The sequence below is a fragment of the Adiantum capillus-veneris genome, chromosome 8 (genome assembly GCF_014529385.1).
Source record: "Adiantum capillus-veneris isolate H3 chromosome 8, ASM1452938v2, whole genome shotgun sequence".
Taxonomy (NCBI): domain Eukaryota; kingdom Viridiplantae; phylum Streptophyta; class Polypodiopsida; order Polypodiales; family Pteridaceae; genus Adiantum; species Adiantum capillus-veneris.
The window spans coordinates 83,160,809-83,304,987 of record NC_140938.1 but is presented as its reverse complement, the minus strand read 5'-3'; the positions used below and the strand labels follow the sequence as shown (position 1 = coordinate 83,304,987).

The following is a 144,179-nucleotide window of genomic DNA, read 5'->3' as shown; positions in this document are numbered from 1 at the left end:
GCACTGTACATTGGTGTTTTATCCCACGACTAGCCAGAAATGCATTAAATTCATGAGACATATACTCCCCCCCTCGATCGGAACGGAGGGTGCCCATAGTACATTTTGAGACATTTTCAGCCATAGCCAGAAATTGTTTGAAGCACATAAAAACTTCGGACTTCTCTTTAAGTGGAAATACCCATGCATGCCTGGAGTAATCATCAATGAAAGTCAAGAAGTACAGGTAATTGCCCAAGGACAGAGTTTGCATGGGCCCACAAACATCACTATGCACAAGCTGCAACCTGCATGTGGCCCGAACTGAACCATCCTTTGCAAATTTAGAACGCAATATCTTACCCAAAATACAGCCTTCACAAACATGTTTGACAGGTGTTTCAAGAGGCAGCAAAGAAGCAACCATATCAGATTTTTGCAAACGCAACAAACTGGCAAAATTCAGATGACCAAAACGTGCATGCCAAAGTTTTGCATCTGAAATAGCCCTTGAATCTGCAACAGCATTTGCAAAATTTTGTCCACACTTGTCATACAAAGTGAGCTTATACAGCCCACAGCACAAAAGCCCAAATGCAACAATTTCATCACCGAAACTGAGATCATGAACTGTACATCTGTCATCCACAAATTTGACTACAAGTCCAAGTCTAGCAAGTGCGGATACAGACAAGATATTTTTCTTGATCCCAGGTACATAAAGTGCATCAACAAGTGTGAAGGAAGTGCCATTAGCAGAAGTGAGCACAATCTTTCCAACTCCTTGAACTGGATAAGAGGCGTTGTTGGCACAAGTGACTGAATTCCCACGAGGGACAGACTCGAGAGAGGTAAACAATTCACGATGTGAGGTAATGTGCTTTATAGCACCACTGTCGAAATACCACACATGTGAATATGCAGCAACTGACAAGCATCCATCATGGACAGCAAGATTGTAAGTGCACTCTGCGCTAAAAGCCCATTCTGCATCAACGTCAGCATCACAGTCTCCTTTCACAGAAGACTCAACAATGGCTGCATTTGTAGTGGAACCAGCATTTGCAGTGGAACCACCCTCTTTCTTCTTAGCCTCTTTGGCCTTCAACTTAGGACACGACTTGATCAAGTTATCATTGGCTTTACAATAATGGCAACGCATCTTCTTTTAGCCCTTTTAACCAGAATTGCCAGCAGAAGCATTAGGAACAGAATTTTTGCCACTCGCAGCAGAACCATAAGAAGTGGCTGCATTACTGTTACCACCCTTTCTTTGAGAAGCAATAAAAGCCTGTTCAACATCACGCTGCCTAGTCCTGTTTTTTCTAGAAAGTGACTCTTGCAACAGCAATGTGCATAATGCGTCAAACTTGACAACTTCAGGATTTCCTTGGGTCATCAGTCTCCAAGTACTAGCAAAAGTCTGGTACGAATCTGGTAAGGCATTAAGAACAGTCTGCACAAGGGAACTGTCTAAAATGACTTGACCTGCAGAAATAAGCTACTCATTGATATCCTTGACACTAGCAAGGAAAGTGTCCATGTCATCTTCCTCATGCATAATCTTTGATTCCAGCTCTTTACGCAGCAAAGCAATTTTAGCCTCATTGCGGCTTGCATAAAGACCTGCTAGAATATCCCAAGCCTGTTTTGCAGATTTTGTTGAACGGATGTGAGGAACAATGGTGCGCTTCACAGACAACGCAATCAATGCATGAGCCTGCGCATCCTTAACATCCCAACGAGCTTGTTCTGCAGTAGGCAAAACAACTCTAACAGCTGCAATCCTTGCAGCAAGACCTGCAACATCCTCAACATCGCCAACATCCTCAGAACCAGGACATACATCAATGCCCTGCACAATGTTCCAGACACCCTTTGACACAAGAACATGTTGCATCATATAAGCCCACATAGGGTAGTTTTCCCCATCCAACCTGTCCTCAGCAGAGCAAACATCTTGAACACATCTGTGTTGTTGTTGTTAGCCATGGTAAATGCTGCACCTGATGTGAAAACTGCCTGAAAATAAGAGAAACGGAGCGGGAACAACCTGTGCTATATAGCACAAACCGTAGAAGACTATAAGGCACCTATTATGCAGAAAACGGCACTGACAAAAATTCTGCACAAAATGATGAAATAGCTTGTGCAGTACTGCATGTAGTGGAAACGGAGGCCGAAATGAGCCCAAATCAAAATTCTGAGCAGATCGAGCTCTTTGAGCTCGCCCAAAGATTTTGTCGACCTGCGAACGCTCGCCAAAGCTCACTGAAATTGGAGAAAGTGAGCAGGCGTGTGCTGGAGCAACTGGCGACTAAGCCCGGGAGGACGTGACCTGCTCTGATACCAATTGTTGGAATTAGGGTTGCAGAGAAACACACACAGCTTGGAGAAGACAAAGGAATCTCAAAGCACACAATATGTTTTTCAACCGTTCTTTGGAAATCCATACGAGTGTTCATTGATGATTTTTGTATATATAGCCCTCACATCTCACACTTAGAAAAAGTAATTGTGGGTCTAGCAAGGCTGTAAATCCTAGGAGGACAGTTAAATGTAGGCAAGTGCCACATAGGGGAAACTAGAGTCATTCTCTTAGGCCATGAAATTTCCGCTAAAGGTATCAATGCCGATCCAAGTAAGGTGTCCGCACTCATCGCACTACCTTCACCAACAACCACACGTCAACTAGTCTCTTTTCTACAAAAGATGAAGTACTTGAATAGATTCATACATCTACTATCATAGCTTGTTTTACCACTGCAACAGCTCACACAATGATCGACTTTCACATGGGATGAGCAGAGCGAGCATTACTACAACAAGGTAAAGGAGGCCTTATCCACCCTACCAACTATCTCACCGCCTAAGTGGGACAAAATTTTCTATGTCACCTCAAGTGTGGGTTATGACTCCTTGGGGATAGTACTACTCCAGAAGGATGCAACGACATCTTTCATGAGGCTAGTCTACTTTGCCAATCGCATGATGACAGCGGCGACAGAGAAAGGTTTCACCCATGTGAAACACGCAGTCATGGCTCTTAGATTTGTAACTACAAAGTTTGGATCATATTTGTTGCCTAGGCAATTTGTAATCTTAACCATGGATGAAATGTTCCCCTATGCAGTATAACACATGGATGTTTCTGCTAGGATTACTAAATGGCTAGTTCGTGTGCAAGAATTTGACTACATGGTACAGGTGGAAAGCACGACAAGGGCAAGCTTGGGGGGACTCATGACCTACCAGCACTTTGAGAAGAAGGTAAAGCAATCTAAAGGGGAGGGAACTCAACCACTTCAAGAGCCACTGGTGATAGAAAGAGCACACTCTCTCTACTTTGATGGGGCCTACAAGCAAGCATATGACAAAGCAGTTGTTGCAGGCATAGTGGTCTTTGATGACAAAAGTGTCAAGGTATTTTCGCTTGGCCATTTGTTAGAATCACATTCTAACAATGAAACTGAGTATGCAGCACTGACCAAAGGGTTACAATGGTGCATCTCACAAGTGGTAAAATGCCTCAATGTATTTGGGGATGCTCTACTTTTGATAAGGCAAGTAAATGGAGCATGAACATGTAAGAATCCTAGCTTGAGGACTCACTTAAGCTGTGTAAAAACTTTGTTGGGTAAGTTTGAAGCAGTTCAACTACACCACATCCCAAGGGCTCAAAACCATGAAGCCAACGCCTTAGCAAGCGAAAGACTGCAGGAAATGGTAGTTGGGGCTGTAAAGCTAAATCTCCCTCTATTTCAAGGTAGCGATGCCTTACCCGACATAATGCATTTCTTGGAAACAGGGGAATGTCCAGCAGATCTAACAAAAGGGCAAAAGCAATGGCTCACCACTAGGAAGCCCACAAGGTATCGACTTATCAATGACAGTCTGTATTGTAAGGGTAAGGACCAGGTACTCAGGAAGGTCCCTCTCTCTAATTAATGAAATTATTGGGATAATTTCCAGTTGTCATGATGGTGTTTGTGGCGGGCATTTTTCCCTAGATATAACAAGCAAGAAAATCTTGTAGGTTGGTTTTGTATGGCCGAGCCTCAATCGTGATGTACACCACTGGTGTAAGGCATGTAAGTTGTGTCAAAAGGCCGGCACCAGATCACTCATGCCTGAGCCACAGACACCTATCCTTTCAGGGCAAACTTGGTAGGGGAGTTAATGCAAAAATTTGGCATTACAAGGAGGCACTCCACACCATACTACCCTCAATCTAATGGCCTGGTTGAAAAAGCGAATGGAATGATTTGTAAAATTATCACCAAGCAGGTTAACAATCATCCTAGGGATTGGGATAAGTATCTACCCCTGGCTTTGTGGGCCTACAACCTCATTCGGAACATCTTTGGGGTTCACCCCATATCATTTGGTATTTGGTAAGGAGGCAATCTTACCTATTGAGGTGCAACTAGCAAGTCTCAGAATAATGGCAAGCCAGTTTCAACGACCCAACATGCATTTGAAAGATCACATCCTTGACTTAAAACGACTACAGTTGGACAGAGAAGAAGCATTCAATCATTATGCGGCACAGGCAGAACACAGACGGCTTAGTTTTAATCATCATCTTTGGCACAAAGATTTCAAGAAGGGCATGTTGGTGCTCCACTATGACAATCGCTTTGACACACGCAAGGATAAGAAGTTCCTACTTCGATGGGAAGGCCCTTTCATCATTAGGAAGAAATCTACCAATGGAAGTTACCAGCTCATGGAAGCTGATGGTAAGTTTCATAAGACCAAAGTCAAAGGATGGCGTCTTAAACCTTATTTTCTATGATTTGATCAAACTCCACCTATCGACATTCTTGATGAGGATACACCATCAACCTCCACCTCCCATGACCTACGACCAAACGAATGAGTTAGAGGCATAAATGCCCCTAACCTTTAGAGGAGGGCTAATGACGGTGGGTTTTTGGAGCCGGCCCGCGGGAACCAACCCCAAAGGGGGAGCTTCATAATGCAAGGAAAACAATTTTTTAAAAAAAATTCTCTCTTTTTTGTATACAGACGACTGCCACCGCCACCCTCTCCCCCCCCCCCCCCCCCCCCCCCTTTTTCTCGCACGAGTGCAGTGGGCCACCCCTTCTCCTTGGCATCACCCTTCCTCCCCTCCCCTCATCTCCCTCTCTCTTACCTCATGCCTGGCACCACCCTTTCTATCTCTCCTCCATCATCAGTGCAAGCCAAAGTTCTCTCTCTCCCCCCTCGTTCAACCCGTGCAGGGCGTGACAGAAGTCGCTCTCTCTCTCATTCACTCCCACACACACCCCCTGGACCGCACACTCTCACCCTCTCTCTCTCACCCCCGTTTTCTCCCTCGCTCTCTCTCCCTGAGTCGGTAACCAGGCACAGAATCTCTCTCTCTCTCTCTCTCTCTCTCTCTCTCTCTCTCTCTCTCTCTCTCTCTCTCTCTCTCTCTCTCTCTCTCTCTCTCTCTCTCTCTCTCTCTCTCTCGTTTCCACACCCATATACACACACACACCTACACACCCACACACACACTCTCACCCTCAGTCTCTCCCCATCACCCATTCACTCACACTCCCTCTCTCCATCTCTCACTCACTCTCTCTCTCTCTTATCCTGTATCGACACCAGCATGTAAAAATCTCTCCTTCTCTCTCGTTCCTACACACACACACACTTGCCGACACCCATACACAATTACATACACACACACTCACTTACACACACATACATACACTCTTCGTATACGTGCACACACATATTAACAAAAGTACACGCACGCCATACGCATACACAAGAAGAAGGAAACCCAAAAGAAAACAACAAAGACGGACGATAAGCTTCGACAAAACACACCAAAATCACCCGAAGGCAACAACGAATCAAGAAATAACGCCGAAGGCATGCCCCGGCCAACCCCGAAAGTGACGAACGCGTAGGATCTCGACATCAGCAAAACACCAATTCTGGTAGTATTAACCTCACACCAGCCACCCGAACCATCAACAAAACCCATTGTAAATGCTCTAATCTCCACTCTTCTCTAATAAACTAGCCAACGGCTAGTGAATTTTAAAAATTCTCCCCGCCCCACTCTTACCTCCCTTCTCTCTATCTCTACCTTCTCTCCCTCTGTAGCTCTCTCACTAGAGAGGCATCTAGACTCTTTGCAATGACCAATGGGTATTTGCAAGGACCATTGGTAAGGACTACCTCCCGGGCCTATATAAAGAGGCCTCCACTAAGCACAAGGGAGACGGGGAAAAAATAACACACTGGACTCGGGCACCACCCAAGCTCCATGCATTCTACATTCCATACACCACTAAGCACATAATGCACCTCACAAGCTAGGGAGCTCACGGTGTCATGCGTGTTGCAAGCATGGGCGTTCTAACATTGGCAGCATCACCACCACCACCAATCTCCACCCACACCATGATTGATTTACTAGTCATGGCCACCCCATGCACATAAGACACTCATTATCACCCCGCAAGGCAGCATTACCACACTAGGATTGAGTGCATCGACACCAGGCTACCTCGGGCCACTCTCGATGCTAGTGATCGACGTCGCTAGCGGTTGCATCGTCTTGGTTTTTTCCTCAACTAACCTCCCGCTAATGTGCTAACACCGCTAACTCAAAAATTTGCCATGCACCATATGGCGCTCGCATTCCATCATGCATCCCGAGTGTCAAGAACAAAGTTGGTATCAGCCAAGATCACCGTTTGTAAGTATCATCATCAATAAAGTGTGCAATTCTATCATGATCTTTGAGTCCATTCTCTCTTCTCCTTAGCTTTGTTCTCCCCATATCCATGGGATGATTCTCCCCTTGTATATCACGTTGTTCGTATTTCATCAAGTATGCCATCACCAGTCAATCAAGCTCCATTCTGACCTTTGTAACATACTTCTCTCATGCACACACTCCTGATTGTTGACTAGGAATTCTCTCTATCTAACCTGGCTATCTCATTGTTTTATGTTGTCTATCTAGATGGCATCTCACTCCTGCCACTTTGTATCATCTATGTCTATGTCCTAGCTGCATACATGCTAGGTGGTGCCCTTTAGAGTTATAGGATAGCATACCTTAGGTGCTACCCCCCCTCCCTGAGATGATGCTTCGAAATTTCAGGCTATGTGTGGTATAGAGGCCACCCCACCTGGCACGTCAATTTCGACTATCAACAATATTGACCCAAACTCCAGTTTTGTTACCTCCAAACTGGGATAGAAACTTCCATGTCTTTGTATATGTTTCAAATGTGGAAATTGGGAGTGTTTTGATGCAAGGGACAATGACTGGATGGTTTTGACCAATGTATTGTGCTAGCAGAAGACTTTAATTATCTGAGAAGAATTACTAGGGGATAGAGAGGAAATGCTTAGGAATATTTGATGAAGAAATTTTGACATTATTTGCTAGGGAGACTATTCTATTTCCATGTGGATCACTCGGCACTGTTGTTCCTTGTGCAACAGCAGAATTTGGCTAGCCGTCTTACTAAATGGATGATTTTATTATAGGAATTTGAATTTGAAATGGTACATCGCCCGAGCACATAGCATGTCGTTGTGGACTCCTAGTCTCGATTGGATTCTGAAAAAGCACCAACTAGTGTGGATGATGAATTGCCAAATATGCATCTCTTCATGGTACAAGCGGAAGCAGAAGATGGAGCAGCAATAGAACCAAATGATAGTAACCAAAATTTGAAAGCTATTTCAAATCAAGAGAGCCTTCCATGGAATTGGTATGAAGAAATGTTGTACTTTTTACAAGAAGTGTAATGGAATTGTCCTTTTAACTTGAGTTGGAGCGAAAAGTGAATAACATATTGAGCATTCCTTTGTGTGTAGATGTAGAGTGAGAAAGAAAGTGCTTGGATAGAGAGAGTAACACTAACACATTTCTTCATTAACATGGCATGAACAATACTTGTAAAAGAGAGTGAGAGTTTAGAGGAATTGACACCAATAGAGGACCGGATTAGTTGGATCCGGTCATCCAATAGACATTTGTATTATAGATTCTTCCATGAAGGAAGACTTGTTTACAATACAACTGATTGTGTTCCTTGAGACCTTCTTGATGAGGTGAATATGGCAAGATTTACTCACCAAGCATTAGCATGACAACAACAAAAAACATGATTAGCATGAACTTGAAAAATGCCCAGTCTCGATCCCAAGACCTCAAACACCATGAAAGGTGAGGAGAGCCGGCAGGGAGTGAGGAAGAAGAAGTATCTCTACGAGAAAGCAAAACCCCCTTGCACATAATCACTCATAGCTCTTGTAGCATAGCTTATCATAGTGATAATGGAGATTAGAGAGATTGATAAGCAAGCATAAGCATTCTCTTGTGTGGATTTGTATCCATAGCCAAGAACTTATTGTAGTAGGCACTCAACTTCTCAAGATTGGAGAAGGAGATGAAGTTCTTGCTTCACAAGAGTGTGTGAAGAGAAGAATGAGAGAGGGAGATGGCTCGTGGGATGCTCAAAATGAGAGAGAGAGAGAGAGAGAGAGAGAGAGAGAGAGAGAGAGAGAGAGAGAGAGATAGAGAGAGAGAGAGAGAGGTAGCTTGGTCGACCCCCTTTCCCAGGCTTCCCTTAAAGCTCATTGGGCCATGTAGCCCTCTAACCAATGATAGCTTGTCTCCCTTTGGGGCAAGTTGTGTAGTCTCTTGACAAGTGTCCTTCTTTCCCTCTTATGAGGTTAATCTAGCATCCCCCTTGCTTAAGGACATCCCTTGCCTGCTTGAGCAGTGTGCCTCTACACCTGACATGTGGCCCCTTTCCTCTCATGAGAATATGGGCCCTTGGTGAGTTGCACACATACTACTCACATCCCTCCTTTGTAGCAAGTTCATTGAACTTGGTAAGCAGGCAGGCCCCCTGCTTAAGCACAGCCCTTGCTTAAGCAAGTTGCCCCCTTGCCTGCTTGGACCTTAATTGACTAAAGTTTAAAAATTAAAGACTATGTCTTAAGTCTTTTAACACTTACCTTTGGAGGCTTTAATGAAGCCAACCCTAAGGTCTTTTGCTCCATTGGTTAGCCTTGCTCTTTGATAGACCATTTCTCATTTGGGCCCCTTTACCATTTTCCCCGTGTTGAAATAGATCTAGGTGGATGCATGAATAGGTGGACCAAAAACCTTGTCCCGGACAGAGGTTTTATAACCGGTACATAAAACCATCTCTATTAGTTCAATTCGATATATTCTTTTGAACAGCTTTTTAATTAAATATAGAATTTCCACAGCTTTTTGTTAAATATAGAAGACGGCTCTGTACCTCTTAACTATGCACGTCAGCCATCTCTTTACACCATTACTATTTCCACATCTCTTTTTCAAATATAGAAGACGGCTCTGTAGCTCTTAACTATGCACGTCAGCCAGCTCTTTGTCTTCCCGCTCTCTCATTTTCTTGTCTCTCTCTAACTCTCTGTGTAGGAGCACAGATTGCTGTTTTACTTTGTAGGCCTATCACACATCTATTGCTGTCATATACTGCTCTTGCTCTCTGTAGGCCTATCACCTCGCTCAATCTCTCCCTCTCTAGCATGGAGCAAGAATCTCACACTATATGTGACTGCTCTTAGCCTCACTGTGAACTGTGTGCTAGGTATGCTGTTGATGCGGTCAAGGAATATCATGCTAGGAGAAAGAGGGAGAAGCGTGCTAAGAACAAGCTTGAGCAGGTAGCACATGAGGAAGATAATGATCAAAATAGTGTTGATGATGCAAAGCGTCAAAGACTTTGCAATGACCTTGGTATTCTCTTCAATCGGCATACAAAGGCCCTCGATGTTGCATCACGCTCAGATATTTTGTGCAAGTTTGTCAATCATCCTTCTCTTGGAGACCTTGAAATGCCCAGGGCACAAACAACCTTCGTTGAAGCCATACGCAACACAATAGATGCAATCAAATTACCCAAGAGCGGACAGGAGCTCTTTCTTAAAAGGTTCATCACCACAATGCTTATGAATGTTGAGTGTACATCTACCTCAAAAGTGAATGTTTTAGCTACATCTAAGTTTCTAAATTTTCACAAGAGGAACTTCATAGCTGCAAAGAATCGGTTGAGGGCAGCAAGCGATGGCAATTTTCCAATATCTTTGTGTGCTCGACAACCCATGGATCGTGGTTTCATAACACCTGATGAGAAAGAGTTGATCTTCTCTTTTTGGATGTCTAACACTCGTGTTTCACCCAATAAGAAGGATGTGTGCAGAAAGCGTATTGGAAGAAATTCATATGTCAAACATCCTGTGCATCTTCTTGAACAATCTCAGGTAATAACTTGCTTTACTATATCCATTTTTGTTTTCTAATATTTGCATTCATGACCTATATTCACTATAATTGGGTTGATAAGAGTAGATATGAAATCGGATATGAAGGAAGTTATAAATGGAAATAAGGGGAATTTGTATTTGGTCCTAGAGTAAGAGTAGATAAATATTGTATGTGAAGGAGAATATAAATGGAAACATAGTTTTTATCATACGTGTATGTTTGCTGAAACATACGTTTGTAGACGCATACTTTCACACGCGTATGATATGTATAAAGTGGTTAGGTAAAAAACTGGTTTACATAACCAGTAAAGATTTTTTAACACTTATTTCTCACCGGTATACATAGTGGTTAAGTGTTCACATGTACTCGTCAAGTGTTCACATGTACTGTTTGTCATGTCAGATAGGTAAAAAACATATCTGTTTGAAAGGAAAGTACTGGTTTACATATCCAGTAAATTTTTTTGTACACTTATTTCTCATTGGTATACATCGTGATTAAGTGCTCACATGTACTGGTTAGGTAAATAACATACCGGTTTAATATGAAAAGACTGGTTTACATCAGCAGTCAGAACATTTGAACTGGTTGACACTTATATACCACTGGTACGTACCAAGGACATGTGTTCATTTTTTTAAACACATTTTTCTCACTGGTATACATCGTGGTTAAGTGCTTACATGTACTGGTTAGGTAAATAACATAGCGGTTTTAAATGAAAAGACTAGTTTACATCAGCAGTAAGAACATTTGAACAAGTTGACACTTATATACCACTGGTACGTACCAAGGACATGTGTTAATTTCTTTTAACACTAATTTCTCACTGGTAGTGGTTAAGTGCTCACTTGTACTGGTTAGGTAAATAACATACCGGTTTTAAATGAAAAGACTGGTTTACATCAGCAGTAAGAACATTTGCACTGATTGAAACTTATATACCGCTGGTACGTACCAAGGACATGTGTTCATTTTTTTAACCCTTATTTTTCACTGGTACACATCATGGGTAAGTGCTCTCATGTACTGGTTAGGTAAATAACATATCGATTTTAAATGAAAAGACTGGTTTACATCAGCAGTAAGAACATTTGAGCTGGTTGACACTTATATACCACTGGTACGTACCAATGACATTTGTTCATTTTCTTTAACACTTATTTCTCACTGATATACATCGTGGTTAAGTGCTCACATGTACTGGTTAGGTAAATAACATACCGGTTTTAAATGAAAAGATTGGTTTACATCAGCAGTCAGAACATTTGAACTGGTTGACACTTATATACCACTGGTACATACCAAGGACATGTGTTCATTTTTTTACACAAGACTCAAATTTAAATATGCAATTAGGACATATCTATAGATTGAAATCATACAATAAAAACACACAATGTTCAAAAATTAGGCACAAGATGAAAGAGAAGTCGAATGGGAAAGAAAGTTATATTAATTTCAGAAGTGGTTACATAAAAAGAAACATAGGGGGGGCAAACTATAATCTTTTGCAGGCTCTGGGTTTAGGGTCAGAACTTGTGCTAGTATTATGCATCTCCTTAGTGTCTTCTATGTCCATCTCCTCTTCTGGCTGCCCCTGGGTCTCTTCCTCTTCCTTGCTTTTTTGCTCCATTTCAGGCTTCTCATCTCCAGTCTTCTCGATTTTTTTTCTTTTTTCCTTTCTTATATGTTGAGCAAGGGTCTCCTCGGGAGTTCCCTCCAGCCTGACATCTACACGACCATCAGCTTTAGAAAGATGTGCAGCAAAAGATCACTTATTAGAGCCATAATCAATGAAAAAACTTACTCTTGCCACGTTGGCCTCGTTTTCTCGGGGTCTTTGATCTTGTCACCCGCACGCCAGTGTCTAGCAACACATCGTCTTCCTCATTCTGGGTTTTCCCTTCAGCACCAGTCGTACTCTGCTCCTTTACCTCAAAGTTTTGTTCTTCTTCTGTTGTTTCCGAAACAGGTTTCTCAGCATTACCAAGGACATTTTCATCAAGCAATACCTCCATAGGTGTCTTGTATGCAGGCATCACTGCATCCTTCCTTGTGTCTTTACCGGCAGTAGTTCTGAAGCAGCTTGACTCAGAAAAAACATCAGAGAAGAAAAAAATCAACCACCTGATTACCCATTGAAACAATTTTCTCACCTGTATTTGGGCATGGTTCAACTGGCTTCTTCTTTAGAAGGGATTGGTCTTCTGCAAAAATAACTCCGAGGCAATCCTTAAGCATGCACTTTCCTTTCTCAACCAAGTGAGCATAGCAGAATGCATGGTATGCATGTAAACAAAGCAATAGAACAACATGGCTTGAGCGATTGTGATCATGAATTTTTACACCACAAGCATTGCACACATCAATGAGAACAACACTATGTCCAGGAGCTGAAACTCGTGCAGGCAAGACTATGGTTTCAGGTAGCATTGGTTGACTGATCATGTCTGTCACAAACGTGACATAGAGACCAAAGGTTTCCTCACGGTCCAAGCATTTGGATAATTCTTCCTATGGGCAAGAGACCTATGTTATCAGACAATGTCGAACAGGTATAAAATTGGTATGAATGCTTGAAAATCGGTATAATGATGTTATCATACTGGTATGATTACATCGTGCCGGTATGATGTTATCCCAGCGGTATAATGTTATTATACTGGATAGTATAACATCATAGCGGTAGGATAACATCCGGTAACATCATACCGGTAGGATAACATCCGGTAACATTATACCGGTAGGATAACATTATACCGGAAGCATAACATCAAACCGGTTGGATTTTATCATACCGGTTGGATCTAACCATACCGGTCAGATGTAGCCATACCAGTAGGATGTTATCATACCGGTAGGATTATATCCTAAATCCTACTGGTAAGATAACATCCTACCGGTAGGATATAATCATATCGGTAGGATGTAATCATACCGTTAGGGTATAATCCTACCGGTATGATAACATCCTACCGGTATTGTCATCTACCCTTACCGAATATGATATAATCCTACCGGTATGAAAAATCATACCGTATGGTACTTTGCAGGTATTATACTACAATCAGATGGAGTTAAAAGCATACCTGTGCCTGCTGTAGGGTGGATTTTGCTTATTCAATTTTTTCTTGGAGGTTGTCAAGCAAGCCTGCTAGTACATTGGCATCATCAGGGAAGTGCATTCGGATGGTATCAAGGGCACCCTCGCAACGGTGCACATCAGCAACAGATTTGACCACTGAATCCTTAGCCTTCTGACACTCGGCTGATACAATGTCATGAGATTTTCTAACCTCAACAGAAGTTCTTTCAAGGAAGTGGATACTTCAACACTAAACGCAGACTGAGTGGTCGCAAAAAGTCCACTTCCGACTAGTGTACTTCCGGATGGGGTATTTACTAAGAATATGGCAAAACCACTTAGGGTTCCTGTGGATACTTGGGAAGTCTCTAACTTCCATTGTTCTCTTTTCCTATCTAAGTGACCTTCATTGGTCACATTCTTCACCACCTCATATGCAAACTCAGCCCACTTTACCGGACCTGTGCATACGAAATAAACATATCTGCGTGCAAACTTGACTTCCAGCAGATAGTTTGGTGGTTTGGATTGGTACACCTGCTTGTAGAGCTGGTAGAGTGCCTTGTATTGATCTGGCCTTGCTTTTTTTATTTGTACTTTTTTCTCCTTCACTGGAAGACACGTGAAAACTTTCATTCAGTCGGATATGGGCACATCTGCATCTGTCAACTTCCTAACATCTTTCCCCTCAAGACTTAACCCATATTCCCTGTGAAAATCCTCCTTTGTCGTGTAGAATGCCTTTAATGGCACCTCCACATCCTCGGGGTGAACAAAGCGGCTGATTTTGGGAGGGGGCTGTAACTTCTGTCTCTAAAAGGAATAAATCCATATTCATTACTCAATGTATCCACACCTCAGTACTCTACTACACATACAGGTCCGCTGTACACAACACACAGAGAGACAGAGAGAGGTGACATACCTTCGTGGGAGAATGTCGGGTCTTTGTTGGGGAGACCTGTCAGGCTGCATTCCTTGGGCTCTTTCTTAGGTTGCTATCCATAGCGAAGGATAAGCAGCGTGCACAGGGGGCTGTAGAGTGAGCTGAGAAAGGCGTAGAAGGAGAAAGGCACAAAGATACAGAGAAGTCACAGTCATGAAAACATTCGACTGAACATTCGTTCTGACGTGGGCTCCACACGTGTTTTTGAATCCTCCACATGATTTTTAAGATTTTGTATCCTCCACACGATTATTTAATTCAAACAATTATTGCCCATAACACCAGTTTCATACCCCCTAAATTTTAAGCCTCCAAAAGAAACTTTCAACCGGTTAAAACCGGGCCACCTATTCATGCATCCACCCATCTATAAGCACATCTATATCTTAACCCTTGTTCCCGTTTATTCCCCCACATTAAGTGATCAGTTTCATATGACAAGATTGTTTGGGTTGGTTAGATATTAGATTTTATGACAAGAAGGAGCTATGCTAACTCACCTAATAGTGGATCAAAGGAAACGAGTGGCCTTGAAAAGCAACAAATTTGAATTACTTTTGGGCAAGCTTTATTATAGAGATCTTTGGGGTGTGGTGAGGAGGTGTGTTCCAGGTCAGAAACAAGCAACCATTTTAGAAGAATCTCATGAAGGAATTGTTGGAGGTCATTTGGTTGGACCTCTGACTGCAAATAAAGTATTCCAAGCAAGGATTTGGTGGCCTATAGTACATGCTGATGCAACAAAGTTTGCAGCTAGATGTGATGTGTGCCAAAGGATTGGCCATTCAGTAAATAAGGATATGCTACCACTCAATCCAAGTTTTCCACGATCCTTTTTAGAAGTGGGGATTGGACTTCATAGCTCCAATCAAACCAATAGCTAAGCAATCAAAATGCACATATATCTTGACTTTTACTGATCATTGCACTAAGTGGGTTGAAGCTTGGGCACTAAAAGAGGACAATGCGGTATCAGTTGTGGAATGCTTGTGTAAAGATGTGTTTCCAAGATTTGGCTTGCAAATGGAATTTGTAAGTGATCAAAGCACTCATTTTCTTGACAAAGTCATAAAGTAGTTGTTGGAGACTTTTTGAATCATGCACAAGAAGAGTACCCCTTATTATCTGCAAGCAAATGGTCTAGCAGAAAGTAGTAATAAGATGATTATGCAAATGTCAACAAAGCTAGTTGGTGTGAGATAGGATGATTGGGACCTAAAGATCCCAGTGGCACTGTGAGAATATCGCACCTCATTCAAGGTAGCTACAAGGTTTACTCCTTTAAGCTATCATTCAAAACTGAGGGAATTTCACCTTTAGAGTTTGTGGTGCCCAGTATACAGATTGCAGTATCAAAAAGACTGTTTCTTGAAGACTCATTGGTAGTACCGCATAGATCAGTTTTTGTTACATTTGGAAAAAGATACATATACTAGTTTCATGCTGATGCGGGGATTGTAGATGCAAAAAAAGAAGCAGTTGGATAGAGGTATGTGGCTCAAGATATTCAAGAAGGGTATTTGGTGCTTATGTTCAATTCTTAACAAATCAAGCACAATGGCAAGCTCAATTGTATTCATGAAAATGTGGGGTGAACGCATTTTTCTTGAAATATCTGGATGGGACTCCATTTTTGAGTCCTATAATTAATGGATTTAAGCTGCAACACTATCTTGGTGTGGTGCCTAGTAATGATGATGAAGAGAGGGAGATGGAGGGTCAGATTTTGGTAATTATGCTAGTCATGATAGAATATCATTGTGCTTGTGGAATTGAGTTTGGCGGGTTAGATTCCGGTAATCATGCTAATGATGATAGAATATGATTGTGCCCATGGCATTGAGTTTGGTGGGGAGTTCTCGAGGCAGAATGAGTGGAACCATGCAAAGAGTCCAATAATTGTTGCAAGAGGGGCTCAAGAGTAAAGAACATGGGGTCTTGAATGAAAACCCCTTCATGGGATCCACAAAGGAGAATTCCACGCACAAAAACAGAGGCACGTTGTCAAGAAGTGCGCAGTGCGACTAGGAAAGCGTCGGGCCTCTGGCTGTGAGGATTCGTAGCAAAATCAAGCAAGGTGTAGACGATTTGAAGCCAAAAACACACTAAGAAAGAAAAAAACTCCAGCCATGAAAGCTCCACTTTGAAAAAGAACCAATACTAACTCAAAACTCTTGTGTGTGTGAAGATTAGGTGTAGCCTCGCTCCCAATTGCACAGATGCAGTGCTCATTCAACCTGTTAAAAACCCTAAATTTACGCTTTGATTCTTCATCATGACCATTTCATGGAAGCTTCAGTACTTCATTAGAGAAGCCCAAGTAGTTATTTGAGGAGTAGAAACCCTAATTGGAGGCCTCACAGCCTCAACCATGTAGTGGAAGCAGCACAGGACTGCACTAGCACCCTGTAAAGGAATGGTTGTATCTCCTTGCTCATGTGCCCAAATGAGCTCATTATTGGCTCTAAGAGTTCCCAGGCAACTTGAGAAATAATTTCAGCTTCGTTGATGTGGTATTTTTAGCTATTTTGAGTATTTTTTAGGCTATTTTTTACCATTTTTATCCCAAAAATGTCACTTTTTGTCCATAAAAAGCCCAAACGATCTGGGAAAAATCCCTAAAATAGTGTAAAAATCCCATTGGGCTTAATTTCATGTCGAACCTCATTTTCCCACTTGGTAAGCACTTTGGATACGTCTTTCACACCAACGCACGAAACCTGCTATTTTTGGCTGAGATTGCCAGCATTGAACTTTCTAGGCAAAACGAGCGTGCACTTCCAAACACTTGACATTTGTACATTCCTAAATCAAATTAGGCATATCTTTATGTGAAAAATCATTTCATGGCGCCACGTGTAGGGCCTCGCCCGCTCGGCAAGGTATGTACACGACTGCAACCGTGACATTCATTTTCGCATATATCACACTATGTACATTGTAGCATTTGGTCCCACACATCATAAACATTAAGAGTAGGTAGATACTTTAATTTCACATTATGAACGTGCCATGGCACGACATCCACCCCCTCTAAACCTGCACATCCTCTGGCATGTGCCACAGATATCTTTTGCAGGTTCAGTCTTCATTTAAGTCAACATACATGTCGATTTCATCATCGCTTGCAACAAAATCTAACGCATCATCCTCTTGTTCTTCATCCACAACCATACCATTTTCATCAGAGCCTTCATTTTGACCTTCCTGTGAATCAAAGGAATCTGTATCACCTCTTCTTTTGAATAACTTGATTCTTTTCTCTGCAATGGGAATCTTCATTTTTGTCCCATCTAATTCATGCAAGGTATAAGTTGCATTCCCATGTACATGCTGAACCACATAAGGACCAAACCATCTCTTTGAAAGCTTTCTTATTGTTGAATGTTGGTTTTCAAGACTACTGTCATACACCAACACCCAATCACCTTCCTCAATAGCTTTAGGTCTGAGCTTATGCCTCTTGTCGAATCTGTCCTTATTCTTTAACCTTACATCTTTTAATCGTGCTACTGCAATCTCAATATCTTGGGGCCTTCTTTCTAATTGTTGTATGTGCAAAGCAAGAAGGTCTTCCCTACTCATTCCATCTTCCCAAGGTAATACATTCCACGTGGGAATTACATCCTCAATTGGCATTATAGGTTTCTGACCATACATCAACTCAAAAGGCATATAACCAGTAACCGAGCTATGAGTTGTATGATCAACCCATAAAGCATAAGGCAACAACCTAGGCCACTCTCCCAGTTTACCTTTACAGGCCTTAGCTAAATCTTTAATGATAGGAGGATGCCCACACTCCGATTTACCATTTCCCTCAGGATTATATGCAGTAGTGAGAGCAAGTTCAATGCCCAACCTAGAGAAAAACTCCCTTGCTTTGTGAGCATCCAACTCACCCCTGTCCGCTGTTATTTTTCCAACACAACCATAACAGCTAATTACATCATCCAAGAGGAACTTACATACCCCTTCTGTGCTTTTTGTTCTTAGAGCACGACCTTCAGCTTGATTGGTTAAGTCTTCTCGTGAAAACGCTATGTATCTCATTTTCCATAAGCCCAATGGAATTGTAACCAGATCTACTACCCACTTGTAATGCATGGCCAATGGGTAAGTAGGGTGCAGCCCATCACGATGACGTACATTTGAATACATTTGACAGGTTTCACATGATTCCACAAAGTGAGATACATCTTTATACATACCTTTCCACCAATCCCTCTCTTTCATTTTAGTAAAGGTGGCCCATACACCTCTGTGTCCAGCATAAAGACTCTCATGAAACTTTTTCATAAGCTCATTTTGAGCATCCTTATCATTCACCACTCTCATGGGCATTCCATTTCTTTGTTTTGGATGCTTCCATAAGTACCCATCTTTCAAAAAGTATCCATAGGCCTTTCTCCATATTCTTTTGAACTCTTGATCATTCCACTCTTCTTGCCTTGTCAAAGTACTCAGATAGCGTCCAATGAGCAACCAGTCACCTTGATATAGGCCCTCTATAAATGACTCAAGTGCATTTGACAAGCAACATGATCACCCTTGGCATGAGAGATACTATAGAACTGTGTGCCTACATCATCGCCCTTGACAACCATGTCTTCTTCTTTTTCATACCTTGCTCTTGAAAGCATATCTGCAACTAGATTATCTTTCCCTGCAATATGCTTAAATTCTAGGTTCAAGGACTTTATGTAGGCAATCCATCTCAACATAGCAATGTCAGTAGTTGAGCAACTCGTGATAATTCCAAGAAGGGGTAGACAATCAGTCTCCACTATTACATTTACTCCTATTAAGTACTCTTTGTCACATTTCAAGGCTGTGACTACTCCCCATAACTCTCTTTTTACCTGTGGATAGTTGCGTTGATGAGCACTTAGGACTTTTGCTCCAAACCTCACCACATATCGCCTGCCATCATTATCATCTTGCCCAATCACCCATCCAATTCATGTGGGGCTAGTATCCACTGTCATAATTACTTATCTTCCACATTCATAGTTTTCTTTTCTCAAAGTTGGAGACATAAGCAGCAACTTCTTTAATTTCCTCATGGCATGGCTATGCATTTCTTCCCATTGAAACTTTTTGTTCTTTCTCAAAAGCTGATACAAAGGCTCTGCTACATGTGCATAATGCGGAATACAGATAACATAAAACACGCATGCACCCAAGAACCTTCGAACCTCAATGACATTTATACATTTCTCTTTCATTCTCTAGATTACATCAATCTTTGCAGGACAAGGCCTTCTACCATATGGCCGGCACATATGTCCCACAATAAGAACTTCATTCACACCAAACACTGACTTTTGGCCAGACAAGGTAAGGTTCACCTCTTCCAACCTTGAAAATATATTATCACAATCATTGATATGGTTTGCCACATACTTTCAGCACCCCCTCAAGTCTAGAGCCACATCTTTAGCACTTACATCACATCCTTTGATTGGCACATCATCAAAGAAAGGCATAGTAGTTTGAGGTATGAAGTCACCTAGGACTTTGTTCATACCATTCATCATATGTGCGACTGAATTCGTTGCCCCCTGAGGTAAGGTGTTAGGAAATAAGACGTAGCTAAATAGATAATTGAGTAGATTACTTAATGGAGAGAGACAGATTTATATACACGAGATTATAGAGTAGAGAGAGAGAGAGAGAGAGAGTACACACGATATACGTGGTTCACCCAATGTGGGCTACGTCCACGGGAAAGCAGCCACTCAATGGCTTTAGTACTTCAAAACAAGAAGTAGTTTACAAAGGGATTATACCCTTAATGGAGCTCCCGCCTTGCTTCACTCTCACCACCTCACACTCACCTTGTTGCATCAACTTCACACTATGAAATGTGTGTAGAAATGGCCTCCTTTTATAGGCCAAAAGGGTTGCCCTCTCTTATGAGAGACAGCCATGTGTAGCCGCCCTTGTGCGAATAAGTCCAAATCGGACCCTCCAATCCGCCCATGTGTGGCCGCCCTTGAGAAGACAAGTCTGCTTTTGAATTCGGCCACCGGCCACCGGCCATTGACTTTCGACCACCGGCCACCGACCATTGACTTCCGACCACCGGCCATCAGCCATTGACTACCGGCCACCGGCCAACCGACCGATTGTTTTCCGACCACTTTCCGACCGCCGTCCGGCCATAATATTCCGACGAAAAAGAATATTCCGGAAAAAAATCTCGGGGGCCTCCCCCCCGAGGCCTTTAAAGTTGCCCCTGATTCTTGTCCGTGAAAATTTTGGTTTCCGGTAAGTGATTTTCCTTCACACACGATGGCTTCTCCTCATAATGGGGGCCTTACAAATGTGCGCTTTTACCACAGAAAATTACAAGGGTAAATCAGGCTCCATACTTAACAATCTCCCACTTGGAGACTGATCTCCAAACCAAACCTGTGACTGCTTTCCATTCTGGCTTCTTATCCTTGAATGCCGATTGAAGATGAGCAAAAGCTCAACTTCTCCTTGTTGACCACCTTTGTAAACATGTCTGCAGGATTTTCACTTGTATGCACCTTTCCTAGCTTTAGTTGTCCCTCTTCCAAAAGAGTGCGTATGAAGTGATATCTCACCTCAATGTGCTTTGTCCTTGAATGAAAGGCTGAGTTCTTCGCAAGATGGATAGAGCTTTGGCTATCACTGTACAAGACACAATTGTCTTGTTTGAATCCAAGCTCTTCTAAGAATCTGTGAAGCCACAGAATTTCTTTGCTTGCCTCCGTCATTGCTACATACTCTGCTTCCGTGGTAGAAAGTGAAACCACTTTCTGCAGCTTTGAAGCCCAGCTTACTGTTGTGCCTCCAACCGTGAACACATAGCTAGTAGTGCTCCTTCGAGTATCTTTGTCACCTGCCATATCTGCATCAGCATACCCTTCTAGAAAAATATTAGTTCCTCCAAAATACAAAGCATTTGTTGTTGTCCCTTTTAGATACCTAAGTATCTACTTCACAGCTTGCCAATGCTCTTTACCTGGATTTTCCATGAACCTACTCACAACTCCCACTGCATCTGCAATGTTTGGCCTTGTCCAGACCATAGCATACATTAGAGAACCTACCGCTGCAGCATATGGAACTTTAGACATATAGGCTATCTTCTCTTGTGTCTTTGGACACATATCCTTCGTTAGTTTAAAATGACCAGCCAAAGGTGTAGAAACTGGTTTTGCATTTTGCATTGCAAACCTTTCTAGTACCTTCTTGATGTAATCTTCTTGAGATAGCTTTATTGTCTTCTTTGTCCTGTCCCTTGATATTTTCATGCCAAGTATCCTCTTTGCAGCACCTAAATCTTTCATTGAAAAAGATTTGGACAGCTCCTCTTTTAGGTCTTTGATGTCCTGCATGTTAGCACTTGCAATCAACATGTCATCAACATACAACATTAGGATGATGAATTTTCCATCTCCCAAATTCTCCGTGTAGACGCAGTGATCCGAGTTGCATCTTGTGAATCCATGATCCAACATCCATCGATCAAACTTCAAGTACCATTGTCTTGATGCTTGCTTTAAACCATACAAGCTCTTCTTTAATCTGCAAACCATTTTCTCCTTACCTTTTACTTCATATCCCTTTGGTTGAAGCATGTAGATTTCCTCCTCTAAGTCACCGTGAGGGAATGCCGTATTTACATCCATTTGCTCGAGATTTAGATCATCAGCAGCCACAAGGCTTAAGACAAGCCTAATTGAGTTCATTTTTACAACAGGAGAAAATATTTCATTGAAGTCAATACCTTTCTTTTGAGAAAAACCTTTTACCACAAGCCTAGACTTGTACCTTTTCTTCCCACCTTCTTCTTCCTTTAGCTTGTACACCCATTTTTTTTGAAGTGCCCGCTTACCTTTAGGCAACTCAACCAACTCCCATGTTTGGTTGCGATGTAGTGAGTCCATCTCCACTTGCATGCTCTTCGTCCATTCTTCTTTGAATTCATGTTGCATAGCTTCTTCATATGATTCCGGCTCTCCAGAATCTGAGATCAAGAGATGGTTGAAGGAAGGAACAAACCTTTCTGGAGGTCTACTTGCTCTTGTAGATCTTCGGGGAATAGGTTGAGGCTCCTCATTTGGTTGACGTTGTTGCACATTGTCACCGTTTGCAGTCCTTGAGTCTTCGCCGTCCTCAAGCTCCATGTACTCATCATCTGTTTCTTTTGTTTGTTTTCTTTCCAAGTAATCTTTATACATATTTTGTTCGTTAAAAATTACATCCCTACTCCTTAAGATTTTACCATCTTCAGGATTCCATAGGCGATACCCAAAGTCTCCTTCTCCATAGCCAATGCAGAAACACTTTTTGGACTTTGCATCTAACTTTGATCTTAGGCTTCTATCTATGTGCATGAAAGCCTCACACCCAAACACTTTGAGAAATGCATAATTCACTGGTTTACCTGTCCATGCCTCTTCTGGAACTCCCCCATCCAATGCCGTTGAGAGTGACCGATTGATTAAGTACACAGACGTACTTACAGCTTCCGCCCAAAGCTCAAGCGGTAGGCCTGCATGTAGCCGCATGCTTCGTGCTCGTTCCATGATTGTCCTGTTCATCCTTTCCGAAATCCCATTTTGTTGAGGTGTCCTTGGGGTTGTCCTTTGCCTCCGAATGCCATTGCTAGCACAAAAGCTTTCAAAAGCTTGGCTGCAATATTCGCCTCCATTGTCGGATCTGAGGCATTTAACCTTGGTACCTGTTTCATTCTCCACAAAGGCTTTCCACCTTTGAAATATGGAAAGTACATCGGATTTATTCTTCATGACATAAACCCATGTTTTTCTAGTCGCATATTCTATGAATGTTACATAGTACAATGAGCAACCAAGTGATGGTCTACTTGCAGGACCCCAAACATCAGAATGAACCAACTCAAGTTTTTTATTTTTTCTTTCATTTCCTGATTTTTGAAATTTTACCCTCTTTTGTTTACCATAAACACAATCTTCACAGAACTCTAAGTCCACTTCTTTCAAACCTGGTAGAAGCTTCTTTGTTTGAAGGATTTGCATTCCTTTGGCACTCATATGCCCAAGTCGGTAGTGCCACACCGCACTGTCAACTTTTGTAGTTGCTGCACAAGCTGAAGGTTGCATGCTAACAGTACACAAGTAAAGTGTACCGACTTTTTCACCCTTGGCAACCACCAAAGATCCCTTTGAGATCTTCCACCGTTTGTTTCCGAATGCAATGTTGTGACCTTCATCGTCCAATTGTCCTGTAGAGATCAAATTTTTGCGAAGAGAAGGAACATGCCTAACATCTTTAAGCTTCCATTCATTTCCGTTAGCAGTTTTGACAGAAACTGTACCTTTGCCGACAATCTCACAAGCTTCATCATCTCCCAAGTATACATACCCAAAATTACCTTTGGTGTAGTCTTGGAAATGTTGCTTGTGTGGTGTCGCATGGAATGAAGCCCCGCAATCTACTATCCAGGAATTAGACGCATTGTCTAATGAGAGAATTAGAGCATCTTGCTCTACTTTACCTGCCACATTGGCCTCCGATGTTGGCTTGTTGTCTTGAGACTCTGTCTCCTTCTTCTTCTTGGACCAACAATCCTTCTTGACGTGGCCCTTCTTGCCGCAGTTCCAACATTCAAGAACTGACTTTGTGCGTGACTTGCTCCGCCTTGAGCGATCACGACCCTTTTAGTTTTTGAACCTCTCCTTAAGCCTTCCTCTTGTTTCCACTGATAGTGCAGCACTTCATGATTCTCCTGTGCTTCTCCTTCGCATTTCCTCGCTTAGGAGAACACCCACAACATCATCAAACTTAAGAGTATTTGTGCCAGAGATAAAATTACTTACAGCCATCACAAGGCTGTCCCAACTATCCGGTAGAGATGATAGTATAAGGAGAGCTCGTACTTCGTCATCGAAATTGATTTTCACTGATCGAAGTTGACTTATGTTTGTGTTAAAGTCATTTAGGTGTTCTGCAACTGAACCATTCTCTGCCATCTTTAGATTGAACAAGCGCTTCATAAGAAATACCTTATTGGATGCGGATGGTTTCTCGTAGAAGTCGTCAAGTGACTTCATCAAGTTCTCCGTGGTCTTCATCTCCAAAACATTGAAGGCCGCCGTTGACACCAAGCTTAACCGGATTGTTCCCAGTGCCTTTCGATCAAGGACAATCCATGCTTCATCTGCCATTGTTGCGGGCTTCTTCGCAAGACCGCCTAGTGGCAAATAGAGGTCCTTCTGGTAGAGATAGTCTTCAATCTGCATCTTCCAATGTTGGTAGTTTTTGCCGTTGAACTTCTCAATCTTGAGCTTCCCTTCCTCCGCCATAACTCCCACTCAATTCAAGGAATCCTTTCCTTGAGATAATTTAGCTACGAGCAAACCTTGCTCTAATAATTGTTAGGAAATAAGACGTAGCTTAATAGATAATTGAGTAGATTACTTAATGGAGAGAGACAGATTTATATACACGAGATTATAGAGTAGAGAGAGAGATAGAGAGAGAGTACACACGATATACGTGGTTCACCCAATGTGAGCTACGTCCACGGGAAAGCAGCCACTCAATGGCTTTAGTACTTCAAAACAAGAATTAGTTTACAAAGGGATTATACCGTTAATGGAGCTCCCGCCTTGCTTCACTCTCACCACCTCACACTCACCTTGTTGCATCAACTTCACACTATGAAATGTGTGTAGAAATGGCCTCCTTTTATAGGCCAAAAGGGTTGCCCTCTCTTATGAGAGACAGCCATGTGTAGCCGCCCTTGTGCGAATAAGTCCAAATCGGACCCTCCAATCCGCCCATGTGTGGCCGCCCTTGAGAATACAAGTCCGCTTTTGAATTCGGCCACCGGCCATTGAATTCGGCCACCAGCCACCGGCCATTGACTTCCGACCACCGGCCATCGGCCATTGACTACCGGCCACCGGCCAACCGACCGGTTGTTTTCCGACCACTTTCCGGCCGCCGGCCGGCCATAATATTCCGGTGAAAAAAAAATCTCGGGGGCGGCCTTTAAAGTTGCCCCTGATTCTTGGCCGTGAAAATTTTGATTTCCGGTGAGTGATTTTCCTTCACGCACGATGGCTTCTCCTCATAATGGGGGCCTTACAAATGTGCGCTTTTACCACAGAAAATTACAAGGGCAAATCAGGCTCCATACTTAACATAAGGTGCACATCCTTACTAAACCCAAGGGTGTCCTCATGGTAGTCAGGTCCCTGCTTTCCATTGCTAGTTGGAACTGATCATACACTGAGTATAAATCTCCCATAGAATATATTGCCCTTCCTGCAAATGCCTTTGCAAACTCATCGACAATTGGCCCTATACCCACATTTCTCATTGTCACCTTGTTTACAGGTTGCATATCCTGAATAAAGCTTAAAGAACCATTTTTCTTCGGAACTGTGAACCACCTATTTGAATACGAAGCACAAGAAGGCTCCAAGATACCCATCTTGATCTTTTCATTAAGAAAATTAATGAGTTTTGGCAAATGAGCCTTTGGAACAGGAATAGGTCTCAAGTTCCAAGGTACATGAGGGATAGTGAAAATCACCATAGGAGCAACAATGGATGGGTCAACACACCCTATCTCATAAGGCTCAAATGCAAAAGTTTTTCCGTGTTTGGCAAGCATGTCTTCAAAGCATATCTTTTCATCTTTTGTCAAACTATCCTCGCAACCAACCTTTAACTCTTTCAAATAATCCTTTGCGAACTTGTGTCCAATCTTGCTTGGGTTACGAAGTCTAGGTTGCAAAGCAGCTTGCTCCATCTTATTTGTGCAATTTTTTGGTAGAGGTAATGCCACTGGTTTCACTTTCTTTGCCGCGGACTTATACTTAGTCTCCACTCGTACATCAACACCTTGAGGATTTTTGAAATCCTCAATGACCTTGTACATTTCTATTGAGCATACTTTCACAACCTCACTTCCCATATGCAAATTGCAATCTATTAAAGACTCCAAATCTTGCATAGTATCCACAAAAGAACACTCATCAAACACACCTATAATGCATTCTTCATCTTCTAGCAAACCATTCATCTTCAAATGTCTTTGTACACTATTTACTTGTTGTCGTTCACCCCGCTTTAAGTCCTCACACTCTGTAAAAGCAATAGATCCATAGTCTGATAATCCTACAAAACCTATAGAAAATGTATCCTTTGCATATACATCATGCCAGAACCTTTTTCTTCTTGTACCACTGCAATCCCGCTCTACAATGGTACATGGCCAAAACCCCTCATATGTTGGAATTAGGGTTGCAGATAAACACACACAGCTTGGAGAAGACGAAGGAAGCTCAAGGCACACAATAGAGAGTGTGTTACTTAGTGTGCAATGGAAAGATGGATAGCCCTAGAGTGATGGGCGTATATATAATTCACGGGGGGAAAAACCTCCTAAAGAGGGAAAAAATGCCCCGGCGGTCCTAGTGTGTTCACACACATCACTACCACATGTATATGGTAACAAATCCCCCCTGGAGTGATGCGGTGAACGAGAGCTGGCACATGAGTAAAGAGAAGTGCCATGCCCTAAGGACAGGATCAGTCCACAAAGGGGAGTAAGCCCAAAGCTTTGCGGAAAGCTTCAAGCTTCTCAACGAGACAATGCCTTTGTGAAAAGATCTGCAAGGTTGTCCTATGTTGGCACATAAGCCAAGCTGATCTTACCTGCTGAGAGCCTCTCCCTGACATAGTGGTAATGCACCTCAATGTGCTTTGTGCGAGCATGAAAAACTGGGTTCCTCACAACTACCAATGCACTCTGAATGTCAGTGTAGATAGTGTTGGCAGTGTCTTGTCCAACACCCAAATCAGCCATAAGGCGTCTGAGCCATACACACTCAACCGTAGCTGTGAAGACTGCCCTGTACTCAGCCTCACAACTCGAAGTGGCCACAGTAGGTTGCTTCTTGCTCAACCATGATATACATGAACTGCCAAGCATGAAACAAAAACCACTTGTGGACCCTCGTGTGTCAAAACAACCAGCCCAATCTGAGTCCGAAAAAGCATGTAAGTCTGGCGGCAATGATCCCCCCTTGGGAAAAAACAAGCCAAGATGTAAAGTGCCACTAAGGTAGAGGAAAATCCTCTTGACAGCCTGCTAATGCTTAGACCCTGGGCTATGCATAAATATGCTGACCTGTGAGACTGCAAACTGAATACCCGGCCTCGTGTTGCATACATAAATGAGGCAACCAACAACAGTTTGGTAAAGAGTGACATCAGTAGGATCGCCAGCATCATGTAGACTCAACTTCAAACCTATTTCCATGGGAGTGGCAATAGGTTTGCACTCCTCAAGTCCAAACTTACATAGCAATGTCTCTATGTAACTTTTCTGACACAAGGCAATACCACCATCACACTGCTCAAACTGTATACCCAAGTAATGATGCAACAGCCCCAAATCTTTCATCTTGAAAGTAGCATTCAAATCAGCCTTAGATTCACCAATATGTCTCTCATTTGGTCCAGTGATCAGCAAATCATCAACATAGAGAACCACAATGAGAAGTACATCACCCTCACGCTTTACATACAATGTGCTTTCTGTTGGACTGTTACGAAAGCCTCGTTTAACCAAATGAGTGTCACCTTTCTCATACCAAGCACGAGGAGATTGCTTCAACCCATACAAAGCCTTCTTACATCTGCACACTTTGTCCTCTTGTCCTTTTATGACAAAATCGTGAGGCTGCATTACATAAACTTCCTCAAATATGTCACCATTCAAGAAAGCAGTAACAATGTCTGACTGATGTACATCCCAACCAACGTGAGCTGTCAATGCACATAGAAAAAGCACAGTAGTCATACGACAAGTGGGAGCAAAAGTCTCTTCATAATCAATGCCTTTTTGCTGTGCATAACCCTTTGCAACAACTCGAGCCTTATGGTGATCGATCTCACCATCCGGCTTGCGTTTCAACTTGTACACCCACTTTGTACCAATTGCCTTTTTGCCAAGAGGCAAATCACATAAAATCCATGTGCCATTTTCTATAAGTGTATCATATTCTAATTGCATGGCAGCCATCCAATTTTCTGAATTTTCGGCTTCATCAAAAGACAAAGGCTCCTCAACATCATGTAAGCTAGACATAGCCAAAGCATAACAATCTGATGCATAAGATGCATGGCGAGAGCCTGAACGAGTACGACTAGACAAAGGTGCATCCAATTTACTGTCACGCAAAGTGTGCACCAGCCATTTTGGCATACCTCTAGCATGCTCATTTTCTGCTCTTTCCTCATCAAGTACATCATGTACATCTGCATCAGTAATAGGCTGATCTAAAACATTTTCAGAAACCTCCATAGGCTGTACATTTGCCTCATTGGAACTTACGTTTGTATTTCCACCACTGAAAAGAGGCAACAAAGTGTCATAAATGTCCTGTGAGCTTACATTACTGTCTCTAGTACATGACAGCAATGGCTGAATAGAATCTTCCACAAACACTACATCCCGAGAAACCAGAATACGTTTTGTTTGTGGATGATACAACCTGTAACCTTTGCTTTCAGCACTATAACCAACAAAAATACATTTGACAGCCTTATCATCCAATTTTCTGCGTTGCACTTGTGGCACCAAAGCATATGCCAAACAGCCAAAAACACGCATGTGCTCAATAGAAGGCTTTCTATCATACAATGCTTCATATGGAGTAATAGACTGCAAAGCTTTTGTAGGACACCTGCTAAGTACATAAGTGGCACACATGATGGCCTCAAGCCAAACAGAATGCGGCAAAGCTTGACTTTTGACCATACATCATGCCATTTCCGTCAGTGACCTGTTTTTCCTCTCAGCAACACCATTTTGTTGAGGTGTAGAAGGCACTGTACATTGGTGTTTTATCCCACGACTAGCCAGAAATGCATTAAATTCAGGAGACATATACTCCCCCCCTCGATCGAAACGGAGGGTGCCCATAGTACATTTCTAGACATTTTCATCCATAGCCAGAAATTGTTTGAAGCACATAAAAACTTAAGTGGAAATACCCATGCATGCTTGGAGTAAGCATCAAAATGAAAGTCACGAAGTACAGGTAATTTCCCAAGGACGGAGTTTGCATGGGCCCTCAAACATCACTATGCAGAAGCTGCAACTTGCATGTGGCCCGAGCTGAACCATCCTTTGGAAATTTAGAATGCTACATCTTACCCAAGATACAGCCTTCACAAACATGTTTGACAGGTGCTTCAAGAGGTGGCAAAGAAGCAACCATATCAGATTTCTGCAAACGCAGCAAACTGGCAAAATTCAGATGACCAAAACGTGCATGCCAAAGTTTTGCATCTCAAATAGCCCTTGAATTTGCAACAACATTTGCAAAATTTTATCCACACTTGTCATACAAAGTGAGTTTATACAGCCCACGGCACAAAAGCCCAGATGCAACAATTTCATCACCAAAACTGAGATCATGAACTATACATCTATCATCCACAAATTTCACTACAAGTCCAAGTCTAGCAAGTGCGGATACAGACAAGAGATTATTATTGATCCCAGGTACATAAAGTTCATCAACAAGTGTGAAGGAACTGCCATTAGCAGCAGTGAGCACAATCTTTCCAACTGCCTGAACTGGATAAGAGGCGTTGTTGGCACAAGTGATTGAATTCCCATGAGGGACAGACTCAAGAGAGGTAAACAATTCACGATGTGAGGTAATGTGCTTTGTAGTGAGGGCGAGCTTTTTGAAATGGGGCCTCTAAACCCAAACCAATGGGCCTACCCTCACAAAATGTTCGTAAAGAGGTACGCACACTACTTGGGGCACCACCTTCTTTTGGGAGTGGAGAAGGAAACCAATCAAAATAACACTTGCACTCACCCACTCAAGAAACACACTTTGAAAACCCCCTTACTATATATACACTTTGGACACTTGAACACCATCAACGATTATGCAACCCAATGCCGTGCATCAAAATGAAATATGCAATTTGTGGAATAGCATTCACCTTCTCCCCATAAGAATACCCATAATACATCCAAACTCTTCCTCTCTCAAGCACTCATCAAAAAATCATGCGCACAAGACTTGCCTCTCAAACACACAAGAGAATCGCTTACATCAAACTAACACACTTTGCATAGAGAGCTCATCTCCATCTATGCAATGCCGTGACACAAATAAAATCACCATGAGAGGTAGCCACATGCATATGTAATGAAGCAAACGAGAGTTGGAGTGAGAAATTTCTTTAGACTAATTGAATAAGTGTGGAGAAACAAACCAATGGTAAATTGAGAATAGAACACTTACTTGATTTCTCGCACACCTTTTAAGGGGAGGACAGACGCTGGCTAACCATCACGAATTGCGACACTTGAAAGTTTTGAAGATGATTTCATGATCATTAACATAACCATGAGAGAGATCATGATGTATTTACAAGTTATTGAGGTGCTACAAATGATTTATTGGGTTGATGGAGTAAGAGATTGTAGAATGGAAAGAGTGGAGAATAGAGTAGCACTTCCTCCAAAGAGGAGGGTTAGGAGGGAGGATGTGAAACATGGAGAGTTGGGGTTTTCTCTACTATTGATCAAGAAACAACATGAAGTTGAAAATATAGGTGTGTGTCCTTGAGTCTCTCCAAGGGGGGCTATTTATAGTTGTGTAGGAGTGGGATTATGCTACACTTAATTAGAGTAAGTGATTAGACCTAATTAAGTGTCCTTTGACCACTCATTGAATATTGGATATAAAAGGGACTATTTATTCACCAAAAATATCATTTTAGAACGTGAAGGCTCCATAGGGGTGCATAATGTAGGTGGGCCCCACCATGAGGCCCTACGGGTGGCTCCTACAGGGTATCTCAACTTGTCTGTCTTGGCATTTAGAAAGCATCTTTAGGTTGGTCCCATCACATGCAAGTGACCTTGAACACTCATTGCTCTTCTAGAAGATGAGTAGGAGAAAAATAAGATCTCACCCTCTTGATTTACTTGATTTACAGTTCCCTTTTGCTGCGAATCTGACAGATTTACACTATTTTGACCATAACTTTTTACCTGTAGCTCGGAATGACATGCTTCAAAAGGAAAAATTAACCTTCTCAACATGTTTGATATGAATTTGGACTATTCTTCACACCCATGCACCAAGGAATTTGGTTTGGAAGTTCCACACTAGGCTAGGGAACCTTTTGCTTCCAAGTCTTCTTGTATGGGCCCTTTGCTTGTATGCATCCAAGGGGAATCATGCTTTTTCAAAAGGCTATGATGCTTAAACAAATAGAGGAGGGCCCAATATTATTTTCTTGTGAAAAGAATATACAATTGGAGTCTTTTTGAAAGGAGAGAAACTATATGTATATTCTTAAGAGATATTGGGCCACCTATGTAGGGGGCATAGAAGACTTGTAGAGAGGGACCATAATCTTTGGTAAAGACAAGTGGAGAGTTGATTTCCATGGGAATTTATCTATATGGGGTGGAAGATGGATATATTATTTTTCTACTACTAATTCACAAGAGGTAAGAAAGTTTGGGGGTATATAGTTGGTTATTGTATGCTTATTCTATTTACAAAGCAAAAAAGAAAAGGGTGGGAATATAAATATATGACTAAGGTGACATTTTTGGGAAGAGTATAATGTATGTGTTGCCACAAAGGTTAAACGAAGAGGGGGAATTTACTCTAGATAACTTAATAGCGTAGAAAAATATATACACATATGAGGAAGAGGACGTTGAGTAGGTTGACAAATGTTGCAAAAAGATGGTTACCATTTTATGCCACTCAATAGCACCACTGTCGAAATACCACACATGTGAATCTGCAGCAACTGCCAAGCATGCATCATGGACAGCAGGATTGTAAGTGCACTCTTCGCTAAAAGCTGCATCAACATCAGCAACACAGTCTCCTTTCACAAAAGACTCAACAATGGCTGCATTTGTAGTGCAACCAGCATTTGCAGTGGAACCGCCCTCTTTTTTCTTAGATTCTTTGGCCTTCAACTTAGGACATGACTTGATCAAGTGATCATTGGCTTTACAATAATGGCAACGCATCTTCTTTTTGCCCTTATCACCAAAATTTCCAGACGAATTGCTACCAGTAGAAGCATTAGGAACATAATTTTTGCCACTCGCAGCAGAACCATAAGAAGTGGCTCCATTTCTGTTACCACCCTTTCTTTGAGAAGCAATAAAAGCCTATTCAACTGCACGCTGTCTAGTCCTGTTTTTTTTTGGAAAGTGACTCTTGCAACAGCAATGTGCATAATGCATCAAACTTGACAACTTCTGGATTTCCTTGGGTCATAAGTCTCCAAGTACTAGCAAAAGTCTGGTAAGAATCTAGTAAGGCATCAAGAACAGTCTGCACAAGGGAACTGTCTGAAATAACTTCACCTGCAGAAATAAGTTTCTCATTGATATCCTTGACACTAGCAAGGAAAGTGTCCATATCATCTTCCTCATGCATAATGTTCGACTCCAGCTCTTTACGCAGCAAAGCAATTTTAGCCTCATTGCGGCTTGCATAAAGACCTGCTAGAATATCCCAAGCCTATTTTGCAGATTTTGCTAAACGGATGTGAGGAACAATGGTGCGCTTCACAGACAACGCAATCAATGCATGAGCCTGCGCATCCTTAACATCCCAAAGAGCTTGTTCTGCCGTAGGCAAAACAACTCTAACAGTTGCAATCCTTGCAGCAAGACCTGCAACATCCTCAAGATCGCCTACATCCTTAGAACTAGGACATACATCAATGCCCTGCACAATGTTCCAGACACCCTTTGACACAAGAACATGTTGCATCATATAAGCCCACATAGGGTAGTTGTCCCCATCCAACCTATCCTCAGTAGCAAACATCTTGAACACATCTGTGTTGTTGTTGTCAGCCAAGGTAAATGCTGCACCTGATGTGAAAACTGCCCGAAAATAGGAGAAACGGAGCGGGAACAACCTGTGCTATATAGCACAAACCGTAGAAGACTATAAGGAACCTGTTATGCAGAAAACAACACTTACAGAAATTATGCACAAAATGACGAAATAGCCTATGTAGTACTGCCTGTAGTGGAAACGGAGGCCGAAATGAGCCCAAATCAAAATTCTGAGCAGACCGAGCAGGCGTGTACTAGAGCAGCTGGCGGCTAAGCTCGAGAGGTTGTGACCTGCTCTGATACCAATTGTTGGAATTAGGATTGCAGAGAAACACACACAACTTGGAGAAGATGAAGGAAGCTCAAGGCACACAATAGAGAGTGTGTTACTTAGTGTGCAATGGAAAGATGGATAGCCCTAGAGTGATGGGCGTATATATAATTCATGGGAGAGAAAACCTCCTAAAGAGGGGAAAAATGCCCCGGTGGTCCTAGTGTGTTCACACACATCACTACCACATGTATATGGTAACATCATATCCCTGTAGTCCTTGAATTCTTTGTTTGTCTTTGGCAAGGGTTGCTCTCTAAGACTTTCACGGTTCCTTTCATGGTCCACACAAACACTAAGAAATTGTACTGCACGCTTCCCATCCCTGCTCCTTATTCTTGCATAAGCTAACCCATCATCCATCACCTTGGTTTCCATGCAAGTAGCAGTGATGTATGGTTGTCCAAGGATAAGAGGGTATGTAGACATCTCCTGCACAAAGAAATTCTAGTCATCTTTCACATCCCCTATAGTCACCTTAACATTTGGACAAGCTCCGTACAGCTCCCCCGATGAGTTGTTTACTGCACGAATCATCCATCCATGATTTATATCAATTGGCCATTTTCCTTTTTGATAAAGACTCTTTGACATGAGGTTAATTTCTAACCCATGATCTATCAACGCAATGTATGGCTCTTCCAAGTCTCCCACTTTTACCAGGGTCTCAGTAGTTGCTCTTGCCCAGTGACTCTTCAAGTAGTAGCTCTTGTGAGTGGTCTCCACTTCATCTTCATCATCCAAGAAGCGAACGTGTTTTACTCCTCCCCTGGACTTGTAGCGTCCAACAATAGTTTCTTCACCTTGCTCGCCATAGACCTATACACCCTGTGCATTGAAAGTCTCTTCTTCACCCTGTACATGGATAGATTCAGTAAGAGACTGCCGCTTTCTCTTTATGATATCAATTATTCTTCGTGGAATTCTCGCTTTGCTATACCAAGGACCTCACCCAAGGTAAATTCCACCTTGCTGTATAGAATCCTCTCTTCCAAAACCTTTTTGAGATCTGTTGCTGCCTCTATATCGGATTCGAGTTTGTAGGCCGGACCCTTTGCTTTGGATTTTGTTGCATCCTTCTTCTTTTCTTTAGAGGCTTCTTGCATAGGCACTTTGGGGACAGGCATCTGTTGCGGGGAAGGTGATCTAGGAGGCACTGTGTCATTTCTACCTCCACTCCTTGTTGCCCGCTTTGAAGGCCCTTCATCCCCATTCTCACGCCTACGTTTCTCTTCAACGATGGCCTCATTTTCTTGACATTTGGCAATATATGCATGCACTGACAAAGAGTCCACAGGGTCATTGCAACATGTTTCAAGCCGAATGCAATCTCCAGCTTCATGTAAAACCTCTGTAGTCATTTTACCCTTCATAGAAGACTCTATAGCGCATGGCCATAGCTCTCCAATACCATTAGGTTCCTCTTCTCCAACCTTGATTGATCCTTTTCTTTAAATAGGATCCACCTTCAACCCGTAGGAGCCGCCTCAACCATTGAGATGGCATGGCTAGTAGCCATGTCCGCAACTAGTTTCTTCATCCCGCCTTTGCCAAAGTTTGTTCCCAAGAGCTTACTTGTTTCACTTAAGTGAATTTTTCCAATTCTAAAGAAAACAAGCTCCTTTGTCAAAGCGTTTTTAAAACTTTCACAATCCCTCCTTCCATGGTCAGTACTATCGCACCATATGTATCTATTTACAAAGCCTTCTCTGTTTTGAGGCCTTTGCCCTGTAGATTGTCCTGATGGCCCCTTTTCTTCTAGCCTTGTAAGCTTTACCTTGAGCTCTTGCATTCCCTTGACGATATCATCTAGAATGGACTTGTCACTCTTTGGAACCACAATAACAGGCTTTATAGGACTCTCGAGAAAACTTGGGACTTGAGAAGGGTTAACTATCATCTTGTCTCTTCGTCGTTGTCGCTTAGTTAGCAGCGAAATGGCGTCTTCAACTTCATTCCAATTGGTCTTCAAGCCCTATTCTGCATCCTTATCCTCAAGTAATAGCTCTAATTCTCTTGAATCTCTTTATCTGCTGCCTGCAAAAAGAGCTTTGTCTTCTTTGAGTTTAGTGTAGCCTTTTCAGTCCTTGACAATTGATCATAACGGCGTTCAAATTCCCTTAGGATTTCGGTAGGCGAGAGCCCCTCTTTTGGCAGAACTACCCACTCTAAGAAAATCCTCTTTGTTACCCTTTCGGAGTCCTCCATGAAATACTCTTCCTTCAAGGCTAATTTGAATGCTTCCCAAGTTTCCCCATGCTCATTTCTAATTCCCCTTACATGCTCTCTGATCTCGGGAACCACAGCAAGTTCAAAACTTTGCACCATCTATGCTTCGGGCACTCGATGAAGCTCCATCTCCTTTACATATACACAAAGATACTTTGTTACATCTTTGCCTTTAAATTGGTCCAATTTCTTCACCACATATTGAAGCACTTTGGTTGAGGAGAGCTCCCTTCTTTCTGCAGCTTGTTGCTGTTGCATAAACACTGCAAAAGCTTGAAACATTAGCATTGTGACTGGATCAAACCGAACCCCCTGTTGCTCTTGTTGCTCCATAGCTTTAAACCTTTCTTTTGAGACCTTCAATGAAGCTTTTTAACCCTCACCCTAGCCTACTTTGCGTCGGGTTCACCAAAAACGTGTCAAGAAGTGCACAGTGCGACTAGGAAAGCGTCGGGCCTCTGACTGTGAGGATTCGTAGAAAAATCAAGCAAGGCGTAGACGATTTGAAGCCAAAAACACACTAAAAAAGAACAAAACTCCATCCATGAAAGCTCCACTTTGAAAAAGAACCAATACTAACTCAAAACTCTTGTGTGTGTGAAGATTAGGTGTGGCCTCGCTCCCAATTGCACAGATGCAGTGCTCATGCGACCTGTTAAAAACCCTAAATTTACGCTTCGATTCTTCGTCGTGACCATTTCATGGAAGCTTCAGTACTTCATTAGAGAAGCCCAAGTAGTTATTTGAGGAGGGGAAACCCTAATTGGAGGCCTCACAACCTCAACCATGTAGTGGAAGCAACATGGGACTGCACTAGCACTCTGTAAAGGAATGGTTGTCTCTCCTTGCTCATGTGCCCAAATGAGCTCATTCTTGGCTCTAAAAGTTCCCACACAGCTTGAGAAATAATGCCAGAATCGTTGATGTGGCATGTTTAGCTATTTTGAGTATTTTTTAGGCTATTTTTGACCATTTTTAGGCCATTTTTAGCCCAAAAATGTCACTTTTTGTTCGTAAAAAGCCCAAACGAGCTGGAAAAAATCCCTAAAATTGTGAAAAAATTCCATTGGGCTCAAATTTCATGTTGAACCTCATTTTCCCACTTGGTAATCACTTTGGACACGTCTTTCACGCCCGCGCACGAAACTTGCTATTTTTGGCCGAGATTGCCCGCATTGAACTTTCTAGGCAAAACGAGCGTGCCACTTCAAAACACTTGACATTTGTACATTCCTAAAGCAAATTAAGCATATATTTATGTGAAAAAGAATTCCATGGTGCCACGTGTATGGCCTCGCCCGCTCGGCAAGGTATGTACACAACTGCAACCGTGACATTCATTTTCGCATATATCACACTATGTACATTGTAGCATTTGGTCCCACACATCATAAACATTAAGAGTGAGGTAGATACTTTAATTTCGCATTATGAACGTGCCATGGCACGACAACGTGGCGTCGTTCGATGTTTAAAAAGTAAACTCGGATATATTTTGTAAATGCGAACATTCGAGATGTAAACTCAAACAAACATAAATAAGTGTGAACACGCATCCATTTCAACGAAATAAACACGCACGTATGGTTATTTCATTGTGCTTCCACAGCACCCGTGTAGGTTCGAATCCGTAGGGGTGACGCGTCGCTTTTTTTTCACCGTCCGATTGTATCGAGATCTCCTCCCTCGGTCGTTGATTCCATGGCGGGGTCTTCATTCAAGACCCTTGCCATTTAGTCACGAGGGCAAGAGGAGGCAGCTTATTTATGGTCACACATGTGGGGCCGCGAAGACCCCCCTCTCCCGACAGTGGCCCCTGCCCCCAATCGTACCTAGCTAGGAATGCGGCACCATCTTTGTTGAGAGAGAGAGAGAGAGAGAGAGAGAGAGAGAGAGAGAGTGCTAGGAAAACACCAAACTAGGGTTGCTGTCGTCTGGGTGGTGACAGACCTATGCATGCAATTCAGCGTCAACATGTAGCTGGTATACTATGGCCCCTGTCAAAATGGGTCGCGTGTCCTTCGTGACCTGGAGGGCTTTGACCACCATGCCCGTGTGTGAGAGGAGTCTCGCTTAGAGAGGCCAGTGGAAATGGTGTCACACTAAGCGCAGGTGATGAAGTTGGAAAAGCTGCTCCGCAACCAATCAGACGACGAGATCAAAGCGTGGGCTGAGGTTGGGCGGGCAAGGTAGGCCGGCACACTTCTGAGGAAAGTGTGCCGCTAAGGTGGACTACCAGCAAAGCTCTGAAAACAGGGGCAGCGACCCAGTGTGACAAGGCGAACTGTTGGCGCAGCAGTTGATTGGCGCATGCGACGAAAAGCGTAGCTTGCCTGCCCCAATGTGACACGGGCCTATAAAACAGTGTCAAAAGATCGGGGCTCACTTTTGCCGATTGCTCCACTCGCAATGCATTCAACGAAACGCGCTAGGCGAGCTGGATTGGGTGTGGGAGTGTGTAGGGGTAGGTCATGGGTTCGAGGCTCGACGGTCGGTGGGAACCCTAAATTTTTTGCGCTCGCTAGAGATTTATCGACGGTGGATGGACAGGGAGCCGTTGATCCCTTGAGTCCACCCCGTGTCGTTTATTAACGAGGTCGGTCTCCCCACCGAGCCAGCTGTCCCCTGTCCTCGATCATACCTAGCTAGGTATGTGGTGCCTCCCTCACAAAAGCTCATGATGTTGAGGTAAGTCAGAATATGGCAATTATTGTGAGAATTTATTCAAAACTTCTTGTGATGTGCCTTTGCCCCCTGTGGACATCCCAATTTCCCTGGTGCTCAGTGGTGAAACCCGCACAGCCCATCTGTCCTCCCTCTCAAAAATTCACACCGAGTTTTAGACATGTTCTCATGATAAAAATTTCGAACATGAAAATGTTCACTTTCAATGCTAAGTTTACAACATGACTCAGAGTTTCTATGCTTGGAAAGTGAAATTCACAACATTGCAAAACTTTCATAACTTAATCTTTATCCAGATGCAAATATGAATATTCTTAGTTTAATTATCTACTCTAAAATTGAATGTATTCAATATCTTGTTAATTGAACAAAATATATTAATGCCGTTCATATGCACACATGTGTTCTACAAGAATACATGCACGTGTATATATTTAATTTACATTCATTTATATAGAAACTTTCTCGCAATGCAATAAGAGGTACTACAATATGTGCTCCATGTGCATGATCAAAGATAACAAAACTCATCAAATCATGTTAGTGTTATATTCTCGACAATAAATTAAACATATCTATAGCATAATCTATGATTAGTTAATTTTTTTGTTTTTTAGATCTTTCATTTTAAATTCATTGTCAATTCAAAGGGTTAAGATCTTTTGAATCCAAGGAAGCTTGTTAGCAAGTATATTTTGGTATTAAATTTTATGTGTTTTGAAAAAAAATTCTCGTCATAAAGAACGAAAAGACTTTCGTTCGACATATATAGTATTTAAGAAAGAAGTCTATTGAAGAAAACTTTATTTGATTTGAAGTTCCAAAGTAACTTACGTCCCCTAAGACGTATAACCCAATCCACCTATTAATACCATTTTATATGCAAAAATCGAGAATGTTCAACAAAAAATATAATGGATCCATTTTAAAGAGCATGATTCTCAACTTCTCGTACCATTCAAATAGTGGGCAATCAATTTATAAAGTATGATTTTTTTTTTTCAAGTAAACCACAAGATATAAGCCAGTGCCAATCTGTAGTGTAGTATAAGTTACATTTAAGGACAAAGTATTCAAAAAATTTGTCTATAAATGGAAAAGTTGAAACTTGAAAAGATGAATACTAACTCAATATCCTTATCTTTTTATTTTCAATGACAATACATACTATTATAAAAGGAGAAGGGAGTCCGCATAAAAGGAGGAGGGATCCCGCACCCCCCCCCCCCCCCCCCCCCAACACAAACACGTGGCACTCTCATATGCATCCGATAGCTCTTCAGCCAGTGTACACTGGTAGCTATGCATGACAAGAAAAACACACACACACACACTCCCAACTGCCATCTATCGCAATCTATGAACAACAAGAAAAAGGACATTTTAAATTGAAGCACCTTTGAATGAGCCCGTTGCTTGCAACTATTGAGTTGCGACGGCCAGGCAGCTATGACCTTACATTCTCCATATATCCGCATAAATGTTATCTTCATCGTCTTCCACTTGCGAGAGAGAGAGAGAGAGAGAGAGAGAGAGAGAGAGAGAGAGCAGTAATAACCAGGAGCTCTTGAACTGGTGAGTAGCAATGGCCATTAGCTCTGTGTGTGTGAGAGAGAACATGAGCATTGTGTAATGCCTAGGTCTTATTGTGCTACACGTGACCTTGTGTTGGGAGTTTGACTTCGGGCAGGTAGCTACCTCAAGCTCTTGCATTGGTGAGGGGGCATGGCCTCTATGTGTGAGAAATTTAGGCATAAGCATTGAGGAGTAACTCTCTCTTATTTTATTTTCTTTGTTTTTGTCCTCGCGAAGTTCATATTTAATCCGTCAGGTAGGCCATCACGTAAGAAAGGTGATGGAGCAGTACAAGATGGCCGGGCCAACTCACCTCGCACGGGCATGCCAACACAGACATGTTGTATGTCCACACGCACACACACACACACACACACACACACACACAGACATGTTGTATGTCCACATGCACACACACACACACACACACACACACACACCCGTCAGTGGTCCAGGCTGCAGGCTACACACACATACACACACACTTGCTGGCGCATGCACACACAAACACGCATGTAGACTACAGGCAGCACAGACAAGATGGAGCAGTACAAGATGGCCGTCCAACTGACCTCACACTGGCATGCCAACAGATACATGTTGTATGTCCACACACACACACACACACACATATCGATGGTGCAGGCTGCATGCTATACACACACACTTGCTAGCACGTGCACACACAAACACACCTGCCAACTGTAGCATAGACACACACACACAAGTGCTCCACCTCTGCCGTCCACCCGTAGGCTACAGAGAAAACAAGGGAAGGTTGTGCTACAACCGGCGCAGGCCTCCGTGGTAGAGATGATAAAGTGGGTATGATGGTGGTGATGACAAATGAGCCAAAATTAGGAATGCACATGTGGTGGAGCAGCTTGGGGTGTTGACAGTGAAAAGATCTACAAAATTCAAAAAAAAATTAGTGTAAAGCTCTTCAAGTATAGTCAATTTACTTCTTCAATGTTGTATGCCTAGGTAATCCAAGGTCTTTAGAAAGAACTTTATTTGAGCACTCAATGACAGAGGCGATGGAAACTAGAGATGTGTAGGGATGTATGGACCAAATTAGGTGGTGGCTACTCCAGTCGTGGTTAGTAACTATCCCTAATTACCATGCCACAATCATGGTCACACAAGGAACCTAGATTGATTGAAAACGTTTCCCTTTCACCTGGCATACCTCCCATGTCATTGGAACCCTATCCTCCTGATTGAAGAGCACTTACATTGTGCTCTTGAGCATGAAATTATTGGTATAGAGATTTCTTATTTTCCTCTATGAGTCATGTCTTCAAGTTGGAATAAAGTGGCATTCCTTCAACTTTAAAGATTCAAATATCGAATACCCATAGAAGTATTCTTTCTTTTAAACCTGTGAAATTCACTCTCAAAGAAGAACCTTCTTGCAACAAAGATATCCTCAGTCATGTCTGCATTTGTGAGTTTGCTCCATGTAGTAATCCATAAATAATGAGGTTCCAATTAATACATGGAGCATACATCAGGGTTGGCTAGGCCTGCATATTGATTTCATCGACAAAGAAGCCAAGCACATAAATACGTCAAAGAATGTGAAGTTGTTGTTATGGATTTGATATTCTACTATTTATTTACAGCTCACAAGTGGAAAAGGCTTGTCCGATCTAGACCTATGCGAACAAATATACATTTTGTACATTTTATTATTCAAGTGCTCTTTTATGAGATTTGGCCATTTATGACCAAAGCTCATTTTGTACATTTTATTATTCAAGTGCTCTTTTATGAGCTTTGGCCATTTATGACCAGCCGGCCAGTTTGTACTCACATTGACCATTCAAGAAATCTATAAATCAAATATGTGTAAGAGGGAAATGGTCACTCTTGCACAGGGGGAGATTGCACCCAGTGTCTGCTTTATTCTTCTCTCCTCTCCTCTCTTCTCTTCTCTCTTGTCGTGCCAGCGTAGCACTCCGCTCTAGGAGGTGCGCTTGCACATGGTATCTCACGCTCACACGCTCTCTGTTTGTGTACGATTGGATGATATGCTTATGGAATTCGTCAGGTATGCATATTCCCTATGTTTTATTGTTTCTATCAAGCTATTTTAGGTATTTTGTAGAGACACCATGTCATTCATTTGTAGCAGTGGTATCATATTTTATTGTTTAGTGCAGCTGACATGTGGAAAAGGCTAAGGGTTATACAAAAGGATAATATATTTTATCATTTAAGTGCTCTTTATGAGCCATGGCGAATTATTGCCCGGCCGGTCAATATTTCATTTTGAGCATTCACTAATCTATAAATAAATATATGCAAGAGGAAAATGCTCACTCTTGCATGAGGGGAGATTGCACCCGTGCTTGTGTCTTCTTCTCTCCTCTCCTCTATTCTCTCTCGTCGTGCCAGCATAGCACTCCGCTCTAGGAGGTGCACCTACATGTGGTATCTCGCACTCACACGCTCTCCGTTTGTGTACAATTGGATGATATGCTTACAAAATTCATCAGGTATTCATATTCATTGTTTCTATCAAGCTATTTTAGGTATTTTGCAGGGACACCACGTCATCCGTTTGTAGCTGTCCCAAGTTGATGCTCCATCTTTACATATCTACGAATCCTAACATCACGCAACCTCTTTCATCACCACGCCAGGGCGTATTTGTATTATTTTGGCCTCTTCCTAAGATGCGAGCAGCCCGCCACATCCAACTTTGCTACTACAGATGCTTGTGAGTATACACCTTGGTCAGTGCTCGCAGCACTTGCAACTCGCCTTGGGAATACGGCTCGTAGCAAAAGAATTAGCCACTTGATTGAATCTACTTGCCTTTCAATGATTAATTGATGGAATTTCAAAATTTCTAGAGAAATTTTGAGTAGCAAAACAATTCCATGTTAAATTTAAGAGTGGTTTAATCACATACTAAATGTATTAACATTTTAAAATCCATCAATGATAAAATTGATACACAGCTAGCATTGTTTGCCAATAAATGCGAATGAAAGCATGCAACTTTCACAATAAATAAGTAGATAAAAAAGGTGTTATGTAAATTTGTAGCATGGTTGGCACGGTGATTAGTGGATATTGGTCTCACGTCAAAGAATTACTACACTTAATCAATAACTATTATGGTAGGGGAAAAAAACAATAACAAAAACAAAAAGAGGTCTCAAATTGACTCTGCAATTTGTACTATAGATAATTGATGTAAACTACCACCCACCATTTGGCATTAACACCTATCTTTATAGGCCATTACAGAAATATTGGACTCATCATTCCAAGATCCTTACAGATCAATTTGTTCGACATAGTTTCTCTTTCAGCTTCAATTTCCTCATTAAGGACTTTCAAGTGTTTATACATACTTGCCTGCATCTAACACAAAATCATCTTTAGTGCTTTGTCTTTGAGAAGCCCTTTTGTAGATGAAGCTCGCTACAATGCTATCATATCAAAGAACCTTCAGGTATGAAATTTTCCACTGCATTTCAATAATATACTTCTAGTAAGCTCTCTCTATCGTCTTTGATCTTTTGTGATTCGTAACTTGTATCTTGGATTAATGACCATTGTCAGCACCTCTGGTAGCACATGCTTCCCGCATCCTTTACTCTTTCTAGCAATCTCATTCTCATGATATTTTCAGTTGGTGAATGCCTTTAATTAGCACAGGCTAGTAAAAAAATTAAAAAATTAAATTATTTGTTGATTTAGGATTCATCAAAATCAACAAGTGTAATACCGAGGCTCTTTTTGCAAATTCATCCAGTTATAGCTAGGCTATACCATATGATCTTCTCTGTGATTTTGTTCATCTATTCAAGTTGTCAAATGTTATGCATTCATAAGTGGTCTTAAAATTTATTGCACTTGTAGAACAATGAAGATTTTCTTGCTTTTGTCCTCTTCAAATGGCTCATTGTTATTTTTTACTACTTACTAATTAAATATCACTAGTCAACACCATTACCTTTATTAGGTTTCACACAATTTTTTATTTTTTTTATTTATTTTTGGCAATATAAGCCTCTATCTTGATTGACCTTAATGAAATTATTTTTATCATGATCCTCATTTGTTTTTGTTAGATTTCTCTAACTTGTTTAAGGATTCACAAAAAAAAACATGCAACCATAATGCGAGGCAGTCAGCTAAGTCATCTCCTTAATTTATTTTGCAAACTCATTTTCAAAGCTTCAGTGATAATGTACTAACCATGTTTTTTCATATTTTTTCAATACTTACCTTCTTGGCTAATCAATCAAATATCTTAACTCGTTGACTATACTAACATTGTCATACACGCTTGTGCCAAACTTCTAGATGTGTTTGCTTATCGTATTCAAAGAGGCAACACAACACTCTCGCCACGCATACATAGATACCCATTCAATATCCTGCTGGTAAGTACAATAAATACATCGGTGTTCTTTTTATATTTCATTTGACTACATTGTCTTCTAAGTTGAATACTCACACACTGCTACGGCCATGGTTTCTCATTGATTTAAAGGATTTTTCATTAAGATCATTTGCAATTAAGCTATACAGCTACTCATATGAGCTAAACAACAGTTTGTAATAAGTATCCTCCTACTCAAACATGCCCCAGATTGGTCTCACACATGTGATAAATGTTATATTTTTTATTTCTGCCTAGCCTAGTCCATTGGTCACGGACACACAGATTCGCCGATTTAGGGAGTGTTGTGTAGATACTCATCTTGGTGCAGATCCATCGATTTAGGCATCAAATTGATACATTGTAGATTCATGATTTTTAAACAATATCAAATGCAGATTCACCTATTTAGGCAGCACATCTTATTGGTGTAGATTCGCCGATTTAGGCAACACCAATCACGAAATCATGTTGCAGTGGGCTAGTCACCACTGTAACCAGTATGATTTTGTTCCTCGGGTATACAAAATGAAGGATATTTGGATTTTGAAATGGATATATGTTGGCAGATATTTGGATTTCAATTTGGAATTGGATTGGGAATTGGTATATGATGCTTTTGTGTCGCAACAGTATTTATGAAATCCAACTTGAGATTGATGCGAATTGATTATTGAATAATGGGTGTGACCAATAATATCCCTATTCATCAGGGTATGACATATACCGCTTATTCTAGTGGTATGGGACACTAGAATAGGTACTATGTGGATAACGGCAATGTTGTTTCGTTTCATACATTTTGATTTTGCTATGTGCTATTTTTGACAAAGAATACTTATCCTTGTTTTTGACAAGTATCATTTGTAGATTCTTATCTTTACAATTGAGGATAGTTGCTTTCCAACAAAGAGGTATGTTATGGAATTGATATTTTACTATTTATTTGCAACTCACAGGTGGAAAAGGCTTGTCCAATCGAGACCTATGCGAACAAATATACATTTTGTACATTTTATTATTCAAGTGCTTTTTTATGAGCTTTGTCCATTTATGACCAAAGCTCATTTTGTACATTTTATTATTCAAGTGCTCTTTTATGAGCTTTGGCCATTTATAACCGGCCGGCCAATTTGTACTCACATTGACCATTCAAAAAATCTATAAATCAAATCTTTGCAAGAGGGAAATGGTCACACTTGCACGAGGCGAGATTGCACCTTGTGTATGCGTTATTCTTCTCTCCTCTTCTCTCTCGCCGTGTTAGCGTAGCAGAGATGCACCTGTCATGGTATCTCGCTCTTTGTTTGTGTACGATTGGATGATATGCTTACGGAATTCGTCAGGTATGCATATTCACGGTGTTTTATTGTTTCTATCAAGCTATTTTAGGTATTTGCAGGGACGCCATGTCATCTATTTGTAGCAATTGTTGCAACTAGCCCATCTTACTCATCCATGAACGTGATTATGACGTCAATTGCACCCTCATTTTAACATTCTACCCACTTTCTCTTTTGCATCCCACCATGGCTAAATTAAGGACTTGAATGTGATGTGTACCTCACTCACTTTGACATCCATCTCCAACTTCTTCCCAAATGCAAGCATATATAATGGAGGAAGAGATTCCATACCCTCCCCCTGGCGCGTGGCACATGCTCATGCATCCGGCCAATGTGCCACGTAGCCCTGACGACTCCACGACAGAGAGAGAGAGAGAGAGAGAGAGAGAGAGAGGTTCGGCCATCCTATCTACACTATATATAAAGGGGGAAGGGATTGCGACCCTCTCCCCCATGTGGTGGTAGCTCCTTGCTCCGGTCAGCTTCAGGCAGTGTTCTTTTGGCAGTGTACACAACGTGCCTGCACCCCCACCAAAGCACACACTACCCTTGGTCTACTCCAATGCTAGAAAAAAACTTTTTTCCCAAAACATAGAAAACCTATGTATGAGAATTTAGAAATATTAAAGGTAAATTTACTACATTTAAAGGTACTTACACTAATTTCTCTAAATTTTGTACGTTTCTCTATAGGTTCTTACATGCTAGGTGTTGCATCGGATCATACCATTTGGGACCAACACCTTTGACCAAATTGCAAGAACATCCAACCATCAACATCCAGTGCACCTCAAAGGGGAAATATTGTTGCAAGGGCTAGCATGGTGACATCTGGCTTGGATGAGAGGAGGAAGTAGGTCTTGCAATGTCCGTAGTGAATTGTAGCTGGGAGGGGTCGACGTACAAGGGTTGGCAAGAAGATCAATTATGATAGGCAGATCAGTCTCCCCCTGGCTTGGGTGGCTATGGAATTGTGTGTGTGTGTGTGTGTGTGTGTGTGTGTGTGTGTGTGTGTGTGTGTGAGTGTGTGTGTGTGTGTGTGAGTGTGTGTGTGTGTGTGTGTGTGTGTGTGTGTGTGTGTGTGTGAGAGAGAGAGAGAGAGAGAGAAAACCCTTGGGCTTTAGAGCTTCACCTCGCGTGGAAAACCTTAGCACAGTCCTTTGGAGGTACTATGAAGTTGATCTTGAGTCTAGAGTCAACTATTAAATTTAGACTGACTCTGATAAATCTTTGGTAGCACCACCTCCATCACCTTAAAGCTCACCCTCCTCGTGCATGATCATCCCGGACATCACCTCCCTTGTACGTCAAATACACTAACCTCATTCATAGCTTTGCAACAATGCTCCTTGTCCTCTCCATGCTTGCCAGTGCCCTCCACAGGTAGAACATTGTGTCCCTCTCGAATGCCTCTATTGCCTTCTTCTAGAGTCACTTCTTGCACCTTGGCCACAAATTGCAACAATTGAAACGAGTGCGAGATCCCAAGTGGGCAAGCGCAAGATGTAGAAACTGACCTTTCAAAAAACAGTAGTCGTTGACCTTCCATCTTCAATTCGCTTCACCTAAGTTCTCTTCGTGTTCAACGTCTACAACTCATCTAATTGATTGAATTTATTTTTTGAAATTGGTAGGACATAATAGAAAACAACGGTTAGGAGATACTTAATAAAGGAACGTTTATGATCATTATAAAAGCACCCAAAGAGAAAACCACATGTGAAGGCACACAAAATAGGGCATAAGTATACAACTCCTAACCATCATTTTAGCCAATGATGAACAAGCCTTAGGTATGACTATCATGGCATTACATGATAAATATATCCACTTAATAGATAACTGTATAGCGAAAAAAAATTAGTGCCTGGGCCAAAAAGAGCGAGGTTAGCTTAAAAAGAAACTTTATAAGCTAAAGAGCATTAGATGTGAAGGTGTCAAGAAATGAAAAAGTGCTTGTGCTATTAAGAGCCTTGTCTCCTTCATTTGGCCATCTAGTCACTATACTTAAAGAGAGGGATCTAGCACCCAATATGCAAGATGTAATCAATCTATTACAAGAGGAAGAAAAAACACAAAAGAGGGATTGAAATGTGTCTTCATCCAATAAAGGTACAAAGAAGTGCTACAAATGTGGGAGAATGGTGCACTTTTTTAGGGAATGTTTTATCAACAAACATTGGGTACACGGTGAGAAGAAGGGCCATCCTCTTTCTAAATGCTATTCCAAGACCACGGGAGCAACACATGTAGGCCTACTCAAGGACATAAAAGAAGAGGGAGAGAGGAGCACCAACTGCAACTATTTTGATGCCAATGATGTTTAATGAAGACAGATTATTATGTACTTTCTCTTTTTCTTTTTGTGGAATCACTTGGGACAGTCTGGGGATGCTTCATCTCTACCTTCATTATATTAATGAGGATGCCATTTGAAAAGCAAAGGAAAACATTAGTGCCTGAAGGGGGAGGACGGCACATGGAGGAGGGAGAAAAAGAGAGAGAGGTGTGAGGTTCTACAGGTGTCGCAACAGGAAAAAGTGCTTCAGCTTAATATCCAACCGTTTCAATTTCAAAAATGGCACATGATGCAGTTTGCACTGCGGAGGTATATCGCTCCCTTTCTCTCTGGCTGCGCAGGAGCGGCTCCTGCTGTCTTGCTGCCTGTGCGCGCAGATTGTCTCTGTGGCCTACGTGCGAAGGCGGTTGGGGCAGTTGCGTCTCTTGCAACCGGGCCAAGTACTAGCGCTGCTTGAGGTGGGAGCTGATTGCAGTTCGAATGCAGACATCTCCATCACCATCCGGCACAGCTTCTGCTAATGGGGGTTCGACTGGAGATGTCACCATCGCGAAGGGAAGAGGTAGAGCTGCAGCTTCGCAGAGCAAGGCAATACGCACAGGGTGAAGCTCTCTCTGTGTGCTTTAGGCATGCTTGGCCTTGCAGGTCAGAAAGCGCTCACAGGGGCTGTATCAGTGTGATACAGATGGGAGGTGAGCAGGGCTATGTCCAAAACAGCGACCATCGTGGGAACAAGAGAGGGTGGGACTTTTGCCTTTGCTAAAATGGGATATAGAGAATCTTGATTGCTAATTAATTAATGATTTCATCGTAGACCCAGCATGTACAATAGGTAGTATACTTTGCATATTTTGATGTAATATGAAATGCATTTTTTCTAGATTTAGAAAGGAGAAGGCACCATATGTGGTGTTAAAGAATATTAAATCCATTAAGCAAAGAGAGACTTTGCATAGAGATTTAGTATCCCCGTGGGGAGAATAGAGTGAAATGAAATATCTCCTCTTAAATGGTAGACAAGTTATTTTTAATTAAAAATCATACCAAAATTGAAATCTAATGAAGTCAATGTAAACCTTTGCATCTAGATAGCATTGTAAAAATTGCTCCAACGATAGAGAGAAGACTTTGTGATAAAAATTAAGGAATAAATGAGTCAAATTTCAAATTTGGAAACAGTCAAAAGATTGGTCTTAACTTAGCGATTCTAAATTCAAAGTCAAATAAAAAGAAAAAGATAAAATTCAAAGGAGCAAAAGGAAAATGAAGAGGGGGATAAGATGTAATTGTTGGAATAGCTAAAAACTCTACCACAAGTGTGTACTCGCTTTTTTGGAAGATTTTACTCGCTTGGATTTGTATCCATAGCCAAGTGCATGAGCAAGGACAGCATCTCTGGAGCTCCCATTTGAGAGCGAGAGAGTGAGGGCTTGCTTTGACCAACTTGGGCAGACAAAGAATGAGAGAGTGAGAGAAATCCCCTCTTGGTCTTTACGCTTCTGCATTGTCGACTTTGACGTATAAATCGTATTTTGTGATTTTGAGTCTCCTAATATTTGTATGATATCTTAGGAGAATTTCCCATGCATAAATAGATTGGAATTCATCTTTTGGCCCTTCCTTATATGTGACTTCACTTCTTTGTATGCCTAATTGTCCTTCAAGCCTATGTGCTTTCTTGTGCTGACTCTCTCTAGTATAGTCATAGAGAGAGAGAGAGAGAGAGAGCATGGTAAAGCCTAAAATTCATTTAATTTTTTTTAACGATGATAGTGATGCACACACCTAACTCACCAAGATGGGAAAAGGCCACTTCTATGTCAAACAAGAAGGAACATCTTGAAACCCCACACGACAAAGCAATCCTTATGGGATCAACCATTGAACAAGTAGTAAACCAAAGAGCAAAAGAGAAAAATCCAATAGAGTATCACCCTCAATGCAAGATTGAGGCTAAAATGTGGGTTAAAAATTTTGAACATTCTAAAAGTGAAATTGCCTGAACAACAGACCCTAGTAGAATCACCATGTGAGTCAACAAATTGAGAGTATAATTGAATAGGATAGTTTAGGCTCAATAAGAGGGCATCAACTACTATTTTTGAAGTGAATTTCAGAGGAATTAGGAGTGGTAAGCCCCCATTATTACGTGGGTGGAGTGAAATTATATGTATCATTTGTGGTTCTAGATGTTGGAAGCGCTTACAACATGATGTTAAGGAGACCATGGTTAGGAGCGGTAAGGGCTTTGAATGATTGGAAAACCAATGAGCTAATTGTTTGGTTGAGAAATAAGGATGTTAAATTACCCACAAATGCTATGGGTTTCCAGAGACAATTTGCAACCTAAAGAAGTCCACCACATTCCACCAAGCAAGTTTTTAGGGGACTCAAGGAATTGAAGATATTTTCAATGGTCACACAAAAGGCTTTGTATTATAGGTTTCCCCTCATCAAGGAAGACATTTTACAATACAATTCTTTGTGTTCCTTCAATAACTAGCTAGTGCAATGAAGATGGAAGCTTCAAGCACTAAGCAAACACTTCTAAAACACAACATCAATTCCCTCACGGTCTCATACTCAAGACCTCACACACCTTCGAAGATGGTGAGAACTAGTGGGGTATGAGAGTAGATTGAGAGGAAGGAGAGTCTTACAAGAAAGAAGTATATATCCTCACATAATCACTCATAATAGCTTAGCATAGCTTAGTAATTAGCATGGTAGAGGAGATGAGCATGCATTGAAGCTTGGCTCTTGGTTGGATTTGCATCACAAAGCCAAGAGTTGTTGGTGTAGGCCTCCCTTCTCACAAGCTTGAAGTAGATGATGAGCTTTCCATTAAAGCTTGAGAGAGAGAGAGAGAGAGAGAGAGAGAGAGAGAGAGAGAGAGTCTTCTTGCTCCACACATGAGATTATGTGAGTGTGTGTGTGATAATGCCTTGCCAAAATCAGCCCCCTCTCTCTCTCTCTTGGTCGAACCCTCTTGCAAATTACTCTTGGTGGCACCCCATTGGACCCTGCAAAGCTTAGCCAATCATAATTGAGAAGCATAAGTGATAGCCTTGTGACATGTGTCCCCCTTTCTCCTTTTGTGAGAGCTTTAGGTAATTAAATAATGCAACTAAACTCTCATTGGACCCCTTTGTCTTCTGGCCAATAGGAAGCAGGCAAGCCATTGGACTGTTGAATGCTCATTGGACCCCTTGGGAGACTATCCAATAGTCTTCTAGAGAGCTTAATTCTTATGGTTCTTTTATCAAGTGTTTTTAAATGAATTAAACTAGATTTACTCTAGCCTAATTCTCATTGGTCCACCTCTATGGCTATCCAATAGCATTTGAGTGCACCTTGTGGGCTAGGGAGCTGACATGTGTCCACTATGCCCTTTGTGTAAAGTGGCTTGCATGAGTGTGTGTGTGTGTGTGTGTGTGTGTGTGTGTGTGTGTGTGTGTGTGTGTGTTTTTCTCTCTCATCCCCTACTAAAAGGGTTCGCCCCCTCCTATGTAGGAGCTTGCCAAGACTTTTGTGTACACTCAAAGCATCCAATTTTCCCTAGGGTTGGACCATTGGACATAACCTTTGAATTTTGGAACCTTAGCATTTTGGAAGTCTTAATGGGCTGAACCTTAGGGTCTTTGAAGCCCATTGTTGCACATTGCTCTTTTGCAGATGGCCCCCCCTTTGGATCCCTATTTTCCCTCCTTTGTATCCCTACTGTGGCCGGTCTGCCAGCTTAACCAATATTCTAGCTTTTTCTCCCCTAGTACTTCCCCATATTAAATGATCAGTTTAACATGAGAAAATCATTTAGGAGAATTAGATATTAGTTATTATGACAATTTTGGCATACCTCTAGCCTGCTCACTTTCAGCCCTTTTCTCATCAAGTACATCATGTACATCTGCATCAGTAATAGGCTGATCTGTAACATTTTCAGAAACCCCAATAGGCTGTACATTTGCCTCATTGGAAATTACATACGAACTTTCGCCACTGAAAAGAGGCAACAAAGTGTCATAAATGTCCTGTGAGCTTACATTATTGTCTCTAGTACATGGCAGCAAGGGCTGAACAGAATCATCCAAAAACATTACATCCTGTGATACCAAAATACGCTTTGTTTGCGGATGATACAACCTGTAACCTTTGCTTTCAGCACTATAACCAACAAAAATACATTTGACAGCCTTATCATCCAATTTTCTGCGTTGTGTTTGTGGCACCAAAGCATATGCCAAACAACCAAAAACACGCATGTGCTCAATAGAAAGCTTTCTATCATGCCATGCTTCATATGGAGTAATACACTGCAAAGCTTTTGTAGGACACCTGCTAAGTACATAAGTGGCACACATGATGGCCTCAAGCCAAAAAGAATGCAGCAAAGCTTGACTTTTGACCATACATCGTGCCATTTCCGTAAGTGACATGTTTTTCCTCTCAGCAACACCAGTTTGTTGAGGTGTATAAGGCACTGTACATTGGTGTTTTATCTCACGACTAGCTAGAAATGCATTAAATTCATGAGACATATACATCTGCAGCAACTGACAAGCATGCATCATGGACAGTAGGATTGTAAGTGCACTCTGCACTAAAAACCCATTTTGCATCAACATCAGCATCATAGTCTCCTTTCACAATAGACTCAATAATGACTGCATTTGTAGTGGAACCAGCATTTGCAGTGGAACCACCCTCTTTCTTCTTCGCCTCTTTGGCCTTCAACTTAGGATACTGCTTGATCAAGTGATCATTAGCTTTATAATAATGGCAACGCATCTTCTTTTTGCCCTTATCACCAGAATTTCCAGAGGACTAGCTGCCATCAGAAGCATTAGGAACATAAGTTTTGCCACTCGTAGTAGCAGAACCATAAGAAGTGTTTGCATTGTTGTTACTACCCTTTCTTTGAGAAGCAATAAAATCTTGTTCACCTGCACGTTGCCTAGTCCTGTTTTTTCTCGAAAGTGACTCTTGCAACAGCAATGTGCATAATGCATCAAACTTGACAACTTCAAGATTTCCTTGGGTCATAAGTCTCCAAGTACTAGCAGAAGTCTGGTAAGAATCTGGTAAGGCATCAAGAACAGTCTGCACAAGGGAACTGTCTGAAATGACTTCACCTGCACAAATAAGTTACTCATTGATATCCTTGACACCAGCAAGGAAAGTGTCCATATCATCTTCCTCATGCATAATCTTCGATTCCAGCTCTTTACGCAGCAAAGCAATTTTAGCCTCATTGCGGCTTGCATAAAGACCTGCTAGAATATCCCAAGCCTATTTTACAAATTTTGTTGAACGAATGTGAGGAGTAATGGTACACTTCACAAATAACGCAATCAACACATGAGCCTGCGTATCCTTTACATCCCAACAAGCTTGTTCTGCCGTAGGTAACACAACTCTAATAGCAGCGATTCTTGCAACAAGACCTGCAACATCCTCAACATCGCCTACATCCTCAGAACCAGGACATACATCAATGCCCTGCACAATATTCCAGACTCCTTTGACACAAGAACATGTTGCATCATGTAAGCCCACATAGGGTTATTGTCCCCATCCAATCTGTCCTCTGCCGTAAACATCTTGAACACATCTGTGTTGTTGTCAGCCATGGAAAATGTCTGCACCTGATTTGAAAACTGTCCGAAAGGAGGAGAAACTGAGTGAGACCAGCACGTTTTATATAGCACAACCCGCAGGATACTGTATGGGACCTGTTATGCAGTAATTTGTGCTGACAAAAATTCAACACAAAATGACGAAATTGCCTGCACATACCTGGCTGTAGTGGAAACGGAAGCCGAAATGAGCCCGAATCAGAAATCTGAACAGACTAAGCTCTACAAGCTTTCCCGAAATTTTTGTCGACCTGTGAAAGCTTGCCAAAGCTCACAGAAATCTAAGAAAGTGAGCATGCGTGTGTTGGAGTTGATGGCGACTAAGCTCGGGAGGATGCAACCTGCTCTGATACCAATTGTTGGAATTAGGGTTGCAGAGAAACGCACACAGCTTGGAGAAGACGAAGGAAGCTCAAGGCACACAATAGAGAGTGTGTTACTTAGTGTGCAATGGAAATATCAATAGCCCTAGAGTGATGGGCGTATATACAATGCACGGGGGGGGAAACCTCCTAAAGAGGGAAAAAATGCCCCGGCGGTCCTAGTGTGTTCACACACATCACTACCATATGTATATGGTGACAGAAGCTTTTGTCACAAAATTCTCCTATGATTTGTAGGTTTTAGTAAGTTCAAATCTATCCTTACCATGGAAAGACCATTACAAACCTTCACCTCTTGAGTTTTGTGCAATAACAAACTTTTCTACATTCATGGCAAGCTTTGCAACTCAAGGACGAGGATGGTTTATGATGCAACATACAATATTGTATAGAGTGCTTCCTAAGATACGTCATTTGCATCCAAATCTCCATATCTGTGTGTTTCATTGACGGCACAACTAATCTATGAGGCAAGGCACGGTTTCTGTTTCATAATCATACTTCTAGATGATTATGAAACATGGTGCCAACTCTTCACCATACTTCTAGATGGAACTTTTGTATGATATGCACTATTTGGTCTAGATTTTATCTCATTTTCTCACATGATGAAAATATTAACTAGTCGTATGGTTTTTTGTAGCATGAGTAAACCTCCTCTATGTTGCACACTCAATAAGACTCTTACTGAAATATCAGGTTGGTAATTGTTAGGTAAAGGCAGTGTGCCTCACCATGCATTACCCGTGTTTGTCAGCCAGTGTCCGACCACCCACATTTATCTCCTTATTCTTTGTATGTCTTATTCTTTGTACATACAAAGAATAAAGAGCTCTCACTCATTCTCACATTGTTCTCATACAGTGAGATTTGGGAGCTCCACCCCACATCCCTGTGTCGTGCTCTCTCTCTCCCTCTGTCCCTCTCTCTCTCTCTCGCACTCTCTCCATCTTCGTTGCACACACGCATGCCTACGATTCATTCCTTCACAATTGGTATCAAAGCAGGTTGTGCATTTGTCTTGTGGTGACGTTCACGCAGACAGTGGTATCTCTGGAATGCACAGTTTGGTTAGTCATCAGTTAAGGTGACATTAGTCGACCCAAAGATCGATGCATTGTTCAATGATGTGTATGATACATTTGAGGGCGACACTGTCCTTCAGATATTTGTGTGTGATTACAGTGGTGCTGATTTTTTGGTTTTGCACTCATTCTCAATAGATATGCCTTTGCTAGACGATGCTGACATGGTGATGCATAATCAGGTGGTTCCTGATGAGGATGTATATGGCACTGTGAGACAGGGATAGGTTGGTACACATAGTGCATATTTTTTCAGCTTTCGGGTCTCTCATGTCTAAGCTTTTGGTCTCAAGACCTGATCTTGCTTATGCGGTTGGTGTATTTGGAGTGGGAGTTGTCAGTTGTGCGATGACTGACACTGACATTGTGCATTGTGGAGCATGTAGGTCGTCACTCGATACCTGCATTAGGAGTGTCATCGTGGCTCTAGACCTAGTGGTATGCATGTTGCATTTCCACTAGAGCGATTACAGATGCACTCACGTGTTTGAAGTGAGCCAATGGGCATAAGCTGAGAGCCGTGTTCTCTCACTTCTTGTATATACTAGTTGTAGGTTAGTTTTCTTGCCACTTATCGGCACACAACCTTTGGTAGGAGAATGTTAGGTAAAGGCGGTGTGCCTCACCGTACTTATGTCCGTGTCCGTCGGCCAATGTCTGACAGCGCACATTTATCTCCTTATCCTTTATACATACAAAGAATAAAGAGCTCTCACTCATTCTCACATTGCTTTCATATAGTGAGATTTGAGAGCTCCACCCCACATCCCTATGTCGTGCACTCTCTCTCTCCCTCTCTCTCTCTCTCTTTTGCACTTTCTCCATCTTCGCTGCACACACACACGCTTACGATCCATTCCTTCACAGGAGTCTGTCCACTTTCGATATTTCTTCTTGTAAATTGCTTTAGCAATTTTCATAAATGCTAGATGCTTGAATTCAAAGTCTTTGAGTGTTAGGTAATTGTCCTCCTAGGGCATATTAAAAGGTTAAAAAAGGTAGAGTAAGTTTGGAAGGTTGTTTCAAATTGCTTTTTGTAAGTCTGCTAGATTTCCCTCGATTGGGGGCAAACTTCTAGTCTGTAATAAAAGCCTGTTAAAAGGCTCACTTGCTTTCAATAATATAGTAGTCGTGGTTTTCTTCCTGCTTCAAGCTCCTACATCTGTAGCTCCTATGGTGATCACGTAGGTTGTGTAGCTTACTTCAATCAAACATGTTATCAAAGCCAGGCGACCTCTTTACCTCCTGAGAGTTCTCCGCAACTGAGCTATATTTGTATCCTCTCTCTGTAAGCCTTTCTCAAAGCTACCCGAAGCCATCCTTCAAATTTTGCAGCAAGCAATGCCTTGCTACTCACCCTTGAATGGCTCTCTCAACTCCTGGCTCATCTCGGTGCTCGACAACCTGCAACAGCGACTCTACACATGCTCTAAAGGCAGCGAAGAGGCAATGTGGGCAAGCACCTTCGATTAATCCAACTGTACAAATTCACTCTATGTGCTAGGGCGATTCTCATTGTGTTCTTTGTTACAGCGACAAGCTTAGGCTGCGAAATTCCATTCTGGACGACAGTAGGCAGCCTTCATGGGCTCGTTTTTTCTTTTGAAAGGTCGTTTTTGAAAAGGCCTTAAGCTTTTGAAAGTGAATTTAATCAAGCTAGTGTTCACACTTTAGTTGTAAATCTCAACACTTACTTCGGTTGTAAAGCTCAGTAAGCACACACAGAGAGCATTTATTTTAGTTGTGAAGCTGAGTAAGCACACACACACTAAGGTAGCCATCTATAAACAAGAGTTTTTCATGTCTTTAAAAGGAAGAAATCACCACTAGGCTCAGAGCATCTCCTCCGACTCGTCCACCGCTTCAGTCGCTTCATCGGCAAACCCTCAAGCGAACGCTCAACAACCTGAAGTAATGTCTCCCCGGTTCTTCAAGGTGTCTGTTTCAAAAGGATGACAACGCAGCACATATTACCCAACAAGCGGTGGTGGATAATTGAGAAGCCAATCCACTAAATGTTGAAATGAAATTCAAAATGTATAAAAAAATCTATTTGTTAGAAATGTAGTTTTTTCAAATTTTCATCACTCCTTGCTTAAATTTGAGTGCCACATTGTAAGACAGTAGACATTGCTCTAACAAGAGTAAGCACTCCCTTTACTTTGATTTGCCAAGTGTGAAACTAGATGCCATTAGATTTTTCAATGTTCTTGGTGGACATTGTGTGTGTAGGGCAGTTTTACCAAACAAGTTCGAAGAGTCTGAGCCCTTTTATAATTTTGTAGAACGGCGGCAACATGTCAGTTGGTAGGGCCCCTGTAATGATGAGGCAACGGGGGTGTGGGCTAGTAGATGGCATAGACAGAAGGTCTTTGAGTATCTCAACGAAGCGTTTGCAGATGCCGAGTGTATTGTGGTGCAAGCGGGAGTGGATAGGGCGGCGGGTGGTTGGATCCACTTGGGGATGATCACAAGGCGAGAGTGGGTTGGAGATTGTAGGTATTTGCAAGCTTGGGTGAGCTAAGGTACTTGCCAGTGCATAATCACAAGTGTGCTTTGTCTTTATGTGAATCACCTCCAAGGTAGTTAATTAGGGCAAGGGTCCCACAAACTGTGGCACGACATTGAACGCCTCCTCTTTGTCTTTTAGGCTACACACACACACACACACACTTAATCAAGGTGCTTAAGCAAAGCAATTTAAGAAAAAATTTAGGGGAAATCAAGCATAATGCAATCAAGATGTTATTTCCAAGAGGGCAAAATGGAGCAAAAATTAATGGAATCGAAAGGTTGTGAAAACCTCTATGTACATACATGCATTCCAAGAAGTTCAATTTATGCTATCAAGCGAGGTGACTTGGCTCGGAGAGCGCAAGAAATGCAAAGACTAATGCACACATAATCAAGCAATCCTAACAAAAAATAAAAATTTGCACACAACCTTATACTCAATCCAATTACCGCTAGTCATTAGCAAGGATAGTGGTCGTATAGACGTGCCCAAAAACCAATGCTAGAGATGATTGAAGTTGAGTAGCAATTTAGCCTAAAGAGCTATGATTCAACTTAGTGCTTAGAGAGAGGGATGCGGCATTCATCATTGTGTGAGCATCATAGCAATAGAGAGTGAATAGATTAGAGGTAGTGTACTTAATACAACGAAATAAACCTTGCTTGATTGATTAGAATGAGAGAGGATTACAATAGTGGTCTTATATAGGCTCAAGATGGAAGGTGTCTATAATGTGTAGCATGTGTGCGTAGCAGGAGAAGCATGTGCTAAGGACTCCTATGTAGGAGGTTGTATCCATGCACATAGGGACACATGCTAGTATGTTTCGCTTTAGGGATTGATCATACATAAAGTGTAACTTAAAGGCTTACCCCAATACTTGTAATGGAAAAAAAAGGGCAAAATGAGCCTTGCTCAAAATTCTATAATGGAAGCAAAGGCTAAATTGAGCCCGAATCAAAATTTTGACGATTCGTAGAATTAAAAATTTTCTTGAAGGTGAGGGCATCCTGTAGAAGCACACCAAAAAATCACCTCGATTTGGAAATGTGGGTCAGAGGGTTATTGGCACCCTTTTCTAGGATGCCAAAGCCTACTTTGATACCAATTGTCGAAAACATGCTGCAAGAATTCATGCAAAGATAGAAAAGATGAAGGAGAAGCAAAATAGCAAACAACATAGAATGTAGTCTTACTGAGTGCTCCAATGCAAAGATAAGATTTTTCATAGAGTGATAAGCATATATACAAGCTGGGAGAAAAAACCTCCTAGTGAGGGGAAATTATGCCTCAATAGTCCTAAGTTTGTTCGCATACATTAGTCTCATATTGTGGTAGCAAACTAGAGGCTACTACAATCCTCTTTTCTCAAAAATCTCTCTAAATTACGTTCCAAAATGGCATTTGTGTTTCATGTCTAACAGTGGATATTGGAATAGCAGATGACTCCTCTTGGAAAAATAGTTCATACTTCCTGTAAGAGGAATGCAATAGAGAAAATTGTAAGAGTATACCCTTATAAAATTTTATAGGCACAGAGAGAGAGAGAGAGAGAGGATTTTTTGTCAATACCTATTGTGTCACAGGGATGATGTGGCATAATCCCAAGTCAATCACACAAAGGAGGCGACAGTATGGACCCAAAAATCCCACCAAGAAAAATGTCGCAAAATGTGATGATGTGGCAATTGTACGATGTTGTTGAGGTGACAACTTTTTGGTCCACTTATGAAAAACAGGTGAATATGAGCGCTTTTGGGTGTCAATTTTTTAGAAGCTTTTCTTTTGGGCAAGTTATTTTTAGCAAATTTGCTTTGGTCCTCACTGCCTTCAAATATGAGCATAGGGGGTCACTTTTGGCAAATCAATGCATGGTTGCACAATTGTAGAGTGACTCCTCAACAAATGTACTCTACGATTACAATGGTTTTCAAGCCGAAGGGTTAACACTTTCAAGTTCAATCATGTGTTTGCTATTAATTCAATGGCTTGCCCGTTACAGTGGTATCAAAGCTTTCAATTGATTCTACTTCTATGAAGGATCCGATTTGAGTGTTTGTAGCACATGCCATGAATTTTGACAGAGAATGTGAGTGATCCTGAATTTGGAAAGAGATTCAAAGAGAATATGAAGACAAAGTAGAGGAATCTAATAGAGAAGCCAAATATGATCAAGCCAATCAAGATGTAAAGCAAGGTGAAGAAAAGTAGGCCAATAAGGTTGAGCTTGATGCTCAGTCTAGGAAACCGTGCTCTTGTAGTGTACCATGTTCTTGATTTAAATCCAGTTGCTATGGATTTCAAATACTGTTAGAGGTACAAGCTTTTATGAATCAACTTCTTGGCTTAACCAAATATTCTCTCTATGCCAAGCACATACAAAAATATTCTCTTTATGCCAAGCACATGCAAAATCGACGATTGTAGGACATAGCCAACCCGAAATTGAAATTGGCTATGAAGGTCAAAGAAAATCCAAAAGTGACATCCTCTTAGAAGAATTCTCATTCTTTCTTCTCACTAAGGACATTTAGAGGGAGATAAGAGCACCAAGTGAGAAAGCATATGAAGAGCTTGAGGCATTCATCAATGCACAAGGTACAACTCCAAGTCTTTTCCAAGCTAGAACCTACTTTTTCCATTCCTATATAAAGAAGGGAGTGCAAATTATTTATCTTTAGGAGAGGATGATAGTGAGGTCACAGAATCATGATCTTCCTCTCCATGTTTGGCTTATAGCCGATATCATTTATTTCATCATGCATGGTTCTTTGCCCATGAAAAGAGTCTGAGAGCTAGGAAAAAATTCATGCAGTGTGTTCACACCACTTGTGATGAAATTAAATTATCTGAACGCCAATTAATCACTACCACATGCATGCACATAATACTCTTAGGCAGAAATGTAATTTTTGCTCTACTCAAAATGTGATGGGTTCTAAAGAGAGACTGGATTATGTATATAACCTGTGTGTCAACCACTCTTGCGAGTAGATTGCGAAGCTTGTTGCTTCAAGGAGGTTGTTCAAAACCATGTGATTTTTTACACATAGTGGACAAGACAAGCACAATGTGACCTAAGGAAGATTCATTTTAAGATTGCAATAAATGTAGCTGTATGTCCATGTCTTCTACAATAGATAGAATAGGTCAATCTTGCATGTGCCTGAGTCAATCGTGACCAAAGACTAAAACCCAATTTTAGTGTTGATTGACTAAAACCGAATCTCACTTTGCTGATGGAAACTGGCTTAGAAGTGCATAAACAAACAAGGCTGAGAGACATTCAATTGATGCATATTGCTGATGCTAGGTTGCTGTATTTGCGCCTACTTGGAGACGTGCAAAATTTATGTAATGATGATAAGAGTGGCATGACTCCATCTAATTAATTTGAGAGTTCCTAGAGACCTCTTAGAGCTGCCATTGCAGAGAATAGGGTCACGTCGACCAGAAAAACTCTCTCTCTACATATGCCAACGTGGCTTGATATGAGTGTCTCTCTCTACATATGGCAACATGACTTGATAGAGAGAGAGAGAGAGAGAGACTCGTATGAAGCCACGTTGGCATATGTAGAGAGAGAGAGAGAGAGAGAGAGAGAGAGAGAGAGAGATGTGTTAGGAGCACTACCTCCATTAGATTGATCATAAAAAGAAATACAAAATGTGGCAAAGATGCCATAAGGTTCATTATGCAACATTAGTAAATAATTGCAAAGAGAACAACCATGAATCCTCGCCTTCACACGCACGCATTTGACATATACAAAAGCTATATTTCTGTGAAGCTATGCCTCAACAACGGCTTCAGGAGAGCGCTTTATCGAGACTTCAACTTGAAACCTGTCATTATCAAGAAAGCATCTAGGAACGAGGAGAAAATCCATGACATTCAGATTTAGTTTACCGCGCTGAATGCTCTGTACACTACTTGCAAGTGTCAGAAGTTTCTTGCCAGCCTTGACTTCCATTTTATAAGTGTGCGCGTCCTCGACATCCAGAGGGTGCACGTAAGATACATACAAAAGCTTTCCAAAGCGCTCCTCATGAGCGTGAAATAAATAGTAATCGCTGCCCCCTTGGAGAAGTAAATAGTTGTCCGCCAGTGAAAGTGATACTGTGAACCAAGTGTCGAATAAAAAAGGCAGTGTCTTCACATTGTGACAACCTTCAAAGTGCGACACAAAGGTATTGAGACGTCCAGTAAAATTGCAGTCTGGAAGGGGGCAACGGCGAGGCGCAAAACGGCAGTTTCGTTCATGGATCTTCTTCAACCTGTACGGGAGCGTGAGCTCGCATCCTTGACTCCAAAACTTGCAGCATATTCGTAAAGATTCGAGAATCTTCTCCAAGCCTAGGTTCCGGATCTTTCCCACGGGCTCTGCACATGAAGGGCACTTGCTATCCATCTTCCTTGAGCAGTCATGGCATGTGTAATGCCCATTGCAGCACTGCACATACACCCTTTCAGCCAGCATCAACAGAAATTCGAGCAGGGATACAGCCAAAACTCAACATGGTCACCACAAGAAACGGAAACAGAAAAACCAAGGTTTTAGAGCTTCAATCGAGGCCGAAGCAGTCAAGAAAACCGAGTTCCTCCTAGTTTTAAAAAACTATTATAGGACTTTAAACATACACTCGGCCACCCACAAAGCCACCAAAAATGCCTACAAGCGAGCAATAACTGTCTTCAGAAGCCACAAAGTCATTCTCAAGTACCCATTAAACCTTGGTATGTGAGAGAGAGAGAGAGAGAGAGAGAGAGAGAGAGAGAGAGAGAGAGAGAGAGCGCAGTACACAGAGTGCAGAGAGCACAGAGACATAAGAACGATACACAAGCAAAAAGATAATTGATTGCAGAATAAAAGGGACACAGACTTCTCCCTGCCACCGTGCCCCCCCCCCCCCCCCCAAAAAAAAGGTCATTAGTGCTGTTTCTGCCGGACCGAAATTGTGGGAACCAGCCAGTTCCATTCCTTCCGATCAGAAACGTTGTTTCTTATTGCAATGATTGTCAAGCATGAGAAAGCACTTAGTAGATGCTCACATGCCAGCGCATCTACGGCTTCCAAAGACATACACCATACAAGGCATACACCATACAAGGACCTCTACCAATGACATGCAAAGACAGTAAAAACAGTCCTACCTATACAACCCAAACTCACACGCCCACATTGCCAAACATGCGAAAGTGCATAGTACATGCCCACATAGGGTAGAGATCGAGCATCTACAGCTTCCAAAGCCATATACAAGACCCATACCAACAACACACCAAGGCATTATCTTCTGGTCACCCAAGTATTCATGGACATGGAGTGACTGTTAACAACGAAAAAATGCGCTCAAATTACCAAGAAAATATGAGCAGGAGTAGAAAACAGATTATCATTACCAACGACATGCGAAGACAATTAAAACGTTCCTGCCCATACAGCCAAAACTCACATGTCAGCATTGCCAAGCATCTATCACATGCATATATAGTGATTGCTAACCACAAAGAAAATGTGTTCACACTACCGAGATGATATGTGCATATGGGAACACAAAAACAGATTCATGCATATGGAGCGATTGCCATCCGTTTGTACTACCCAAAAACATACGTGCATATGCAGGCAGAAGACAGATTATCATTAACCGATGCACCAAGAATGCATACAGAGAAAACGAGCCAAAAGATCAAGATACGGTTGTCAGCCACACCACGAAGATGGCAGGCGAGAGTACTTCCATGCAAATATTGCAATCCAGGATATCAAGGTCGAAGGAGGCATGCAAATCGTCGAAGCCGAGAGTGCTCCTACTGCTGGTGCTGCAAGTGCTGGTAGAGGAGGAAGTCGAGCGTTGACATTTGGGCAATGTCTGCAGTTCTTTCTCCTGCTGCTGCTCCTGTTGATTGTTTGTCTTGAGGCGCTTGGCAGGAGGACGAAAACCTCACCATATCTGACTTCACCAAGAACTAAGAGGGCATACCGTGTCATGTTAATTCATCCACCTGCGCGAACATGTGTGGCCTCCATCTCCGTCGTAGGACTCCCATCGCTCTCTTCCGATCTCCGAGCCCCTCTCTCTCTCTCTCTCTCTCTCTCTCTCTCTCTCTCTCTCTTAGGTGCAGCCGAATGAATGTTTGCGCTATGCTCAAAATGAGTGCTCCGGACTGTGCTCAAGGTTCCTTTTAGTTCTTATGGAAGGGAGAGCCTTCCGTTCTTAATGGATAGTGCTATGATCACGACAAAGTGAATGGACACTGTGCGTGCAAGTGGTTATGAGACTGAGAGATAGAGAGAGAAGAGAGATACGACACCAAAGACATTGTAAAACCCTCCTGCAAAGGCCCCACTCTCGTCGGCGAGAGTGGTCTACTTATGATTACACAAACTGGTACAATGCGTATGCAATGGACTGATGCAACTTGGACTATGCCGATATCTCCATAGGAGTTAGTACAACTCGTGGCGTAGATGGCAAAGGGGGAGGGTCGAAAAAGTCTCCTGGTGGGGAAAAATCTTCGCCGCCTCTCTCATGCTCATCACCTGTACGCGAAGTATCCATTCCGCATCGGGTGACGACCATGCACTATGATCTTTGGTTCTTAAGTTCACGAGGAACTTGGGTTCTTGGGTTCTTGAGGATCTTGAGGTTCTTGAGGTTTTCTTTCGCTTACATATCGCGTTTGAGAAAGATCTTCTCTTCACCCGAGTTCTACTCTTTTCCGCGGGCGCACCCCTTGGCGGCCTTGCGCTCACACCAAGGTTGCTTTTTCCCACCTCACTTTGATTGGCCGGCCGCTAAGTGCACGGTCCGCTCTCAATGAGTGAAAAGAGACACAAGGGGAGGCTGGACAAGCCCTTCTTTCTTGGGATTCCTGTCACTCTTCAACAAAACACGATTAGGAATCGACACGCCCAAGTGAACTTGGGTTCGTGTGTCACGAGGACGTGGCAGTTATTAACCATGTCACAGAGATGTGGCAACTGCTAACCTTGGTTGTTGGTTTCTTTCCAATGGGGTTTGTTTTATTTGTTTTGAGACCCTCTTTTTGAAGTAGCAAACGGTCGGACATTGTATGGCCAATGTGAACGGTAGATTCACCCGCAGACGGGAAGTGGTCGGCACTGAAATTCGTATGGTAAGAGGATGTCTAGGCTCAGAGCAAGATCATATAGGTCCCCCCGTCGCACTTAGCAAGTTGGTGGATACTAGGAAGTGAACTCAATTAAGGCGTAAAGTCAAGGTGGGACTACCAACAAAAAGTATCCGACAGTTGGGCCACATTGCACTTTTGGATGCGGTCCCAATGAGGATAGATGGTCAGAAGACCAGTGGGAGCCCAACGGGAGCATCTCCTAAAATTTAGGGAACTGCTATTTTGGGCCGTGAAATGTGTTCGCGTCATTACCTCCGGTATGACTAGGGGAACATTTTATAACTCTGCCGCGAAGTCAACTGACGCGTCGGTTGGGATATTTTTAAGCGGCGAACCCGAAACGGGAAAATGCTTGAAAATGCGCCAAGTGTCACATTTTGGTGAACTTTCCTCTTGCAGAAAAATGGGCGCTGATTTTTATGCTGGGAGAGGCCTCATTTCAGCTTTTGTCACAGGTTAAGAGCTATGGAGTGCTTCCTTTCCCTCTCATGTACAGTGTGGTGCTAGGAGTGATGCCTTGCACACTACACACTGCTCTCTCTCTCCCCTACGTGCAGTTATGTGATGCCCCACAAGAGGGCTACTCATTTGACTGATGTACAGTTGTGTGGGTTCATGCTTTTGTGCTGAGGCAAGAGCCTCCTTGAGCAGGAACAGGGGTAGCTAACTGCTGCTCCAAAGCAGGCACTGGTGAGGGTCATAACCTCACCGTACAGGTGCAAAATCAGCGCTGTGTATGCACTGTAAATTCACTGTTTTTCAGCCGTACAGACGCCAGGATCATTGGGAATCGTGCCCCACTGGCAAAGGAATGTTAGGGGACTGTTTGGCGCTGAAAACAGGGCAAAAACCAGTAAATACAGCGTGCTGAATTTACTGTTTTTGGACAGGAATCAGAGGGTATACGACAGTGCAAGCGAGTTCCAGCAGGGGAATTGGTTTCGCGCAACTTTTGGGGCTGTTATGCTGCCGAAATTTGGCCAAATCAAATGGTATCTAGGTGGATACACGTGAAGGATTCCCAGGACCTTACCTTGTAATTTACCCTCCTAAAGAATAAAGAAATACCGAAAGGGGCGCCAATTTTGGGGCCTACAGGTTGTCGGCGTCTGCTCGGAGCATTCTAGCTTCCGAGCCGTGTGTGTATTCAAGTGTTAACTCCCGTCGCAGGTTCTCTTTGCAAAGTGCTCTGTGTGTGTGTATAAAGTAAAGAATTTCGGGTGAAAGCCAACGCCTACCGCCCTACGGGCCGGTTTCATCGTGCGACCTCAACAAGCAAAAAAATTCTTGTGGTTCTTGTGGTTCTTTCCTTGAGTGATACAGAACACTGCCAAAGCTCTGATACCAATGTTAGGTGCAGCGGAATGAATGTTTGCGCTTTGCTCAAAATGAGTGCTCCGAACTGTGCTCAAGGTTCCTTTTAGTTCTTATGGAAGGGAGAGCCTTCCATTCTTAATGGAAACTGCTATGATCACGACAAAGTGAATGGACACTGTGCGTGCAAGTGTATGAGACTGAGAGATATAGAGAGAAGAGCGATACGACACCAGAGACGTAAAACCCTCCTCCGAAGGCCCCACTCTCGTCGGCGAGAGTGATCTACTTATGATTACACAAAGTGGTACACTGCGTATGCAATGGACTGATGCAACTTGGACTATGCCGATGACGACGACGGTGATGACGACGACGACTTGATGGCTGAAATCTGTGGTCTTCTATCTACTGAATTTCGGGACTATTTCAGTGGCTGAAAATGACTGTTTTGGCTGCGTTTTCGAGGGCTAAAAATGGGGGTTCTTCTGCATCCGACTAGGGCTGATCTGGGCTTGTTAAAACACAGATCTGCTGCGTTTTTGCTACTGCTGAAATCTGCGTTTTTTATGGCTGAAAACGCTGAGAATTTTGCAGGTCTTGCTGGCGTTTGTGGCTGAAATCGCTGATCCTTTGCAGAGGTTGCTAGCGTTAGTAAACGCTAGGGGAAGGCTGCCTTTGGGTAGGGAAAAACGCCAAGGAAGGGAATTGATGGCGATGGCTTGCTAGGGGAGGAAACGCCAAGGGAGGGAGAGAGGATGGCGATGCTAAAACGCTGAGGCTGATGGGTGTTGGCGGTGACGACAATGGAAACCGCCAAGGTTCTTGCTGGGTCCTGCTGAGAAGGTGCCTGTTGAGCATGTGCTCCTGCTGCCTCTTCTGCCAGAAAGTGCTAACTTGGGTTTGCTTATATATTAACTTAGCAAAATTGCCCTACCTACTTTTGTTGGAAAGTCACTTAAAAATAATAAGTGAAAATAGGAAAAATAGGCTAAATGCACTGGAAAATTCCCTTGACTGAATCTGATGGATTCTGAAGGGAATACTGATGATCATGCTGTGTGCAACCGGAGGATATGCATCTATTGCTAAGTAACTCGGCATGCACGGTCTACGAATAGACTCACAAAAGTGCCAGATCACTGCTAATCTAGACTTGACTGAACTGACTGAACTCTGTTATGCTGTAGCTTGTCCACGGACACTTAGGGTTGGATGTGTCACGTGACATCCCCTCCTTTTCAAAGTGATGTACTGGTACCGAACTGTATGGCGTCGAGGGAGATCACCAATAGCATCCGGAATCCTAGAAGGGACTCTTCGCCGGCCCACTCTGATGTGTGGGTCATGCGGTACTTGAACTTCATAAAGGTCTGCAACGCTTGCTTCTTTGGGCCGCGCCGAAAGCGACTCAAAGTCTTTTGTGGCTCCTTCGATGCTTCAACTTCGTCAAGAGTCATGCTTCTGTCGTCTTCAAGAATCTCCATGGCTGAAAATTCCTGAAACCATCTCCAACACAAAAACATGAACATACCCATTCCATGTAAAGTGAAGGAAAAAAATCTTGTCTTCTCTAAAGACTGTATGCAATGTAGATGAACATAGAGACGGAATGACAACCCGTTCATCAAACACATGCAAACAATGAGATCGAATCTTTTCTGTGTGATCGAAATCAATCAACTGTGGCAAATCACAATGGAAATGCCCATGCTTGGTGCTCATACTATCATGTGCTCGTTCGGAAACTGTGTCATGCCAAGGAAGAGACATGGACTGTGACTTCCTTACATACATACTTTTCAACTTTTCATTAAAAATCCGCATACATTCGTGCTCATCCATGAGAGAAACGTGTTCAACATACAATATGTCATGCCTAGAACAATGCGTGCGTATCAATCATGCGAACACATAATACTTCCTGTGAGGATTCTTTGGACCTAGGCGCAAGAGCCCAGATCGCTTCTTCTTGAGGGGGTTTGTCACAAACGGGGGCGCACACGAATAATCAACAAGATGAAAATAAATAATCTTTCAACTAAACAAAGTTGAGGAAGGAGTTCGACACAGTATTCGGGAACAGAAGATGGGCTGGTCCCCACCCTTAAAGAGAATCCTTTATTAGGGAGAATCTTTTTACAAGCACAAGAACCGGAGAAAACCCCTCCGTTCTAAATCTCTGACTCAATGGTCGTTCCTTCCCGTAAGGGAAATCCGAGAGACGAGCTCTTAATCCTATTTCCGTCTGTATTCGGAGTCGAGACTCTGCAGACAATTTCCGAATTCCGTTCTCGGAATTTCCAAGCGTAGGCCAAAGCCTTCTCGCTTCTCCTTCGCGATGAAGTACCTGCAAACACACACACAAACACGCGACAACAATTCGTATGGCGAATCCACAATAGATACCTGTCGCTCTTGCGCGGGAAAAGCGACTTCCATGCTTCGTAGTCTCGCGATCTCTTGTGGTAGAGTCTTCTCTTGCTGACGTTGGTAACCCCCTTTGAGTGAGGGCATGTGGTGCTTTTATAGCTCCTTGGCCACGGCACGAATAGCTGCTCGCGTAGAGATCGTGGCCGTTTTTTTTTTTTTTTTTCCGCGCTGCTTTACCCGAAATAGGGAGAGAATTTGCTGGTTGGTTTTGTTGCTTTATTTTCTAAGTGGCTGCCCACTTATTAAGTGGGCGGCCGGCATAAATAAAATTGGTCTGAACCTGCCCAAAAACTCAATAAAACCTTATAAGTTAAAAACAATGCCTTTCACAACATTTCCCAGGCGTCCCTGGATGCAACCACATGCACGAATGCAATGCAAACATAGATTCCTCGCGGGAAAGCGTCTGCTCTTCCCGGAAAACTCGTTAAAATATTCCGCTTTTTAAGAAAAGCTTCTCAGAACCCATCTTTATTCTTGTGCTTGCGTCTTTACGCGTATTCCTCTTTCACGTTCGGGTTTCCTGCCAGACCCACGAGATATTCCCTTTCCAATGCTCCCGTCACCCCATCACGTGACGCATCAGGAATATTCATTTCCCGGTTTCTCCCACCGAACTAACGGTAAAACCCCTTCGCGATGCTTAATGTCACCCATCATATGACGCATCAGAGTTTTCCGTTCCTGATGGCTTTTAATAATTCCAATAGATCTAGAGTTCCTAACCTTACGGTTCAAGTGCACATCTTTAAATATCCTAATTTCAATAAAAAGAAATTACTCGAGAAAATAAGAAAATAAGAAAATAGTCCATTTAGCAACATTTCTCTGGCTTCTAAACAGTTGTCCTCAACTGTAGTGCTTGTACATATCCTTCCAGAATCTCGGGATAGGGTGCTAATTCCTGCTCGGTCATCCACTGAGCATCTAGAGTAGAATAATTCTTAAACTTTACCAAATACTTCTGTGTAATCTTCCCGGACTTAAGTGGCTGCTCTTGATGATGAATGATATGTTCCGGTTGGAGTATTTCTTCCGTTTCCTCAACCTCAGGAGGTTCCTCAGCAATAGGCCGACTTGGAGGCGGTCTCACATATGGCCGGAGTAAACTAACATGGAAAGCATTGTGGATCTTCCAATTAGATGGTAAGTCTAATCGGAACGTCACATCGTTCACTTGGTCAATTATCTTAAACGGCCCATAATAGCGATTGGAAAGTTTTACCACTTTCCCTTTATGAGTCGCTTGTTTCTTTAGTCTTGCCTTCTCAAACTTGAGTAAGACTAATTGACCGACTGTTAAGTCCAGATTCCTTCTGTGCTTGTCCGCAGCTTTCTTATGTTTTTCCTGAGAGCGCAAAATTGCTCTCTTAACTTGCCCGTAGGCCGTGTCCAAATCCCGGACAAACTCATCTGCTGCGAAAATCTTATCCTTAGTGACAAGGATCGATGGAAGCAAAGGCTTACCATAGAGAATCTCAAAAGGTGCTTTCCTCGTAGAAGAATGCACGATATTGTTATACGCGTACTCAACAAGGGGCAAATACTTCTCCCAATCAGATTGTCTCTCTGACACATAAGATTTCAACATATCCAATACTGTGGAATTAGCGATCTCACTCTGCCCATCCGTTTGAGGATGATATGGAGAAGAAAAATTCAACTTTGTGACAAGGTTATCAAACAAAGGCACGCCAAAAGTTGCCTGTCATGCGAGGATCTCGATCATTCACAATAGACTTGGGCAGTCCATGATGCTTAAAGATCTGTGCTAGAAAAATTCTAGCCATATGGCCTGCTTTGATTGTTTTCTTAACTGGAATAAAGTGAGCTTGCTTGCTAAATCTGTCCACGATAGTCCAGATCGCATCATTTCCAGTTTGAGTCTTTGGGAGATCCATAATAAAATCCATGGCAATACTCTCCCAGGGTTGGTCAGGCATAGGTAAAGGTTAGAGTAACCGAGGCGTCTTATGCCGATCATACTTTACTTTTTGGCAAACCAAGCATTCTCTGACATATTGATCAATGTATGCTTTAAGGCTTGGCCAAAAGAAATATCTTTCCAATGCTAAGGTCGTAGGGAGAATTCCCCGATGACCTGCATATGGTGAAGCATGTGCTTCTTCCATGATTTTCTTTCTCAATGGTTCTGCCACGCAAATTGCTTGGTGGTGATAGAGGTAACCATCCCGAATAGAATAGGGATATTCATCCTCTCCGTTCTGTAATTTATTCCAAGTGGAGGAGAAGTCTGGGTCATTCGGATACAACTCTGGAAGTGATTCCAATTCTTGGTGATACACAGAAGTAACTGCGTTCACCCTAGGCCGTCTAGACAATGCGTCTGCAGCCACATTCTTACTCCCAGCCGTATGGAGGATCTGGAAGTGAAACATGGACAAAAAGTTGGCCCATCTCATTTGCTTCTCAGATAATTTCCGTTGCGTAAGAAAATACCACAAACTCTGGTGATCGGTTTTGATCACAAAATCCGCTCCTAGAAGATAATGCTTCCAGGTAGACAAGGCGTGGATCACAGCCATAAGTTCCTTCTCGTAGATCGAGGCATGCAATTCTACATCCTTAAGTCGTCTACTTTGCCACTGCATGGGCTTCTTGGTTAAGCATTGCACCGATGCAATCACCTGAAGCATCGCAGTGAACCTCGAATGGTTTCCTTAAGTCTGGCACTATCAAAATAGGTCCATGGCTTAATAGGTACTTTAGCCTACCAAAGGCACCTTGTTGTCTCGATCCCCGCCTGAAAGGGATCTTCTTCCTTGGTAGGTCATAAAGTGGTCCTGCTACTTGAGCAAAGCCCCGGATAAACCTCCGATAGTAAGAACACAATCCCAGAAAACTTCGTACATCATGTACCGTAGTGGGAGTTGGCACGACTTGGATCTTTGCGGGATCCATTTTCACTTGGTTGTGTGAGACTATATGGCCGAGATAGTGTATCTCAGTGAGAAAGAACTCACTCTTCTTTGCATTCACATGCAGCTCATGCTTTCGCAATTCTTGAAACACTATATCCAAGTGCTTCCGATGTTCCTCCTCGGTCTTTGAAAAGACGAGTATGTCATCAAAGAACACTCCCGTGAAAGCTCGGTGTGGGCTGAAAATTCGGTCCATCATTCGATTGAATGTGGCAAGAGCATTGGTCAAGCCAAACGGCATTACCAAAAAGTCATAAAGTCCAAAAGTTGTGCGAAAGGCAGTCTTATGGACATCTTCAGGGGCTATGCGTATCTGATGATACCCACTTTTTAAGTCAATGCGACTAAAGATGCTTGCTCCCTGCAGCTTATCGAGAATATAATCAATCTGGGGTATCAGAAAGCGATTCTTGATAATAGTGATCTTGTTTATAGATCGATAATCTATGCACATTCGAAACGTGTCGTCTTTCTTCTGCACCAGTAGAACTGGAGAGCAGTAAGGCGAAGTACTTGGTCGTACTAGACCTTTTTCCAGAAGCTCGTTGACTTGCTTCAAAATTTCCTCTTGCTGAGCAAGACTAACCCGACAAGGGGGTAGGTTTGGGGGAGAGCTACCTGGTACGAGATCAATGAGATGATCTTCCGAACGTTCCGGAGGTAGCTTGTCTGGTAGAGTATCCGTGAAACAATCTTTATACTTTTCAAGAAATTGAAAACGTTTAATTTCCAAACTAGAGAGCGAACCCTCATTAGTTTTATCTCTTTCACGTGCGAAAATCAAGTAAGCAGAAACGGACTTCTTTATTTCCTTCTTAATGGAGATATGGCTTACAATAGGGAATAGCCAATCTCCTGCATCAGCAAAAATTTTAATTTTCTTGCCCTCATGCTCAAAAGCGAGGGTCTTTTCTACATAATCTGGGATCGGTTGCATATGGTAATGCCATGGCATACCCAAGATGATATCACATCCCTCGATAGGTGCCATCAAAAAGCATTCGCGGTCCTTGTATTCACCAATCCGAAGATTGAGTTGTCCTTGCACGAGAGTTGCATTGGTGGTCAACCCCTCAAATGCTGATCCGGAAGTGACTGGAGTTCCAAGCTGAGGTGTAAGGCCCAAACGTTCTGCAGTTTCCAGTGAGAGAAGTTGTCCGTCGATCCAGGGTCGTAGCGGATCAACACCCGCTGGTTATTCACAGATCCCCAGCCTTTAAGGAGCTGGCGCTTCCCTTTCTCGCTTTCTGTATTCCCTTGCACATCAGGAATGGAATTCAAGCTCGGTGGAGCGGGTTCCTTCTTCGATTGTTTCCTCTTCGAAGATGCTTGTTCCTGCCGTTGCTGCCGAACAGGGCAGTCGAGCTTCATATGTCCTTTTTCACCACAGTAGAAGCACCTTCCTTGCTCTTTGAAGGTTTGTACTTGGTTTGGTGTGAGATACTTAAGCCGTTTTCCAGTACCCTCTGGCTTCTTAGGCTCATTGGTTGCCATGGTCATCATAGACCGCTCTTTGCCTTGCACGGTATGTGCTATGTTCCATTCGTCTAGGGGTACCAGTGGAATGTAAATCCTCGGCAATGACTGCCAACTCCATCATCCGCTGAAGGGTGTCATGTGGGTACACCTTCATGCTCTTCCGAAGCAGTGGTTGAAGACCTGCTTCAAACTTTCGCATCTTTTCTTCGTCGGAAATCTTCATAAAAGGCGTAACTTTTAGAAGAACCGACCAAAACTTGTCAACATAAGCCGTGACTTTCTCTTGTTCCTTCTGGGCGAGCCAGTCCCATTCCTTCTGAATGTCCTTCTCAAAATCCGGTGGAAGAAATTGTTCATAGAATTCAGCTTTGAATTGAGCCCAGGTTCTGGCTTGAGTACCTTCCAGAATTTTGGCTAGCCACCAGTTGCTTGCAGTCTCCTTGAGATGCATCCCAAAATGACGCAACTTGGATTTTTTTGTGAAGTTTTCGTTGGCAAAAGCAACTTCAAACTGCCTGATGAAAGACAATGCCTTGGAGATATCTCTCCGTCCTGTGTAGTTATCAAACTTCACATCCTTGTCACCGGATTTGAAAATCCGCATCTTGCGGTGACGCCTGCGGTTATCCCTCTTGAACTGGGGCTTCTCTTTAGTAGCATGTAGGGAAGTAGTAGGAGTTTTCTTCTTGGGAGAAGATTTAGATATTGTATGAGAAGTAGATACAGTAGTATAATCAGGAGAGTATGATGGAGAAGAGATAGAGATATCCTTGCTTTCATTAAGCAGAGAGTTCTTTTTCCTGGCCCTTGCTCTTAGGAGGCCGTTTGTCTTGATCCGGAGATCCCTTGTGCGTTTCGGCACCTTTTTCCGCACCATCCACCTGCTGGTTGCTTCCATTAACACGATTTTCCTGACGCCCATAGGCATCCGTTCCTTGTGGCTTCTTGATTCCGTCCAAAGCCTTTTGGACAGCCGGCAACGAAATGAGTTGTTGCAATTCCGCGAGTTGGGCTCGCACTTGCTGAAGTTCGTCTTCAGCGGTTCTTCCGTGGCTTGTCATGGTTCTTCCCGTTCCTTCCCGGAATCGTCCTTCTTTGCAGAGAAAGAGAGGAATCCGAGCTCTGATACCACTGTCACAAACGGGAGCGCACACGAATAATCAACAAGATGAAAATAAATAATCTTTCAACTAAACAAAGTTGAGGGAGAAGTTCGACACAGTATTTGGGACCAGAAGATGGGCTGGTCCCCCCCCTTAAAGAGAATCCTTTATTAGAGAGAATCTTTTTACAAGCACAAGAACCGGAGAAAACACCTCCGTTCTAAATCTCCGACTCAATGGTCGTTCCTTCCCGTAAGGGAAATCCAAGAGACGAGCTCTCAATCCTTTTTCCGTCTGTATTCGGAGTCGAGACTTTGCAGACAATTTCCGAATTCCGTTCCCGGAATTCAAGCGTAGGCCAAAGCCTTCTCGCTTCTCCTTCGCGATGAAGTACCTGCAAACACACACAAACACGCGACAACAATTCGTATGGCGAATCCACAATAGATACCTGTCGCTCTTGCGCGGGAAAAGCGACTTCCGTGCTTCGTAGTCTCGCGATCTCTTGCGGTAGAGTCTTCTCTTGCTGACGTTGGTAACCCCCTTTGAGTGAGGGCATGTGGTGCTTTTATAGCTCCTTGGCCACGGCACGAATAGCTGCTCGCGTAGAGATCGCGGCCGTTTTTTTTTTTTTCGCGCTGCTTTACCCGAAATAAGGAGAGAGAATTTGCTGTGGCTGGTTTTGTTGCTTTATTTTCTAAGTGGCTGCCCACTTATTAAGTGGGCGGCCGGCATATTTTAAAATTGGTCTGAACCTGCCCAAAAACTCAATAAAACCTTATAAGTTAAAAACAATGCCTTTCACAACATTTCCCAGGCGTCCCTGAATGCAACCACATGCACGAATGCAATGCAAACATAGATTCCTTGCGGGAAAACGTCTGCTCTTCCCGAAAAACTCGTTAAAATATTCCGCTTTTTAAGAAAAGCTTCTCAGAACCCATCTTTATTCTTGTGCTTGCGTCTTTACGCGTATTCCTCTTTCCAATTCTGGTTTCCTGCCAGACCCACGAGATATTCCCTTTCCGATGCTCCCGTCACCCCATCACGTGACGCATCAGGAATATTCGTTTCCCGGTCTCTCCCACCGAACTAACGGTAAAACCCCTTCGCGATGCTTAATGTCACCCATCATATGACGCATCAGAGTTTTTCGTTCCTGATGGCTTTTAATAATTCCAGTAGATCTAGAGTTCCTAACCTTACGGTTCAAGTGCACATCTTTAAATATCCTAATTTCAATAAAAAGAAATTACTCGAGAAATAAGAAAATAAGAAAATAGTCCATTTAGCAACAAGGTTCTTTGGACCTAGGCTCGAGAGCCAAGATCGCTTCTTCGTGATTGATCGAATCTGCAACAAGGTTAGCTTCGCTAGAAAAAGCATCCACTAACACCTCATCCTGGTGAACAATCACATCTTCTTCATGCAACTCATCATGCTTGTGAGAAATCACATCTTGATCATGCAAATCATCCTGCTTATCTTTGTCATCCAAATCATCATGCAAATCATTATCCTTCAAATCATCATGCTTCTCATAATCATGCAAATCCTGTGTATCATACTGTGGAGAAAAAGAGACTGAGAGAGTCTCCTTCTCCTGAATCCTTTCAATCTTGTCCTGCATATTAGCAATGAGAGATGGAGAATGAGCAATGTCCTCTCCATGAATGACAATAGGAGAATCACTTTTGGCATTGAGAGTTATATTGTTAGTCAGAAAATCCATGAGAGCGTCATTATCACGAAACCATCGAATGCCCGAAATCATATCACATCCTGAGAGAGGAGAAACAACAAATCTTCTAGTGAAGGCAATCTGTTTAATTGCAAATAACACATCAAGACACTCCTCCGTGATGAGAGCGTCCATACTGAGACGAAAGCCAGAGACCTCAATAGGAGATCTCGGACTAACTTCGAGGCGGGCTCTCTCAACAAGAGAGGAACTGATCACATTATGCATACTACCTGGGTCAAACAATATGACAAAACGGTGCCCCGACGTACGACCATAACATTTAATGAGAGAATCATCAATGGGAGGGTCCTAAGAAACTTAGGGCACACTCGTGTTATCATTCATTGCATTGACAGAGGAAGTGGGTGTTGTGGGTTCTTTAAATTCATTCAATTCAAGCTTAGGACATGTTCTTTTTATGTGACCCTTAATGTGACGATGAAAACAACGACCTTCCTTAGAATAAGTGCTTTGTTCTTCCGACGTGATGTATCCTCCTATAATTCCTTGTGTCAACCTTTTCATCTGAAGTAAGCTTAGGTTTAGCAATTATGTTAGCCTTACCCTTTGATTCATTGGAAGAATTCTTTGATGAGAGACTGTTGGCAGATTGGTTAGAAGAGTTATCATACTTACCGTTCTTACCATTCTGAGGGTTCTGAGAAGTCTACGAGGTACTTGTGGAAGTCTTGTTCTCCTTAGGCTTTCCCTTGTTGTGCTTCATCTCCTAGGCGAGAGCAATCGCTACCGCCTTGTTGAGATCGATTGGATCGAGTACCTCGACATCGTACTTGATATACTCGTCCAATCCAAAGAGAAAAGCCTCTTTGCGCTCATTATCCGATTTCCGTAATTGAGTGCCTAGCTGCAAAACACGATTAGAAAAAGACATGACTAGCATACCATTTTGCTTGAGATTGCGTCAATCCTCTTTCAATCACGCGAGGTATTGAGGTGGCATAAACCGCGCCTTGAGCTTGTCTTGGAAATCAGCCCAATTGAAGGAAAGGGACGTGAAATTGTCAACTGTCTCTAGGTGCGCGGCTAGATGTGCCTCTTGCCATGCGTGGTACCAATTGATGGCATCACCGGCAAGGTATATAGCTGCCGTCAAAACTTTGCTATTTCCTGTCTTCTTAGTTGTCACAAAATAAGCATTAAATTGATGCAACCAAGAACGAATAACCATAGAATCCATCTTACCGTCATACTTACTGAAGGTCAACTTCTCTGTGACTGGATGGTTGGAATCCGCATCGTGGCTTGCACCACTTAAGGAACTCCCACGATCTTTGGGTGGGTCGGTCTTCGAGGCTAGCACTTGGGAAATAAATTCTTGAGTGCGTAGCTCTCTTTGAGCTTCACGCTCGGCCTCCAAAACCGCGCTTCGTGCTACTGCTTCCTCCTTTCATAGTTCTTTTCTTTCTTTTCTTGCGTCGCGTTCGCGTTCTAAAGCAAGGCGCTTGTCTTCTTGTTGTGCGGCAAGTCTGGCGTTTCTTTCGTCGCGCTCGCGGTCCTTGGCTACTTGTTCTTCGGCAAGTCTTGCAATTCTTTCGTCGCATTCAGGGTCCCTAGCTTCTTGTTGTTCTGCTTTGCTTGCGAGTTGTGCCAATGCAACTTGATTTTTGTCGTGCCATCATGTCCAACATCGACTTGCCGATATCTCCATAGGAGTTAGTACAACTCGTGGCGTAGATGGCAAAGGGGGAGGGTCGAAAAAGTCTCCTGGTGGGGAAAAATCTTCGCCGCCTCTCTCATGCTCATCACCTGTATGCGAAGTATCCATTCCGCATCGGGTGACGACCATGCACTATGATCTTTGGTTCTTAAGTTCACGAGGAACTTGGGTTCTTGGGTTCTTGAGGATCTTGAGGTTCTTGAGGTTTTCTTTCGCTTACATATCGCGTTTGAGAAAGATCTTCTCTTCACCCGAGTTCTACTCTTTTCCGCGGGCGCACCCCTTGGCGGCCTTGCGCTCACACCAAGGTTGATTTTTCCCACCTCACTTTGATTGGCCGGCCGCTAAGTGCACGGTCCGCTCTCAATGAGTGAAAAGAGACACAAGGGGAGGCTGGACAAGCCCTTCTTTCTTGGGATTCCTGTCACTCTTCAACAAAACACGATTAGGAATTGACACGCCCAAGTGAACTTGGGTTCGTGCGACCTCAACAAGCAAAAAAATTCTTGTGGTTCTTGTGGTTCTTTCCTTGAGTGATACAGAACACTGCCAAAGCTCTGATACCAATGTTAGGTGCAGCGGAATGAATGTTTGCGCTTTGCTCAAAATGAGTGCTCCGAACTGTGCTCAAGGTTCCTTTTAGTTCTTATGGAAGGGAGAGCCTTCCATTCTTAATGGAAACTGCTATGATCACGACAAAGTGAATGGACACTGTGCGTGCAAGTGTATGAGACTGAGAGATATAGAGAGAAGAGCGATACGACACCAGAGACGTAAAACCCTCCTCCGAAGGCCCCACTCTCGTCGGCGAGAGTGATCTACTTATGATTACACAAAGTGGTACACTGCGTATGCAATGGACTGATGCAACTTGGACTATGCCGATGACGACGACGGTGATGACGACGACGACTTGATGGCTGAAATCTGTGGTCTTCTATCTACTGAATTTCGGGACTATTTCAGTGGCTGAAAATGACTGTTTTGGCTGCGTTTTCGAGGGCTAAAAATGGGGGTTCTTCTGCATCCGACTAGGGCTGATCTGGGCTTGTTAAAACACAGATCTGCTGCGTTTTTGCTACTGCTGAAATCTGCGTTTTTTATGGCTGAAAACGCTGAGAATTTTGCAGGTCTTGCTGGCGTTTGTGGCTGAAATCGCTGATCCTTTGCAGAGGTTGCTAGCGTTAGTAAACGCTAGGGGAAGGCTGCCTTTGGGTAGGGAAAAACGCCAAGGAAGGGAATTGATGGCGATGGCTTGCTAGGGGAGGAAACGCCAAGGGAGGGAGAGAGGATGGCGATGCTAAAACGCTGAGGCTGATGGGTGTTGGCGGTGACGACAATGGAAACCGCCAAGGTTCTTGCTGGGTCCTGCTGAGAAGGTGCCTGTTGAGCATGTGCTCCTGCTGCCTCTTCTGCCAGAAAGTGCTAACTTGGGTTTGCTTATATATTAACTTAGCAAAATTGCCCTACCTACTTTTGTTGGAAAGTCACTTAAAAATAATAAGTGAAAATAGGAAAAATAGGCTAAATGCACTGGAAAATTCCCTTGACTGAATCTGATGGATTCTGAAGGGAATACTGATGATCATGCTGTGTGCAACCGGAGGATATGCATCTATTGCTAAGTAACTCGGCATGCACGGTCTACGAATAGACTCACAAAAGTGCCAGATCACTGCTAATCTAGACTTGACTGAATTGACTGAACCCTGTTATGTTGTAGCTTGTACATGGACAAATAGGGTTGGATGTGTCACACATGACACACACTATCTATCTATCTATATATCTCAGGGGATAGCTTCCTACGACGTTAAAATTCTCTTCTTCTCGGGGGTGTGTGTGTGTGTGTGTGTGTGTGTGGGGGGCAGGGGGGGGGGGGGGGGGGGGGGGGGCGTGAGAAAAATTGGTTTAAGCAAATGGTTTAACCTTTCTATCACCCAAGTGCGGTAGATTGGTTATGCCACTTCCCTCTCGAATCACAGGTCATATCAAGTAATGTTGGCATATGTAGAGAGAGAGAGAGAGAGAGAGAGAGAGAGAGAGAGAGAGAGAGAGAGAGAGAGATGTGTTAGGAGCACTACCTCCATTTGATTGATCATAAAAAGTAACATTCTTACAAAAACTGAGTTTCACATGAGTGCAGATGATAACCCAGTCCCTTGCAAAAACACAAGGCAATCATGAAGGCAACAAAACAATTCATTTCCCTCAAATGCAAAGCCTTCTTTATGGATTTCACAATAAAAGTCTCTTCTTGATGCCTGAAAGTGTTGCAAGGGTAAGGAATGCATCAAACCAACCCCCCCCCCCAAAAAACAACCCATCTTGTTTTGAATCCTAAATAATCACTTCATATTATTGAAAGAAAAAAACAAAAGAGCGATGCAATCAATCGTCATAGTTGCATGGAAAACTCAACATGCATGCTTGCCATCAGAAGTGTTGTAGAGGGCAAACAAATACAAAATGTGGCAGAGATGCCATAAGGTTCATTATGCAACATTAGTAAATAATTGTAAAGAGAACAACCATGAATCCTCGCCTTCACACGCACGCATTTGAAATATACAAAAGCTATATTTCTGTGAAGCTATGCCTCAACAACAGCTTCAGGACAGCGCTTTATCTGAGAGAGAGAGAGAGAGAGAGAGAGAGAGAGAGAGAGAGAGAGAGAAACACAAGGTATGGTGAAGAGGGGGCGATCAGCCCCCCATGAGTACCATGAGCAAACGACCCAATACAATCAGATGTGTGATCTCTGTGAGATGAGAGATGTGGAAGTGGGTACCCCCCTGGCCCCATATATAGGTGCCCAAAGGGGAGGTAGGGCAAGGCCTGATAAAAATCCCCACGACCCAGCAGAAAATGAGATATGGAAATATATGAGGGCGCCCAAACAAAGTGGGCAGCCGGCCCCAAACTCAGGCGGCCGGACCAAGAGCAACCTAGATTATGGGTGGCCAGCTCGGAGACATACTAGCCGTACAAGTATTCCCTAGACCTGTGAAGCAGCAAAGTGGTGTAAATCTAACACTCCCTCTCAGCACCTGATGCTGAACAAACCGTATGAAGCCGAATATGTGAGGCAAATGATGAAGATGCCTGCTGCGATGCCCACTGAAGGACAATACTCCGCGAGTGTTAGCAGTCTAGGGTGTCCCAATCGTCGAGAAATCTCCATGGTAAAGTGCCGTCACTAGCAATGTAGCAAACTGCTGTACTCCGCCGATACAAGGTGAAGATACTGCGTGAAGGTCGCAAACTGAGTGTGAAAACAACTCCTTGTCGTGAAAGAAGTGCCAATAGACCTGCAAGTGTCCTACCCAATAGGATTTGTGGTGTCTGTAGTCAAACCGTCCAGAGAAAATGGAGAAGCTGATGAACCGTCATGAGAATGACCGGAAGCCTGTCAATACATGAACCTGCAACCCAGTGTGGCCAGGTGGCTAAGCTGTGTAAAACTCCAGGAAGGCCAGATGTAGCAATCTGAGCCATAAACGTCCTCCGAATCAAGGAAAGCCAGACTAAACAGTCTGCACTGTAGAAGCTACCAAAAGCTGATGTCACAAAATGGTGACGTGGCAGTAGACCCCGGGACAAGCGCCAACAGGCTAGCGTGGCAGGTTGTACGGACTCCCGTACGGATTTTTAGATTTTGCAGCGCAAAACGCGGAATTGCTAACGTGGCAGCGTACCAATCTCCACAAATTACGCTGGCTGATTCTACGCAAGCTTTTAGAATTGGATGCTTTAATTTAGAAAGCTTTTGGGGAAAATTCCTTTTGAAAGAGAAGCTTTTAAGTTTTACTGCTTCTGGGGCTCTGCTTTTGGGCATCCCTTGTACCAATAAATAAGTGGGCAAGGCCTCACTTCTCAGAGCATCTGGACGCAGAGTCTGAGAGTGAGCACCTACCCACTCTCTTGTACTTTGAACACAGATTAATACGAAAAGAAATACCGAAAGGGGCGCCAGTCTTTGGGGCCAATATCTCTAGGCACGGAACTACGCCGGGCCGTGTCGACCCAATTGTGAATTGTGAACTGTTTTGAAGTGAATCTCTCCTGTGTAGCGGTAGAATCTTGACTTGGGGTGTCCAAGTTTGTTACAGTGGTATCAGAGCATGGTCGATTTCTCTTCTACCAGGAAATCCGATCCTTTTCTCGCCACTTATGGATTCCAACAAAAAGCAGTCGACTTCTTCTACATCTGCGAGTGCAGGAGGAGATCATGAAGAAGATTCTCATGAGCAATCAGAGGAAGAGTACGGCCTACCTCGGCCTACTCAGGCTGAGATTGAAGAGATGAAACGTCGACAAGTGGTTGACGGCGCAACAAAGATGATAATTAACATTACGAAGGATCCAATATTTGCAAAATTTTTGACTCAGCAATCCTTCGAAGAAGTGCACACCTAGTGGCAGGAGGCCACAGAGCCACCCATCAAACCAGTACTAAAGAAACCTCCTTCTCCGAGGATGTTTACAGAGCAAGAATTAGAAGAGGTGGTTCAGACACAGATTAGCCACCTTTTGGACGCGAACAATAAAGCCAAGAAGCACAACAAAAAGCAAAAGAAAGGAATTGACTTCCCGGGTTATTTGGGTCGTCAATCTACTTTTGCATCGGCAAGAAAGCAGAAGAAGCGTGTACGATTTGAAGGAATATCCAGTTCTTCTTCTTCTTACAGCTCTTCTAGCTCTTCTGACTCGAGCGAAGAAGATAGGAAAGGGAAAAAGCGAAGCAAAAAGCAAAGCTTCAGAAAGGGCAAGAAAAAGGCAAAGAAGCCTATTCGCCTAGTTTCTGACAGTTCTACAGAGGACTCATCCTCAGATAGTTCGGACTCCGACGATCGCATGTTTTACGTAAAGTAGAAGCATTTTTATAAAGCCAAACAATATGACTTCCTCGAGGATAAAAGCAAGAAAGTTAGAGAATTTAAAGAAGGTGGACAATCAATTAAGTTTGACACTTATTCTGGATTCCGAGATGTTCCGAGGGCTTTGCCTTCATAGAGCAGTTTGGCATAGCTTTCTCGGGAGGGCATTATTCAGAGCACTCCAAGATTTGGAGGGCTACCTCTTTCTTCAAGGGAAATGCTCAAACATGGTGGTCCACCCTTCTACTGAGAAAAGAAGCTCCGGTTAAATGGTTGAAATTCAAAAGGCTTTTTATTTCTTCTTGATTGACTCGAGAGTAGAACGAGATATACGAATTGCTTAGAATCATCTTCGGATGACCAAGGGAGATTCTCTGGACACGTATTGCGATAGATTTTGGAGCTCTTTTCTATCAGCTTCTTCCTTTAAGAAGGCCTCGTTTAAAGAACAGATTGAGCGGTTTTGCTATAGACTTCCTACAGAGATCCGAGATTACTACTTAGAACAAAAGTCAAATTTTATTCAAGAATTGATGGGTCATGCGAAACGGGGTTTTGCTATACATTCGGGCAATCTGACTTACCCCATTGATGAGATCTTGACTCAAAGAACCCCGCAGACTTCTAATAATGAAAGTAGAAAGAAAAAGAGCCCCCAAGAAAAGAAAGACAAGGATTCACGACCCCGGCTCACTCTTCGAGAGAGGGCCAACTACATCAAAGAGGGGAAGTGGTTTGGATGCGGGGAACATGGGCACATCTCCGTGAAGTGCCCTAAAAAGGCACAGCAAGAACAGAATGAAGACAAACCAGAGAGTTCGAGAGCAGCTGAGGAACGTGGACGAAAAGGCAAGATGAAAGCAAGACTGGTTCCACATTGCATGGGTATTGACCCAAGCACGATTGATGAAAGTACAGAACTTTGCCGAGCATGGGGCAAAGTGAAAGATGTAACAAACTTGGACACCCCAAGTCAAGATTCTACTGCGATACAGCATAGATTCACTTCAAAACAGTTCACAATTCACACTTGAGTCAACACGGCCCGGCGTAGTTCCGTGCCTAGAGATATTGGCCCCAAAGACTGGCACCCCTTTCGGTATTTCTTTTTGTATTAATCTGTGTTCAACGTACAAGAGAGTGGGTAGGTGCTCACTCTCAGACTCTGCGTCCAGATGCTCTGAGAAGTGGGGCCTTGCCCACTTATTTATTGGTACAAGGGATGCCCAAAAGCAGAGCCCCAAAATCAAAAGCTTAAAAGCTTTTTAAAAATAAAGCAATTTATCCCAAAAGCTGCTAATTCAGCCAGCGTAGAATTCTGCCAATGCAAAAGGAAGGAATTCCGTACAGCTATCTGTACACCTGCCACGTCAACATGTCAGTGAATTTTGCGTCGTACGGATGCCACGTCAGCCTGTCGGTGCATATTGCGGAGATTCGTACTGTCTGCCACATGTCATGTCCGGGGTCTGTTGCCACGTCACCCATTTGTGACATACCCCCCTCTTGAAAGCATTGTAATCGCCCTCGATTACGCCTACAAAACAGACAGTGGCCATAAACTGTCTTAGCAGACACCGTCTGTTAGTACCGACGCACTAGGAACAACACATCTAGCACATGTATCAAACGACAGTCACATCACAGGACATCACAGGACAAATCACATTCAAAATTATTCCAAATCTCATACCATGATTAATCGGTAACGTATTTAGCAATCGCATCTAGATCAAATCAAGACCTCACAGATGCTCGATTAACTAATCCATATTGCAATCATGTCTATAGAGATTTATGAGACCGAAATGCTACAGTCATTTCGTCTATAAGTTCCTGCACTCAAATAAGTCGAGTACTGTAAGCCAAGACATCTCCTGCCTGTGTCTCAACAAATCAATCACTATCATATTCATTTTCAGGAATTCCAATTCATAAAGTCATACAGTAGATATTGTCAGCTCAGCAGTATCCCTAAAACCCAAAGAGAAAATCAGTGACTCTACATCAAAATATCAAGGCAATCTGTCGACAAAGGAGCGGAGTGAATCGTGTTATTGTAGGCAAATTCCACCAAGGGCAAAAGATTTTCTCATTGAGTCTTCTGATCAGATGTAAGACTTCAATAAATCCAATACGACTAAATTTGCAATCTCATATAGTTGATCTGTCTGCGGGTGGAAAGATTACGAGAACTGCAACCGTGTGCCAATGTTCTCTCAAACAGCCTTCCAAAACAAACTCGTGAATCGGGGATCTCTGTCAGAGACGATTGTCTCAGGCATGCCATGTAATCTAAATATCTGGGCAATGAACAGTCTCACTAAATGGTCCGGCTTGACTGTTTTCTTCACTCTAATGAAATGAGCTTGCTTGCTAAATCTGTCAATAACAATCCAGATACCATCGTGCCTACTCTGTGTCTTTGGGAGATCAAAAGCGAAATCCATAGCAATACTTTCCCAAGGGCGGGTGGGAATGGGTAAAGGCTGTAACAATCCCTATGCTTTATGCTTGTCAAACTTAAACCTTCTAGCATACCAAGCAACTGCTTACAAGTCCACGTCCTTCTTGAGTCTCGACCAAAAGAAGTACCGCTCCACACCTTTCAAGGTGGTATCAATGCCGTGGTGACCCGTAAATGGTGGACAGTGGCATTCGGTTAGAACCTTTTCCCTCAACGGCTAGGTAACGCATAACATCGTTTCTTTATCAAGTAGCCATCCCGAATGGAATATCCCGCTACTTCCTCCCCATTCTATATTCGACTGAATACATCTGAAAAAATATGGATATGTGGCATACTCATTGACCATGTCCTCCAAGCTTCTATGATGAATCGCGGAAATAGCCAAGACTAACGCTTCCGGGACAAAGCATCTGCCACCAAGAAGATGTCCCTGCGCATGGACAATCTAGAAGTGAAACTGTGACAAGATGTTAGCCCACCGCATCTACTTTTCTGAAAGCTGCTTCTATGACAAGAAGTAGCGTAAACTCTAATGATCAATGAAGACCGTAAAATCGGCTCCAAGTAGGTAATGTCGCCACTGAGTCAGAGCATGGATAACCGCCATAAGCTCTTTCTCATAAATCGGTGCTGTCAATTCTGACCTTGAAAACAATCGGCTCTCATAGGCAATGACATGGCCTTCTTACATTAAGATTGCACCCAGACTACAACCACAAGCATCACAATAAACTTTGAATGACTTGCAAATCCAGTAAAGTCAAAACTGGTCCCGTAGTCAATTTCTCGTTCAAAGTCTGAAAGCAGTCACCTCTGTGGATCCCCACGAGAAAGGGACTCCTTTCTGTGTCAAAAGGTGCAAAGAGGAAGCAACCTCTACAAATTTTCTAATGAACCGCCGGTAGTAAGAACATAAGCCCAAAAAGCTTCTTACTTCATGAACATTCTTCAAATCGGACCAATCACCTATAGTCTCAATCTTGGCCGGGTCCATCTGTACTCCGGCATTGATTACTAGCTTGTGATCTCGCAATGCCTGAAAGACCTGTAGCAGATGTTGTCTATGTTCTGCCTCACCCTTGGAGAAGACTATAATGTCATCAAAGAAAGTGTCAACAAAAGATCTGTACTCTCTGAAAATTCTATCCATCATTCAATTAAAAGTCGTTGGAGCATTGGTAAGGCCAAAAGGCATCACCAAAAATTTATATAAACCGAAGCTCGTCCGAAAAGCTGTCTTGTAGACATCCCGGCTACGAGCTTGATTCGAATCTGATGATATCCGCTCTTCAAATCAATTTTTTTGAAACAAGAAGATCCCTGTAGTCGGTCAAGAATATCATCGGTCCTCGAAATCGGAAATCTGTTCTTGATGGTGATTTTATTGAGAGCTCTATAATCCATGCACATTCTCCAAGATCCGTTTTTCTTTAAACCCAACAACACCGAAGAGTAGTAGGGTAAAGTACTCAGCTGGATAAGACCCTTTTTTCACTCGGTTCATAATCTCTTCATTCTGGGCTCGGCTCACACGGTAAGGTGGCCGGTTCGGTGGTGTGCTTCCAAATATCATATCAACAGTATGATCCTCAAGAAAGACGGTAACAACTCGCCTGGCAGGCCCTCAGAAAAGCAATCGGCATGAGTGTGGAGAAAATCCTAGCGTTCTTTATCAAGGTCAAAACATATTCGACCTTCAATCATCATTTAGTTGTCTCCAGAAAATCGAGTAAAGAAACTGAATTTCATCAAGTACGATGTTCATTTGTCAAAGTCGCCTTCTCAGCTCGATAGTCGACCATGGCCTTGTTCTTATGATACCAAGGGATTTCTCGGAGGACATCACAACCTTCCTAAGGGCACTACGTAGAAGTCCTCGTGCCCTAAATACCCGTGACATTGCAAACGCAGTTTGCCAATGATCAGTGTAATGGTACCATCCGGTCCCGGTGCCGCTAGAATTGCCTTTGCCTGTGGCCTCAACCTGTCGAGTGTAATTCCAAATCGAACCGCCAATTCAAGAAGTTGGCCTTGGCTTCTCCATCATAGAAAAATGAGGGTTTCTTGATCTTTCACTTTGCCCCGAGGGCGGCAAAGTTTTGTACTTTCGTTCATCTGATTCGGTTCAGGCCCCACTCAATGTGGTACCAATTCTATCTGTCTTTTTTGCCACGTTCCTCTGCTACTCTAGAACTCTCTAGCCTCTCTTCAATCTGTTCCTACTGTGCCTTTTTGGGGCACTTTGAAGAGATGTGTCCAAATTCCCCGCAACCAAAACACTTCCCCTCTTTGAGATAGATAGCCCTTTCTCTACGAGTCAATCGGGGACGTGTATCCTTGTCTTTCTTTTCTTAGGAACTCTTTCTCTTCCTACTTTCATTGTTAGAAGTCTGTTGGGTTCTCTGAGTCATGATCTCATCAGTGGGGTAAGTCAAATTTCCCGAATGTATCGCAAAACCCCATTTCGCATGACCCATCAATTCTTGAATAGAATTTTACTTTTGTTCCAAGCAGTAGTCTCGGATCTCTGTAGGAAGTCCGCAGCAAAACCGCTCAATCTGTTCTTTAAACGAGACCACCTTAAATGAAGAGGTTGGTAGAAAAGAGCTCCAAAATCTCTCGCAATAAGCGTCTAAAGAATCTCCCATGGTCATCTGAAGATGATTCCAAGCGGTTCGTATAACTCGTCTGTACTCCAGAGTCAGTTAAGAAGAAATAAAGAGCCTTTTGAATTTCAACCATTTAACTGAAGCTTCCTTTCTCAGTAGAAGGGTGGATCACCATGTTCGAGCATTTCCCTTGAAAAAAGATGTAACCCTCCTAATCTTGGAGTGCTCTAAGTAATGCCCTCCAGAGAAAGCTATGTCAAACTGTTGTATGAAGGCCAAATCCCTCGGAGCATCTCGAAATCCCGAAAAAGATTCAAACTTAATCAAGTGTCCACCTTCTTTGAATTTTTTTGTTTTCATTCTCTCGTCTTCGAGGAAGTCATATTGGTTGGCTCTGTAGAAGTGCTTCTTTTCAAGAGTGCGTGTCCATGTCTTTCTGCGAATACACGTTCCGCTTTTCTGCACTCGTCTATCTTTTCAGCTTTCCTCCCTACCACAAAGGAGAAGCAATGGCTACACGCCATCTCGAGTAAATCTTATTAATCGGTTAATTCTTCAGGTGTTTCGTAAACCTCGGGTCCCTGGAGTACTTAATCAATCTGTTCACACATATGCCAATCTGCAATTGACGTTTGTACCCTTCAGAGCAAACTTGTCCAAAAAGAAAAATTGCCCGAATCTTCATTCTTATACAGCTTAGCCACCTGTCCACACTAGGTTGTAGGGTCATGCATTGACATGCTTCCAATCATTCTCATGACGGTTCCTGGGCTTCTCCATTTTCTCCAAACGGTTTGACTACAGACACCACAGATCCTATTGGGCAGGACACTCGCAGGTCTATTGGCACTTCTTTTGTCACGTGCACATGGCTCTGTGTGCCACGTGGACATACTTCATCGACTTCCAGAGCAAGTTCTCCCCTTTTTCCTAGATAGGGATGTCTAGAATCCTAGGAGGAATAGTACCGGCAATTTTGTGAGCCTGTTCGCAAGACCTGCATGTCCGGACAAGTCCATTAGATTAGGTTTTCCAGTTTGAAACCCTCTTGCATAAATGGTTTGTATACGCGTTTTGACAGATGTTATTACACTACGGTGGGCATCTGGCATGACGAGCATGTAGTTCTAGGTTAGAGGAATCCGACGTGCCAGACCGCTCGTCAATCAAATTCCCGATTGAGCGGATGTGCGACAGTTGCGCCCAAATCTGGACCCCTGGACCTATTTTTAAAATAGATCATTTTATGATTTATTTGTTGGAAAAGCTGGTGGACAATTTCCCTACCTGAAGCCTAATAAGTATTTAACCAGTGATATGCACCCATAGAAAAATCCATCTGAAGACGAGTTACAGATTGCAGGAGCACCAGAAATCTGCCAGCGTTTTTGGGAACAAATCAGCCTCAGCGTTTTTTGCAGCCCTTCAACCAACGTTTTCAGATTTCAGCCCTAGCGCCTGCAGCCCAGCAGATCAACCCCAGCGTTTTCAGTTTTCAGCCCTTCCCCTCGCCGGAAAGTGGCTCGACTCTGCCTACGCAAGTTTCCCGTTGCGGTCCGGTACTTCGGCAGCCCATCGAGCCTCCCCTCAGCCATTCCCTCGCCAGCATCAAGTGCTCCATTGCTGTCCATCATCGGCCTCGTCGAGATCTGCGTTTTCAGCCCATCATACTTCTCACATTGGGAGTGCAAATCAGAACGTGGTGGTCATCTGCAATTCCCACATCGAGAAGGATCCAAGGTGCATCAAATCAGCCACGAAGGTGCCTCTTCCCGAGGAGTTACTGCAGTGATTTGTCGTCACCAAGTCAGTAGAGTCTACATTGAGGTATTGCATTGTGTATACATTCCATTTACGCAATCTAAAGCAAATACCACATCGGTAACGGTGTGGGGGGCCCTTGAGAGGGTCGGTTGGGACCCCATCGGGTGTCGCTCTCTTCTTCTCTCTCTTTCTCTCTCCCTCTACACATCTCTATTGCATGTTCTCAACCCCTCTCTTCGGGGGAACATAAAAGGAACATTCATTGAAGCACAAATTATTCACTAACGCAAGGAAAGAAGGAAAGAATTTTGTGGAAGTGTAAAACTAGATCTTCACCATTTTAATTCCGTTGCACCTAACATTGGTATCAGAGCTTTGAAGATTTTGCACTAATCCGCTAATCCCCAAAAAGTTTTTTTTCTCTCTTGTGTTTTTGGTTGTGTTGGCACAACTCTTCGGTGTATACTCCTCCCACTCTTGGAACAGCAAACCTACCATTGCGCGTAGAGCGGTGCGCCTTGAGCGTCGGAAAATAGCAACCAATTGTATATTGGGTGTTGCATGTGGGGTGCGCCGACAAGGGGATAGATAGTCTCCATAAGGTTAGTCTGCGACCTTCCTTGAACCAGGAGGAGAAATCCTTGCATGGTCAAGACTCGTAGCGGTATAGATACCTCCACCAATCAAGAAGGCGAGCAAGTGCCACCTATGGATCCTCCAAGCCCTCCCCCAACTCCTCATCCTTTGCCTGCAAATCCCATGGATGTTATGATGCGCATGATGATGGAGATGATGATGCGGCAAGACGAAGCTCGACGACAGGAGCGTTTGGCAGTAGAGGAGGCACGTCGATTAGAGCATGTGGAAGCGGCGGAGCGTAAGAAGCGTCGATTAGCGGCCGAAGCCGAGGCTCATAGGTTGGAAAGGGATTCCATGTGTGATCTCATCACTACCTTGGCGGTGCGACCCGATCCCCCATCTTCGGAGCCTGATTATGAAAAGCTTGCCAAGACCATCGCGGAGGCAACCATTGCTACACGGACGACCACTGATCCAATTCCCAAAAAGATCACGTTCAATAAGTATGATGGTAAGATGGATGCTATTGTCATTTACTAGTGGTTACATCAATTTACATCCTATTTTGCGGTTGTTAGAAAGTCTGAAAATACAATGTTCTCTTAGCTTCCATGCATCTCACGGGTGATGCCATCACTTGGAAGGATGAATGGATGGAGAAGCAAGAGGCAGCCCATACGGCTGTCCATGCCGAGTCTTACCTCATTCCCCTCTCGAGCTTAGTTGGGAGGAGTTTCGCGGAGGATCTCAAGACTCGCTTCCTCCCTCCACAATACTTGAAGGTTTGAAGGAGGATTTTCGGGCGTTGTCTCAACAAGGTAAACCGGTGATGTCGTATGCTAACCGTGTGTCACAGCTAGGTGGACAATTGCAAAAATCGGATGATGAGAGATTAGAGGCTTTTCTCTTTGGATTGGACCACTCGATCAAGTTTGATGTGGAGGCCGGTGATCCAAAGACATTGCAAGAAGCGATACGCTTGGCTCAACTCCAAGAGATGAAGCACAACAAGGGTAAGCTTAAGACGGCCTCAGATAATGGTAATTCTTCCTCTCAAGACTCGTCTAAGAAAAAGGAAAAGGATTCTATTGGGAATGGTAGCCATAAAAAGAACTGTCTCAGTTCTTCTTCTCAATCTAATTCTTCATTCTCGATCTCAATCTAAGGGCGATAACTCTAAGGATAAGGGTAAAGGAAAATCTAATAAACCTCAACTCACACCTGATGAAAAGATTGCCCAAGGTGTTTTAGGTGGTCAGTTAAGTGAGGAAGAACAAGCATTGTATGCAAAGGAACATAGGTGTTTTCATTGTCACGTAGTAGGTCACATGAAAAGGGAATGTCCTAAGAAAGAATCTAACAAGGAAACCTCTACTACGTCAACTTCTGACTCTACCCCTCAGGTGAATGCCATGAGTGTGGTAGAGAAAGAAGCTACGCAGGAGGGGACTTTCGAAGAGGATGAACTCATAAAATGTTATGGACATGTTAATGGTCAAAAGGTCATTGTGTTGTTTGATTCTCGAAGTTCTCAAGATGTCATAAGTGAATCTTTTGCGAAACGTGCACGTCTTCAGACTTCTCCCATCCCCACCATCCCGGTGCAGGGGTTCTCTGAAGTCATGGACGCTTCGATTTTTCAAGAATGTAATGATGTCAAGTTGATCATTCAACAAACCCAATTTACTCGTCGTTTTGTAGTCTCTAAACTTGCAGGATGTGATATCATTTTGGGCATTAAGTGGTTTCGCATGTTCAAACCCATTATCGATTGGGAGAAGCTCACATTTCTCATCAAAGATAATGTGTCACAGCCCGTCCTCATTCGAGGCGAGAGCGGTATTCCCTCTCTCCCTCATCTCTCATGTCCAGGCAAACAGAGCGCTACGTCGAGGAGCCCAAGCGACGGTCATCTATGTCAACCCCACATCAAGGAACTTGGGTATTCTTGACAGGTATAGTGAAGGTTTTGTTAAGGTCAATTCGGTGTTTTCCCAAGATCATCATTCCCCTACACACCCTCCCCATCGACCTATGGACATTACTAATTGCATGACGAGGAACATGTAGGTCAAAAAATTTCTCCGTCGGATAAAGTGAAGCCAAAACCAGGCTTCGCCCTCCCAAGGTACGGTCTTTGGTTTACCAGTTCTCTTTGTTCGTAAGAAATCAAACTCATTTCAGTTTTGTGTGGATTTCAAGGCACTCAAGTCAAAGATGGTCAAATTTCGAAAGCCGAGACCTCACATGGCCGTTCCTTTGGAGCGTCCACAGGAGGCACAGCACGTTTCCAAAGTGGAACCGTCGAGTTGCCGCCACAAGGGTGGACTTCCAAGGAGCAATGCAAAAGAAGAACCACCGGAGATCATTGTTCCAGTCAAAGTGTCATGTGCACATCTAACCCTATGTGTACGTGGACAAGCTACTTCATGACATGGGTTCAATTAAGTTAGCTTAGGAAGTGTTATGGCACTTTTGTGAGTCTGTTCGCAGACTGTGCAGGTAGATGCATATCCTCTGGTTGCACACAGCATGATCATCAGATTACATCAGAACCCAACAGGAGCGTTTTTACAGTACACAGACCTATTTTCCCTATTTTAGCCATTTTTCACTTATTATTATTAAGTGACTTTTGTTAAGAAACTCGGTAGGGCAAATTGGCTATGAATATATATAAGAAAAGCTAGCGCTAGCATTTTCTGGCAGAAGAGGCAGCAGCAACCAAGTGTTCAACAAGCACCTTCTCAGCAAGACCTCCCCGGCAGTCAACCTAGCGTTTTCAGCCAACAAACCAAAGGCCAGCTTAGCGTTTTTCATCAAGGAAAGCCCTGGCGTTTGTAGACAACAGATCAAGCCTGGCGTTAGTAGATTTCCTCAACAGATCACTAGCGTTTTTGCATCAGTTATAGATTCAGCCCTAGCGTTTTTGGATCAGCAGAACAACATAGTGTTTTGCAGATTCTCCGCGACATGACCAGCATAGGCATCAGCGTTTTCAGTTTTCAGCAATCAGACTCCACAATAGAATCCACAAATCTCACCTTCTTGCAGCAGATCCTCGCCGCACGGTCAAATCAGCCAAGGCTTGCAAATTCAGCCCAGAAAACACAGATTTCAGCATCTGCGTTTTCAGCGCGGCGTCGTCGCATCGTCATCATCGCCGTCGTCGTCTCCGACATAGAGTCAGAATTCAACAAACACAAGATTTGCAGATTTCAGTCCTTAGCGTTTTCAGAATTCAGCCCGTCTTGTCGTCGTCGTCGTCGTCGACATCGTCGACAAGTCCATTGCATTGTAGAGATTTGTGCAATCAATAGTAGACCGCTCTCGCCATAGAGAGTGGGGCCTTCGGAGGAGGGTTTGACAACATTCTGGTGTCTTATTCTTCTATCACTATCTCTCAGTCTCAGTACCTCATGCACAGTGTTTATTCACTTTGTTTGTGATCATATTGCACTCTCTCACTAAAGGAACGGAAGGCTCTCCCTTCCGTAAGTAAAAGGAACCTTGAGCACAGTTCGGAGCACTCATCTTGAGCAAAGTTCAACATTCACTTCCGCTTCACCTTACATTGGTATCAAAGCTTTGGCAGTGTTTTGTGTCACTCAAGGAAAGAACCACATAATTTTTTTTTTGCTTGTTGCGGTCACACGTAACCCAAGTCCTCTTCGGCGTGTCGATTCCTAATCGTGTTTTTGAAGAGTGACAGGAAACCCAAGAAAGAAGGTCTTGTACAACCTCCCCTTGTTTCTCTTTTCACTCATTAAGAGCGGACCGTGCACTTAGCGGCCGGCCAATCAAACATGAGGTGGGAAAAAGCAACCTTGGTGTGAGCGCAAGGCCGCCAAGGGGTGCGCCCGCGGAAAAGAAAAGAGCTAGGGTAAAGAGAAGATCCTTCTCTAGCACAGATTGCAAGCTAAAGAAGAAGCTCAAGACCCTCCACAGCCTCAAGACTCAAGACCCTCAAGAACCTCAAGAACCCATAAGAACCCAAGTTCCTCATGAACTTACGAACCCAAGACTTCAAGTGTATGGTCATCACCCGAAGCAGAATGGATACTTCGCATGGAGGTGGTGAGCAAGGTTGTTTCCGTATGTACGTACGGACTGATTCCGTACCGTACGGTACATCCGTACAGTATCCGTATGTGCCGTACGATTCCGTACGTGCCAGGTGCTATAAAAAAAAAATCCGCCGACGGTTGCTAATATGCCTTGGTCGGACTGCTTGGGCGAGGCCTTTAATAAGTCCACCTATCCTATATTGGCTATTATCACAAGTTAAACAGAGAACCAGAGAGTAGAACTGTGAACAGAGTCTCTGCACAGGGTCTGCACAAAGACCAAGGAAGGATTTGCCGCCACCAATAAGGTTCTTTCTCCCTCCCTCCCTCCCTCCCTCCCTTTGTGTTTGGAGTCTGCAAGGAGGCACTCTAGAGTTCTGACCTCGCGAAAGATTGTGAGTTTTGTAGTCAACTTTGAAGTGAGCATTAATTCTGTTGCAGAGTTATCATGCCTCGTCGACCTAATCCTCTTTGGGCCGAGCACACCCATGTCCTGAGAGTTGTCAACACAGGAGGCCAAGCAGGTTCAGGGACTCGCACTTGGGTGTGCAAGTACTGCGGAGAGCAGATGACGAGTACAATTACCAGGGTTTTGAAGCACCTCATTGGTATTGGCACCACAGGACATTGTGGGGGTTGCGAGGCTATCCCGCCAGCATTGAGGGATGCCTTGATTTTGGAGCATTTTCCTCCAGGATCTACTGCATCGTCACAGTCAGGGGGAGCACGTGCAACAGCAGCAGCAGCAGAGGATGCCTTGCAGGATGCATTACTTGGAGATATTGGCGGCTCTGCGTCTGCAGCGCCATCATTTGCAGGCACTAGTAGAAAGAGAGCTCGTGTTTCACAGGCTGAGGATGAGGGTGCTAGTGCTTCAACAGCAAGAGCAGGTGGGGTTGACAGTGTAGGTGGCCCAAGGCAAACCACATTGCCATCACGTGTACACAGTGATTCATGGGTAAAAGAGCGACAGAAAGTTGCAAAGATGGAGATTGCGCAGACTCTCATAGAGTGCAACATTGCATTCAATGTGTTGAAGATTGATCAATGGAAGAGGATGGTGAGAGCTATTTCGCAGGTTGGTGCTACAGATTCCTGGAATGGTCTTGACTACCAAAAGATGCGCACTACCATGCTTGACGACCAAAAAGAGATCATAGACCGAGCATTGACTCCAGTGAAGGTTGGGTGGCAACAATTTGGATGCACTATTCTTTCTGATGGGTGGAGTGACACGCGGAGGCGCCACATTATCAATATCCTTGTTTCCTCCTGCTTGGGCACATACTTCTTACGAGCCGTGGATGCAGGGAAAGCTGGGGAACGCATTTCTGCGGAGTTCATCTTCAAACATATTCGCCAGGCCATCAAGGAGGTTGGGGAGAAGTACGTCGTGCAGGTAGATACTGATTCCTGACCATGTGGCATGCACATTTGAATTTTGCATACATTGTCCAACGTAATAATGTCCACACTTCATTTAATATCTTGTCATGACTCATTGTAGGTGGTCACTGATAATGCCTCCAATTGCAAGGCCATGGGGGATATGGTGGAGGCTGAGTTCAAGCACATTGTGTGGACACCATGCGCTGCACATTGCCTAGACCTTCTCATGGAGGACATAGGCAAACTTCCCTGGGTGCAGCCTACAATGTCTGATGCGTCCAAGCTTACCACTTTTTTCCGCAAAAAACTCCAGGCCTTGGCAATCTTTAGGAGGCACAGCACAGTAGACATGGTGCGTTCCTCGAAGACCAGATTTGCATACAGTATCTGGTGCTTCGGAGGCTGTTCAGATTGAGAGATCCACTGTTGCAGACAGTTGTGGATCCAAAGTGGAGATTGATGTACCACGCTCATTCAGAGGCGACCAAGTACATTCAAAGAAAGGTTCTTGATGAGACCTTCTGGACACAGGTGCAGTCCTTGGCAGTGGCTTTATAGCCACTGTATGTACTACTACGGGTCACAGACATGGAGGGCTCTACACTTGGGTTGGTGTATCATCTGTTTATGCAGATGAAGACACACATTTCTGGATGTACCTCATTGACACAAGATCGGTAAGTACAAACTACAAAGTGCTCTAATGTCCTCATGTGCCATGTCTATTTATAATTTTTCAAAACACATACTTACTGTGACTCTTTTGTTTGTAGTCGTGATGATATTTTGGCTATTGTAGGGACTCGATGGCAGTTCATGCGTCGTCCCATCCATGGGATGGTTGCAGTTCTCCATCCCCTCTACAAGAGCCAAGAATTGTTTGAGGAGGCTTCATTACTCACACTACGCTCTGAATATCTGAACATTATATATGATGAGGATGAGCAATTGATTCTGGATTCAGAGATGAGTAGCTACATGAACAGTTTAGGACCCACCTTTGTGCGGTCCGTAGCATTGAGAAAGGAAGCTACCAAGCTTCCTTTAACATGGTGGCAGACCTATGGACGCCAGGGCCTTCCCAAGTTGTGCCACCTTGCATTGCGCATCCTTTCTCAGGTGAATACTGAAGTCTGAATTATAATTTATAATTATTGAATGATGAATCTATATTGTCACACGTGACACTTGTGACCCATGAGTGTTCGCTATTTGAATTGTTGTCGGATTGCTCAGCTGGGGCATGTGACGCGCAACTGGAGTGCATACTCTCTTATTCACACGAAGATCCGCAATCGTCTTAGCACCAAGCAGTTAGAGGGACTGGTTTATTGCCCTGCTAACATGCGGCTTGTGCGCAGCTTTCATGCCTTGGGGACCCAAGCAGGTGAGATTTACATGCACATTTATGAAAACAAGTCAATGATCAAAAGACAGTGTTGAATCATGGACTATGTTTTGTCTTGTCATTGTAGGTGGATCCCACAAAGTTGAAGATGGTGGCAGATCCTCCTGCGAAGGAGGTAGATGCACGGATTAGAGATGAGCAGGAGGAGATCCTTCGAGAGTTGCACAGGGTGCTAGAGAGCGTGGATCGCCGGGTCACTAGATCTCGCTCTCGAGCTTACAGTATTCCTCTTCGCATTGCTGCTGCAGATCCAGAGGTTGCACACAGAGAGAGCATTCGCAGAGAAAAGTTACCCGTTCGGCCTGCTCGTAGATGAGCCAATGAGGCTGTTCGACTCATCCACACCCAGAGTTCAGAGGCTCATGATCCAGATGAGGGTGATGCACCCCTAGCATCTGTGCCAGAGGAGAGAGAGCCCGATTATGATGATGAGGGCAATGTCTTGACAGATGGAGACATGCTCTCTGAGTCTTCATCAGCCTCTGATGATGCTTTTGAGTAGTACTTACTAGTGATTGCCCAGTGCTTTGGGTCTTGGGACTTGGACATTTGTCATGACTCATTTATGCTTTTTATTTTGTTGCTTGAGCCACCCAGACTCTTTATTGAGTGACTATGTTATTTTTGTATCAAGATTCAGCATTTAGTTATGTACTTTTGACCTACACTATGCCATGTGGTCTGGACTCGATTCTAGCGGTTACTTAACTTGTGGGGTGATTTTAAGTGTTTTTTGAAAGTTGTGGCTATGTTTAAGTATTGTGCAGTGTTTTTAAACTAGATAAGTTGTATATAAATTTGAAATTCTTTGTATTTTTAGCTTTTAAAAAATATACTACGAATTTTACGTACCTTATGGCCCAATCCATACGGTGCAACGTACAGTACGTATCGAACACGTACCGAATACTACGTACCTTACAACCTTGGTGGTGAGCATGGGAGTAGCGAAGAAGAGTTTTCCTCACCAGGAGGTTTTTCTAACCCTCCCCCTTCCCCATCTACGCCAAGGATTGCACCAAATCCGATGGAGGCTTTAGTCAATCGATGATGGACATGATGACACAACAAGAAGCGACTCGCGTTGCCTTGGAACACAAGCGCGATGAACGAAAAGAAAGAAAAGCAAAAAGAAAGGCAGCTATTGAGTGTGAGCGTGAGCAAGCGCGCTTGGTGGCCGAAGCAAGACAAGCAACTATTGAGCGTGAGCGTGAACAAGCGCGCTTGGCGGCCAAAGACAGACGAGCGGCCTTAGAGGCAGAGCGTGAGGTGCAGAGAGACCTATGCATGCAAGAGTTGGTCTGCCAGGCTCTCACCTCAAAATCCGAGCCAGCTAAAGATGTTGGTGGTTCATCAAGTGGCGCAAGCCGAGATTCGGACTCCAACAACCCCGTCACCGAGAAGTTGACGTTCAGTAAGTATGATGGTAAGATGGATGCTACTATTATTCATTCTTGGTTGCATCAATTTAATGCTTATTTTGCGACAACTAAGAAGACAGGAAATAGTAAGGTTTTGACGGCAGCTATGTACCTTTTCGGTGATGCCATAAATTGGTACCACACATGGCAAGAGGCACAATTGACCGCACACCTAGAGGAAGGCGAGAAAGGCACGCCCCTTTCCTTCAATTGGGTCGACTTCCAAGACAAGCTAAAGGCGCGGTTTATGCCACCCCAATACTTTGCACGATTGAAGGATGATTGACACTGTCTCAAGCAAAATGATATGCCAGTTATGTCTTTTTCTAATTGTGTTTTGCAGCTCGGCACTCAATTACGCAAATTGGATGCTAAGGGCAAAGAGGCATTCCTTTATGGATTGAACGAGTATATCAAGTTTGATGTCGAGGTACTCGATCCAATCGATCTCAACAAGGCGGTAGCGATTGCTCTCGCACAGGAGATGATGCACAATAAGGGAAATATACCTAGATGAATCCAGGGTAAGCCCAGATTCACCCTTAAAGGGAAGTGCAAGGTATAGACCCATGGTAGTCACCCACAAGACAATATAACCATCAGCTCCATCATGCATAGTATTGACTAAATACCACGACATCCCCACTAACGTCGTCAGTGCCCAATAGTGGGTGTAGAGCTAGGTACTAACATATGCTCCCAAACACAACACACACCACACGCACACACACATGAGCATACATCAACACAAAGTTCAGCGTACTGAGTTTCTGTCATGACTCCAGAAATGAAGGGCAGACTCGGCCATAATGAAGCCTAGCACTAAAAGAAGCATTAAATCGAAAAAATTAGCACAAAAATGAGATAGTTGATAGGGCATACGCACCACAAAAGATAGAAAGAATTAGCACAATATCAACTGGTCGTAACTCGCACAATAAGGGAAAGCCAAAGGAGAACAAGACTTCTCAAGGAACCTCTCAGACTTCTCAGAACTCGCAAAATGGTAAGAATGGTAACTCTTCTAGCCATCTTCCTCTAATTCTTCGGAAAGAGCTCTAGCAATGAATCTAAGGGTAAAGCTAAAAAACCTGCTAAACCTAAGCTAACCCTGATGAAAAGGCCGAAAAAGGAATTATAGGAGGATACATAACGGTAGAAGAACAAGTCATTTATGCTAAGGAAGGTCGTTGTTATCAATGTCACGTCAAGGGTCACATTAAAGCGGCTTGTCCTAAGACAGTCCCACCTAAAGAACCTAAGGCACCCACAGCAACCACAAGCACTTTAATGAACCGAACTGAATCTTCTCATGTCTTTGACACACACATTGATGAGTCTGTAAGGTGCAACGGAATGAATGTTGTTCTTTCTCAAGATGAGTGCTCCATAATGTGCTCAAGGTTCCTTTTTGTTCTTATGGAAGGGAGAGCCTTCCGTTCTTAACGAGAGAGTGCAATGATGATAACAAAGTAAATGGACATTGTGCATGCAAGTGTATGAGACTGAGAGATAGACAGAGAAGAGAAATACGACACCAAAGACATTGTAAAACCCTCCTCCAAAGGCCCCACTCTCGTTGGCGAAAGTGGTCTACGATTGATTGCACAAACTGGTACAAAGTGGAAGCATGTGACTGTTGCAAGTTTAGGCTAGATCGATGATGACGACGGGGATAGCGAGACCGATCTAAGGGCTGAAAACTGACGCCTTTGTACTGCTGTCCAAAGACGCCAATGGCTGAAATCTAACGCTTCCTATCTGCTGTCCAAAAACACTGATAGGCTGAATCCTGCTGCGGCTGAAAACGCAAGAGAAAACGCTGCCTTTGCTGGTCTTTAGGGCTGAAAATCTGCTACTGTTGTGGGGCTGAAATGGCTGTGGAAAGAGGCTGAAAATGACGTGCTGAAATTGCCCAAGGGCTGAGATCTGCGACGCCCAATCCTTGGATGAAAAACGCTAGGCCTGATGATACTTAGCGATGGAGGTTCTGCTGAAAACGCTAAGGCTTGTGACTTGCTGAAAACGCCAAGCAGTGGGAGGCTAGGGCGATGATGATGAAAAAAGCTAGGGAGCTTGTTGGAGGGAAATCGCCCAAGGTGGGGAGTCTTGCTGAGAGAGAGGGGAAACCTGTCACCGAAGGCCTGTGTTCTCCTTGCTCATCTGCGAATGTAAGGTGTAGCGGAATGAATGTTGTTCTTTTCTCAAGATGAGTGCTCCATAATGTGCTCAAGGTTCCTTTTTGTTCTTATGGAAGGGAGAGCCTTCCGTTCTTAATGAGAGAGTGCGATGATCATAACAAAGTGAATGGATATTGTGCGTGCAAGTGTATGAGACTGAGAAATAGAGAGAGAAGAAAAATACGACACCAAGACGTTGTAAAACCCTCCTCCGAAGGCCACATCCCACTCTTGTCGGCGAGAGTGGTCTACTATTGATTGCATAGTCTGGTACAAAGTGAATGCATGTGACTGATGCAAGTCTAGGCTAGATCGATGACAACGACGGGGTTGGCGAGACCGATCTATGGGCTGAAAATTGACGCCTTTGTACTGCTGTCCAAAGACGCAAATGGCTGAAATCTGACGCTTCCTATCTGCTGCTGTCCCAAAAACGCTAATGGCTGAAAATGTCTGGAACCAAAAACGCTGATGTGGATTGGTCTTTGCGGACTGAAATCTGCTAGTCTTTGGGTGGTCAAAGGCTGAAAACTACTGATGCTTGTCTGCTGAAAACGCCATGCACAGAGAGGGCGATGGAGGTTCAGAAAACGCGAGGCTGAGGTCTTCTGGGCGATGGGTATCTGCTGAGGAAAACGCCAAGGCTGATGTTGATGAAAAACGCTAGAGCTAGAGGTGTCTTTCTGCTCGGAGGGAAAACCCCACCAAGGGAGGTTCTTGCTGAGAAGTTGTCTATTGAGCACTGGTGCTCCTGCTGCCTCTTCTGCCAATTAGTGCTAGCTTAGGTTTGCTTATATACAAACTTACTCAATTTGCCCTACCTACTTTCCAACAAAAGTCACTTAAAAATAGTAAGTGAAAAATGTCAAAAATAGGGAAAATAGGTCAAATACACTGGAAAATTCCCTTGAAGGATTCTGATGGATTCTGATGGGAATGCTTATGATCATCTTGTGTGCAACCAGAGGATATGCATCCACACTAAGTGACTGGTCATGCACGGTCTGCGAACAGACTCACAAAAGTGCTAGAACATTGCTAAATCTAAACTGACTGGACTGACTGAACCCTTGTCATACTGTAGCTTGTCCACGGACACATAGGGTTGGATGTAACAGACTTGGACACTCCAAGTCAAGAATCAACCGCGACAGCACCAAATAACCACTTCAAAACAATTCACAGATCACAATAGATTTGCACTGGCCCGGCGGAGTTCCGTGCCTAGAGATATTGGCCCCAAAGACTGGCGCCCCTTTCGGTATTTCTTTTTATATTAATCAATCATCAAAGTACAAGAGAGCGGTTAGGGTTTCACTCTCAGACTCTGCGTCCAGATGCTCTGAGAAGTGAGGCCCTCACCACTAATTTAAAGGTTACAAGGGATGCCCAAAAGCAAAGCCCCAAAAGCTTTTAAAATCAAAAGCATCAGTTCTCTCTCTCTCTTAGAGAGTCTTTTCTCTTTCTTTTTTTTTTTAAAAAGCAAAGGAAAATTCGCGTCGCTCATCATTTTCCAAAAAAAAAATAATAATAATAATAATAATAATCTGCCTCCGCGATTTCCGGAAATTAGGGTTTTTGGCAAAAATTAGGGTTTCAGGAATTTTAGGGTTTCTGGCAGAAATTAGGGTTTCTGTTGTCCGCCACGTCATCACTTTGTGACATACCCCCCTCTTGAAAGCATTGTAATCGACCGCGATTACGCCTACAAAACCGACAAAAGCCATAAACCGTCTTAGCAGACACTGATTGTTAGTACCTACGTACTAGGAACACACATCTAGCACATGTACAAAATCGACAGTCACATCACAGGACATCACACGACATCACAGGACATCACATGACATTCAACATTCATTCGGATCTTAGACCATGATTTATCGGCAATGTAGCTAGCAATCACATCTAGGTCCAATCGGGACCTCAACGATGTCCGATTGACTAACCCCTATTGCAACCATGTCTATTCGAGATCAATCATACCAAAATGCTGCAGTCATTTCGGCTATCAGTTCCTGCACTCACAAGAAGTCAAGAACAAATCAGTATCATAATCAGGAATTCCATTTCATAAAGTCATCCAGCAGAATACTGTCAGCTCTCAGTATCCCTGAAGCTCAAAGAGACATCAATGACTTTAGTATCAAAATCGAGGCATCTGTTGACAAGGGAGCGGAGTAACTCCCCTCTTGTGCATCCCACTGCACCAGATCTTCGGCCAAGCTGAGTTCTGAGTTCCGTTTGGAGTAGACTATGCTAAACCAAAACATCGAGGTAAAGTTTCACAATCCGAGGAGTATCTGCTAGGTCCTCCTCCTCCATCCACTTCGCATCAAATGCAGGAAAGTTCTTGAACTTAACCAAGAACCGCCTTCGGACTTTACCTTTCTTCGTATCGTTATGTGCCAAAATCTGTTCAGGAACAAGGATCTCCTCGTTTTCTTCCACTTCGGGTTGCTCATCAGGCTCCCCATCATCACGCACATCACCTCTAAAAGGTTTCAAGAGACTCACATGCAATGCATTATGAATCCTCCAAGTATCTGGCCGTTCCAATCGGAAGGAGACATCATTTATCTTGTCAGTAATCTGGAAAGGTCCGTAGTATCACATACTAAGCTTTGGAAAAAGCCTCTCCTTTCCCTTTTTCTTTCTTAGGCATGCCTTCTCAAAAGTAAGAGCACCCAATCATCCTCCTTCAGTTTCCAGTCGCGACGATGGCGATCCGATGCCTTTTTCTGTCGTTCTTGAGACTTCTGTAAAGTCTCGCGAACCTTGGCAAAAGCCGTATCCAAATCTCGCGAATATTCATCCGCTTCAAATTTCTAATCTTTCGTGCTCAGGAAGGATGGAACCTTCGCAGCAGTTTCAACAATCTCTCATGGCGTCTTCCCCGTCGAAGAGTGTATCGTGTTATTGTAGGCAAATTCCACCAAAGGCAAGTTCTTTTCCCATTGAGTCTTCTGATGCGAGATACAAGACTTCAATAAATCTAAAATCAGTGAATTGGCAATCTCAAATTGCCCGTCAGTGTGCAAGTGGAACGATGACGAGAACTGCAACTACGTGCCAATGTTCTCCCAAATTGCCTTCCAAAACCAACTCATAAATCTGGGGTCTATGTCGGAGAGAATCGTCTCAGACGTGCCATGTAATCGGAAAATCATCGTGATCATTCTGTATTCTCGGGAGATCAAAAATGAAATCCATTTCAATATTTTCCCAGGGGCGGGTGGGTATGGGTAAAGGCTGTAACAATCCCTGTGCCTTATGCCTGTCAAACTTGACCTTCTGGCATACCAAGCAACTGCGCACAAACTCTTCCACATCCTTCTTCAGTCTCCGCCAAAAGAAATCTCTCTACCCCTTTCATGGTGGTAGCAATGCCGCGGTGACCCGTAAAAGGTGGACAGTGGCAATCAGTCATAACCTTTTCCCTCAACGGCTGTGTAACGCACAACATAGTCTTTTTCATCAAGTAGCCTTCCCGAAGGGAGTATCCAGCTACTGTCTCCCCATCCCGTATCCGTGTGAAAATATCTGCAAAATCTGTATCTGTGACACACTGATCGACCATATCCTCGAAGCTCCTATGATGTATCGCGGAAATAGCCAGAACCAACGGTTTCCGAGACAAAGCATCTGCCACCACATTCTTCTGACCCTGCACATGGACAATCTGGAAGTGGAACTGTGACAAGATGTTCACCCACCGCATCTTCTTTTCCGAAAGCTGCTTCTGTGACAAGAAGTAGCGCAAACTCTGATGGTTTGTAAAGACAGTAAAATCCGCTCCGAGTAGGTAATGCCGCCACTGAGTAAGAGCGTGGATAACCACCAAAAGCTCTTTCCCATAGATCTGTGTTGTCATCTCCGGCCTAGAGAACAAACGGCTCTCGTAAGCTATGACATGGCCTTCTTACATCAAGACCGTACCCAGTCTACGACCACAAGCATCACAATATACTTCAAATGACTTCTGCAAGTCCGGCAAAGTCAAAATAGGTCCCGTAGTCAATTTCTCTTTCAATGTCCGAAAGGCAGTCACCTCTGTGGGTCCCCACGAAAAAGGTACTCCTTTCTGTGTCAAGGTATGCAAAGGGGAAGCAACCTCTGCAAACTTTCGTATGAACCGCCTGTAGTACGAACACAGTCCCAAGAAGCTTCTAGCTTCATGGACATTCCTCAACTCGGGCCAATCACGGATAGTCTCTATCTTGGCCGGGTCCATTTGCACTCCTGCTGCTGACACAATGTGTCCCAAAAAGTGTATCTCTGGTAGGAAAAATTCACTTTTCTTTGCATTAATCACTAACGTGTGATCTCGTAATGCCTGAAAGACTTGAAGCAGATGATCTCTGTGTTCTGCCTCATTCTTGGAGAAAACAATGATGTCGTCAAAGAAAGTGCCAACAAATAGCCTGTACTCTCAAAAAATCCTGTCCATCATCTGGTTAAATGTCGCAGGAGCATTGGTTAAGCCAAAAGGCATCACCAAAAACTCAAATAACCCAAAAGTCGTCCGAAAAGCTGTCTTGTAGACATCTCCTGGCGCTATCCTGATCTGATGATATCCACTCTTCAAGTCAACCCTGCTAAAGCACGAGGATCCCTGTAACCTGTCGAGTATATCATCAATCCTAGGAATCGGAAATCTGTTCTTGATGGTGATTTCGTTGAGAGTGCTATAATCGATGCACATTCTCCAAGATCTGTCTTTCTTCAAAACCAACAACACTGGAGAGCAATACGGTGAAGTACTAAGCTGGACAAGACCCTTTTCCAAGAGGTCTTTCACTGAGTTCATAATCTTTTCATTCTGTACTCGGCTCACACGATAAGGTGGCCGATTCGGTGGCGTGCTTCCAGATATCAGATCAATGGTATGATCTTCAGGCCCTCTCAAAAGCAATCGGCATGAGCGTGGAGAAAAAAAATCTTGGCGTTCTTTTCTTCAGGTCAAAACATATTCAACCTTTATCCATCGTTCAGTTCTCCCAAAAGAATGAGTAAGAAAACTGAAGTTCATCAAGTACAATCTCTAAGCCCTTCATTTATCAAAGTCGCTTTCTCGGCCCGGTAGTCAACCACGGCGTAGTTCTTGTGGTACCAAGGGATCCCGAGTAGAAAGTCACTCGCGTGCCCTGAACACCCCTGTCATTGCAAACAAAGTTTGCCAATGCTCGGTGTAATGGCAACATCCCATCCGGGTGCCAGTGGAACTACCTCCGCCTGTGGCGTCAGTCTGTCGGGCGTAGTTCCAAATCGAGCCGCCAATTCCAAGTGAAAAGAAGTTGGCCTTGGCTCCTTCAAAAGAGCTTCCTGATCCTTCACTTTGCCCTGAAAGCGGCAAAGTTTGTACTTTCATTCATTAGATTCGGTGCAAGTCCCACGCCATGTGGTACCAGTTCTGCTTTTCTATCTGCCTTTTCTGCCACATTCCTCAGCTGCTCTCGAACTCTCAGACCTGTCGTCGTCTTTATCATTCTGTTCTTTCTGTGCCTTATCAGGGCACTTTGCGGAAATATGTCCATGTTCCCCGCATCCAAAGCACTTCCCCTCTCTGATGAAGCGAGCTCTCTCCTCAGGAGTAAGCTTGGGTTGTGCATCCTTTTTCTTTGGCTTGCTCTTTTTCTTTCTATTTTCATTCCCAGAAGTTTGTTCGGCTCGTTGTGTCATGGCCTTATCTGTGGGGTAGGTCAAACTGCCAGAGTGAATGGCAAAGCCCCGCTTCGCATGACTCATCAACTCCTGAATAGAAGCTGACTTCTGTTCCAAGCAGTGATCTCGGATCTCTATAGGTAAACCGCTCAATCTGTTCTCTGAACGAGATCTTCTTGAATGAAGAGGCGGGTAGAAAAGAGCTCCAGAATCTTTCACAATAAGAATTCACTGTATCGCTCTTGGTCATCCGGAGATGGTTCCAAGCAGCTCGTATATCTCGCTCAAACTCTTGAGTCAACCAAGAAGAAATAAAAAGCCTCTTGAATCTCAGCCATGTAACTGGCACAGTCTTGCTTAATAGAAGCGTGGACCACCAAGTACGAGCATTCCCCTTAAAGTAAGAGGCAGCTCTCCGAATCTTGGAGTGCTCTGAATAGCGTCCTCCCGCGAAAGCGATGTCAAACTGCTGTATAAAAGACAAAGCCTTCGAAGCATCTGAGTATCCTGAAAAGTATCAAACTTGATCGAGTGGCCACCTTCCTTAAACTCTCGGACTTTCTTGCTTTTATCCTCGAGAAAGTCATACTGGTTGGCTTTGTAAAAATTCTTCTTGTTCGCATAAAACTTTCCGTCATCGGAATCTGAGCTGTCTGTAGACGAGTCCTCAGTAGAACTGTCAGTCTCTGGGCGAGATTTAGCCTTCTTTGCCTTTCTCTTGCCCTTTCCAAAGCATTGCTTCTTGCTTCGCTTTTTACCTTTTCTGTCTTCTTCGCTCGAATCCGGGGAGCTAGAAGAACTGTCAGAAGAAGAAGAAGAAGAACTGGGTAGGTCTTCAAACTTGACGCGCTTCTTCAATTTCTTTGCCTTGTCAAATGTCGACCGACGACCCAAATATCTCGGGAAGTCAGTGCCTTTTTTCTGCTTTTTGCCGTGCTTTTTGGCTTTCTTTTGCGTGTCAAAAAGCTGAGCAAATCGTGCATCAACCATGTTCTCCAGTTCCTGCTCCGTATATTTTCTTGGAGACAGAAGGTTTCTTGAGAGCGGGTTTCGGGAGTGGTGTTGTGGTTCTCTGCCACTCCATCTGTACCTCTTCCAAAGAGGTCTGGTTCATATATTTTGCCATCTTTGGATCCTTGGCAAAATTGAGCATCATCATTGTTGCATCGCTGATCAACTGGCGACGCTCTATCTCTCGCCGCTCCGCCTAAGTAGGCCAAGGCGGGCCATACTCTCTGCCTGAATCTTCGTTGTGATCCCAGCCCGCATCTCCAGATGCAGAGGGAGTCGACTGATCATTGCCTGAAGCCATAGGTGCCGCGGAAAGAAAAATTCGGAGATCGGATTTCCCGTAGAAGAGAAATCGGCCGTGCTCTGATACCACTGTAACAGACTTGGACACTCCAAGTCAAGAATCAACCGCGACAGCACCAAATAACCACTTCAAAACAATTCACAGATCACAATAGATTTGCACTGGCCCGGCGGAGTTCCGTGCCTAGAGATATTGGCCCCAAAGACTAACGCCCCTTTCGGTATTTCTTTTTATATTAATCAATCATCAAAGTACAAGAGAGCGGTTAGGGTTTCACTCTCAGACTCTGCGTCCAGATGCTCTGAGAAGTGAGGCCCTCACCACTAATTTAAAGGTTACAAGGGATGCCCAAAAGCAGAGCCCCAAAAGCTTTTAAAATCAAAAGCATCAGTTCTCTCTCTCTCTTAGAGAATCTTTTCTCTTTTTTTTTTTATAAAAAAAAAAAGCAAAAGCAAAATTCGCGTCGCTCATCATTTTCCAAGAAAAAAAAAATTTATTGTTTTTTTTTAATAATCCGCCTCCGCGATTTCCGGAAATTAGGGTTTTTGGCAAAAATTAGGGTTTGCAGAAATTTTAGGGTTTCTGGCAGAAATTAGGGTTTCTGCTGTCCGCCACGTCATCACTTTGTGACATTGGATGTGTCACGTGACAGTCTCTCATGAAGTGTTATGGTCATGTAAAGGGTCAGCATTTTATCATATTGTTTAATCCAAGCAGTATGCATGATGTGATTAGTGCCTCTTGTAGAGAGAGCCCGCCTAGAGGTTAGGAAGAAATCTCCTCTTGAGGTGTCTGGCTTCGCTCCCGGTATGGATTCTCTCATCACGCAAGAGTGTCGTGATGTGTTGTTTACGGCTCAACAAGCTGCTTTCTGTAGAAAATTTGTCGTATCTCATCTCTCAGGATGTGATATGCTTTTGGACATTAGATGGTTTCGTGAGCATAACCCTCTCATTGATTGGGAGGACAACACTCTCACACTAAATGCCAAGAGTGACTCTCCCATGATCATTCGTGTTGAGGAGGGTTTGCATTCTTTGCCTCTCATTTCTCATGTGCAGGTAAAGCGTAAATTACGACGAGGAGCACAAGCGACATTCATCTATGTTGCTCCAGTTACCCAGAGCATTCAGGCTCCAGACAGGTATTCAGCTTTGTTTACCAAGTTTAAGCATCTCTTTTTGCAGGATGATCTTCCACCCCGTCTCCCACCCCAGCGGCCGGAGGACCATCGCATTGAGCTTATGGAGGGGGCACAGCCGGTCAATAAGGCTCCCTACCGTTTGAACAAGACACATGAAGAAGAGTTAGAGCGGCAACTACGAAGTTGGTGGCTAGAGGATTCATACGTCCTAGTGTAAGTCCTTTTGCTGCTCCTATTTTGTTTGTCTGCAAGAAGGATGGTTCGTCTCGTTTGTGTGTTGATTACAGGGCACTGAACAAGATGACCGTCTAGAACAAGTTTCCAATGCCTCGCATTGATTATATCCTTGATAGGCTCAATAGGGCAAAGGTATTTAGCAAGGTTGATCTCAAAAGTAGATACCATCAGGTAAAGGTATTCAAAGGCGAAATCTTCAAGACCGCTTTTCGCACAGAGCGAGGGCAATGGGAGTATGTAGTCATGCCTTTTGGACTACCAGGTGCCGTGGGTACATTCAATCGTCTCATGGTAGGCCATTTTGACGATATGGTTGGTGTATGTGTGTTCATCTTTCTTGATGATAGTCTCATTTTTTCTACATTGTTGGAACAACATGAAAAGGATGTAGAAAGAGTATTGACCCGTTTGGATGAGTGTCAATTGTATATTGCAGCTAAGAAATCTAAATTTTTTCTCACTAAAGTTACTTATCTGGGTTATATCATTTCTGCAGAAGGCGCCAAGCTAGACCCCGCGAAGATGGAACAGGTACGTAATTGGGATTTGCCCAAAACTACATATGATGTGCGTTCTTTTCTTGGTTTATGTCAAGCATATAGTTCGCACATAGAGAATTTTGTATGCATTGCCGCATCTATGATTGATGTTTTGAAAGGGGTAAAGACTCGCTGTCAGTGTGTAGACTTGCCCGAAGCAGCCATTGAGGCTTTCGCAGCTCTCAATGTTGCGGTGATGACAGAAGCACCATGTCTTATCCTTGCCTCTTGGGACGACCCCTTTGAGATATAGACGGATGCGAGCAATGTCGCCATAGGCGCTGTGCTTCAACAGCATGGTCGTCCAAGAGCTTTCCTTAGTCGGAAGCTCAATAGTGCAGAAAAGAACTATTCAGTTTATGATAAAGAACTTTTGCCCGTCATTCACTCTCTTAAGCATTGGAAGCATTTGAGAGCGTGGAGCAAAGGGTACCGGCAGATGCACGTCGCGATATAGTGCAGGATTGGGGCAAGAAGCAGGAGGCGAAGTGCAACAGAGAGAAAGCGCTAGGGATTGTAGCAGGGAGAGAGAGAGACAAAGCTCACGTTTTTGGGGAAAACTCAATAAGTGAGTTTTGGGTTTTCCCACTTTTATTATAAGTGACTTTAAAAAAATGTGTCCAGGTTCAATGTGACAAAATATAGCACGTCACGATGTAGTGCACGATTGGGGCTAGAAGCAGGAGGCGGAGTGCAATAGAGAGGAAGCACTAGAGATCGAAGCAGGGAGAGAGAGAGAGCTCACGTTTTTGGGGAAAACTCAATAAGTGAGTTTTGGGTTTTCCCACTTTTATTATAAGTGGCTTTAAAAAAATATGTCCAGGTTCAATGTGATCTTGGACAAAGTATAAAAATGTACAAAACGGGGTTATTTGTAACAAACTGCTGACGTGTCGAAACCCTAATTCTGCTGAAACCCTAACCCTAAAATCAAAAACCCTAATTCTTCCCAAAACCCTAATTCTGCTAAAACCCTAACCCTAAAATCAAAAACACTAATTCTGCCCGAAACCCTAATTTTGCTGAAACACTAATCCTAAAAGAAGAAACCCTAATTCTGTCTGAAATCCTAACCCTAAAATCAAAAACCCTAACCCTAATCCTAATCCTGATTTGTTGACGTGGCGGGCTGACATGTGACCTGCTATACGGATTTCCGTGATTTACGTTGGCAACTTTTTGGCTTTGCTTTTGGACTAGATGCTTTTAAGTTTGAAGGTTTTTCACTGTAATTGCTTTATAGGCCAAGGGCTTTTAAATATGAGGTTAGGGCTCATTCTCTGGCATGCTTCCTGGAGAAGGTGCAGAGTCTGGAGTACCGGCTTGTACCGTGTTGATGCAATATAAAGAAATACCGAAAGGGGCGCCAAGGTTTGGGGCCAATACTCTCTGGGGTGGAATTCCGCCACCCCGTGTCATCTCTCTTTCAGTTCAGTTGTTATTGAAGTGCTAAAAGTCTGTTCTTTTCTATTGGCACGTGGCGCCCATCTTGTGACAGTGGTATCAGAGCACTGTCACAAGACGGGCACCACGTGCTAATAAAAAAGAACAGACTGAACAGACTTTTAGCACTTCAATAACAACTGAACTGAAAGAGAGAGAGAGAGAGAGACAACGTGCGACACGAAGTGGCGGAATTCCACCCCAGAGAGTATTGGCCCCAAACCTTAGCGCCCCTTTCGGTATTTCTTTATATTGCATCAACATGGTACAAACCGGAACTCCAGACTCTGCACCTTCACCAGGAAGCATGCCAGAGAATGAGCCCTAACCTCATATTTAAAGGCCCTTGGCCTAAAAAGCAATTACAATGAAAAGCCTTTAAACTTAAAAGCATCTGGTCCAAAAGCAAAGCCAAAAAGCTGCCAGCGTAAATCACGAAAATCCGTATAGCAGGCCACGTGTCAATCTGCCACGTCAGCAAATCAAGATTAGGGTTAAGGTTAGGGTTTTTGATTTTAGGGTCAGGATTTCGGACAGAATTAGGGTTTCTGATTTTAGGGTTAGGGTTGCAACAGAATTAGGATTTCGGACACAATTAGGGTTTTTGATTTTAGAGTTAGGGTTTCAACAAAATTAGGATTTTTGGCAGAATTAGGGTTTCTGATTTTAGGGTTAGGGTTTCAACAGAATTAGGGTTTTGAGCAAAATTAGGGTTTTTTATTTTAGGGCTAGGGTTTCAACAGAATTAGGGTTTCGAAACGTCAGCAATTTGTTACATCTCCTCTTCTTGAAAGAGAGTAATCGTCCACGATTACAGCATATCTACAAAACAACTCAAGTTAGCTCAAAAATTTCAGAGGGACATTCCGAGGGACAATCAGTTTGGTCTTTTTATTAAGGAGTTAGCTTCTCCTTTCTGCTCTTTTGATCAAGGAGTTAGCTTCTCCTTTCGTCCAGATCGGAACTCTTGATATTCCGGCGTAGTAAAATTAGCCATCACACCCAAACCGTATTGATCTTCCACGGGCGTCTTGATGCACTAAAAGTACATACCCAAGCAATCTCATCCAATTAAGAATATTCAGTGGTTAGCACATCACAATGCAACACAAATGCTTACATATGCATGTTACAAGACATAGAAACATAAAGCCACCGATGAACACTGCTTCCGCATAACTTAACAAGGTCCAGGCCAGGAGATATTCAACGACTCCCTCATCACTCCTCCAGCATAATCTAAAAAGGTCCGGGCCGGGAGATATAGAGGCCTTTTACAACCAAAAGTCCCCAAGACCGCAGCCTGCGTCATTTGAAGGTACTGAGAGTAACCACTGCTCAGAGTTCTTAATACTCCTCCCGCATAACCATCCAGTCCCGGGTCGGGAGTCACAACAACAATTATTTTACAAGCATACAACCAAACGCTCCCCAAGCATCGGCCTGCGTCGTTAGGAGGTTTTCAAACATACAATGAAACGCTCCCCAGGCATCGACCTGCGTCATTCCGAGGTTCAAACAATACCAAAACAGTATTTCTCGCTTCTCCACCTGGGAGTAAAATCACCAATCACTGAAACTAGTATCAAACGAGAGTCAAACAATTCAAATCGGCACCAAAACAGGTTCAAAACAGATACCATCCATTTCAACAAATTTCAAACAGGATCACCAAACAAGATCAAGCAAAACTCAAACTTAAAAAGCAATCTCGACATCAGTCGAGCTCAAAAAGTCGACTGACTTTCCATCTTGAAACCTGCACCAAAAATTAGGGTTAGGTCCCTTCCATGAGGTCGTAGCCGAGCACAGCATGGTCCATCAGCTCTTGGACAAACAGTGTTGCTTTGGCGGCGATGGTAGTCCCAAGATAGCAATCGCACTAAACCTCCAAGGTCATCTGCTCGTGAAGAGACATCTAGTGAGAGATGTCAAGAAATTTCAAGATATAATCTGCTAGGGTTTCCATGGCAAGCATTTCAGGATACCCCACTCTGCCAGAAGTTGCAATCCGAAGGAAGATGTCAAAAACCATATAACTTTGGACAAAAAAAAATTCTTGAAAGCTTCCCAAGTACTTGGAGTGTGCGGCTTGGTAGCTATAGACATAAACATCTACATGGCACTACTTTTGAGAAAAACAATGACTCAAAACCAATAATGGAACATTCTTTGCAAGTGATCTTAATGGCTTATGCCCTGTAAGATATGAGCCGTGCAGACGGGAGCGCGCCCGATGCGCGATGAAGTAAGGGTGGGAGTGGCTATTAAGTCCGGGTTGGACGGCGGAGATGCCTCAAATAAAATTCCAATAGCTCTGTTTGCTCTTTTGTAGGACCGGTAAGCTTTCAAAAAAGCACACGCCTGATGCTCTGATACCACTGTCACAAGACGGGCCAATAGAAAAGAACATACTGAACAAACTTTTAGCACTTCAATAACAACTGAATTGAAAGAGAGAGAGAGAGACAACGTGCGACACGAAGTGGCGGAATTCCACCCCATAGAGTATTGGCCCCAAACCTTGGCGCCCCTTTTGGTATTTCTTTATATTGCATCAACACGGTACAAGCCGAAACTCCAGACTCTGCACCTTCGCCAGGAAGCATGCCAGAGAATGAGCCCTAACCTCATATTTAAAGGCCCTTGGCCTAAAAAGCAATTACAGTGAAAAGCCTTCAAACTTAAAAGCATCTGGTCCAAAAGCAAAGCCAAAAAGCTGCCATCGTAAATCACGGAAATCCGTATGGCAAGCCACGTGTCAGCCCGCCACGTCAGCAAATCAGGGTTAGGGTTAGGGTTTCTGATTTTAGGGTTAGGGTTTCGGACAAAATTAGGGTTTTTGATTTTAGGGTTGGGGTTTCAGCAAAATTAGGGTTTCGGACAGATTAGGGTTTCTAATTTTAGGGTTAGGGTTTTAGCAAAATTAGGGTTTCGGACAGAATTAGGGTTTTTGATTTTAGGCTTAGGGTTTTAGCAAAATTAGGGTTTCGACACATCAGCAGTTTGTTACATTATTTAGGTCTTTAACCCAACAACCTCCCACTTAAAGGCATAAATGAGGCCTTTAAGTTAACCAACTCCCACCAACTGTATGCAATGCTCATGTTGAGCCTTAGCAAGACTCTTGGTGAGAACATCTGCGGGTTATCCTGTGTATGGATCTTAGTCAAGGTGACTAGACCATCCTCCAATACCTGACGTATGAAGTGGTACAGCACAAGATGGTCACAAGCTGCACATGCGGCCGAGAGAGCACTATGCACTAGCCAGCTCCCAACTGCTGTAGCTCTGTGTGCGACCAGCCACTGAAACAAGGTGACACGCCTCGATTGTCTCGAGTCCCACAACCTCTCCCAAAAGGCTGCGAAGAACTCAACTGTGAGACCCTCCTCCTGCCAATGAGGTGCTGCAATGGGGCGAACCTCTCTTTGTGCTACCAATATGTGACGTCCCAATTGAACAGTGTATTGAAAGAAAGGGACACCTAGGTGGTCTGCAAAAGAGAAAGGGTCTCTCCAAAGCCACTCTCCAGGATCCCATTGTACTCGTGCCAGTGGATAGCACTCCCAAGCCCACAGTCTCCAGTGTCCAGTCTCAAGAGCTGGGCGGTCAGGATCGATGGCACAAGTCCTTCCACAGATGCCCACCACTCGGATCCTCTGAAAACAGCACTCTGCCACCTGCGGGGCCTCTACTGCAACTCACTGTAAGCATCCCTCACCCTGTAACTCGAAAAAAAGGGAGGGAACAGTCTCTGAGCAGGCCCGAACTGAGATGAGAACCTCCAGTCGTGTGAAGGCTGCCATCCACAAGGGTGCTACTGGCTTGAGAGGTGTGAGCCACTCAGCTGGAACTGCCTCTGAGATGTCCTGGCATATGCTCTGCACTCTCTCGTGCCCTGTACCCTGCAACTCCTCTGACAAGCCTGAAAACTCTAACCAGTCACCTAAAGAGCGTGTTGGACCCGCTGCCATGGGACCCCAGGAAACATGAGGCCGACTACCAACCAAGTGGCCTCTCTGAGTGCTAACCATGGGGCAAGGGGCTGTCGTAGGCGCTCCTCCGTGCAAGTAGGCTGTCGCTGCTTCAGGCCTCGCCGCAAATACTCCCAAGATCGAAGCAAACTCACAGCGAAGCGGTCCTCCAGTCTCCTGCTCAAACCAACTCTGCGCATCTCTATGAAGATCCATCTGGCCGAAGGTCGCCAGGGGCCTCCCACCTGAGGCACCCTAGCACGAAGCCGCTATAGCAAGAACTCCTTCCAGGGCTCCTCACCTGGAAGAAGTCCTCTGCATATAAACTTCCCAAGAAGGGCTCTGCTCTGCTGCGCTGGGTCAATGATCCCAAGCCCTCCCTGTGAACAAGGAAGAGTGATGACCTGCCAAGCCACTTTGGCTCGGGCTATCTGAGTGTCACGTCCTAACCAAAGGAAGTTCCTGATCAGCCTCTCTACCTGGCTAATACAAGAACTCGAGAAGATCCAGCAAGAAGTGATGTACCACATAGTCGCCAACAACACCTGGTTGGCCACTACTACTCTGCTAGCCAAAGAAAGTCGTGTTGAGCTCCAGTGTAACAACTTCCTCCTAATAGACAAGAGGAGGGGAGCAATATGCTGCTCGGGAGACAAGTCCAGACCAACCTGACAGCCCATGTACCGAATTGCAGTCCCTGGGGGAATCCACCTGAAACCCTCACCTGGCATCCAATCGGGCACAGGAGCACTACCAACCGAGAAAGCCACTGTCTTTCTCCAGTTGACCAGTGCGCCAGAATGCACAACAGAAGGTCTCAAGAGCCTGCTCACACCTGTGAAGGTTGGCCTCCTGGCCATCCAAGTACAAGGCTGAGTCGTCAGCAAACTCAGCGTCCAATGCTCATCTCCCCGAATAGGAAGTACTAAGCCTCGCAAACCAACCTACTGCGACACCAAAAACCTGCTCATCGCCTTAGCATAGAACAGAAAGAGAGAGGGGGCAAGAGGACAGCCCTATCTGACTGAACGTGTGAGCATGAAACGATCGCCTCTACCTCTTGACAAAAGTACCTGACTGTGTGCACGTTTGTACAAAGCTGACACCCCTCTGATCCAAGCATCTGAGAAGCCCATCCTGCGTAGAGTGCCCTCCAGAAAGTCCCAGTCAACTCTGTCGTAGGCCTTCTCAAAATCGAGAAGAAGAATCACCAGATCCTCACCACGAAGCCTCGCTAGGGCAGAAGCCTCTCAAAAAGTAAAGAATACTACGCTCCTTAACAAAACCAGTCTAAGTCCCATGTATAAGGCTCTCTAGAAGTGGTTGGATCCTCAAACTCAGAGCCTTGGTAAGAATTTTGTAGGCTGAGTTGAGGATGGTGATGGGGTGCCACTGTCAAATCTCATCCAAGGAGCCACCCTCCTTGGGAATGAGGTAGATCAGAACCTCACTCATGCTGTCAGGCATCTCTCTTGTGTGCAAGATGTACTGGAAAGCACTACACAGATCTAGGCCAAGCAAGTCCCAGTACTCCAAGAAAAAACTGGGAGTCAAGCCATCCTCACCTGGACGGCTACCACGGGGGAGTGCACTAAGAGCCGTGTGCAACTCCTCAAGCTTAAGTGGAAGCCCAAGTCTCTGACGCATCTCCTCAATCACAAGGCACGGCATCTGTGCCCACACCTGCTCCCTGCATGCATCCTGACGCTCTGACTAAGGCTCTGCAAATAGTAACTCACGGTAAAAGTCAGTAACAACTGCACGCATGTCCTTTGGCTTAGAAGCAACTGACCCGTCGGGCCTCCTCAACTGACTGACCTTGGCATGCATATGCCGAGGTCCCACTGCCTCGAAGAAAGCACCAGTCACTCTATCACCCACCTGCGTCCACTAAGATGCCTGTCGGTGAAAAGCAAACTCATGGCGCCGCTTCTCTGTGCTAAAAAGCTCCTGGCGAGCCTGCTGAAACTGCTCCTCCAACCAAGGACTGTCTGGATGCTGCTCATGCATCCTCTGCAAGGAAGCATGCTCATGCATCCTCTACAAGGAAGCAACGCCCCGTCTAAGACGCTGCTCCTCCTCTCTCGCTGCAGTAAGGCGAGTCAAGGACTCCTGAAGAAAGAAACGACTAAGCTGAGCTAGTCCCGAGGCCACTCTGTCAGCAGGAGAATCCTACATGTCCAAGCTCTCTGTCCAAAGGGCCTCCACTCGCTCTCTGAGTGCGAAGTCCAGCAAGACCCTCTTAGGGATGCGTAGCATCGTGCTCCCCCACCTCTGCCTATCTGTCACTGTGAGGATCACTGGTGCATGGTCCGAGATGGAAGTCCCTGCCACGATGCCAACTGTCCCACCCAAGTCATAGAAAAAGTCACTAGTGTAGAAGCGATCTATCCGCGATAGATTCACTCCTCCCACTCCGCGGTCCGAACGAGAGAAGGCCAGGCTGTCTGGGGGCCTCACAATGCTAGAGTGCTGCCACACATCCGAAACCCTCAGTCATACAAAACCTCTCCCAAGCTGCCAGCTCAACTCCCTGCACAGTAGCGTGGCTACCACCAATCCTGTTAGACGGGTCCTCCCAACATGTTGAAGTCACCCCCAATGCACCACTGCTCTGCTTGCGGCAGAGACTCAACAATCGGTGACCGCACTCGCCACATTGGACGCACATATGTTCACGAAGCCCACAAGGCAACCCTGAATTGCATAGTGATTCACTGAACCTTGTCTGGCACAATAATCCCTCTGCCCACAAAGCCTGCTGTAGAGACTCCGCAATAGTCATACATACCCCACCCTGGATGCCTCCAGGTCCAAAAGCATCTGACCAAAAAGTATCATATCGTCCGTGCAAGAGTTGACCACATCGTCTAATGCGGCTCTCACATAGATGATGCTATAAGGAGATCAATCTCTCCTCCCACAAGGCAACACTGAAGCTCCTAACGCAATCGACCCCTCTGACGCTGAAACTGGGGCCCACCTAGTCCCTGTACGTTCCATGAGACAATCCTCATGGGGAGCGAGAAAGAACAGATGCTGCCGCAGCAGCTAAACGTGCTATCTTCGAGGCTAGCTTGGATAGAGAGTAATCCGTATCCGAGCGTCCTCTAGATAGGTGTGACTGCAAAGAGTGTCTGGCACAAGCCCAAGTAGCCCGAGCCGTACGTAAAGCAACCTCCTCTATCCAGGAGTCCTCATGAATGTATACATAGCATGGCGAGCACTGAGTATCAACAAAGAAGTAAACCATAATGTGTCTACATCTTGCTGCATCTAGAGGAGTCACCGCAAACTTGGCCAATGGCCACAGAGTAAAAAGCATGTCTGTAACTCCTAGGTCTCCCATGTGATGAGAGAACTCTAGGGTTTGTGTATGCAGCCACTCCAACACTGAGTCGAAGGTCCACTCAGTCTGGTCCCTGCCGCAAAGGGGAAAAGAGAAGCCAACTGCTGAGTCCAAGGCTTTTAACCCCCTGGCTGCAAGGAACAGAACATGAACCCTGAAGCACGCTGCCTCAAGGTCTGAAGAGGAGTTGCCGAGAAAGCGTGTAAAGTCGTAGGCAAAGAAGTCCCATCGACGCCGAATGTCAAAGCTTGTCAGCCCTCGAGGGACTGCTGCAAAGGGAGACGTCTGTACCTATAGAGGGGGTCGCAAGAAAGGCAGTCCCTCTCTCGCCAAGCGACTCGTGGCAAAGGTGCTGCCAAGAGATCTCCTAGCAGTCGGAGATGGCCCTGCCCCCTGAGTCGACTGTGGAACTGGAGCGGGAGGGGTGGGAGTAGGAGTAGGGGGAGGAGGGGGAGAAGAGGGGCGGGGGGGATCGGCAGAAGTATAGGAAGGAGCAGTCAAGAAAACGGAGTTCCTTTTAGTTTTAAAAAACTATTATAGGACTTTAAAGGTACACTCAGCCACCCACAAAGCCACCAAAAATGCCTACAAGCAAACAATAACTGTCTTCAGAAGCCACAAAGTCATTCTCAAGTACCCATTAAACCTTGGTATGAGAGAGAGAGAGAGAGAGAGAGAGAGAGAGAGAGAGAGAGAGAGAAGTACACATAGAGAAACATAAGAGTGATACACAAGCAAAAAGATAACTCTGGACCGAAATGGTGGGAAACAGCCAGTCCATTCCTTCCAATCACGCATCTACATGTTCCAAAGACATACACCATACAAGGACCTCTACCAATGACATGCAAAGACAATAAAAACGGTCCTACCTATACAACCCAAACTCACACGCCCACATTGCCAAACATGCGAAAGTGCATAGTACATGCCCACATAGGGTAGAGATGGAGCATCTACAGCTTCCAAAGCCATATACAAGACCAACAACACACCAAGGCATTATGGCATTATCTTCTGATCACCCAAGTATTCATGCACATGGAGTGACTGTTAACAACGAAAAAATGCGCACAAATTACCAAGAAAATATGAGCAGGAGCAGAAAACAAATTATCCTTACCAACGACATGTGAAGACAATAAAAACGTTCTTGCCCATATAGCCAAAACTCACATGCCTGCATTGCCAAGCATTTAATCACATGCATATACAGTGATTGCTAACCACAAAGAAAATGTGTTCACACTACCAAGATGATATATGCATATGGTATTGCCATACGTTTATATTACCCAAAAACATACGTGCATATGCAGGCGGTAACGGATCCACCAAGAATGCATACAGAGAAAACGAGCCAAAAGATCAAGATACGGTAGTCAGCCACACCTGGAAGATGGGGGGCGAGAGAACTTCCATGCAAATATTGCAATCCAGGATATCAAGGTCAAAGGAGGCATGCAAATCGTCGAAGCCGAGAGTGCTCCTACTGCTGGTGCTGCAAGTGCTGGTAGAGGAGGAAGTCGAGCGTCGACATTTGGGCAATGTCTGAAGTTCTTTCTCCTGCTCCTTCTCCTCCTGTTGATTGTTTGTCTTGAGGCGCTTGGCGGGAGGAGGCTCCTCACTGGGGCACAGGGTCGTAGAAAACCTCACCATATCTGACTTCACCAAGAACTAAGAGGGCATACCCGTATCATGTTAATTCATCCACCTGCGCGAACCTGTGTGGCCTCCATCTCCGTCGTAGGCCTCCCATCGCTCTCTTCCGTCTCTCGGGATAGCTTCCTACGACGCTCTTGTTTGTGGGTGTGTGTGGGTGTAAAAGTTACCATAGCCTTTCTATCACCCAAGGGTGGTAAATTGGTTATGCCATTTCCCTCTTGAATCACAGGCTTCTTCTCTCTCTCTCTCTCTCTCTCTCCCCCCCCCCCCCTCTCTCTCTCTCTCTTGGTGTCTCTCGAGACGTTTCTTTCAAGGGAAAATTACCAAAATACCCCTTTGATTTTTGGAAATTCCCAAAATACCCTTGTATTCGTTTTGGTTGGATTGTTCAAGATTTTCTAATCTATATTCCTTTTCGACAGTTGGGATCCATATATGAGTGATTAGCATGTAATTTGTCACAAATTCTCTTGCAAGAAAAAGGCAATTATGTCTAAAAATAATGAAGCAATGCATCTCCAGAGCCTACATAACCAACACAAATTCTAGTTTTAGCATCTTGTATTGATAGACAATCAGTCTTCTTATGAAAAGCTACAAATTTCTTTTATCTTTGGAGATTAGAAGGTGCCGTCGTTGGAGGTGCGTAGCCTGGTGATGGAGATGATTGCAAAGGAGGAGCTTGTCCTCCTCCATTGAAGCTCACCTCTTGGTACATCCACAAGAAGATTTAGAAATTTTCTCATGTAGGAAAACAGAGTCTTTTCCAGTGTTTTTCATACAATGAATAACATCATGAGCTTCTGCTCGAGAGGCACCGCATACTTAGCTAGGTACAATTGGGAGCAGGGGACCATCAGTCCCCCCTACCGGCCCAGCGGTCCCCTGCCCCCAATTGTACCTAGCTAGGTATATGGTGCCTCCCTCACAGAAGCTCTTGATGTTGAGGTAAGTCACAATGTGGGAATTATTGTGAGAATTTGTCCAAAACTTCTTGTATGGTGTGGGACGCAAGTACAGGGTCAGTTTGCTGATGGCTCAACCCCACCACTGCCATCTGGAGCACGAAGGTTTGCTTCATTACTAGGTTTCCCCAATTTTGGACGCGGTCTAGGATAGGAGACCTTAAACCTGGAAAATATTGTTTGTTGTTGGGATCTCAAAAACAGAGCCAATAACTCCTTGGCAGCGATAGCAGCGGGGGGGGGGGCAAATTAAAATTGGAGTTTGAGAAAGTTAAGAGTGAGCTCAAAGCTACGGTTTCCTGTAATGAAGCCTTTGTGGGTTCTCGCAAAGGCTGCAAAGGGAGTTCACTCAAGAGGGTGAAGAGTTGATTTATAAAGCCGATGATGTTACGAAAGTTGAGCTTCACGCTCTTTTGAAGGAGAGGCAGTTTGTCAAATTACTACTAAAGTATCGTGAGATGCTTGTTTGAGTGAAAAAGGGATAAGCTAGAGACAGTATATGAGGAAAGTAACATGGTTTTATCTCATATCAAAGCTTCGAATGCGTCTCATGTTTCACGTAGGCAGTCTACAATACATGCCCTTAGTTCGGAGATGCGGGCTCCCTGCAAAGAAGAGCACATAAAAATGTTCTCGTTGCTTTCTTTTGGAAAATTATTGAGTAAAAGTAAACGCAGAGCTCTGAAGGGGACAAGTTCTACCAGATACAATGCTTAAGTGGATTTGTGATGACGGTTTTTGAAATTTTTACAAGAAGTAAGATCTTAATAGAGTTGGTTGTCTAAGTTGTAGGTGATCTTTCTGGCTTTTGCCCCTGTTTCTTGCAAGCCTAAGGCATTCTTTATATTGCCTCTCTCGTATTTGTTCACCAAAGTGCACATATTTGAGCTAGCGATGCATTATGCAAATCTCCATTCTGAAAGAAGTTAGTGCTTTTTGTGTAGACATCTTCTTTGATAATTTTTTTGGATATCTACTTGAAAATTCACTTCTATATTTCCAGGAACATTACAGTAGTTTTGGAAGAAAGACCATTTATAGTCCATCACGACGATAAATGGAGACAAATGTATTTCCGTCTACTATCTACAAAGACAATGATTACGTATGTATTAGTGCATGCTCCAAGTTGAAGAATGCTCATGATTTGGAGATGAGTATTCTTTTGGAAGTTCATTCTTGGGTAGAAAGCCTTAGTTTTTGGATGGTTGATGCACCTTGAGGATTGAGTGTAGGTTGAAGAAGAAAAAGAAAGATACAGAGGATCGTACTTTGCACCGCTGCTTTTCATGGCGCTGTTATTATTTCCTTTGTTCCAAGGTTGAGAAACAGACCAAAACTCCTTCATTAGGAGGAGGAGGATACACAGGGTGGATGTGCAGGCTGCCGCAGTACTGGCTGACTCGTTGGCTACCAAGCAGCTCACCAGCATCACCTAGAGGGATTCATTAATTTTTTTTCAAAAAGACAGCAAATCAGCTAGGGAGACGCAGATGAAGTCGGCCAGGAAGATGGTGCAGGTGGCATAAGAAACGTCGGGGCTGGAGCATACCATCGAGGTCGTGCAATACATAATCGGAGACAAAGAAGGGGGCGTCACAAGCATGAAGGCAACATCCTGGATGACTGGGGTGGTGTTGGTCAGCGCTGGGGGGATGCTAGTCGGAGGTCTAGACAGCTCACTAGCATCACCTAGAGGGATTCGTTAAATTTTTTAAAAAGCCAACAAACGGGCCAGGGAGGCACATATATTTCCCTTGCTTAGAAAGGGGTCTCTTATCAGTGACTTGATTCGTAAAGAAGCATTGTCACCCTCAACATGTACAAAGGTACACAAGTTTGCCTTGAAAGGAGCTATTGGGACAACCAATTACAGACTCCTATTCTAGTACAGCTTGACACTTCTTTCACTAAGATACTACATGAAATTTTAATTTGCAACACCTATGGTTGGCATATAGCAGGGAAGTATAAAAAGTTCTCCACGTTCATCACTAGAAGAGTGAGCCACGTGGAGGGGGAAGTTGAGGCTCACTATATTTACTTGGTCAGCCTAAAATATTTTTCTGAAAGAAGGGTAGAGGATGCTCTACATAGCATAATCCCAAAATGCCACTATAGATTGCTATTGAGGACACACACGTGATGAAGACAATGATAATTGTGGTAACTCCTGTTTTTTGTGTGACATAAAGGACATATTCACAATAGTGGACGATTCGATTGCACAACCATGACTCCAGCTCGACGACACTGCAAGGTTCATTGTTTGCATCCAATTCCCCATGCCTATGCGTTTGCTTGGTGCAACACATAAACGGGCAGGGCACGGCTTTCGTTTCTTATAATTTTTGGAGAGATCATAGTGCCAACTCTCCACCATACTTTTGTATGGCACTTCTGCATGACACGCACTATATAATTAGCATTTTCACTTTGCGTCTGACTGCAAGACGAAATGTTTAACTATTCACATTGCTTTTATGTAACTTAAACATTTTCCTCTAGCTTACACAATTGGATGACACCCGTATACGATTATCAGGTCGGTAGAGCGATTCAATTTTTATAATCTACTGATGCTTTTTGCATTTTTTTCAGTTTGTCAAAGCTTCCTTAAGTTTAGTTTAACCACATGTCTTCCTCACTAGTACGCATGCTCAATCTCGATCATTGTATCTATATATGAAATAGACACGCACTTCGTTTCTCACAGTTTGACAATTCAACTTATGTATTGGAATACTCAATGCACTTTGTACATGTTTACTTTATTCCTAGGTGGTTGATGTGAATCTATGTATGTCCTTGTTTGGTTTGGAAATGCATCTTATATATTGCATCCCAACATTCACCTTTGCATAACCATTCTATAGCACGAGGACAACCTTTTATCCAGTATTTTCCTCCTCAAATATGTTTTGCACCAAGTTTTGTGATCGTCGACAACCAGGACTCATTTCTTTTGCCGATTGTGACAACATGTTGCTCTCTCTCTCTCTCTCTCTCTCTCTCTCTCTCTCTCTCTCTCTCTCACACACACACACACACACACACACACACACACACATACACACACACACACACACACGTTCTACGTGAAATAAAGGAAAATTGACTATGCTTGATTGAGAATAAGATGGGTGTACCAAAGATGAGTCCATGGTCTAGAGATTAAATTGAACAAATGTGAACTCATTGTGAGCTTGCATGTAAACTAAATGTGAACTTGATGTGAACTTTGCAAGCTATGTGTACTACATATTATGGTGTTGTGAACTCGATGCAAACACGTTGTAAACTCAAAGTGAACTTGGTGTGAACTAGGACCACAGCGGACCAAAACTACACAATATAATGTTACCATCTTCCTTGCTTAACAAAACACGCACACAAGCGTAGTGGTAAGGCATTCGCCTCGTGATGTGGAGGTTGTGAGGTCAAATCCCACCCAAACCATATTTTTTCCTCCAAAATAATCGAACAGCCCATGATCAACAATGATCTGGGACCATAGATCCCCTCCAAAAAAAGGAGGTGTCAAATAGTGTTAGGGGACACCTACCGGATAGTGAGGTCATCGCAGCTCACCGTCGCCGTTTAGTATATAAAGATAGAGAGAAAGCTATAGATAGATGAAGAAAACTTACTTTACCTTGATTGCTCAAGTTTGGAAGGAGGTATAGGGATACTCTACAGTGACAGCTTTTACATTTACACTTAGGCCATTTGCTAGCTATAGGGCCATAGGCTTCTCTCGTTTCTCATTTGAAGATAGAAAAGAGGTGAAACCTACAACGAGTACTTAAGAAAGTTAGTGGATGTTATCAAGAAAAATTATCACAAGTGTAAGATGTAAGATACGATTTATAGTCCAAAACAGGGAGAAATGCATAAGCAAGAAAACAACTTTGTGGATAAATTACTGACAGGGATCAAATTATGTGGGAGGAAATGTGGAGAGGGATTTGCTAAAGAGGGATAGAAGAGTTTGCTAGAGAATGGAAGTCTTCATTATTCGTAAATGAAATCAATGGTTATTGTTGATTTGAGCACTTCGTAGTTAAAATGTCTTTTTGGATATTGTATTGTATTGATGTTGTCATGTGAAGAGAGGTTGTGGAAGTGGAAGCTAATCTGCTTAAAGATTCGGATTTTTTTGCCAGTATGCATATGAACAATACAATATTGACATTTATGTCTATCTTCCCACTGTCTTCATTCGAGGCAGCAAAGTGAGGGATTCAAAAATTGTAGTGGTAGTATGTTGTGAGCCATTCGTTGTCATCGATACGTGGGACTTGTTTATCGGCCTGCGTGTACATGTATTTCTTCCATATGTAGATATGTATATGTATCGGGGCAAATGGTGTTGCAGCAAATGAATTGCTTGGTTGAATGGTTTGTTTGGTCCATGGAATTGCTATTGATTACATCTGTTGTACAAGTTTATTGTTGATGTGTACTCCTTTTTTGGCTTCAAAATCACTTGTCATGCCTATGTAAATACATGTTGTTGATCTTGCACTTGATGAGGTAGACTACAAAGTTGCCCTCTTCATGTGCCTCTGCTTCTTGGAAGGAAATTAGATGTCGACGAGGGTGATTTTGTCTCATTGACTTACTCATTCGATTGTTGTGGTGCTTGTTTGCATTTGCCTCGTTCCCCTGCTTGAAACCAATGTATCTTAGCTTTCTGTTTAATATCTTTGTAATTCTATTGAAGTTATTTTACCCGCACTATCTGGTACTTCAGGTTTTCATAAAGGGTCGATGGATTCTCCAATAGAGCGTGAATGAGCTCTTTATTGAAATGCCATATGAGCTTTTTGTCAGTTAAGATGGCTCTGTCATTCCCCTTGAATTCATTGCCACATTCTTTGAACATGTCTTTTGGTGCCTGATTCTCAGTATTCTTAACAAGGAGGAGTAGTTTGTAAAGGGAAATCTTGTAACCATAGTGGAGTATCTCGATTGTATATGTGGAGATTCCAATGATCTTAGTATTCAGGAGCTCTTTGGCTTCTGTGTCCAATAAGAGGTTAGTTCACTTATCAAATTCAATGCCCAAATTGATTATATCTCCTTCTACAAGCCTGCAGAAGAAGTAAAAGTGATTAGTTTTACTATATTTGAGCATAAAGTACATAAACATTGCCTGTAACATGTGGGTTGGAATACATGTTACCAACTTTAATTCATTGTTTCTAACGCTTAATTTCTGTCACTACATTTATCCTCCGAGGGGGAGAGGTCACTTAATAATTATGTGACTATCACATGAGTGTAGCAGAAGGGCTTATTAAAGTTCATTTTTTCTCACATTTCCACATACAAAAGGGTACCGTAAAATGGAATTGGGAGAAAATTTTACAGATTGAATAGAAAAAGGGTGTATTTTATTTGTCAAAAATTCATAGATAAGGAGTTTTAGAAATAGTTCTTGAATGCAAGTGATATACACAATCTATACATAGTGAACACTCGAACATTTATCGGTGTACAAGTAAAGAAGTTTAGTTCGGAATCCCTCAATGAAAGTGCTTGTTGGACTCTCACCATCGATATTTTCTAGTCTCATATGGGTATTGGAAAGAGTTGGAGCTGGACACTCTTCCAGAGGTAGACTAAGAGTGACTTGACAGAATACCAGGTGAATCTGGTAAGATTTGATTGAGGTTCAAACCTTCAATCGTTAGATGACTAGATAAGACAGAATCAAACAATGCATAGATTCAAATATTGGATAAACATATTCAGAAGAGTTAGACATAAGACTTCAGACTAGTGAACATCATAGTTAAAGTAGAGAATACAAGAACTGACTCGGTGATAAACTGAACAATTGATTGAGTTCAAAATATAGATTCACTAAATGGATACAACTGAGTGTTGGAATTAGGGTTGCAGGAAAACACACACAGCTTGGAGAAGACGAAGGAAGCTCAAGGCACATAATAGAGAGTGTATTACTTAGTGTGCAATGGAAAGATAATATATCCCTAGAGTGATGAGCGTTTATACAATGCACGGGGGAAAAAACCTCCTAGTGAAGGAAAAAATGCCTCGGTGGTTCTAAGTGTGTTCACACACATCACTACCATATGTATATGGTAACAAACCCCCCTAGGAGTGATGCGGTGAATGAGAGCTGGCACATAGAGTAAAGGGAAGTGCCATGCCTTGAGGACATGATCAGTCCACAAACGGGAGTAAGCCCATAGCTTTGCGGAAAGCTTTGAACTTCTCATGAGACAATGCCTTTGTGAAAAAATATGCAAGGTTGTCCTGTGTTGGCACATAAGCCAAGCTGATCTCTCCTGCTGAGAGCCTTTCATTGACATAGTGGTAATGCACCTCAATGTGATTTGTGCAAGCATGAAAAATTGGGTTCCTTGCTACTGCCAATGTGCTATGATTGTCGGTGTAGATAGTGTTGGTAGTGTCCTGTCCAACACCCAAATCAGCCATAAGGCGTCTAAGCCATACACACTCAATTGTAGCAGTGAAGATTGCTCTGTACTCAAACTCACAACTAGAAGTGGCTACAATAGGTTGCTTCTTGCTCAACCATGAGATACATGAACTGCCAAGCATGAAACAAAAACCACTTGTGGACACTCGCGTGTCAAAATAGCCAGCCCAATCTGAGTCCAAAAAAGCATGTAAATTTGGCGACAATGACCCCCCTTGAGATAAAACAAGCCAAGATGTACAGTGACACTCAAGTAGCAAAACATTCTCTTAACAGCCTGCCAATACCTAGACCCTGGGCCATGCATAAATCTACTTACCTGTGAGATTGCAAATTGAATACCCGGCCTCATGTTGCATACAGAAATGAGGCAGCCAATAGCAGTTTGGTAAAGAGTGACATTGACAGCATCACCAACATCATGAAGAATCAATTTCAAACCTGTTTCCATGAGAGTGGAAACAGGTTTGCAATCCTCAAGTCCAAACTTACAGAGCAATGTCTCTATGTAACTTGCCTAACACAAGGCAATAGCACCATCACACTGCTTAAATTGTATACCCAAGTGATGATGCAACATCCCCAAATATTTCATCTTGAAGTAGCATTCAAATCAGTCTTAAATTCAACAATATGTCTCTTATTTGGTCCTGATCAGCAAATCATCCACATAGAGAACCACAATGAGAACTGCACCACCCTCATGCTTTACATACAATATGCTTTCTATCGGATTGTTACAAAAGCCTCATTTGACCAAATGACTATCAGCCTTCTCATACCAAGCACGAGGATATAACTTCAACCCATACAAAGCTTCCTTACATTTTGCACACTTTATCCTTTTGTACTTTCTTGACAAAAATGCGAGGCTGCATTACATAAACTTTCTCAAATATGTCACCATTCAAGAAATCAATAACAATGTCTGATTGATGTACATCCCAACCAAAATGAGCTGCCAATGCACATAGAAAACACATAGTAGTCATATAAAAGTAAAAGTCTCTTCATAATCTATGCCTTTTTGCTGTACATAACCCTTTGCAACAAGTTGAGCCTTATAGAGATCAATATCACCATCCAATTTACTGTCATGCAAAGTATGCACCAGCCATTTAGGCATACCTCTAGCCTACTCATTCTTAGCCCTTTCCTCATCAAGTACATCATGTACATTTGCATCAGTAATAGGCTGATTTGTAACATTTTCAGAAACCCCCATAGGCTGTACATTTGCCTCATTGCAATTTATGTTCGAACTTCCACCATTGAAAAGAGGCAATAAAGTGTCATAAATGTCATGTGAGCTTACATTATTGTCTCTAGTATATGACAGTAAGGGTTGAACAGAATCTTCCACATACACAACATCTCGTGAAACCAAGATACGTTTTGTTTGCAAATGATACAACATGTAACCTTTGCTTTCACACTTATCATCCATTTTTTTGCGCTACGTTTTTTGGCACCAAAGCATATGCCAAACATCCCAAAACACGCATGTGCTCAATAGAAGGCTTTCTATCGTGCCATGCTTCTTATGGAGTTATAGAGTGCAAAGCTTTTGTAGGACACCTGTTAAGTACACAAGTGGCACACATGATGGCCTCAAGCCAAAACGAATGCGGCAAAGCTTCACTTTTTACCATACATAGTGCCATTTTTGTAAGTGACCTATTTTTCCTCTTATAACAACACCATTTTGCTGAGGCATATAAGGCACAATACATTGGTGTTTTATCCCACGACTAGCGAGAAATGCATTAAATTCGCGAGACATATACTCCCCCCCTCGATCGGAAGGGAGGGTGCCTATAGTACATTGTGTGACATTTTCAGCCATAGACAGAAATTGTTTGAAGCACATAAACACTTTGGACTTAGATTTAAGGGGATACACCCACGCATGCCTGGAGTAATCATCAACGAAAGTCACGAAGTACAGGTAATTGCTCAAGGACGGAGTTTGCATGGGCTCACAACCATCACAATATACAAGCTGCAATTTGCATGTGGCCCTAATTGAACCATCCTTTGGAAACTTCAAACACTACATCTTACCCAAAATACAACCTTCACAAACATGTTTGATAGGTGCTTCAAAAGGTGGCAATGAAATAACCATATTAGATTATTTAAAACGTAGCAAACTGACAAAATTCAAATGTCCAAAACATGCATGCCAAAGTTTTGCATCTGAAATAGCCTTAACATCCACAATTTCATTTGCAAAATTCTACCCACACTTCATCAAAGTGAGCTTATACAACCCATGGCATAAAATGCCAGGTGCAACAATTTCATCATCAAAACTGAGATCATGTACTGTACATCTGTCATCCACAAATTTGACTACAAGTCCAAGTCTAGCAAAAAGATTCTTCTTGATCCCAGGTACATGCAATGCATCAACAAGTATGAAAGAACTACAATTTGCAGCAGTAACCACAATCTTTCCAACTCCCTTGATCGAATAAGAGGCATCGTTGGCACAAGTGATTGAATTCCCATGAGGGACATCCTCGAGAGAGAGGTAAACAAGTCACGATGAGAGGCGATGCTTTGTAGCACCACTGCCAAAGTACCACACTTGAGCATCTGCAGAAACTAACAAACATGCATCATGGACAGAAGGATCATAAGTGCACTCTGCACTAAAAGCCCATTCTACATCAACATTGGCATCACAGTCTTCTTTCATAGAAGACTCAACAATAGCAGCATTTATAGTGGAACTAGCATTCATAGTGGAACCAACCTCTTTCTTCTTATCCTCTTTGGCCTTCAACTTAGGACACTACTTGATTAAATGATCATTAGCTTTACAATAATGGCAAGGCATCTTCTTTTTGCCCTTTTCAGCAAAATTCATAGAAAAATTGGTACCAGCAGAAGCATTAGGAACATGTGATTTACCACTCGCAGATGAACCATGAGAAGTGGCTACATTACTGTTACCACCTTTTATTTGAGTAGCAATAAAGGCCTATTCAATTGCACGCTGTCTAGTCTTGTTTTTTTCTAGAAAGTGACTCTTGCAACAGTAATGTGAATAATGCATCAAACTTGACAACTTATGGATTTGCTTGGGTCATAAGTTTCCAAGTACTAGCAAAAGTTTGGTAAGAATTTGGCAAAGCATCAAGAACAATCTACACAAGGGAACTGTCTGAAATGACTTTACCTGTAGAAATAAGTTGCTCATTGATATCCTTGACACTAGCAAGGAAAGTGTCCATGTCATCTTCCTCATGCATAATCTTCAACTCCAACTCTTTACGCAGCAATGCAATTTTTGCCTCAATGCGACTTGCATAAAGACCAGCCAGAATATCCCAAGCCTGTTTTGCAGATTTTAATGAACGAATGTGAGGAGTAATAGTGTGCTTCATAGACAACGCAATCAATGCATGAGCCTGTGCATCTTTTACATCCCAACGAGCTTGCTGAGCTGTAGGCAAAACAACTATGGAAGCAACAATTCTGCCACCAAAACCTGCAACATCCTCAACATCGCCTACATCCTTAGAACCAGGACATATATCAATGCCCTGCACAATGTTTCAAATTTCCCTTTAACACAAGGACATGTTGCATCATGTAAGCCCACATAGCGTAATTTTCCCCATCCAAAATGTCCTTAGTAGCAAACATCTTTGAACACGTCTGTGTTGTTGTCAGTCATGGGGTGAATGCTACACTTGATGTGAAAACTATTCAAAAAGAGGAGAAACAAGGTGGGAATAACACATGCTATATAGCACAAACCGTAGAAGATTGAACGAAACCTGTTATGCAAAAAATGGCACTGAGAAAAATTTTGCACAAAATGACGAAATTGCATGCGCAGTAGCCTGTACTGGAAACAGAGGCCGCAATGAGCCCAAATCAAAAATCTGAGTAGACACAGCTCTACGAGCTGACCCATAGTATTTGTTGACGTGCCGATGCTTGCCAAAGCTCATAGAAATCGGAGAAAGTGAGCAGGCTTGTGTTAGAGCTGCTGGCAACTAAGTCTGGGAGGATGCAACCTGGTCTGATACCAATTGATGGAATTAGGGCTGCAAGAAACCCACACAGCTTGGAGAAGATGAAGGAAGCTCAAGGCACACAAAAGAGAGTGTATTACTTAGTGTGTGCAACGGAAGCATAAGATAACTCTAGAGTGATGGGTGTATATACAATGCACATGGGGAAAAAACCTCCTAGTGAGAAAAAAAAACGCCCCGACGGTCCTAAGTGTGTTCACACATATCACTACCACATGTATATGGTAACACTAAGAGCATGGTTCAATTTACAATGATGATAAGAGCTGAATACAAACTGATTTAGACACGGAATCATACAAGGCTTAATGATACAATGGATAGGAGGCTTTAAATGAAATTTCATGACAACTGAGGATCAAGATCTAGCTTAAAGAGATACAAATGGCATACAATGATAAAAAATGGTCACTCAATGGTTCAAAGGTTCCAAGGGCCCAAAATGAGATCAATTGCCCCTATTTATATATGTGTTGTCTCTGGGTCTCTGATTGTTCCACCCCGTGTACAATGTGGAACTGCTGCAACACCTCAGTATGGAATTTGCTACAACATATCAAGATGGGAAAGCTTACAAGCATATGGATTTCATCCATGAGGAGAGTGCTATCAAGGTAGACAAGGCTTGAGGTTGACAAGGAGATTGCTCCCACCATGTACATGTATACACATGGGCCATTTCTTGAAGTAGTTTCTTTTGAGATGACAACGTTTTTTATGAGCACATCAAATAGCTATATGATGGAGATATATTTCAAGTGTGGATGTTATAGTTGAATTATGTAAAATAAATATACACATCTTGATTCTATTTACCTTATTTGTGTCCATGATAACTTTTTCAAGGTTAGTCAATCGATGGAGATGTAATCTATATCAAAGAAGTTGAGGCTATGAGGATAGCTCGATAGTTGTGTATGTAGTTTGTAGATGACATGAAGCATATGTGTATATTATGAAGAGTATGTTTTAAGTCACAGGGAAGTTTCCAACCATGGGGAGAGGATGTTCTTAGTATCTCAAGCCCATATTGAGTAATTTAAGGTGTCTTTTGTCTGGCCTATGGTAGAACATGATGTATGCCAAGCTTGGTGAAAATGATTATTACAATATGAGCAACACTTGTATTGACATCATGGCCCTTGTGATTTGTCTCCAGTTATTGCATACCCCTAGTGCCATAGAAAATATTCTCTTGTGATACCATTTTCTTTGATTGCACTAGTAGCATGCTTTGTCCTTTGAATGATCAAGGTGGCACTAGTGGCAAGAAATTGTACTTCTATTGCAACAATGTGATCAATATTGTCACATGATATAGATCGTAGTTGGTGTTGAAGTTAGGGTTGCAAGAATGCAATGTATTACTAAGTGTGAAAAGATAAGATAAGATACAAAATACGAGGAAAAATACATTTAGTGAATGAAAAAAGTGCCTCAACGGTCCTAAGTGTGTTCACACGTATCACTTCCATATACATGATAAAAACTACCCCTTGGGAGTGATTTGGTGAATGTGAGTTGGCAAGTGGCATGCCCTAGGGACATGATCAGTCCACAAAGGGGAGCAAGACCAAAGCTTTGCAAAAAGATTTGAACTAGGCAATGCCTTTGTGAACAAATTTGTAAGGTTGACCTAGGTTGACACATAATCCAAGCTAATCTCTCCAGTTAAGAGCCTCTCCTTGACATAGTGGTGCACCTCAATGTGCTTTGTATGAGCATGAAAATCTAGGTTCCTCGCAATACCAATGTGCTTTGACTGTCAGTGTAGATGAGAGTACCAAAGTCTTGTCTAACTTTGAAATCTACCATAAGATGTCCGAGCCACACACACACACACACACACACACACACACACACACACACACACACACACACACACACACACACACACACACACACACACACACACACAATCATAGCTATGAAATCTACCCTATACTCAACCTCATAACTAGAGGTAGCCACTTTAGGTTGTTTCTTGCTCAACCATAATATGCACAAGTTGCCAAGCATGAAACAAAGACCACTCGTGGACACTCGTGCTTTGTCGCAACCAGCACAATCAGAGACAAAAAAACCATGTAAATCTAGTAGCAATGGTTCCCCTTGGGATAAAACAACCTAAAATGTATAGTGCCACTCAAGTAGCAAAAGATCCTTTCAACTGCTTGCCAATCCTTAGACACTGGGCTATGCATAAATATGCTCACTTGTGAGATTTCAAACTAAATATCTAGCCTTGTGATGCATACATAAATAAGACAACTAAGAGATTTTTGGTAGAGCATAACATAGGTAGGATCTCCAGCATCATGTAGACTTGACTTCAAACAAGAGTGCCAATTGATTTGCAATCATCAAGTTCAAATTTGATTAGCAAAGTTTTCACATGCTTTGTATGACAATGCAATGCCCTCATCACATTGCTTAAACTAAATTCCCAAATAATGATGTAAAAGCCCCACATTTGATGTCTCAAATGTGGTATTCAAATGAGTTTTAAATCAACAATATGTGTCTCATTCTGACCAATGACCACATACACAACAACAATAAGATATACATCATCCACACATTTTACGCACAAAGTGCTCTCAATTGGACTAAAGCCACGTGCAATCAAATGATTGTCCATTTTCTCATACCAAGCATGAGAAAAATGATTTAAACCATAGAATTTTTTATTACATCTACATACTTTCTTTTCCCATCCTTTCTTGACAAAATCATAAGGCTACATTACATACAACTTACCATTCAAGAAAGTGGTTTTAATGTCTGATTGATGTAAATCCCATTTAAAACAAGTTGCCAATGCACAAATGAAACAATAGTAGTCATCCAACAAGTGGAAGCAAAATTTTCTTCATAACCAACGCCCTTTGCTGAGCATGACCTTTTGCAACATGCCTTGCATAATATCGATCAATACTAGCATCTAGCTTACGTTTTAGCTTATAAACGCACTTTGTAGCAATGGCCTTCTTGCCAGGAGGCAAGTCACATAAAGACCAAGTATTGTTATTTAAAAAAGCACCATATTCATCTTGCATGGCAACCATCCAATTCTCCTAATTTTGTGCTTCATCAAACGTAAGAGGTTCATCCTTGTTACTTATACTTGACACAACCAAAGCATAACAATTTGATGCATAAGATGCACAATGAGAACCAAACGAGTATGGCTAAACAAAGGTGCATCCAATTTACTGTCACCCAAAGTATGCACCATCCATTTTTGCATACCTCTAGCTTCCTCATTTTTAGCCATGTCCTCATCAAGTGCATCATATCTACATCATAATAAGGTTGATTTGTGACATCACTTGAAACCTATGTAGGCTACATACTTTCCTCATTTGGACTTACATTTTTATTCCCACCATTGAAAAGAGGCAATAAGGCATTAAAAATGTCATGTAAGCTTACAACTGTCTCTTTAGCACATGACAACAAGGGTTAAACTGCATCTTCCACAAAAACAACATCTCGAGAGGTCACGTACGTTTTGGCTACAGATGATATAGCTTGTAACCCTTGCTCTAAACATTATAAGTAACAAAGACGCATTTGACAGCCTTATCATCCAATTTCTTGCATTGTTGTTGTGGCACTAGAGCATAAACCCAGAAATCCAAAACACACAAGTGACCAATAGATGGCTTCTTATCATGCCATGCCTCATATCAAGTCATAGACTGCAAAGCTTTGATGGCACACCTGTTTAACATGTAGGCAAAAGAGACATGAACAATTCACAATGAGATGTAATGTGGTTAACTGTGAGTGAATATATATATATATGTATATGTTGCTTAGTTGTGAGTGAAAGTGCTTAAATAGTGGTACTGTAATCTTCTCTCTCTCTCTCTCTCTATGTATATATATATATATATACATAGAGAGAGAGAGAGAGAGAGAGAGAGAGAGAGAGAGAGAGAGAGAGAGACAAGATCACATTACCACTATCAAAATACGACACACGTGAATGTGTAGCCTCAATCATACACATATTGACACTATGCACTAAAAAGCCCATTTTACATCAACAATAGAATTTGCAGATTATGCAATGGCTATATTTGAAGAGATTCACTCCCCCCATGTTGCAGATAAGATTTACCTCTTTCTCTATCACTCTTTCTTCATACACCATGTGTGTGTGTGTGTGCGCATGCAGTTTGCACAAAGAAACACACGTGCACACACACACTATAGATCTACAGATACCCCGACACATACATAATATAGATTTGCATACACATAATCAAAACAAGTACGTACTCACACAAAATTTCAAAAAAATTAGAGAATGTTAATTTTTTTGTAATCATAAATTAGAGGAATTAATTAAAATATGAAAGATTTCAATTATTTTTTTGTTAAATAATTGTAGTTGTTATGAATATCAATGTAAGATGAAAATTATTTCATTTTTAAAAGTTATGGTTATATTTATGTTTAAAAAATAGCATTTAAATTTGAAATTTCTTAAAAACTTGTTTAAGTTTAAAGAATGAATTTAAATTTAGCAGTTGTATTTTGAATTTAGAATTTAGTGTTACATTTCACATTTTTAAATTTCATTTAAATAGAAAGATTGAATTTAAAATTAAGTGTTTGATTTAGTATCTAAATTTCATTTAAATAGAAATGAATGGTAGGAAGGTGACTACTACCATGCACAACTTCTGTTTACAGATATTCTGTCAGCACCTCATGAAGAAGCGGAAAGAAATACCATCCGAACTCAAAAAAAAGGTGATCAACATGCTTCACAATGCTTTTTACATGGAGAGTGTGGCGCATCGTCTCTCCCACCAAATGGATGCACACATAGATGTGCGGCTACTTGAAGCACAAGCATTAGGAGATATACAAATCATTGAAGATCAACACGCCCAAGCTGTCTTGGCTTGACAAGAAAGGTTGGAAGAAAGCAAAGAAAGAGCTATTGAAAAATCTTGACAAGCAACAAAAGGAGGCAGCAGAGGTGCAAGTGGAGTCGCGAAGTTCACACCAGTTGGACAACGGTAGATGTAAGCTTTGAGGACAATTTTGTAAGTACAGTTGCATTACATTTATGGCTAGCATTTTATCAATTTTTATTTGCTTAATATAATTTGTGTGTTACTTTCAATGCTTTAAATAGTGGACGATAACGAATCAGGAGCCTATCCCATTCTAGCAAAGTTATGGTGCAAGCCATGGTCTTATTGAGCTCATGGAGGTTTTAAGATCTTGAACTAGCAAGGTAAAACATATAAACTTTGATCACTAATGCCGTTTATGTTAAACTATGTGTTTGTATATAGATTTGTTACCTAAACTTTTCTAATTGTTTCTTTTTGTTTTGCAGAATTCCACTCGAACGCTCTTGCAGGGTGAGGAAACTTTCTCACCCGAGTAGTGTACACATGTAATACCACATCTTTTAGTTTCATGTGCATGTTTCTATTGGGGATGATACGTTTCTACCATTTTGTACCCCAACATTCTTCTTATTGTTTAGATGTCATTTCAGTTTGAGGCATTTGCCCATTTTTGTAATGTAGTATTTCATACTATATACAAATCTTTTTACATTCAACCTTGGCATTTTCTAATGAAGTTTTACAACTTCCATGAAATGGCTCTACGATGAAGAACTGAAGCATTTCTATGCAATTGGGAGCCAGACTACACCAAATCATCACACAATGGGTTGATCTTGGTTATTTTTCAGAGTGAAGCTTTCATGGATGGAGTTTTGTTCTTTTTTAGTGTGTTTTTAGCTTCAAAGATTCTATGGATTGCTTGATTTTTTTTCAAATCCTCACAGTCAAAGGCCCGACACTTTCCTAGCCGCACTGCATAGTTCTTGATAACGTTCATGTGTATTTTGGATTTTTTATGTTTTGTGGTACTCATGGAATGTGATGTGTTCTAGCTCAAATGGCCTTGCATGGTATAAGTCAATTGGCTGCATGAGTATAGTCTGGCGATGAGATAATAGCCTTTGTCAAAGGGGTTATGAGAGGAGTTTGACCTTGTTCAAGCCATAGATTCCAAGCCTAGTAGCCTCATCTTTAGAAAGGTTTAGCCTGACCAATGGACTAGGCTAGGCATAAATAAAAAATATAACATTTATCACACGTGGGAGACCAATCTGGGGCATGTTTGAGTAGGAGGGTACTTACAAACTATTGTTTACTATCCCAGCTCATGAGTAGTTGTATAGCTTAATGAAAAATGATCTTAATGAAAAAGCCTTTAAATCAATGAGAAACCATGGCCATAACAGTATGTGAGTATTCAACTTAGAAGACAATGTAGACAAATGAAATATAAAAAGAACACCAATGTATTTGTTGTACTTACCAGCAAGATATTGAATGGGTATCTATGTATGCGTGGTGAGAGTGTTGTGTTGCCTCTTTGAATAGTATAAGCAAACACATCTAGAAGTTTGGCACAAGCTTGTATGACAGTGTTAGTATAGTCAACAAGTAAGGATTAGTTAAGATATTTGATTGATTAGCCAAGAAGATAAGTATTGGAAAAACATGAGAAAACATGGTTAGTACATTATCAGTGAAGCTTTGAAAATGAGTTTACAAAATAAATTAAGGAGATGACTTAGCTTACTGCCTCACATTATGGTTGCATGGTTTTTTTTTGTTTGTGAATCCTTAAATGAGTTAGAGAAATGTAACAAAAACAAATGAGGATCATGATAAAATCATTTCATTAAGGTCAATCAAGACAGAGACTTATATTGCCAAAAAAAAAATTAAAAATAATAAATTGTGTGAAACCTAATAAAGGTAATGGTGTTGACCAGTGATATGCAATTAGCAAGTAGTAAAATATAACAATGAGCCATTTGAAGAGGACAAAAGCAAGAAAATCTTCACTGTTTTATAAGTGCAATAAATTTTAAGACCACTTATGAATGCATGACATTTGACAACCTAAAATTGATGAACAAAATCACAGAGAAGATCATATGGTATAGCCTAGCTATAACTGATGAATTTGCAAAAAGAGCCTCAGTATTACATTTGTTGATTCTGATGAATCCTAAATCAGTAAATGATTTAAATTTAATTTTTTTTAATGAGGCATTTACCATTTGAAAATATAATGAGAACGAGATTGCTAGAAAGAGTAAAGGATGCGGGAAGCATGTGCTACGAGAGGTGCCGACAATTGACATTAATCCAAGATACGAGTTATGAATCACAATAGATCAAAGACGATAGTGAGAGCTTACTAGAAGTATATTATTGAAATACAGTGAAAATTTTCATACCTGAAGGTTCTTTGTTATGATAGCATTGTAGTGAGCTTCATCTGCAAAAGGGATTCTCAAAGACAAAGAATTAAAGATGATTGTGTGTTAGATGTAGGCAAGTATGTATAAACACTTGAAAGTCCTTAATGAGGAAATTGAAGTTGAAAGAGAAACTATGTCGAACAAATTGTTATGTAAGGATCTTGGAATGATGAGTCCAATATTTTTGTAATGGCCCATAAAGACAGGTGTTAATGCCAAAAAGTGGGTGGTACTTTACATCAGTTATCTATAGTACGAATTGCATAGTCAATTTGAGACCTCTTTTTGTTTTTGTTTTTGTATTCCTACCCTAATAGTTATTGATTAAGTGTATTAAGTCTTTGACGTGAGACCAATATCCACTAATCACCTTAGCCGTGCAAACCATGCTACAAATTTATATAACACCTTTATTATCTGCTTGTTTATTATAAAAGTTGCATGCTTTCATTCGCTTTTATTGGCAAACAATCCTAACTGTGTATCAATTTTATCATTAATGGATTTTAAAATGTCACTACATTTAGTATGTGATTAAACCACTCTTAAATTTAACAAGGAATTGTTTTGCTGCTCAAAATTTCTCTAGAAATTTTGAAATTCCATCAACTAATTGTTGAAAGGCAAGTAGATTTGATCAAGTGGCTAATTCTTTTGATACGAGCCGTATTCCCAAGGTGAGTTGCAAGTGCTACGAGCACTGACCAAGGTGTATACTCACAAACATCTGTAGCAACAAAGTTGGATGTGGCGAGCTGCTTGCATCTTAGGAAGAGGCCAAAAAGATATAAATACGCCGCGACGTGGTGATGAAGGAGGTTGCGTGATGTTAGGATCTGTAGATATGTAAAGATGGAGCATCAACTTGGGACATCTATAAATGGATGATGTGGCGTCCCTACAAAATACCTAAAATAGCTTGATAGAAACAATAAAACATCGTGAATATGCATACCTGACGAATTCTGTAAGCATATCATCCAATCGTACATAAACAAAGAGCGTGTGAGCATGAGATACCATGTGCAGGCAGACCTCTTAGATTGGAGTGCTACGCTAGCACGGCGAGAGAGAAGAGAGGAGAGTAGAGAAGAAGACACAAGCACTGGTGCAATCTCCCCCCGTGCAAGAGTGAGCATTTTCCTCTTTCATGCAATAATTGGCCATGGCTCATAAAGAGCACTTAAATGATAAAATATATTATCCTTTCGCATAACCCTTAGCCTTTTTCACCTGTCAGCTGCACTAAACAATAAAATATGATACCACTGCTACAAACAGATGACATGGCATCCCTGAAAAATACCTAAAATAGCTTGATAGAAACAATAAAACACCGCGAATATGCATACCTGACCAATTTCCTAAGCATATCATGCAATCATACTCAAACAGAGAGCATGTGAGAGTGAGATAACACGTGTAGGTGCACCTCCTAGAGTGGAGTGCTACGCTGGCACGGCGAGAGAGAAGAGAGGAGAGGAGAGAAGAATAACGCTGACACTTGGTGCAATCTCCCCGCGTGCAAGAGTGACCATTTCCCTCTTGCACGTATTTGATTTATAGATTTCTTGAATGGTCAATGTGAGTACAAACTGGCCGGCCAAGCTCATAAAAGAGCACTTGAATAATAAAATGTACAAAATGAGCTTTGATCATAAATGGCCAAAGCTCATAAAAGAGCACCTGAATAATAAAATGTACAAAATGTATATTTGTTCACATAGGTTTAGATCGGACAAGCCTTTTCCACCTGTGAGCTATGAATAAATAATAGAATATCAATTCCATAACAACAACTTCACATTCTTTGACGTATTTATGTGCTTTGCTTCTTTGTCGACGAAATCAATATGCAGGCCTAGCCAACCTTGATGTATGCTCCATGTATTAATTGGAGCCTCATTATTTATGGATTACTACATGGAGCAAGACTCACAAATGCAGACATGGCTGAGGATATCTTTGTTTCAAGAAGGTTCTTCTTTGTCAGGGGAATTTCATAGTTTTGAAAGAAAGAATACTTCTATGGGTATTAATATCTGAATTTCTAAAGTTGAAGGAATGCCACTTTATTCCAACTTGAAGACATGACTCATAGAGGAAAATAAGAAATCTCTATACCAATAATTTCATGCTCAGAAGCACAATGTAAGTGCTCTTCAATCTAGAGGACAGGGTTCCAATGACATGGGAGGTATGCCAGGTGAAAGGGAAACCTTTTCAATCAATCCAGGTTCCTTGTGTGACCATGATTGTGGCATGGTAATTAGGGATAGCTACTAACCACAACTGGTGTAGCCACCACCTAATTTGGTCATACATCCCTACACATCTAAAGATTTCAATGCCTCTCTCATTGAGTGCTCAAATATCTTTTTTCTAAAGACCTTGGATTACCTAGGCATACAACATTGAAGAGGTAAATTGACACTATTTTATTTATTTATTTTGTAGATCTTTTTGCCGTCAACACCCAAAGCTGCTCCACCACATGCACAACCCTAATTTTGGCTCATTTGTCATCGCCACAATCGTACCCCAGTTTATCATCTCTACCACGGAGGCCTGCACCGGCTGTAGCACAACCTTTTCTTGCTTTCTATGTAGCCTATGGGTGGACGGCAGAGGTGGAGCAGTTGTGTGTGTGTCTGTGCTGCAGTCTACAGGCGTGTGTGTGATGGATTAAATATGAACATCGCGAGGACAAAAGCAAAGAAAATAAAATAAGAGAGAGTCATTCCTCAATGCTCATGCCTAAATTTCTCACACATAGAGGCCATTCCCCCTCACCAATGCAAGAGCTTGAGGTAGCTACCTGCCCAAGCTCAAACTCCCAGCACGAGGTCACGTGTAGCACAATAAGACCTAGGCATTACACAATTCTCATGTTCTCTCTCTCACACACACAGAGCTAACAACCATTGCTACTCACCAATTCAAGAGCTCCTTGCAGGGGTCTCTCTCTCTCTCTCTCTCTCTCTCTCTCACACACACACACACACACACACACACACACACACACACACACACACACACACACACACACACACACAAGTGGAAGATGCAGCCTAAGGTGACAGGTCGTCTCTCTCTCTCTCTCTCTCTCTCTCTCTCTCTCTCTCTCTCTCAAGTGGAAGACGATGAAGATAACGTTTACGTGGATATGTGGAGAATGTAAGGTCACAGCTGCCTGGCCATCGCAACTCAATAGTTGCAAGCAACGGGCTCATTCAAAGGCGCTTCAATTGGAAATGTCCTTTTTTCTGTTGTTTGTAGATTGCGATAGATGGTAGTTGGGAGTTTCTCTCTCTCTCTCTCTCTCTCTGTTTCTTGTGACGCATGGCTACCAATGTACACTGCCTGAAGAGCCATCGGATGCGTATGAGAGCGCCACGTGTCGGGGGGGGATCCATCCTCCTTTATAATAGTATAGATTGTCATTGAAAATAAGAAGATAAGGATATTGAGTTAGTATTCATGTTTTCAAGTTTCAACTTTTCCATGTATAGACAAAAATTTTGAATACTTTTTCCCTTAAATGTAACTTATACTACAGATTGGCACCGTCTTATATCTAAAGAAGGTCATACTTTATATAACTTGATTGCCCACTATTTGAATGATATGAAAAGTTGAGAATCATGCTATTTAAAAGGGATCCATTATATTTTTGTTGAACATTCTCGGTTTTTGCTTATGAAATGGTATTAATAGGTGGATTATAAATATACGTCTATGTGGACGTAAGTTACTTTGGAACTTCAAATCAAGTAAAGTGTAGTTTTCTTCAATAGACTTATTTCTTAAATACTATATATGTCGAGCAAAAGTCTTTATGAGGGGAATTTTTTTTCAAAACACATGAAATTTAATACCAAAATATACTTGCTAACAAGCTTCCTTGGATTCAAAAGGTCTTAACCATTTGAATTGACAATGAACTTAAAATAAAAGGTCTTAAAAAGCAAAAAAATTAACTAACCATAGATTATGCTATAAATATGTTTAGTTTATTGTTGAGAATATAATACTAACATGATTTGATGAGTTTTGTTATCTTTGATCATGCACATGGAGCACATATTGTAGTACCTCTTGTTGCATTGCGAGAAAGTTTCTATATAAATGAACGTAAATTAAATATATGCATGTGCATGTACTCTTGTAGAATACATGTGTGCATATAAACGTGCTTTAATATATTTTTCTCAATTAACAAGATATTAAATACATTCAATTTTGAGAGTAGATAATTAAACTAAGAATATCCATATTTGCATCTTGATAAAGATTACGTTATGAAAGTTTTGCAATGTTGTGAATTTCACTTTCCAAGCATAGAAACTCTAAGTTACATGTTGTAAACTTAGCATTGAAAGTGAACATTTTCATGTTAGAAATTTTCACATATAGAAAGTGAACATTACAATGTTAGAATGACATTTCTTGAAGTGCACATTCTTAGCTTAGAAAATATTTTCCATGATTGGCCCCAAGTGGAATATCTTATCATAGAATTATTTTAACGTTTCAAATTAAGCTTATAAATCACACTTTCTCGGTAGTAAAGCCTAAAGATAAGATTGTAACTTAAGTACACTATAAAGTGATCTTTTGAAGGTGATAAATAGTTGGTGCTTTTGTGCGCGGAATTATCCTTAGTGGATCCCATGATGGGGTTTTCATTCAAGACCCCGTGTTCTTTACCCTCTTGTAACAATTATTGAACTCTTTGCATGGTTCCACTCATTGTGCCTCGAGAACTCCCCACCAAACTCAATGCCATGGGCACAATCATATTCTATCATTACTAGCATGATTATCGAGGAATCTGACCCGCCAAACTTAATTCCATGAGCACATAGATATTATATCATGACTAGCATGACTACCAAAATCTGACCCTCCATCTCACTCTCTTCATCATCATTACTAGGCACCACACCAAGATAGTGTTGCAGCTTAAATCCATTTATAGGACTAAAAAATGGAGTCCCATCCAGATATTTCAAGAAAAATGCATTCACCCCCGCACTTTCATGAATATGGTAGGGTCTTGTCCACCACAATTGAGCTTGCCATTGTGCTTGCTTTGTTAAGAATTGAACATAAGCACCAAATGACCCTTCTTGAATATCTTGAGCCACATACCTCTGTCCAACTGCTTCTTTTTTCGCTATCTACAATTCCCACATCAGCATGAAACTAGTATGTTACTAGTATATGTAACTTTTTCCAAATGTAACAAAAACTGATCTATGCACTACACCACTGAGTCTTTGAGAAACAATCTTTTTGATACTGCAATCTATATACTGGGCACCACAAACTCTAAAGGTGAAATTTCCTCAGTTTCAAATGCTAGCATAAAGGAGTAAACCTTGTAGCTACCTTGAATGAGGTGCGATATGCTCACAGTGCCACTGGGATATTTAGGTCCCAATCATCCAATTTCACACCAACTAGCTTTGTCGACATTTGCATAATCATCTTATCACTACTTTTTGCTAGACCATTTGCTTGCAGATAATAAGGGGTACTCTGCTTGTGCATGATTCAGAAAGTGTCCAACAACTACCTTATGAATTTGTTAAGGAAATGAGTGCTTTGATCACTTACAAATTCCACTTGCAATCCAAATCTTGGAAACACATCTTTACACAAGCATTCCACAATTGATACCGCATTGTCCTC

General features: G+C 42.8%; 1 protein-coding gene across 2 annotated transcripts; it reads right to left on the bottom strand.

The window, feature by feature from the left end:
• Positions 1–61,332: 61,332 nt before the first annotated feature.
• LOC147452462 (putative E3 ubiquitin-protein ligase SINA-like 6) lies at positions 61,333–119,862 on the bottom strand. Of its 2 annotated transcripts, XM_086518145.1 has the most exons (3): positions 119,394–119,862; positions 119,125–119,181; positions 61,333–62,165 (listed from the first exon to the last, which is right to left on the bottom strand). In XM_086518145.1, the coding sequence occupies exons 1-3, from the start codon at positions 119,658–119,660 to the stop codon at positions 61,503–61,505; spliced, it is 987 nt and encodes a 328-aa protein (XP_086374271.1). In that variant the 5' UTR covers positions 119,661–119,862; the 3' UTR covers positions 61,333–61,502. The 2 variants fall into 2 exon arrangements, with proteins under 2 accessions (XP_086374271.1, XP_086374272.1); XM_086518146.1 differs by lacking the exon at positions 119,125–119,181 and having other exon boundaries at positions 119,394–119,860.
• Between the last annotated feature and the right edge of the window lie 24,317 nt (positions 119,863–144,179).

What these genes read in the sequence shown, in the direction of transcription:
- LOC147452462 (XM_086518145.1), bottom strand. Translation starts at nt 119,660, where the DNA reads ATGGTGAGGTTTTCTACGACCCTGTGCCCCAGTGAGGAGCCTCCTCCC. An exon ending in TCTCGCCCCCCATCTTCCAG is followed by an intron (nt 119,182 to 119,393) that starts GTGTGGCTGACT and finishes TTGGCAATGCAG; the next exon opens with GCATGTGAGTTTTGGCTATA. An exon ending in ATTGTCTTCACATGTCGTTG is followed by an intron (nt 62,166 to 119,124) that starts GTAAGGATAATT and finishes GTGTATGTGCAG; the next exon opens with TGCTGCAATGGGCATTACAC.